Source organism: Micromys minutus (genome assembly GCF_963924665.1).
Source record: "Micromys minutus genome assembly, chromosome: 2".
Classification (NCBI taxonomy): domain Eukaryota; kingdom Metazoa; phylum Chordata; class Mammalia; order Rodentia; family Muridae; genus Micromys; species Micromys minutus.
Window position 1 is genome coordinate 37891997 of NC_137971.1, and position 144179 is coordinate 38036175.

The following is a 144179-nucleotide window of genomic DNA, read 5'->3' on the forward strand; positions in this document are numbered from 1 at the left end:
ACCATGTTTGGTTTGTGATTCGCGGGCTTTGCTATGATTGGTTTGTGATTCACAGGCTTTGCTGTGAACCCTATAAAAACTGTCCCAATCCTGCACTTGGGATCTGCAGTAATCTACCCCTGTGTGGCATACGACTGTGGGTCCCTGCGAACTTGGAATAAAAATCCTTTTGCAGTTTGCAATAAGACAGCTTTTCATAAGTGATTTGGGGTGTTGCCTCTCCCAGGACAGAGCGTGGGGGTCCTTACTTTGAGGGTCTTTCAATCTGTGAGAACTTGCTCTTAGGATTATCTGACTGTGCTAGTATATAGACTATCTGAGTGACTTCTAGCCATGGCACAATTATTCTCCAACCATTTCCTTTTAAACTCCACGTCGGCCATTCTTCATCCTCATTTCTCCTGAGCAGAATAGATGTTCACTCTAGTTGCAACAGAAGGAGAACCAGGAAATGATATAGCAGCAAGTCCAGGCTTCCCGTCAATATCACCGAGGATGCTAGAGATTTCATACCAATAAAACATGGCTGTAATGCTGCAAATGGGTCCAATGTAGCCAAACCATGGGATGTGGTGTTGCATTTATGCAAGTTCAGGGTGTATGCTAGGGCCTGCTGTGAGGACCAAGGTCAACATATGATTTTAATCTGAGATGATTTGTGACCTCACAGGAATGTGCTAATGTCACATTTCAGTGTTCAGTAGTCTGATTTAGGGTTACAAATTTAGCTGTCCCCTAGTGTATAAAACCCATCAGAGTCTCTAGTGTCAAAAAGGGTCAGTGGATAACAAGAGTAGGAAAAGCTTGAGTGAGGGGCAAGTGAAGGGATCAGAGAAAGGCACTCAGATAGTACCTGCAGACAGCTGTTTTTTGGTATTGTAGCACTGATCATGGAAATAGCCAAGATTGTTTTGAGAATGGCCTTAAACTACTGGTCAAAAGTCATGAGTTCTTATAGAATTAATGTTTTGACTTTGGAAATGACAATATTGACCCAGACTCCTTTTTCTATGACAGGCAAGGTACTATCTATGCCTGACCCCTTGGCAATTGTAAGACTTAAAGGTATAATTCTGAGGACTCTCTGGAAACACTGAGCTTTAAGCATTCCAATTACTATTCCAATGTCAGTGTAGGCATGCACACTTCTCTAGAACAGTGGTTCTCAACCTTCCTAATGCTGAGACCCCTTAATATAATTCCTGATATTTTGTTGACCACCAACCATAACATTATTTTTGTTGCTATTCATAACTGTAATTTTGCCACTGTTATGAATTGCAAGGTAAATATTTTTGGAGACAGAGATTTGTTGAAGAGGTTGCAGACCATGGGTCAAGAAATGTTGCTCTAAAATATTGTGAAGGAGAAACTGTATGAAGCAGAACTACTCACCTCATGGAAACTGAGAGGATGGGGAGGGGAAAGGAGAGGGAGAGAGAGGGAGAGAGAAAGAGAGGAAGGAGGGAGAGAGAGGGAGAGAGAGGGAGAGAGAGAGATACTGATTTTCCTCAAACACATGCCTCCAGGGACTCTCAATCATCTATGAACCCATCAGTGGATTAGCTTCCCTCACCGAACACCCTCATGATCCAATCATATCTCATTACCTTCACCAGCTAAGGACCAAGCTTTCAACAAACCAGTATTTAGGTTGAATACTTCATATCTAAACCATGACATCCAGAACCACTCAAACTCACCTTATATTCCATAAGTCGCTCACACTCAAACTGGTACAAATTGAAATGCAGTTTTGCAATGCAACTTTCACCTCAATACAGGACCCAAAGCAAAATTAAAACTAACCAGATACATGGCTATCACTTGAAGAACAGAGTTCTCATCCCTGGAAAACCTGATAGCAGGCCATTTTCCAAGACTATGGCAGAAAAAAAAAATCACAATGGTGGATTGATTTTAAATTCCTTTATATGAACATTTTTAACTTCATCATTCTCTAAGAAGGCATGGTCCTTATCATAGCTCAAAGATTATTAAACCATTAATAGTCCATAGCTGAGGATCCATGGTTACCTAGCTCCTTGACAAAGCATCCTCAGTACCAACATATGGACAACTGCTTGTGACAGAGCTTTCCTTCACTTCAGAGCATGCTTAGTAGCATCTCTAGCCTCAGTCCACCAGAAGATAATCATAGCTCCCACTTGTGACAATCAAAAATATTTCTAAACATTGTCAAGATTCCTCTGGGGAGCAGAACCACTCTCAATCGGTCACCACTTCAGATCTATATCTGTCTATGCAACCACTTTCCTAAGATAAACAATCAATAAGGAATTTATTAAATATTTATATTTTAAGCATTACAAACTCATCACTGTCCTTGGTGAGTCTTTTAAAAAAAATCTATTGAGTATCTACAGCATGCCAAGCACTGCATTAAGTTCTGTTGTCAAAAGAGGCCATACAAGTACAGAGGATACCAGGATGAGGATGAGGGATGGGTGGGCATTGGGGGAGGGGCAAATCCTGCACACAGTTCCTTGAAGCTCCACATGTGCCTGTCCATTTTCAGCATTGTCTTGGAAGCCTTTTTAAGTGTGAAAGCCATATCTTTTTGACTCCTGAAGTCTAGTAGACTCCAGAATACAGAAAAGTGTTTGCTGATGAAATCCATGAGAAGGTAAAGGATAGGGAAATGACAGGAGGTGAGACAGTCAACGACAACACAAACTGAACACACTCGGCTGACGGGGTGAAGGAGACTGTACATAGTAAATTTTCACTGAATCATGTTTTATCTTCTACAAATTTGACTAAATACAGCTCCAATATACATGCTTTTTCATGCTAACGCATACAAGCATATCTAGTCCTAGGGACCACACGTGGCCTACTGTTCTTCGTAAAACGTTTTGCCTTATGGCTAACAGGGAAAAATTCAATGGTGGGAAATGATGAAAGTAGTGGTTTTTGATGTGGCTCATTCAAATCAGGCATCTGGTGTAACTTCTCAGTTAAATGCAAACTTGCTGGTTTTTGTATGCAGTTTGAATATAGCAAGAGAAAGAGATTAGGATTGTAAAGATTAACGATAGATGTAAATTGACAAGTTGACATTTTTATACTATATGATTTAGGGCATTAAGTATTTATAAAATGCTGAGCCCAGAACACACGGACTACAGAGTGCTTGCCACAAATGGGACATCTACATCACCGGTTCCCTCAAAGCTCAAGAACATCATGGAAAAGGGAGTAGCAGGAATGTATAACCAGAGGACAGGAGGATGGCTCTGAAATGCTGGCCTCTGAACATGATGCAACTGCTGCACACATGAACCTCAGTGGCCGTGGTTATCTGCACAGTATCATATTAGCTAAAAACTCAAAACAAGGAAGACGTAAAGTTGCGGGTGAGGTGTGTGAAAAAGGATCAGAGTGGGACTTGAAGGAAGGGTGTGGAGAGAGGCATAATCAAGATTTATTACACACACATATAAACATTTCAGAGGCTGAATGAAAATATAACAACAACAAAACAAATCAGAGAAAAAGACTAAAGTTTCTGTTTATAGAAAGTAGTTATGACACAAAAATGTCAGGGTCTACATCTAAGGCACTGTGAATAAGTCTTTCAACCAAGGGGCTGGAGAGATGGCTCAGCGGTTAAGAGCACTGTCTGCTCTTCCACAGGTCCTGAGTTCAATTCCCAGCAACTACATGGTGGCTCACAACCATCTGTAATGGTATTAGATGCCCTCTTCTGGTGTGTCTGAAGACAGCGACGGTGTACTCATAAAATAAAATAAATCTTTAAAAAAGAGCTTTTCAACCAAATCCACGTGTTTATGTCTGAGACAAACACTGGGGGACATCTCTAAATGACCTTTAGGAATCGTTTTATTCAGTACGTTTGACTCTTCTGCAGGGACTTGCTCATGGTCACTTTCATTTGTTATACAGAACATAGCACTTTGCATTATGCTCTGTAGACTAAAAATTTGATTTACTGAGAGATAAGAAAGTCCTATAATTACTTTGTGTACTACTTTATCAACATTCATGTTCACTTTATTTCTTGGTGTGTGAAGGTTATTAAGCCAACAACCACGAGCAAAGAATCCTTCACCCATCCCATCCTAATAACAATTTGCTGGTTTTGGTACCCAGCATTCACTGACCTTCAGAACACAGTATCCTTGTTTATCTGGGGTAACACTCCCTTCTTGCTTTCAGCTCCTTTACCCCAACTTCAACTGAGAACTGAAACATATAATCAGGTCACACTAACACCATTCACAGTGGCCTGCTGATCAGAGATTTATCTTATTGTTTTGGACTGAATTGTATGTAGTCCAGTTGAGTCAAGTAGTGTGATGGCTAAAATAAACATTCATATGCAGAAACACACACACACACATATATACACACAAACACATATCTAAGCACTCCCTCACATACGTATGCAAATATATATGCACACATAAACACACACAGTCTGTCATAGTTAGGGTTTTACTGCTGTGAACAGACACCATGACCAACACAAGTCTTTTAAAGGACAACATATATTTGGGACAGGCTTACAGGTTCAGAGGTGCAGTCCATTATCATCAAGGTAGGAGCATGGTGGCTTCTAGGCAGGCATGGTGGAGGAGGAGCTAAGAGTTCTACATCTTCATCTGAAGGTAACTAGTGGAAGACTCACTTCCAGGCAGCTAGGGTGAGGGTCTTATGGCCCACATCCTAGTGACAGACCTACTCCAACAAGGCCACACCTTTTAATAGTGCCACTCCCTGGGCTGAGCATATAGAAACCATAGTGCTGTCTCATACTCAAAATATTGGGACTGTCAGAAGTCAACTGTTTTTGTTTTTTGTTTTTTTTTTTTCCCTTTACTTGATGTGGACAGAATATACAGTCTGGTGCTGAGGTTTCCATTTTGAATCTGTGAGGGAAAAAGAGGTCAGAAAAAGAAGTCATGGTGGGGGGAGAAAAGGGAAGAGACGAAGGGAGAGAAGCAGAGGGAGTGGCGAATAGACAGGAAGAAAGGGCAGGGATGGAGACAAAGACACACAGAGACAGGGAAAGGAGAGAGGCACAGCGTCAATGACAGATGACAAAAGCTGCACCGGAAGTGGGCATCCAGCATGCGGTGACTGGGTACACTGGCTGTGGAGCCCGTGTATCCCCTTCCCGCATGGCCTGCAGAGTTAGGGCTCATTTTCTAAGACTTTCAGTTTTATGGGTCTCCCCAGGCATAGTGACACATTTCTACTTCACCAGCATATTGTAGTATGTGCACCGTGGCCATGTAAATGTTCCAGAGGCTAATGAGCCCCTTGGTTTGGAGTTTCGGTGTAACTAAAAGCACATTAATTCACCTACAATTCACTGAGCCCTTCCACTATTATGTGTCATTTTACGATGCTTCTGAAAGCTTTCACCAAACCAAAAAGCAACAACTAAAATTTCCTTTCAGAAGCATTTTCTGCTTTCCACTAAAGGTTAGATTAATGACTTTGAAGCTTCATCTGGAAGATCATTTATAAATGATACTAAAAAGCAAACCTATAGAAATGGCCTAAAACAGAAGTCTTCACATTCATTTTCAGCCATCCAGGTAATTTTAATTTTATTTTTGTTAAGAAATATTGCTAGAATTCCTCAGATCTTTTCTTCCTTTTTATTTTTAATGAAAGCATCATGTTGTTGGTCCGTCTTCATGTTTCTTATTTATTTTCCACCTTCCTGTGCAGAGGGGGCAATGAATAAACAGTTTCTATTGTCACAGCAGTGTCTGGCCTTCTGCTAGGTTGGGGGTCCAGTTCAGTGTGGTTTCTAAGAATGTGAAGTTCAAGGGGGAGGCCCCAAGGGGTGACACTATTGCTGATGCTATGGTGTGCTTGCAAACAGGAGCCATGGCTGCCGAACAAGCACCTGAAAGTTTCGGATGCAGATACTAGCATCCGAACAATGGACAGAAGCCAGGGACCCCGTGGTTGAATCAGGAAAAGACTAAACGAAGTTGAGGAGAAGGGAAACCCCATAGGAAGACCAGCTGTCTCAACTAACCTGGACCCCCGAGTTCTCTTGGACACTGAGCTACCAACCAGGCAGCACACAGCAGCTGATATGAGGCCCTGACACATGTACAGCAGAGGACTGCCTGGTCTGGCCTCGGTGAGAAAAAAAAAAAAAAAAAAAAAAAAAACAAAACACCTAACCATCGAAAGACTTGAGGCCCCAGGGAGTGGGGAGGTGTGGTGAGGTGGGGGTGAGTGAGGACATCTTCTTGGAGATGAGGGAGGAGGAATGGAGTAGAAACTGTTGGAGGGTAGACTGGAGGGTGATAAAGACTGGACTGTAAAAAAAGATTATGGAATTAAGATGATGATGATGATGATGATGATGATGATGATAGAGAGTGTGAAATTCAGATGCATATATGAAACAACTTGGTATGTCAACCATTCCAGCTTAGCTGGCTGAGGATCTTCCTCCTGTGAGAATGACTGTTGTCTTGAACAGGATGACCTATGTGGCTGACCTGGTCAATGCTTGAATCTAACTGACCTCTCTCTGCTGTCTCAAAACTTAGCACCTGACAGCGTTTGTGTTATCCCGAGAAGCTTAGCAGTCTGAGTGGCACAGTGGAAGTGTATGTGTTCTTCTATTTTAAGGCAGGAAGATCCACAACCAACCTTCTCCCCTCCCCCAAATGTAAGAAACCATGCTAGTGGCTTCCCCAACCTACTTCCAAGTATGTTGAACCAGTGTCTGGAATGTTGCAGAGCATTATCCAATAAATTTAGATGTTCCCCAGGGCGTTTCTAACATTTCACATGGCTTTGATAAAATCTTCCAACCAGTGATAGATTGCGAAAGTCAAATAAGATATTGGCTGTTCTCATTGTTTGAATTGATTGCATAAACTCAACAGGAACCTGGACAGTTTATGCTGGCCAGAAGCGCTGACTGGGAAAAATCGCTTACATAAGCGATGTTTTAAATGTCTGTTTTCTCTATTTTATGTTACCTTCTTTGATAGACAACATGCTCTTGAAATGTAATGTCTGTGCCAGAAGAAAGGGAATGGTGGGGTCAGGGGAGGGTCCCCGGAAGCGAAGAGGCATGCCGAGGCAGTGGCATTGTGTGACCTCCAGTCTTGCAGGTACAGAGTCTGTCTACCTACCACACAAATGACTTTTGCAAGTGGCTGAGCTGGAATGGGGATGGGATGGTACTATCTGTCACTTTCCCTCGGTTTTAGAGTCATCTTTGTTGGAGTGCAAACATACATAAAGCCATCCAGATCCATGACATCTACCTCAAACTTGTCACGCCGGGAAGGCGTTGCCAGACCGCCCTGAGCTGTGTGTCACTGAGTCCCTCCGGAGACCTCTGCTTATTGAGTCCTTAGAACCCTCCAGCCTGGAAAAAGCATGAAGCTTGGCTCACAGCTCAACCTCTCACTGAGAAATCCCCCTTCCTTTATTAAAACTCAGGCAAAATGTAGCCACGCCTATACATTTAATTGTTCTCCAGACTAACTCCTTAAAACAACAGCATACTCTGATTTGACAAAAGTAACAATGCAGGTCCTTAAAACACCAGACTCCTTTAAAATGTTAAAAAACATACAGTTCATGTCTGCATTCCTGTTAGTATGTCCCTTCAGCACTAGCCTTAAGTGGCTGCTCTGCTTATGACTTTCACGTCATTTAGGATTTGGTATGTGACATTTCCGAGATTACCCCACTCACCAGGTTACACTGTGCTGTGATAACGCTAAGAAAACCATTCATGTTCCTGGTGGAGCTGGCGCCTTCAAACAGGAACAGGGAACTATCTGGGGCACAAAGGTTGCAACCATAGCATGGAGCTCTGGGTAGGGAGGCGCAGTAAATGCTTCCTGGACAACATGTTTAGGCGTTTGCTTTGTTGTTTCACAAAAATCAACAAGGTGGAGACTGGGCTACAGCCCCACTAGCCGTCTGTAAACAGGCAAGTTTATCTACAGCCGTGTAAAGTGGTGGGGGAAGGGCTCAGGGGCTTTTTAAAAAACGGATAGGCAAACCTGTGCTCCCACTTCAAAACTGGAAAATCGTGAGCATTTATGATTTGTCCCTCATCAAAGCTTCCCACTCAGAAGAATACGGTTTTAAAAGGAATCCATTTATCCCATCTCAAATTTTCTGGTGTATCTTTTCTTTCCCCCCTTAACGCATAACGAGCTTGTCAGAGTTTCCATGGTGAACACAGGGCGCCATGGAAACTGATAGATTTAGCTACACTGAAAGAATAAATAAAATAGGCAGGCATTCACTTGACTGTGCGGTGACAACTCTCCGAGATGGGAGAGGAGAGGCAGCTGGCATTTAACCTGCTTGCCCTGTTCAATCTGTGCTTCGTGAAAACGCGGATTATTCCTATCGGACCCTGCTCCTGACCGGTGCTGATTGGACGGCTGCTCTCCTCGAGACTCACGGGTCACCCATTGCTTCCCCTTCCAGCTGGTTAGCTGTGTGTCACCAGTAACTGTTAGAAACGTGGAACAGTGTGAAACCTGGAGATGATAAAACACACGGGCAGTGACCAAGGGAACTTCTGCTCAACCTAACTTGCACCCCCCCCCCCCCCCCCCCCCCCGTCGACCCGCAGCAGGTGTGTGTGGGAGGAAAATCAGAGTCCTAGGTTCCTTCTGTGCTAACAAGCTAGGGAAACTCCAGTTTAACACATTTTTGTTACTTCACAGTGCGGCTGTGAGACCGAAGGGGGACAGTAGAAGGCAAACCTTTGTAATCCTCAGGCTCTCTCTAGCTGGCACGGAGGGAGCTGCGGGGATAATGGGACAGCCAGCTGTCACACGTGATCCTGATTCAGTTTAGTACTTTGCCTTGACAGTTCGAAGGCTTAAAACACAAACCAACCGGCATCTGAGATCTTTTTTGGGGGGTACTGCTGGCTTCTAATAAGTTAAGAAAACTTTTGATCTTGAGACATAAAGCATTCGAGTTTCTTATGTGTATGGTTTTTTTTTTTTTTTTTTTTTTTTTTTTTAATTTGGAAAAAAAAGGAATAAGTGAGACCCAGATGTGTCTTAAGTGGTCGTCCCGAAGAGTTGGTCACCATTAGCCTGAACTCACTACTTTGCCTGTCACCATTTAGTCTGTCACCATTTAGTCACCACGAAAGGCAATAGAGTTATCTTTATAAATCCAATATTCACATACCTAACCTTCTGAGCACTTCATATTGTCCAAGTTCTATTTAAAGGAGATCAATGGAGAGGAAGGAAGGGAAGAGCTATGGTCCTTGAGAAAACACAGTCTTCTCAAGATAGCAAGTAAAGAAACACAGCATCCCAGAGTAAGACTTACCACCGGAGAGAGCAGAGATATACAGATGCCCTGGGTGAGGGAACTATGGGGCGCATAGGTCACTGGCAGCTTTTAGGAATGTGGAGTCATGAGAAACACAGCCATGATGCCTGATGGTAAAAGAGTGCCCAAAGCAGTGGAAATAGGAGCAGAAATATGACATGTCCTAGAAGGAAGCATCTGAAGAAGGGACTGTAGCTACCCCAGGAATGTGCCCTGCCAATGCAGAGGTCATGTTTCTGAAAGAAAGTAACATACGGTGCTATCTTTGTTAGGTTTCTATTGCTGTAATAAAACACCATGACAAAAAATAATTTGAGGAGTAAAAGGTTTTGAAATAAACCTTTATGGGTTGACATCACAGTCCCTTATCAAAGAAACAAAGAAAGTCAGGGCTAGAACCTGACAGCAGGAATGGAAGCAGAGCCCTTGGGGATGATGGCTTCCTGACTTGCTCTCCGTGGCTTGCTCACTTTGCTTTTCCTTACACATCCCAAGTGCCCTGGGTACCACCCATAGTGGGATGGGCCCTCCCACATCAATTACTGATTTAAAAAAAAATGTCAAATAGACCTTTCTACAGGTCAATTTGGTAATGTCATTTGCCTCAGTTGAGGTTCCAGATTCCCAAATGACTCTAACCTGTGTCAAATAACACAGAAACAGCAACCACAGAGGCTCAGGCCATGGAGATAATATGTTCTGAAGGCAAGTGGAATATTTTTTCGTACTCCTTCCAACCCTCAGTATCCTGAATTGCAGGAAGCTCTCAAGTGTGAGGGTGGAGAGTTAGAAGTGAGTGGGAAGATCACGACTTCTGGGCTGGCTCTTGGGTTTATAATCCTGAGCCTGTGTGCTAACAAGTTGCCTGTGAATAGAACGGGACCATGTCTTGCTCAAAGCAACTAACACTTAACGCTTTTTGTAGGATGCTAACTCATGTAACTCAGGGACCCTTGTCATTCCCCTGATTAAGACTTACTGTACATAAAGGTACCTAATATTTATCCAGTCTATAAGCACATCATAATAGTATAAATGAGCATCAACAAAATTCTATACTGATTCCATTATCCCAACAAAGCAATTTCCTTTATTCTGATAGTAATTCTACATGCCCATAGCCTTTTATGACTTGAATTATAGCACAGATAGCATTGTATAAACTTAACAGAGAATTACTTTTCAAGTGTGGTTACATAGTATTTTGGTTGGCCTTGAGCTGAGAGTTCCCGAGGTCCTCCTACCTTGGCTTCCTAGTAGCTGGGATTGCAGGCTTGCATCCTTGTGCCCAGCTACAGTGTATATGATGTGATAATTCACAAACCTAGTCTCAGTTGTTGGAACTGAGGAAGTTTTCATTGAAAAACTGATTAGCTGTATCTGTTTTAGGGCACAAGTGCCTTTGTTGGAAACATTTAACTCCCTTTCAAACTAAATCCAGACACCCTCTGCATCTGTCCTGCTGAGGTCTGTGCTTACATAAGCATGAGGTAAGGAAATGTTTCCAGTGTAGTAGCTAATGGGACCCAAGTAGTGCAACCAGCTTGTGGAGTCAAGAGAAAGTAATGGCGATATGGCTGAAGTCTCCCAGAAGTAGGCATAAAGAGCGCAGCTCAGAGGGTTCTGAATCTGGAGCCCCTGGCCGGGTGCAGCCATCTTCATGTGCCTGGGACTGAGAATGTCCTCAGATCTAGAGATGTTAGAGGGTGAAATCAGGTAAGCGCAGTGTCAATTGGGATGAACTGGTAAGCATAGATCTCAGTGAAGAGGAAGTGAAAGGCCTGAGTAGGGAAAGAATGAATCATTTATCTGTTAAGCCAGGACTGTGTCATAAAAACTTCAGTTCCAAGGAAACCAGCTGATTATGCAATAAGGCCTCACCCTTTATATTGGAGTCAGCTTACCAGAAAAGAAAAGTACATGTGATTGTTTAATAAATATGCAGGGAACAGCAGTCTTTGTTCAAGCACTGGACAATCCCTTTATTCTTCTGTCATTTCTGTCCCATATAGCAGAACACATACATATGGATAGTAGAAATAGAAATCAACTATGACGCGTAAAAATCTCTTTTCAAGTTGTTCAGGAGAGTCCAAGAGACCCCCATAAAAATAGAAACAATACAGGCTATTGCATTGCTCCTGGTTGCCTCCAGGAGCTGAAGTCCCGGTCGCTGAAGCCACCACAGAGTTCAGTCACAGGGGTACAAAGAATCAGGCTGGAATTGACCTGTAAACCTCTTTAAGTACCAGAAGATGCTGTGCATGTTGCCAAGGAAGAAATCTCAATCAACAGTCCTATCCAACTGCATTGCCTACTGTGATGGTTTGCATATGCTTGACCCAGGGAGTGGCGCTATTAGGAAGTGTGGCCTTGTTGGAGAAGGAGTAGTCTTGTTGAAGGAAGTGTGTTGTTCCGCTAAATATTGAAACCACTCTGTATGCTCCTGGTGGATGTGTGTGTGGCTCTGCACCTGCCCAAGAGCTCTGGATTCACAAATGAAAGACATGCACATGCAACCTTTATTGTTAATATGTCTTCATTAACTCAATAACTGGGCCACTCTTGAACCTCTGCATGGCTAACACACCCCTCTGATATTTCTAAGTTAATACTTGATAAATCTATGATGTTTCATCTCTGCTACCTCAGACCCAATTGCGGAAGTAGCCTCCGGGGCCATTTTCTCTGATTCTTATAAGTCCATGGGCTCTCCTTCTCTTACCTTTTCCTGCATGGTCTGTCTCTTTGCCCTCCTAATGGAGGGATCCATCTTCTTGTCTCTGCATTTCTTGCTGGAGAATCCTAAAAGTCCTACCTCTATTAACACCCTGCTCAGCAATTGACCTCTGGCTTTTTATGGACCAGTCAAAAAACCAACTCTTGGTAGGGTGTTGCAGCAAATGTTCGAATTCACATGTAAGCACAAATCAAATCCCCAACGGTGTGTTACTGTGAGGGTGGGTGTTGAGATCCTTCTCCTAGCTACCTGGATGCCAGTCTTCTCCAGGCGCAGTCAGATCAAGATGTAGGATCTAAGGAGCTGAGATTTCTACATCTTCATCTGACCTGGCCAAGTACTCATTACTGGGAAGGCCACATACCTTCAGGGAGAACCTACTATTGCCACTTTACTAAGCCAGTAAAATTTTAAACTACATTCTAAATACTTACCTTCATATCTGCCAATGTCTGGTTGTGCCATGTATGTGGTGGGTAAACTGAGACAGGCAGTGGTTGGGAGTTGGTGCTTAGAGCTGCTGACAGGACAGATCCAGATACCTACAGGGTTTGCTGCCAAAGGTGATCAGAGAAGCTGGTCTGCAGACGTCTTTTACTGAGGGAACAAAGCTTAATTTACATGGGCTGGCACTCTCTGTGGCCAATGGAAAAACTATGAACTCTTTTAATTCCTTGAGGCCAGTGAGAAGAAGAAAATTCACATGAGTGCACACACACACACACACACACACACACACACATACACACACACACACACACACACACATACACATACACACACATACACACACACACACACACACACACACACACATACACACACACACAGACACACTGAATGGATGAAGCAAAAGTCAGAGTCCAAAATCTTTATATATACATGCATATATATTTACAAACATGTGTACAGACCTGTAAGCAGACATGTATATATTCACACATGAATGGTAAGAGCAAAGTTTCAGCAAGCAGGCTGCAAGTATTCCACACATACATGCATAGATACACACAACTGGTGGATGGAAGGAACCATGTTCCAACCCCTGTTCACACAAACTTTATCATGTACACATAGTTGATGGATGGGAGAAACAATGTTCCAGCCACACCATACCTTATTCTTTCTTCCAGAGCTTATACGTCTCAGCAAAATCTTTCAAGCAGTATACAATTCTGTGATTATGTTTTTGTTTCCTTCTAACAATTAATTATGAAAAACAATGTGCTTTCCAATACCTAGATAAGAAAATAACATTACCCAGTAAGGTGAAAAAACCCAAATTATTCTTAAAAATCTATGTACATTCATAATCAAGCAACTTTTAATAGTAAAAAGTATAAGCAAGCAAAGTTGTTTTTCTCAGCCAGTTTCTCTTACTGGCAATTTGCAGTTACAAAAAAAGAAGTAATTATTTTATTATTTATCTTTGGAAGGAATCTTGTCAGAGTCTTAAAAGAATCACAAATCTTAACTTTTATATAAAAATAAGTTATATCTAAATTAAATCCTCAAAATCCTCATCAGCAATTCCTAATATATCATATCCGGAAGCTGAGGGCAAAAGCGAGTATAAGAAATCAGTCCTCACCAGTCCAGCCTCAGTGAGAGTCGAGTCAGCCATCTCCGCCATTGTTCTTGTTCCCTGACCACGAAAGGTCCCTAGCTTATCCATTAACAGTGGGCCCTTCTGAACTTCAGAGTGTTCCCTAAGATTTCCTACGTCAGAGACAGTAGTAAATGCATCTCAACCTAGTGTCACTAACAACTTCATTTTTCCAAATATTTTCTAAGGGTGGTAGTCACTGCTGACAGTCTGCACCTCTAAACTCTTCTCTACAGTGGTGATAGAATCATAATTTGCTACATGTGCACACACATAAAAATGTAAATGTAACTTAAGTCCACCTCGTGTTGTTTATATGAATATGTTTATAGAGGTGACCATTTGGTACCAGATGACTAATTACAGGGCTCATCCCTTAGGAAGACTGACTCGCCCTCTCAGCACTCATTAATTGCCTATAGCACCTCATCTAGAGAGGCCTTGTGGGATTTCCCCCTCCCAAGCCTGATTGTGAGCTAATGTTAGTGTTCCGGTCCGGGAAAGGCTACTACACTGTTGAGATTACATAGTGCGATTTTCCTGCATCTAGAACACACAATCTTGAAGCAAAAATCTTGCTACTCTGGGGGGAGTTAGGAGAAAGGGTGGGATAATTGGGTATATATGATCAAAATGCATTGTAAGAAACTATCAAAGAAATAAAATATTAACATAAAAAAGAAATGGTAGTAAACAAATGAAAAGAAATGACGTCCTTAAGGATGGATGTGACCAATAAAGTAGCCGGAGAAAGATGGATTTGTGGAACGGGAACTTCGGCATAGAGGGCAGTTAACTCTTGGGCAGGACTAGTCACTGCATGGATTTACTACTTGAGGCAAATGGAGAGAGGCTGCGGGGTGCAGATTCAGAGCAAGTCCAGAGCTGTGGGGAACGGCAGAGAAAACCTGGAAGCCATTCTTTGAAGGTAACCGGGACCTAAGGACAGGAGACTGAGGCTGTCGTCTGGGGAGGGAACGGGACAGGTTTTGCAGTGACTTGGCCCAGGTTCTGATTTCGTGAAAGAGAAATTGAGGACCTTAGACTGGTAGCTTACAGACGCTCTCTAGATTCCTGCCCTTGTACTTCAGCTCACCGAGAACACCACTTTCTCCTCTTGGACAACTGAATAAACCATTTTTTAAAAACCCAGACGCAAGGAAAGTTAGCCTTGGTATTGAATGTGGGTGGTTGAAAGGACTACGATATTGCCCTCAGTAGAAGAGAAGGACTTTGAGATCTAGATTAACCCTTGGTGGAGATCCCTGTAAACTTCCATATAGTCAAGCTTCCAGAACCCCAGCAAAGAATGAACACACAGTCTGCATCCCTCAGACTCATGAAAGGAAACTGGCTACAAGAAGTACTGCTCCAACCGACCTTTCACCTGTCCCCATGTTTGTGCAAGTTCAGAATCTGGTGCTGACGTTGAGGTGATGAATGGCCTAGGAGTATAGAAGGCTCACAGAAAACAGTCTAGGTGTACAAGGAAAGCAAGGTGGAGTGGTTTGATTTTGATAACTCAAGGAGTTAACACTTCTGAAACCAACGCAGGGGTGGGGAGGAAAACCACACCCCACAGGAGCTGGAGCCAACTCGCTGGAGAAAAATCCTATTGGCATCCAGGAGGCAGGGAGCCAGCCCCTGGGCGCGGCCTGCAGGGGGCAGGCGATCGCCTGGGGAAGCGGGGGCAGGACGAGCCCCGAGTGCCAGCAGCTCCTGCTTTGCAGCCGCGGGGACAGACCGCTCTGCGCTCGCCCGGTGCGCCCTCCTTGGCCAGTGAACTCGCGCTGCCCGGCTGCTGCCATGTGCGCGGCACGGACGCCGCAGCTGGCGCTCATCTTCCGAGGGACTTTCGTCCACTCCACCTGGACCTGCCCCATGGAGGTGCTTCGCGATCACCTCCTCGGCGTGAGCGACAGCGGCAAAGTGAGTGGGCACCGGCTCCTGCGCACCGCGAACAGGTGGAGGGACCCTGGCTAGGTACCGCGCGTTCGGGGTTCGCTCCTGTAGAGCGAGCACGGTGGCTTCAGAGTTGAACTTTAGCGTTTGCGTTTTAGGGAAGGAAGACTGCGGGATCACTAGCTTGGCTAGGGCGGAATGACACCCCAGAAGCCTGGAACATTAGAGTACTCGCAACTGCACCGTAGGCATCCCTAGAAAACGTGGTTAAATTTCTTGCGACAGAGCTGACAAGGGTGAAGAGGGGGATCATTTCATTTGTGTTGTTTGCTGAATTCATAAGGTAGCATAAGCAAAAACACCTGGTTTCATTCACAGGCTTACTCATCAAACAATGCATTAATACATGCCACCCAAGCTTAATGCTGGAAGGGACAGAACTGGAGAATCTCTATCTCTGTTGCGCTCTCTCTGTGTCTCTGTCTCTCTCTCTCTCTGTCTCTCTGTGTATCTCTCTCTGTCTGTCTCTGTCTCTGTCTCTCTCTCTCTCTCTCTCTCTCACACACACACACACACACACACACACACACAGAGCCATTTGAATAAAAACAAGCTGTTTCCTTTTAAGCTTCAAAATACCTTCTACGTTTACAGATTTTATACCCCCTCCCCCCAATTAGATTTCCACAAGTGTCCTATGATGTCTGATACTTCTTTGTCCACACAGAAGGTAACGATATACATTAGCAACATCCTGGCCAGTTTGATCCGTGGAGTCGTTTCATTCGGGAGATTTTTAATTGTTTCTCAAAGTATACCCGTTTGTGGTCTGCCAATTTGAAGACACTGTCATTGATAGTATTAAATTGTGACTTAGATTTGGGATAAACGTGATATTCTTAAAGATTTCTTTGAACCTGTGTGTTTGTGGTGTGTGCATGTGTGGTGTGCATACATATTTGAAGTAGCATGTGTGGTCAGAAAACAATGTGTTCTCTCTGTTGGTTCTCTCTTTAATCCATATGGATTCCAGGGACTGAACCCAGGTCCTCAGGCGAGGTGGCAAAGCACCTTTACATGCTGAGCCACCACCCAGGCTCCCAATCTTGTTTTCTGTGGTACTTGATTTTTGTTGTTGTTGTTGTTGGTACATTGGGAAGCATGATGTTGCGTTTCCAAGGTGATAAAATTCTCAGAGCTTACCTAATGGAGAGACTTCAGTAGACCCTAAGACCTGCATGCATATCCACTCCACGCTTGGGGTATGATCCTCCGCTTCGGTGAACTCCTACCTGGGTAAGTCCCGAGAAACCAAATACAGACACGAGAGGCTGGTGACAGGAGATGCTAGTTTGGCCATCGAAGCTTTTCAGCTCATAGCTTTCTTTTTGGAATTAATCTCTCATCCCCTCAATTCTGACCGAGTAACTGATGCAACAGCATGTTTGGGGGTATGATAGAAATAAGTAAGAAAAGGTAGTAAGTGCTCAGAAAATTAATCGTTCCTTGAGTTTATACTGAAGAATAAGTGTCCTGAACATGCAATTAGTGGTTGAGTCAGAGAGCCGGTTCCCCTGGGGGCATGCTAAGACTCTAAGTTTGCAGAGTGTACCATTACCACATGAGACGAAATTAACCAAAAATTGGCCACTGAGGCGAGCTAGTCAAGATCTACAGCTGAAGCTCCTCCTTGTCACTGGTTAGCTACGGTTCTCCTTCTGAGTGTAAGACAGTAAGGGAGAGAGAGGATGGTGTATGCATTTCCACATTTGATTTCCCTCGTGTTAAAATAGGGAATGCTTTACATTTAGGGTTGCTAAGATAGACTGCTTATTTACATATTTATTATTTAAACACTTTAAGGCACATGAAAATTAGAAAATCCTTGAAGTGAGTAAGTTAATACTTGGGATCATGAGTTGCCTCTGAATTTTACTGGGCTTCTTGAAGCTAGGGTTAGATATTGCCTGGGATGGTTTGGGAATATCTAGAAGCAATTGTGAAAATCCTGGTTCCTGGACAGCATCCTCAGAGAACTCAGACGCATAGACCTTGGGTAGGAGTTGTACAGACATCTCTGGAGACTCAGGGAAGGCAGGGTGCAGGTCACATTCTGAGAGGTCCTGGTGAATCCTGTGTATGAAGTGTCTAAATCTCATTACACTTCAGACCTAGGACTGGGCCAAATCTCAGGGAAGGGACAGTCTTTCTTGTGTGTGTGTGTGTGTGTGTGTGTGTGTGTTTTCTAGATCTAACCCCTCATTTTAGGATTTAAGATTAAAGAATGGTAACGACTATGTTTAATTCATTCAAGTACAGCAATTAAAAATTGGTTAATACATTAAAAAAGCAAAACAATATAAAAATCCTCTGTAGCCAGCATTTTGGTATTACTTAGAATTCAGAGTTAATTTTAACACTCAAGAAGCATGCAGATTTTTTTCTAAAAAATAAGAACACCAAAATGAATAATTCATTTTCAAATGTTTCATTAATCTAGAAACATAGTGTGCTCAAATATTATTGTTACCTAGTTCTTCCCACACACATCAGGGTCAAGATTAGAACTTTCAGTGTACACTTACAGGGACCCCAGAGTGAGGAAAGAGGATTGCTTGGTGGTACTGTCTTGGGTGGTAGAAGCAAATTCCGTGCAGAAATGAAGCCCTAAATAGTAGTGTTCACAGTGAAACTATGAATGAGAAATGAACCTTTCCCAAGCTGTAGAGGAATTTATTTGAGCAACAGGGTTGGCAATGGATCACATCCAAAGACCTAAGTCTATGTGGTTTGGCTGGAACGCAGAAATGCCACTACCTTTAATCCCTCTATCTAGAATAAAGACATACCATTAGTACATACCTAGAAGGTAAAATTAGTTTGTACAAGGAAGATGACATGTAATTGAAAGGAAGAGTAAGTGATGAATCAGAGTAAGATTTGACAGGAAGAGCCAGAAATAGGATGTGCCCAACTCATAGGATACCAGCACAGGAATGAAAAGCCATTTGAGAGCAGTTTAGAAAGAGGTCAGTGCAGTGCAGTGAAACTGAGTTTCTTCATAAGTTCATGCAGTTCTGTGCAGGTCAGTAGTGGTAGTTGAAGCCAGAGGATAAGAAAAAGCCAGAATATTAGAACAAGTTGCCAAAGTTTTGAGTCCAAGCAGAGCAACTCAGTGAGAAGCTGAGAGGAGCCAGATTGAATCAGTCAGCTTGGAGTGGAGTTTCAGCCAGAACAGCTGAGTTTAACCAGCTAGCCAGAGTTCAGAAAGAACTAGAAAGGATGAGCTTATTTAGCCCTAAACCTCCAAGATGATAATTGCATCTAGAAATATATGTTACTTTTTATACTAAGCTTCAGCCTCTTCATTTATAGAATCAGATTGAAATCAGGCACAGAATGAGCTGAGGTGTGAACCTGTCTGCACTTAGTTGATACTTTGCTCACACTGTGATCATTTTGCCTCACTCTTTTTCTCTGTCCCTGGTAAACCCTAAGCCTCTTGCCCATACTGGTATTTTTTCATCTTTCTAGATGTGCAGCTAAGTGATTGATAGAGAAGGAAGCTGAGGCCTGGGACAAACCTGGGCAAGAGGCACTGTTGCTGGGCGTCAGAACTGTATTTTTTTGTGGTCATGCCAGCTATTTTGTGAATCAGGACACAAAGCTGTACCTGGGAAGATCTCAGGGTTTTTAGTTGTTAGGACACTAGAACATTGTTGTCAGAATTTCTGAGTCTTCATAGTATGGCTTCCACTACAGTGAAGAAGCTGTTTAGAGAAGTCATACATCCATAGATATGGTGGCACAGTCAGCCTTTGAAATGGGAACCAACAACCATGTTCTATTTCCCATAATAGTGTACTTCCCTAGGGAACAGCCCTTGAATTAAAACAAACACTTTAGGGGTGAAGAGCTGGTCATAACCATCTGTATCTCTAATTCTAGAGGACCCTATCTCCTCTTCTGGCTTTCAAAGACAATTTACACCCATTTCATGCATGCACATCACAAACACACACACACACACACACACACACACACACACACACACACTCACACACACTCTATATATAATTTTTAAAAATTACATTTTAGCAAAGAAACCAAACTTGTGGTAATAAAAGAATGAATCTTGAATCAAAAACTGGGTTCTTCTCTGAAGATAAGCAAACGAATGAAGTATGGAAGCGGCCTTAGGGAGGTCTCTAGTCCAGTGAGTCACTGACCAGAGCCATGTTGACCTGTTAGAATTACACTGGTCTGAGTATGGAGGGAAGGTTCTCTCCAGTTGATCACATTGTGATATTTAAACAATTCTGCAGGGCAAATAGAGATCCATTGGTAGGTTAGATTCAGAACCAATAAGAATCTTTAGATGGAGGTAATAGCCTGTGAAAATATCGCAGGGTTGGAAAGGACGAAAGGCAAAGGCAATTAGAACCCAAAAATTGAGGAGAAGGATACCACAGTATAATATGCTGCAGGGTGGTGGGAGCTATGTAGAACTGGACAATGATTCCAGATAAAGAATGCATGGGGATGTGGATAGGCTAGGAGGGGAGATTGAAGATCACTACAGAGGGTCACTTGAAGCAGAGTGTTCATGAACTCCTAAGACTGTCACCACTCCTATATGAGTCTGGTCAATTCAGTGTTTCCATTCTAGGCTTTTTTATTCTGGTCATTCTTATTATTACCTCATAAGGTAGTAGCGAGTATTAAATTATTTTATAAGTGTAAACTATGTAGAATAATTCCCTATATGTTATCTAGGGCTAATATACACCAGCAGCTATTGTTATCCATGGACAAGAATAGATGTGGACAGAATGGGCAGCTATTTAGATCAAGTTGACTGGATTGGATGATGGCTTGAACACATAGTGTTATTTCTAACTCTGGGTGCTTGAAGCCATGTCTATAAACACATGTAGACAGCACACACTAGTGGTATCTAAGCACATGCAGATGTATGTATGTAAAATAGGAGGCAGCCCAGTGACAGGAAAGTCTTGGTAAAGGAAGCAATTGTTGACCTGGACCCCAAAGAAAAGATAGAATTTAACATGCAGAGAAAGACTCAGAAGATCTGGCAAAGGGTTCTTTAGTTCCCAAACTGACAGGATGAGGAAGTCCTACTTCGTCTGACATTGCTTTGTAATCTTGCTTTGCTGAAGCTCTCAGTCTGAATGATAAATCTCTGGCTCTGAGTCATTCTTTCTTCCTGCTTGGGAGGGTGAAGATCTACTTTCCTGCCAAGCTCACAAACTCAGACTATTGTCCTAGTCCTGTAGAGAGAAATTGGATATAACCATCCCCTATGACGCTGCTGGGATAGGAACGGGGATTTCATAAAATAATATGTCTGTGCTCAAGTATCACAAGCGTATCCTGTGACTTTCTGAGGCCTTGAGAACTGATTTCTCCATCTAAAATGTTCATGGTAGTTATTGGAGAGATGGTTCAGTGAGTAAGAGTCTTTGCCTGAGTTCAAATCTCCAGCATAAAACAGATAAAAATGTGGCATCGCTGCACATACTTGTAACCCCAGCATTAAGGTCAAATTAAGGCAAGTCCTGGAAGTGTGCTGACCAACTAGATTAACCCTAAGAGTAGATTTCCAGTTCAGTGAGAAACCCTGTCTCAAGCAGTGCAATGGGAGGTGATTAAGGAAGGCACAACCTCTTTCAGCCTGTTTTATGTACCCACATACTTGCATCTGACACTTACATCACACATACACAGGTATACACACACAAACACACATATGGATACACTCTCACACACTTAAACACACATGTGTGCACATGCAGCACACTTATACACACACAGTGTGGCAAAAATTTGTTTTTTTTTTTATTCAAGAGTCATGGCTACCTGTTTATTAACACATACTGATTTTGATTAGCCTGGGTTTGTGGGTATAGTAGCCAGTCATAGAAAGTTTGTAGCCCTGGAATCACGGTTTCATTTTGTGACTTCTTAATCTCAATGATAAAGGAAATTAAAACATTAGATTTTGAAGGGAACTCAAAGATCACTTTTTGAAAGTTTGAGAGAAACATAGTCGTCAACCTATAAATTTGAGCAGCTGCTGGGAGCTGGGGAAGAAGAGAACATTATGCCTTTTGAATTAGGGTCCAAGTAAGCCGGCAGACTCAGCAGTGAAGATCAGCAAGCGGCACTATTGGAGCACGGTGGGATGAATGTCTTCAAACAGTGAGAACGTTTTGTGTGCAGGGCAAGTGTGCTTAGGATCTTGGCTTGTATCAACAGTGATAGAAGGATGAAGGGAAAAGTTGTGCCTTTGAGTTAGAACCCAGAAGTTAGGCAGGCTTAGCAGTGATCTATAAGCAATAGCGTGGGGGAGGGGCTCTTGAAATGAATATTACCTTACCAATTATTCCTCCCATTTCTTCTGTAGGCCTTCAAGGTGCCTCAGCTTTCCTAAAGGGTGGTTTCCTATCGAGGCAATTGCCAGATTCAGTTGGGTTAAACTCTTAAAGAAGGAGACAGTCAAGTGTACTGTTCTAATATGTCCAAGCCATCATCCAATCTAGTTGATCCAAGTAGTTTATAATATTTGGTACCAGTTTAGAATGTCAGGTCTCTGATCTGCCTGAGAGGCATGTCAGAGCTCATTGGCTGTTCTTAGGGTTAGAGAGGGGTCATTCAACAATTAATATCTTAAGTATCCTGGTATAGCCTCTCTGAAGGTTTAGGATGACAGGCAAAAGAGATGTCAAAGGTTAAGATGGTTGAACATGGAGACTAAGGTAATCCTCCTTCTAGAACATTCACATCCCTAGTATTTAGCCCTGGGTGCTGTTACCGGTTAGTAAAGGAAGGCAAGATTAATTCTGCTAAGGATGCGATTTCATTATTTCCCCACTATCATCTGACTGGCTCTAACTTGCCCCAACTATCAGTGTCTTTTCAGGCGTTTCAGGGTCTTTTCACACCCTGCCACACCCAGCCATGTTGCCCTGGAATGTTCATTCATTTCCACGGCCGTTCTCTCAAATCTGCCTGGTCTCCTGACTTAAATATTACTGAAGCTTCTTGTTTCTTTCCCTGGTCTAGTGTTTCCTCCACAGGACTGACTGCTATTTTCTTGGATCACGGGTGGTTGTTCTGCAAGCATCTGTGGCTCACCATTGACTGTAAGGTCCAAATGTTTTTTAGGAAAAATTCTAGACTCACAATTCTTTCTAATATTTTTTTTCCAATGCCATTTCTCTGTCAAATGGAATAGAACGACTATGACTTGCTCACACCATGATACAGACATAAGCTGAGGAACAATCAGGCATATTTCCCATGGTTCCCTAGTACACCAGGCCCGTTTATGCCTCCATGATTTGTAAGCTTGTCTCTGATTAGAGTAGCCCTCTTTTTTTGCATCCCAGTTTCCATCCCTCCCATATCAAATTGAAATCATACTATTTTAACACATGGTTTTGGTTTCTCCAAAGCTTCTCTGGCCACCATTTTCCCAACTGGATAAAAGTTTCTTTGTCAGCCCGCACAGTTTGGCATATGTTTCAAGTACACGTTTTCTTAGTAATTACGATATGACTTCTGAAGCCAGATTGTCAAATTTAGCCCTCGGCTCCTTCATTTATCTGAAACAAATTTCCTTATGTATCTGAGCCTCCACAACTAAGGATTATGTTTTGAAGTTTAATGCCCATTGGGAGGTACTAAGAGTGCAGACACTTGGTTTGAGGATGAGGTTTAGAAGGTGTGGACCTTGGTATGTGAATCAGATTAGGTAAGATCTTTAGTGGTTACTTCCCATAGTAAAATTGGTGTCTTTGTAAGTGAGAGATCAGAACATACACATACTGGTACATGCGCATGGGTGAGAGTGCTCGAGTGTGTACACACACACACACACACACACACACACACACACACACACACACAAAGTCTCACTCTGCAGTGCTCTGTACTACCTCAGGACTCTGCCAACCCCCTTTGAATAACTACCAAGGTTATTCATAGTACTGTAAAACAAGCAGCAGAAATGGACTATGATTGAAGGTGTGTCAGATCTGAGCTGTTTATCTCTCTTCCACATTTGCTCAAGCCATTGTGTAAGGTTCAACTCAAACACCACCACAGATCTTTGTATTGTTTTATTTCTTCCTCCATTGGATGCCCTTTATTGCCTGTCTTTATTGTAGAAAACGCACATGCATTTGCTTTATCTGATTTGTGTACATTCTCATTTAAATCGTAAGTTTATGTTCATGTTGCATCCGTAAAAAGCAGAAAATATGCAATACTTCCTAACAAACGTGGGCTCCTTCAAATAGTATGGGTATTCAGTAGATATTTATTCAGTGTTCTGAAAGGTTGTAGCAACCGTTATACAATTTGTCTTCCTTATGTGCCTTAGCAAGAACAACAATGGATATAATTTAGTATGGTCTCAAGAGTGATTTTTATTGAACAAAATATAAATGTTTGGAAGTTGTGATGACGATTAAATCCATTCTGCTTTGGAAATGATGTTACTTTAAAGAAGATTTTGTTTTATGACAAAATGCAAGAATTGAAGATTGCTTTTCTGATTTCTAATATATCATACGTGTAACGGTTTATTCCACAGATATTGAGTGTCTGCTGTTTAAATGTGCCTGGTAAACCCAAGAACTAGGTTCTTAGCCAATTAATTTTTCAGGAACAACATGTTCCAGTTTCAGTGCAATATAGATTTCCTATTAAAACAGACAAATTTTTAAATATATTGTTAATGAATTAATTTTCTTTAATGAAAGTTAGACTTCAAAGTTAATATCATCAGTGGCTACAGTGGCAAGTAGCAGCAAGCCCAGAGAAGTAGTGTGGCTTTTCCAGTGAGATACAGAACAGTCTTGGGGTTTGAATCCAAATCTGCTTTCTCTTCAGCGTTCATAACTTTATGAGTTTGATTAAATGACACCTGCCTCCTGGAGAACTGGGGTAGAGATCGGTAGTTAAAACATGTGCCTCACAACCAGTAAAACCATGAAGAGGCAGTACAAGTGTCTGCAATCCCAGCAAGCCCCTACCAGGAGGATGGACACTGGGGTTGCTAATATACCCCAAGCAGCAGAAAAAACAAGAGACCCTATCTCAAATAAGGCTGAAGGCAGGAATACCTCAGTTCATCTTCTGACCGCTACAACCCTGCCTCTCTCTCTCTCTCTCTCTCTCTCTCTCTCTCTCTCTCTCAAACATACACACACACCTACACACCATAACCCTAGATATATTTAACAACTGAAACATTAACTTTTTCTTTCAGTTCTTCCTCCTTGATCCCACACCTATGAACCCATGAATCCCAGACAGAGACCCGTCATTTATTCTGCAATGGTGTCTAAGATCTCCGACCACCATCCCCTCTTAGTTCCTTCTCCTTGGATCTGTGATACCTCTTTCTCAGATGCTTTCATCAGTTGTGTTTCTAATTCTTGCCCGTAAAGATGTCCCTATCTATCAGTTCCCAGAGCCCATCAAATCTAAGTAACACCTGGATGTATCAAAATGTCCTCACCCTTCTCACAACTGCTGTGTTTTAATTATTCATTTACTCACTTTCTATCCCAATTGCACCCTCCTCCTATCTTGCCTTTCCTCCCAGCCCCACCTTCACGTATTCCTTCCCCCATTACCTCACCCCTCTTGGGTGCCACTCTGCCCTGGAACATCTCTTGCAGCAGGATTAAGTGCATCTTCTCCCACTGAGGCCCAACCAGGCAGTCCAATTTCGGGGAAAGGATCCAATGGCAGGCAACAGAGTCAGAGACAACCCTGGATCCAGTTGTTAGGAGACCCACATAAAGACAAAGCTTCACAATTGGTACAAATGTGTAGGGAGCCTAGGTCCAGGCCTTGCGTGCTCTTTGGTTGGTGGTTCAGTCTAAGTGCCAGGTTTTCTTTGTTTTGTCTCATTTTGGGGAGGGGGGTTGACTGTTGGTTAATCTGGGAGGACCCAGCCCTCCTCTATGTGTGGTACCGTTCCTGGGCAAGTAGGCTTGGTAGGCTGTGTAAAAAAGGCAGTCAAGACAAGGAGAGCAAGCCAGTACGGACAGGTTTCCATGGTCTTTGCATCAGATGCTGCCTTCAGGCTCCTGCCTTGAGTTCCTGAGCTGGCTTCTCTTGATGATGTAGTATCACTTGCAGTCCAAAGCCCTTCTCTCTCCTACTTGCTTTTCATCATGTTTATCACAGCAACAGAAAGCAAACTAGAGCAGCATACTAGAAGTACACTAATCCTTCCACTTCTTAAACGTTTCCCAATGTTTCAGAAAATAAATTTGAGTTCCTACCCAATTTCAGGTATAGGAAAAATTAATGTTACTTGTTTTGGAGGCTTGTTTTGTTTTCTTTCATGTGACAAAGATTTCTGGGGAATTTTTATAAACCAGGTATTCAATATTTCATTCCCAGGAGATGACTAAATCTCCATGTGCAGGTGCTGCTCTTATTGTAGGGCTACAGGTATGGACAGGAAGGAGCTGCTACCGTCAGGGAGCCTTTCTTTTTGAATAAGTATCTACATATACATATACTGGACTTCTGGAACTAAATATTAAAACAAAACTGTAATAAACACTTTATATTGTAGTGCAAGACTATCAAGTTGGTTATTTCAGGAGTACTTTTAACCCATTGGGTTGTTAGATTGGTTTTTTATTCACTCTTGTGGTTTTACTTTAAACTTTGCATTTTCTTTTATTAATTGTGCAAAGTACATTGCACAGCTTAAAGAATATGATTCAATTTGCTTCTTGTATTCAGATCATTGGGCATTTATTGCCAACATCACCAGAGTTTAGCTCTGAAGTTGTTCACCCCCAAAGGACACTTATGACCCACTGAGAAGCTGCAGCAAACTTCCCTCATTCCCCTAGATTCACTAACCTGCCTCTTTTATATACAGACTTGTATATGCTGGATTATCTTAAAGAAAGGAACAGAGATAACGAACCACCTTTTACGTAGGGCCTTACTTACTTAGCGTGGTTTCAGAGCTTATTGTGTCATGGTGTGTGCCCAAACCCGTTCCTTTTTAAAGCTCAATTCCATTTCATTGTTTGATTATGCCGAGTTTTTTAAAAATCTGTTCTTCAGCTGAGGCACATTTGGGATATTTACACCGGTTGGCTACTGTCAACAGTGTTTCTGTGAGCATTTTATCCACAAATTCTGAAAACAATTTATTTTAGACAATGCTGTTTCATTTTTGCCTCACCGTGGGTTACATCTGGCCTTATTGACTCCCCGGGCTTCCATATTGTAAGCTTTGTGTATTTGTCTGACTCCTTCACCTCCCTCCTGCCACAAGAATGTTCCTTTGAGGACTCAACTTGAACCAAACCTAGGTCTATATACTTATAATCCCAGCAAGCAGGAGATGGAGGCAGGAGGACCAGGAGAAGTTCAAAGCCAGCCTCAGTCTCAACTACCTCATGGGTTAGAGGCTAGCTTGGTCTACAGGAGACTCTTTATCTCAATCCAAAACAAAATCTGATAATTTAACCCTCACTTCCTTAATGAGGTCCTTGCTGATAGCACTTCTAACCTTCAGCTCACAGGCAAGGCAGCCCCCTGACTTTTTGTATGCCTTGCTCTTTGCTTAGAATCTTTCCTGGCCTTTTTTTTGAGTTCAGGGAATCTTCCCCATAGTCTAATCTTGAAAACAGGTCCTTGGCTTTAACCCTTTTGTGTAGACCATATTTGAATCTGGTGTGCATTCAGATGAATATATGTTGGTGAACAATGGTTAAGCTTTTTTTTTTTTTTCCCCACCATGGATTAATGTGATTGGAAAAGTTGACTTTACACACCAATCAAATGGATTTTGGCAAAATGGGAAACACTGTCTTCCAAAGGATTTGAATGTGAATTCTGGGATTTTGCAGTCTAGATACTCAGTAACACTGCATTTGTCAAGGGGAACTCTTGCTGGCCTCATGTCCTGGTATACAGTTAAGACTTTGGAAAAGTAAATTTTTAATTAGACCCTGAAAGCTCACACACAGTTCTCAATGCTTTACTTGACCTACGTAAAAGGCACAATGTAGATCACAAAGGCGGCTTGCTCTCTCATTCCACAGTGTGCTGGAGGCTTTGATTTTTCTTGAAAGGGCATTTTACTTAGAGTGCTGGTTGCAAATCACCACTTAACAATTTATGGTCCTGGAACATGGTACACCCTCTACAAATCAGAGCGCTTATTAGCCATCTCCTGTTCCTTACAGTATTTGACAGCACTTTTGCAAAACAAAACAAAACCGAACAGAACAGAACAAAACAAAAAACCCCAAAAATCAAAAAACTAAAACCTGGCATCCAATGAATGCTTCAAAATGAAAGGATGAACAGAGCAGACTGCAAGTCAGAGCACAGAGCAGACAAGGCACAGTTACTCATCTCTGCTGGTTACGGACAGTGTGCTGTACCTTGAAAGTAGCATTGTTAGTGCCCTTACACAGCAAGGCAAATAGCTTTGTCCTGTGCTACTTAACCCAGAAACTGTTGTTGGGTTTTTTTTCTCTGTGTGGAGAACAGGTACACAGTGGAGTGGGTGCTTGAAAGCCTGAGCCCACCCTTTTAAGAAATGGTGGAAGTTATTCTGTGCCCAGCTTAGTAGATCCATTGATACTTTATGTTCCAGCAAAGCCTGTGGAGCCATTATGCTCTGAGTTCTTGAAGGCTGATAATAATAGCTGATGAACAGTCCAGAACGTTTGAATATAAATGGTCTCCATAGACTCAGATATTTCTGAATGCTTAGTCAACAGTGATTGGCACTCTTTGAGAAGGATTAGAAGGATTAGGAGGTATGGTCTTATTGGAGGAGGTGTGTCACTGGGGGTGAGTTTGAAGTTTCAAAAGCCCTCAGCAGGTCCAGACTCATTGTTGCTACCCACAGATCAGAATGTAGCTCTTAGCTACTGCTTAGTGGCTGCCTGCATGTCTCCGTGTTCCCTGCCATGATGATAATGGACTAATCCCCTGAAGTGGTAAGCAAGCCCCCAATCAAATGCTTTCTTTTATAGGAGTTGTAGTGGTCTTGGTGCCTCTGTATAGCATTAGAACAGTGACTCACAACAATGATGTGAGTTGGTTTATAACATCTACCAAGGGGAAAGGGCTGAATGCTGCGTAGATTGGACTTGGCCTATTTTGAAGAGGTACTTCAAAGAAGCATGTCTGATGGAGGCACATTTAAGCTTGGCTTGAAGGTTATGAAGCTATTAATTAGAAAGAGAGAGGTTGGAAAAGGCACACGGGAAGAAGGACCCAGGGAGGAGAGGAACTAGGAACTTTTAGTAAATGATAAAGAAGCAGAAAGGCTAGAATGGAGCTGAAGAGATAAGGCAAGCCACACTGACTGATTGTTTCAGTGGTTATCAGAGGGCTTTAAACAAAAATGTTTGTGCTGATGCCATTTGGTGATCAGTACCTAACTCCCTGCCCTGGAGACTTTGAACACCCTGCTAATGTTTTATGGATCTTTTACTTTCAAGCGACACACATGTATGCATACCATTGATTATGAGTTTTCTTGATACTGTCCTGTTTCACACAGTCTTTACCAGCCTTCCCATGCTGTATAGGGAACTTTCTCTCCAAAGGTATTTCAGAAATTAAGATGCTGCTTTTGGTATTAAGTTGACTCCAGGTAAAAAACAATAAGTCATGAAGTTGGGAAGGGGGTCTTGGAGGAGTTGGAAGGCATAGTTGGCATGGATATGATCAAAACCTTTTGTGTGTGTGTGTGTGTATGTGTGTGTGTGTGTGTAATTTCAAAGAATAGTGAAAATGTTTTAAAATGCTTTACCTCTTTTATAAATATTCAATTTGAGTAGATGCCACAGCACTGACACACTTGAGTGTCAGAGTTCAGAATTGTAGCCCTGTACAAATGAAACAAGAGGCCTGGGAAGATGGCTGTGTGGTTAAGAGCACTACAGCACTACCACTCTTGCAAAAGACCCAGGTTTGGTTCCCAGCACCAATGGCGAAGCTGACAACTACCACCTGTAATGTCAGTTTCTGTGGATCTTCCACCATCTTCTGGCCTCTACTGGTACTACATGCACATGTACACACATGCTGGCAAAACATTTATAAACACAAAATTTTAAAAAATGTGTTATCTCCTTCCTCAGGAGTAGAATTTAGTATCTTTGTGTGTCCCGGATGCTAGATACAATTATTTTCGTTGTTTCAAAGAGTAGGATACCAGTAGTGAAGGTTTCCTTCTAAAGGTCAAACAGGCATGCTTTTTATATAAAATTGATATTGTTTTACAATGAAATAAACAAAGAAAACCAAGTGAGATGGTAGAATCATGTTTCCACTATACAGAATTGCAGAGCTGCGGATGTGGCTAAGTAACAGAGGACTTGCCTAGAGTTTGGTGAACCCTGTGTACAGTCCTTAGCACTGGGCACAAACACATCATCAAAACAAAAAGCTCTCAGTTCCAGTGAAGCATTTGGAAATGTATTTTTTCTCTTGAAAAGCTGAGAACACCCTCCCCAGCCTCTCTGCACCTCCCTCCCCAGTGATGACTGTGCACAGAAAATGACTTAATCCAATGGAGCAAAACAACATCTCAGTGATTCACATTAAGAAATCTAACCTTTGGCTGCATGAATGGAAACCTCTACAATCCTTCCCATCTGTCCAAACAGCCAAGTGGGGAGAAGGAACACAGATTTTTGCTACATTTATGGCAATTGAAATGAGAATAAGAAAAACTATCTTGTAATTCAGACAGGATTTAGGAGCTTCAGAAGCAGCATGTAGTTTGTAGTTAGGCAGAGTGAGGGACAGAACAAGAGGTGGAGAGAAATAAGAGATCATGCCAGGCAAGGCAAACTTTTTTGTGCCAACTTTGTGATCATTGGGACTTCCCGTATTTTGGTCCACACCTTCTGTTGATCTCCCTGTTCAGATCTGTCTTTGAGCCCCGAGATTTGAAGACCTTAAAGAATGGGGCATGCTACAATCCAATTCTGCAGACAGTCTTTCCGTTCAGCCTTCTTTTATACACAGCTGTAGGCAGTGATCCAAGGAAGGTTGTTTGAGTTTAGAAAAACCTGATCAGGAAAAAAAAATTAGAAAAGCATGTAAATAAACACATATCAACAGAGCAGCCCTTTCCAGAACCTTCTCAAGACAGACAACTTAAACACAATTGCCTGGCAAGTACTATAGATTATATCTAGAAAAGCATGAAACAAGGCAGAAGGCCATGTCCAGACACAGCACACTGAGGACAGCGCTCAGCTTGTCCAGAACTAGAACCAGATTGGATTCTATTGCTACGCTCCGACACCCAACAAGAAAAAACAGGTCCTGAAAATTGAATGCAAATAATTGTTGCAGGAGGCACGAAGTCATACCCAAGAACCATCCAGGAAACAAAATGCAAATGAGGTAAAAGGCCCTCCGCCTTTTCCCCCCCAGGAGCCTCAGTCACACTTCCCCCAAAGGCATTGTTCACCTGTTCTGACAACCCTCAGCATTCCTTCTCTACTGTGATCCCAGACACACCCGACTGTGCTCTCTCAGAGCATTCATGACACAGCCCGGGATATCAGTCTGACGCTTACAAATGCGCCACCATGCATGAGTCGGGGTTTCAAATATACACAAGAATTTCATTTCCTCAGCCAGAAAGTCAACCCTCAGGATGACTTCTTGTACAATTGCCTCAACTTTTAGCAGCTTCAGGGGCATATGAGATAACTTAAATAATACAAGATTCTTTGAGATGCTGCCTGTTAGGACAGAGCAAAAACGTATTCGAAAGCATGTTAATCACACTTCTGTCCAGTCTTGGTGTTTCTGCTCCCATGCTCTAGGTGTGAGGATATGATTGTCAAATGGCCTGTCACACACAGCCATGACGCTTTGCTGATCAACCAGGAAGGCAATCCATAGTTTGACCACGTCTGCTGTTTATTGCCCCTTTGTTGTCTGTTTAGTTGAAGGGCCTCTGCAACCTTATCAGGGCATGTACGTGTATCAAGAAGATGCTGGAAGGACTGGAGAGATGACGGCTCACTGACTAAGAATATTTCTGCTTTTCCAGAGGAATTGAGGTCACCTCACAATGCCTACACTAGGCACTCACTACCACCTGTAAATCCAGTTTCGGAGGGCACCTACACACACACACACACACACACACACACACACACACACACTAAAATTTAGAAAAAGCAATTGAAAAACAACTAACATAACAGTTTTGAGACAATTTGTAAATAAAAAAGATGCAAATATGTGTCCTTATAAAAGTTGCTTTTTTTTTTTTTTAAAAAAATGGGTGTTGCTACTGAATGCTGTAGTCGGTTGATTCTATGAGTAGGCACTGATTATTCTACAGGTGAACTATGTAATTAGGAACATAGAATGTGCTCTTCAAAAATTTATGGGATAGGTTAGAAAGTGATTATTGCTAGTGATGGTAAATCATTGTATGACCCTGTGTCTCTGAAAGACTCAGTCTATATGGGTGCCAGTACCAGAAGGTAGTGGAAACTTTGGAAAGTGGTATCTAGTGTGTGTTGGGGAGATCAGATCCTGCCTTTGATGGAGATATTGAGACCACAGTTTTTTCTTTCTTCTCTGTCTCTTTGCATGTTGGCCACTGTGAAGTCAGCAGGGCCGCTCTCCACCACACTAATATCTACAATGTACTGCACCTCTATAGGCCCAGGTTTCCATGAGCCACTGAGAAAGAAACCTTTCCTCTTTATAAACTGATCATTTCGGGTGTTTTGTCACAAGATGGAAAGCTACAGTAACCATATGCTAGGCATGGATTCAAGATTCAATTTAGTATTTCATGTAACTTATTGAAGGGATTCTGTAAGCTACATACTGTTTATATGCATTTTTTTTTCAGATGAAGAAACAGTCACCAATAGTTTGAGCTCTTTATTGAAGGCACTTTCTGTCTAATAGCCTTATTCTGCGGGCTACTTATAGCTGTTCTGCTATGGAAACAACTGAAGAGTATGCTGGCATTTAAATATTTGGAGGTGTGTGTTCATCTTACAATATAGCCATCAGCCCTTGTGTGTTTTCACTGTCTTCTGGCTTGCGAGGGAAATCTTCTGAGGCATTCTGGCAATATGTCAGATAACTTTCTGAAGCAATTATGTGACCCTTCCCAGGCCATTAATTAAAAAAAATAATAAAATTTCTAATTATTTCCAGTGACACTGTCCATGTTGTTGTTACAGGTTAGAGCCTTCTACTGTCATTTATCTACCTATCTACCTATCTAAAATCATTTGTATACCTACTTTGTCTTTACAGAGCTGACAGTCAAATGCAGGATTTGATACATGCTAGGTAATGATTCTAGCCACACACTGAGCCCCCTGTTAAGACATTAAAATCAGTTGAGGTGAGTGCAGGAAAGTCAGCTAGAAGCTGTGTGGCCAGGACTTTTACATAGGAGAAGAATTTGTAAAGCCAGAAGCTGGGCTCCTTCTGAGTTTCTTTTCTTAGCTGTAGTTGTTTGTTGAGCTAAGCAGGTAATTCAATAAAGCCAGCAATGTGTTGATCCTGTGAAACCCAACCCCACATCTATTTTAGGGCCACCATAAAGAATATAATCAAGGGGACAGTAACAAATCACAGGAAATATTTCTTACTTAAAAAGAATTGGTCAGAAAAAAGTTTTTTATTATTTATTTATTATTTTTTAAAGTTTGTCTTCCACCCCTGAGGACAGATAAGAGATCCCTGTATCTGAGTTTCCAGGAGGAAATAGTCTCTATTATTTTGTTTTAAAAATATTCAGAATAAAACAAAATCTATTCTTGGGCCTGAAGATATGGCTCAGTGGATAAGAGTGCTGGTTGTTATTCCAAGAGTCCTCTGTTCAATTCTAGAACCCCTATAGCTGCTCAAACCGTCTGTAAAACCAGTCCCAGAGGATCTGGTGCCCTTTTATGACCTCATGAAAATACTGCATGTTTATGGTACATTGATATATATGCATGCAAAGCACACCCCATACATTTTTTAAATTTATTCTTTTAGAGATAGAGTCATGACCTTACGTAGTTTGGCTCTTCTGAAGGCATGCTCCCTAGATAACCAGCATCATTGTTTTGTATTCTCTTGTTGACTTTATAAGCAGAATTCATAAACAAAATTGGCACAAGTTTGCTCATATGACTTAGTTGAAGACTGTCTCTGAAGGCACAAAGCCTTTGGTGTTCTGCTAAGTACAAGCAAACAGGACCGCACTTAGCTTTTCTGCTACCTCTCAACTTTTCAAACATAGTTGCTGAGTAAAAATAGACTAGTATAAATGTTTGGTTTTCTAGAGGAACTGGGAATGGCTTTGAGATTAGTGTGACAGGTGTGGGTTACTATTGCTCTGGAGAAGCACCGTGACCAAAGCAAACTTGGGGAGGAAAGGGTTTATTGAGTTTATGCTTCCATATCACTGTTTATCATCAAAAGAAGTCACGGCAAGAAGTTATGATGGGCAGGAACTCGGAGGCAGGAGCTGATGCAAAGGCCATGGAGGGGTGCTGCTTATTAACTTGCTCATCATGGCTTGCTCAGTCTGCTTTCTTACAGAACTTAGGAGCACCAGCCCTGGGGAGGCACCACCCACAATGGAATGGGCTGGTTACCTCAATCAATCAGTAATCCAGAAAATGCTCTAAATGCTTGCCTATAGCTGAATCTTATGGTGGCATTTTTTACAATGGAGGCTCCCTCTTCAATGATGTTTTAGCATGTGTCTGGGTAACATAAAACCAGCAAGTACACTGATAAGGATGGAAACCCTTGCCTTGGCCATAAAAGTGATGGGGCTCGTGACCAGAGCAACTCCTTAGATAGGAAGAACCCTTTTGCTAGGGATCTGGGAGGGAGTGTCCTCTATTCGGCTATACAGCTGTGTCCCAGTGACCAAACAAGGTGAAAATTAAAAAAAAAAAAAAATGACAAGCATATGGGAACAATAGGATGTACTGTCATTTTAAAATTGAAGAGTAGACATTACAGATTATTTTCTGGTATCTGGAAAAAAAAGTATTTTGTTTGACTAGCAGTGCTGTTGTGCAGGAACATCAATGTGTTGAGCCCCTAATTAGTTTGGCGATCTTGGTTACAGGACATTTGTGCATAGTGATTTTAGTGGTTGTATTCTGGCTTGTGGATGTGAGTCTCAAGAGCATGCAGGTGATACCTAGAGAAGTTGAGAAATTTGTGTAAAATGCCAGGTGGAAAATTAAGCTTAGTTGCTGCCTTTGAACCAAAGCAGGTTTTCTCAGTGCCCAATAATGAGGTTGTTGTCAAGTTGTATATAAAAGAAATTTTATAGGTAAAATAATATAAATCTCAGCTTACAATTTGGGACAGCTAAGCTCTAGAAGGATTCTGTTTCTCCGAGGATTATGTGAGCGTGGTTGGCAGCATCTTACACATTGATGAAACAGGCTGGAGCAGCCATTCCAGTTGGGTCACTGCTAATCTCTTTGAGTTTTATAAATCATTTTCTATCACGAGAAGATTATCAAGAGCTTCAAATGAGTCAGTATGTATTAAGTTCTTACCGGGTGCTAGACTATTACAGGTGACAAGGGTTATAAGATGAAGACACACTGTCTGACCTCCTGTAAGTTCCTGTGAATTGCACATGGCTATGAGGTAGGTCACCTGTGATAGGCACTTCAATGATAAAGTAAGGCAGCATATATAAAAACCTTGTGCTCACCTCAGACATTTTAGTTAAAAATTATTTAAGAATTCTGTTGATTAGGGAACTGGGGACCACATTTGTGACAAATTTAAAACGATTATGGAATAGGGCTATAATTACGACCTTCACGATGTCGTTCTTAAAAGATTAGATGTAATTGGGATATATAATTGTGTATAAACAAGTATATAATTTGTATTTGTCATACTTTACATATAATTTTAAGACCCATGCTGATAAATTTTAACAATGAATATAATCATATTGGGTCTTCTTCTTTATAAAATTTGATCCTAAAAGCAATTAAAATATTTGTGGTTACGAGAAGTATAAAGGACCCCTGATTAGCTTCTGCTTACCTGCTTACTGTCTTTAACAGAGGTGACCCACAAGAAGAAAGGAGTTGCCAGGGAATAGATAGTAGAGGGAACCAGCCCCATCAGTGTTACTTTGGTAGGACCGCACAGGTGAGGTGGCATCTGAGTTAGGGCTTGTAGCACGAGCAAAGTTCAGTAGGCAGGGAATGGCATTCTAGGGCACAAAGGGCACCAGTGCAAAGCTGCAGTAATGCATGATCCACATTTGGGAGGAAAAGTGATCAGACAGCAAAATGGAGAAAGACAGCCGGGGCTTGAGAAAGCCTACTAATGGTGACCAAGCCTTGTTTATCCTGTGTGCTCTTTGTTCAAGACACTTTCAGCCCAGTGTTTTCTAATTCATTATCATTTTAGGGGGTAACGTTTCTAATGCTCACACCTCACACTTCTAACATTCGGGTTTGGATTCTCTAAATATTCTTTGCTGTGTCGTCTAATGCTCCTTCATTGATACCTAATTTCATGGACATATAGTCTGAAATCCATCCTCTAGAATTCCTATAATATGTAGGCTTGCTGATCTCAAAATTCCTTTAGAATTTATTTACTTAGTTTTGCTCAGGCAAGGTCTTGATGTATAGTTCAGGCCAGGAACTCACTCTGTATCCCCAAACGGCCTTGACTTTGTGATCGTCCTGTCTGTGTCTCTTGAGCACTGAAGTGGCACTTACCCTTCTTCCCAGCCCCCCTCCTTCATCTGTCTCCCTTAGCTTTTAAAGTTTTAAAACGTCTTTATTATGTTCTTGTCCTTGAAACATAGTTCTGTTGGAGACAGACATCTAAGAGGACAATTATTCGACTTTGAGCATTGTGAAAACCATTGTCAGCTGTTCTCAGGCTCCATTGTTGATTCTGAGACTCCATGTCTGTTCCGAGCCTTTGTTTCTGATGTGCATTCTACTCAGAGGATGCTCTACTCTCTGTGCCTTTCTGCAGGTTTTTACATTCGTTATGACAAACTCAGTCCCCTTCTCTCTCCATATTACCTTCCTCTCACATTCTCCTTTTCCCTGAGGGGCTTGGGTTAGATATAGTTTGAGTTGGTGACTCTTTGTTCTAACTAAACCTTTTTGTTCCCTTCTACCTTCCCTCCTTCCTCTAAAGTATTCCCAAGTCTAAAGTGTTACTTTAGCCTCTCTCCACAAGTGTGGCATCTTGTTCATAACTCCCATTCACCTGCGCAGAGATGGTGCCGGTCTCCAGACCTGGCTGTCTTGAGCGCTGCAGGCTGTGTCACGTGCTGCTGCCTAGCTCTGCTGCATCACGGATAACCCACAGCCACACTTCCTTTGCCCCCTTAGTTCTGACCTTCTGTGTTTGTTCTCACTCAAGGATTTTGACCCCTCTTGCTTCTCTCTTTGCTCTTTGCTACAGATGGCGACTCAAACGACTGACAAAGGGCTGGCTTACCTTACAACCCTTCTTTTTCATATGCGATTCTTGTTTGAAACATTTATTGGCTGAATAACAAATTATGCTCCAAATTGGTGTCTTAAAAACACTAAAAGCCATCATCCTTACAACTTTTATGGGCCAGAGGGTTCAAGAGAATGTCAGATAAAGAGCTCAGGAAGGCTGTGGGCCTTGTAGGTATTTAGAGGTTTGACTAGGGCAGAAGGGCCTTCCTCCCAGTTAAGTTCATTCCCACATTGTATGTTGACTAGCGGTCTCAGGAATCTTGGGAAGTTCCGCCATGTGATGAATGCCTCATTTGGAGCATGCCAACACATTTGGCATTCCTCAGGGTCAAAAAGGGCAGTAGGTTCCAGCCCTTGACAGGTGTCAGACAATCTGTTGGTATGGTTTGGAACTTTCCCTCTTCCCTCAAAGAGGCTGAAATTTGCTTCTAGCATTCCAGCAGACGGCCATTCAGCCCCTGCATGGTGCTTCAGCTACAAGTGAGGTGTGGGAGTCAGTGGGTTTCCCTTCCATCCCATTTTAATTCTCAGAAGTTTCTATTCATGAATGGGAACATTGTTACTGGCTCTTTTATTATTGAAGCTGGCTCAGCTTTATGGGATTCCTCCTTCTAGAAAGTGTGACTATGATAACCATGCTTTTTCTCTTCTTCAGAGAAAATATTTTCTGGTCCATGTAGGAAGTTCATATTATATTTTTATGGTTTTCATGTTCTGGTCAGTTTCTCCTAAAAACTATTCCCATGCATTTGGTTCCTCCAAACCAGAAAACATAGTATGAGCATTGTCTCAGTGAGGCGTTCTTCATTGCTCAGAGATTGCAGGCCCCAAACCAGGCTGTGAACATGGAAAGCATGCAGAATCTTAATCATCGGTGTCAAAGACAATGGCGACTCTGCGACCTTTACTATTTTTCTGTTACAAGATTGAAACCGGGCTGGGAATGGTGATATATACTTTTAGTCCCAGCACTCAGGAGACAAAGACAATGGATAGCTGGAAGTTTGAGGCCAGCTTGGTCTTAAATACTAAGTTCCAGGTGGCTATACAGTGAAACTCTAAAGAGACAGGGCAGAGAGACATATACACATGCATCACACACACACACACACACACACTTTCAAACTGAAGTGCAAACATATTAAATTAGTATTCATGCTTCACTGTAACTTAAAATATTTGAAGCATAGAAAATTAAATTCTCTTTGTAGAAAGAAACCCAAAGTTCTAGGAATAGTTTGAACAGTGCTCACTGCCACCTTCTTGCTGTGTAACTTACAGCGCGAGCATCTTTGCATCTCCTTAGCAACTTGTCGTCTTCCAGCATCATATCCTGTGAGTATCACTATTGCTTGAGCTATTTCTAAGATAGCTATAAAACATCTCTAAAATAGTTCTCTAGGAGTTCCTTTAATGTGGTAGGTGGTATGTACGTGTGTGTGTGTGTGTGTGTGTGTGTGTGTGTGTGTGTGTGTGTGTATGGTGTGTTGTGTCTGTGTGTGTGTATGTATGGTATGTTGTGTCTGTGTGTGTATGTGTGTATGTATGTATGTATGTATATATGGTGTGGTGGTGGTGTGTGTGTGTATGGTATGTTGTGTCAGTGAGTTGTGTATGTATGTATATATGGTGTGTTGTGTGTGTATGGTATGTTGTATATCTGTGTGTGTATGTATGGTATGTGTGTCTCTCTGTGTGTGTGTGGTATTTTGTGTCAGTGAGTTGTGTCTGTGTGTGTGTATGTATGGTATGTTGTGTTTCTGTGTGTGAATGTGTATGTATATATATATGGTATATTGTGTCTGTGTGTGTGTGTATGGTATGTTGTGTCTGTGTGTCTATGTATGGTATGTTGTGTCTCTCTCTGTGTGTGTGGGTGTATATATGTATGCATGTATGGTGAGTTTGTGTGTGTGTGTGTGTGAGTGTGTGTGTGTGTGTGTGTGTGTGTGTGTGTGTGTGTGTGTGTCTATGCACATACTTTTGGAGGCCAGAAAAGAATCATCTTAGGTATTGTTCTTAGGTATTGTCTACCTTCTCATTTTTAGGCAGGGTACCTCTGGCCTGTAACTCACAAAGAAGCCTAGGTTGTTTGGCTAGGGAGCCCCACAGTTCTGCCTGGCTCTGTCTTCCCAGTGTTGGAGTTACAGGATTACAAAACCTTGCTTTGAGGGATTAAATTCAAGTCTTGCGTACACTTTACCAACAAAGCTGTCTCTCTAGTCCCAAGTACATATCATGTTCTAACAAGTTTCCTTATATTAATTATAAAATGTCAAAGTGGGATTATATTCACATCCTGATAAATGCCCTCTTATTAGACTTAGCTTCTAGATGTCTTAAAATTTAGATTGTGCTATTTATGAACGAACTGCCTGTTCCCAACTGTTGCCCCTTTTACATGTAATTCCTTATCAAGAAGATGCTGTGGTAATATGCTCCCGAACTTATGCCCACACTTCCCTGGCCTTATCTGACAGTTTTTTGAGTAGGAAGTAGTGGTGTTTGTAGTTGGAGATGACAGATTACTATCACATTTAAATGAGCTGTAAATCAGAAAGTTTGGGAGATTGTGTGTGTTAACAGAACCAGTACACAACAGAACCTTGAAGCAGATGTAGATTCAGTATGATTTTGCCTCCTGGAACGCTCAAATGAGGTCACTACAGGCAACTGAGAAGGAATTTCTGCAGTATGTATCTTTTTGCTGAATTGTTAGACTAGCCCAGTGTTGAGATTTACCTTCCTATAGGGTCTGTATTAGTTTCAAGGCAGCTGTGACAAAGTACCTCAGGCAGAGTGGCTTAAATAACAGAAAGCCATGGTCTTTTAAGGCACGAAGTCCAAGATGCAGGAGTCATATAGAAGAGGATGTGCTTCAGTCTTTCTTCTTGCTTGGGGAAGGCTGACTTTTCTCCATGTCTTTCACACGATCTTGCTTCTATGTGTCTGGATCTGAAAGGACACCAACCTTATGTTAGATTAAGGGTCACTTCAATGACCCCTTTGTGAGTTGATTATTAATGTAAAGGCCTTAACTGTTAAACAAGGTCACATCTCTTACTGGGAGAGTTAGGGCTTCCACATAAGATCTGGAAAGGGGATATCCAATTCAAATAATGGAGTTTTAAGGTAAATTTTATGCCTGAACAAATGACTGTAGGAGAAGTAAACCAGAAGGGAGCTCTTTCATCCAAGCTCCTTTGTGTCTTCTGTGGTCCATTGCTATGGTCAGTTCATGTCACCATTTTGTTTTCTGAAAGGCAGAATCAGTGATTTTCCTGAATCGTCCCCAGTTGTGCCTTGCTGAATATAGTCTCTGAAGACTTTTTTTTTTTTTTTTGGAGGCAGCTGCTGGATTTATTCACTTGTTTAATGATTTCAGGATTCAAATGCATCATTTAACTTTGTGTCTGACATTTGTGGTGAATTTCGCTCAATGCTTAGTGCTAATTTGATACCATCTGAGCAGTTTCCTTCTTCCATAGTCGACTAAGGCATCAAGGGATTCCAAATGCAGGAAGCAAAAATCAGGGTGTAACATTTTGTATGTCAAAGTAATTTGCAGTACGTAAGTTGCATCCAAGTGTTTGGCACAGTCCCACCTGCCTGGAAAGCCAAGGGACAGAGCATTACCTGACTTCAGATGGCCGGTGCCAGGATGCTGTAAATGTTAGTGCTTGGCTGCCATTCTGCACCCCCACTGTGTGTACCCCTTCTGGGGTTTTTCTTTCTGGTGCTATGGCTGGGCCATAGATGATCAAGGAGTGTGTATCCTAAGAAACACATTCTGAGTTTTTAAAAGAGAACATAGCGTTTTGTTTAATACTAGAAAACGTGCTTGCACTCATATAGTATTGGTGAATTGTTTAATTTTAAGCAAGTTTTTTTTTTCTTTCATTAACTCATTTAATAGAAGACAGGACACTTTTTGTCTGTGTTAGGTGCCATGGTTAATAAAACTATCCATTCATCATCTGAGATAATCTCAACATAATCCCCCCCATCTCCTTTTATCCTCGCCACTCGGATCCTACATTTTTTTCTGTAATGTTCTTAATTATCTTTATACACCCACTTTATAGACCTATGTCTCTACATTCTCTTTAGTTGTGAATGAAAAAAGTCCTTAAACTATTTGAATTGGTTTTAAAAAAAAGTTGTGAGAACAGTACAATAACTGAGATGTTTCTCTAGGGTTACCATCAGCCTTCCTAATGTTGTGACTCTAACACAGTTCCTCATGTTGGGTGACCTAAAACCAGAAAATTATTCCATTGCTACTTTATAACTATAATTCTGCTATGGCTGTGGATTATAATATAGTATCTGATATGCAGAATATCTGATATGTAGCCCCCGCGGGAGTTATGACCTATAGATTGAGAACCACTGCTCCACATAGATGCACACATATATACATTATGATTTTCTGAGCTAAGAGTAAGTTATAGATAGACATGCCATTTGTGATGACTTATTCAAATTGTCCACTTGACGAAAACTTAGACTCACCATAGAAAATGTCTCCATGAGGAGCTGTCTGGATCAGATTGTCCTGTGGGAATATCTGTGGATTGTTTTGGTTGTGCTCATTGAAGTGGGAAGATCTGCTCACTGTAAGTGGCTCCCTTCCCTGGGCAGGGGATTTTGAACTGTGTGAGAGCAGAGAGAGCAAGCTGGGTACTGGCATACTTAAATTAATTCCCTGGCCTCTGAGCTGCCTCGAGTTACTGTCTCCTCAGCTTCCCACAATGATAGACTGTACCCAGGGATTGCAAGCCACAAACACCCCATCTTTTTAATTTTGGGGGGTATTTTATCACAGCCCCAGGAAAAGGCATTGAAATAGAAGTTGGGACTAAGATGTGGGACTATTGCTGTATGTACATTGACTTGGCTTTTAGACTTTGGGGACTGTTCTGTGGTGAGAACGGGATAGAGTTTAGAACTCTGAACTGGAGAAACACTTGAATGCTGGAAACGAAGCTTAATGGGCCCTTCTACAAGATGTTGAGAAAATGTTGGGCAATAGAGAGGCCAAGAGCATGAAGTTTCAGAGGGATCAAGGACTGTGTCAGGAACTGGGAGAGGAGCTATTTGTATACTGTTTGGACTAAGAAACTGGCTTCAGTTTGTCTATGTCTCAAACACCCTCAGAGTGCTTAGTTTAAAGATAATGGGAGGGTATTGAGGCTGGTGCTGAAGTTGCAGTTGTAACTGACAGAGAGATGAATTGTAGAGAAACCACCCTCACTGCACTGGTTGAATGGAAAAGCATCCCGAGGGCAAACCTCTGTTTTTTGAAGGAGGTTCCATCTTGTGAAGATCCACTTTGATTTTAAAGAAGGAAGCTTGCACTGGAGAGGTAGCCAGCAGTTAAGAGCACAGAGTGCTCTTCCAGAGAACCTGGGTTTGATACTTAGCACCTTACACGGCTCACATTTTTATTTCTAACTCCAGTTCTGGGGGATCTGATGTCCTTTTCTAGCCTCTGAGAGTACCAGGCATGCTCATGGTGAACATACAGATACACACAAAGGCAAAACAACCACACATATGAAATAATAAAATAAAATGTAACAAACCTGTAAGTGAAAAGGGGCGTTTTGTGTCTTAGAAGCAGCTGTCTAACAGTGTTTCCCAGGAGTTACCATATAGAAATCGATGTAGCTCTGGTCTTTGAGGGACCTCAATATACCTTGAGCTGGTAGCAGAACTCGGCAGTAAATATCAGCTATACAGTTCTGCTTTTACAGATATAAAAGATACAGGATTGAGGGTTCGTGGAGAACAGCTGAGGCCAGGCTGTGTGTGATGGGATGTGAATTCCCATGGAGAGAGAGTCTGAAAGGCCATTGAGTAAAGCTGTGAAGATGAAGCCTCAGTTGCCATTGAGAGCCCAGATACTGAGGACTATGGGACATATACCCAGAAGAACCACAGGTTGAGTAGATGTAACCGGAGAAACCGCTTACTCTTCAGATGGCTGGGCTGAAGGAATAAAGCTGCCTGAGCTTGTGGAAGCCAGTTGACTTCACACAAGCCTCAGATGTTAGATAAAGAACTGTGGGGGTTGGTATTTGATCACCCTTTGCTGTGTTTCAATCTTTTTCTTTTTAGAATTGGGAAGGTTTATCCTGTGCCATTATATATTGGAAGTCTAAAACACGGTTTTGTTTCCATAGGAGCTCAGAGCTAAGAAACCTCAGGTTTTTAAAATGAGAGCTTTTAAGACCATGGGGACTTAATAAAAAAGTATACTGTGTTATACATTATGAAACAAACACAAGACTTTTGGAACAACGGGCAGAAGGTTATGGCTTAAAGTATGAAGTTGTGTGCAAAGTTGACAAGGATTGTGATGTTTAAAGTATGTACTTGATACCATCTAGAATCTCTTGGGACAAAAATCTCAATGAGGGATTGTCTACACTAAGTTGGCTTGTGAGCCTGTCTGTAGGGGACTATTTCGATTCCATTAATCGAGATGGGAAGAACCACTCAGTGTGGGTGGTCCCACTCCCTAGTCAGGGGATGCTGAAATGTGTTATCCTGGAGAAAGTGATCCAGTGCAAACAAGCCTGTTTGTATTCTTTGTTCTCTGTTCCTGACCATTGACAAAATGTAACCAGATGTAACCAGCTCCCTCAGGCTCCTACCACTAGGATCTCCCACTGTGGCAGACTGCCTATGTGCTAATCATTTTTTTTTTTTTTTTTATCAACTTGACACAAGAGTCATCTGTGAAAAGGGGAACCTCAACTGAGAAGGTGTTTCCCCGAAGATTAGCCCATAGGGTAGACTGTGGGGATATTTTCTTGATGAATGACTGATATGGGAGGGCCCAGCTCAATGTAGGAAGTACCATCCCTGAGCAGGTGGTCCTGAGTTTTACAAGAAAGCAGGCTGAGTAAAGCATGGTGAACAAGCCAACAAGAGCATTCTGCTGTAATATCAAACTTCAGTTGTTGCTGTTGTTAATTAACATCTCAAATGCTGATTTCCCTCTCTGGCCCTCCCTCACAGAGTTCCTTCTCCTCATCTCCCCTCCCTATCTGAGAGGGTAGGGAGGGTCCTCTTGGGTATCTCCCCATTCTGGCACATTGAGTCTCAGCCTGATTAAGCACATCCCCTCTCACTGAGGCCAGACGATGCAGCCATGAAGACTGACTGAGCTGCCTGTTATATATGTGCTGAGGGACATGTTCCATGTCTATTGGTTGGTGGCTTAGATTTTGAGAGCTCCCAGGAGTGGAGGTTTATTGACTCTTTTGATCTTCCTGTAAGGTTTCCATCTACTTCAGGGTCTTCAATTCTTCCCCCATCTTTCCCATAAGTATTTCTGACCTCCATTTATTGTCTGGCTGTGGGTATCTGCATCTGTTTCAGTCCAATGCTGGGTAGAGCTTGTCAGAGGTCAGTTGTGCTAGGCTCTCATCTCTGTGCAAATCACAGTGTCATGACTATGAAAGATCCCACAGAGGGGAGACCCTCATTCAAGTCTTGGGATAACACGACCCCCCAAGAACTCACAAGAGACCATCCTTGCTGCAATCACATGAGGTTTATTAACAAAGCCAGTGCACTGGGATCAAGACTTGTATCCCACGCAGAGGTAGAAGAGTTTGACCCCAAGTAGCTGGGGAAAGGGGTATTTAAAGGAAAAAACCACAACCCAAAGGGAGTAGGGAGGGCATCATTGGAAAATGCCAAAAATACCAGCAAAGAATTACCAGGGAAACACCTGGTTTCTCAAGATTGTTCACAAGATTTTAATCTAACTGTTTATGGTCAGCCAGTTCCTAGAACAGAGTTGCTGAATCGGCTATAACTTTTATGGTCAGTTAGTTCCTGGAATAAAATTACTGAACTGGCTATCTTACATTCTTGGCTCTACTCTACCTGCTAGGGGTCTTCTACTTTACCTGTTAGGGTGTCTGGATTTATCCTGGTCTTTCATTCCCCACTTCTTCTAGTGCCTAGTTCTAATCATAGAACTAGATCTCAGTATCTTTATAATACTGATTTTAACGTCTCCCTAAAGCATGATATTGTTGGTGTAACATCAAAATCTGCACAGCGCTCACTCTTTCTCTAACAAAAGCTACTAACTTATTAAGCATGCATGATTCAAATGTAAGAAGCAAAAGCAAAATTAAAAGAGGCCTCACTAATGAGGAGATTAAAGTGGTCAGCCATGGGGTTCTGTTAAACCATCCCTCAAACCATCTTTGTTGTTCTTCTCTGTCTCTCTGTCTCTGTCTCTGTCTCTCTCTGTCTAGTCTTTCCCTTAGCTTACTAATATAGTCTTTAACCACCCCTGAATGACCTATATAAAAGCAACATTTTTTTCTTAAGGCATTACATAGCCCTCCATCTTTAAGGAACAGTAAGTCTAGTCCCCTTCTGTTTTGCAAAACTACCTTTGAGAGGGAGGTCAGTGATTCTTCAAGCTTAGATATGGATTGTTCTAGGGCTCATAAATCCTCATCTATTGCAATTCTCAGTGAGTGGAAATATTGAGGAGTCTGTATTAGTGCTGCTGTGCCCATTCCCACACCCGCAGCTACTCCAAGTCCCAATATGACTGCTAAGGTCAATGAAATGGGTTCCCTACAAAATGCCTCAGGTGCTTATTAAATTCATTTTCAAGAGTTCCGGCAGGGTGATAATAAACCTGAGGGACCAGCTGTATGAGTATACAATAGTCTTTGTATCATCAAAGACAAAAGTGGATATACAAGGGGTTAATCTCGAACCACAAGCCTACCATTTATCTAGCATGGGTAACAAGAATCTGTTAGTAGATGTCTGTGGACTCTTAAGGGTCTCATTACAAAGGTGTTTACAAGCAGCTGGAGGGTTCCTTATGCAGATCCCTTTTCCTGAGCCCTATGTAACGGTTAACTTGTTCTTATTGTTCCAGACACAGGCATCATGGTTGGTGGTGTTATTAAATGTCCCAGACACTGCAATGCCTTCATAATAAAGGGGTCCTGAGAAAAGGCAAAGCCAACAGGATTCAGCAAACTTTGTAAGCCTTCACAACATCGAGCGGTGGCCCAGTCTCATTCATCTCAGGGGCAAACGTAAAAACCTAGTCTCCCCAAGTGGTACCTTGCCTCTGGACTCCCACACCCAAACTTGCCTCCTGGTGAAAATCATTTGGTGACTTCTATGGGCATATTCTGAGGATCTGTGTCAGGAATGTCCAAGGAGTCCAGCCCAGCTACCAACTGACAGATGTCAGGAGTGAGCATAGGCCACCATGTGTATGGTGGGGCCACTTTGGAGGTGGACCATATCACCTCCCCAGTCTGTGAGGAAACTTGCCAAGTCAGTTTTTGAGGGGCATGAGGGTTTTTACCCACTACTAATGAGACACCTGCAGTGCAGATACAACTTCAGAGGATCACCAGTCTTTTCCAATTTCCATTCATCTTGGGATGGCTCTGGGGTGCTCTTTTGACGTGGGATGTGTGGATCCAAGCTAAAACGCCTTCAACTTTAACTGCTATAGGAGTTGTCAAAAGCACTAGACACAACCCTTTCCAGTGAGCTTCTAGGTTTCCCACTCGATGGCGTCAGACCAGGACAGCATCTCCGACCTGGAACTGGTGGGGTACGTCTGGACTCCCAGTCTCATAGGCCTCTTTCAGTTGTTCCCAGGCTTGATGTCTTACTACCTCAAGGGTCTTTAGGCAGGCAAACAAAGGTTTAGAAAGAACAGCATCAGGATTATATACTCCACTGGACTCAGTGAGCAGTAGCGGTCCCCCCCACAGGATCTCATAAGGGGTGAAATTAAATCACCCAGGGGTGTTCTGTACTTAGAACATGGCAAAGGGAAGGAGGGCTGTCTAGTCATTTTTGCCGGTCTTTAATGCCAATTTTGATTCTATTTATTCTTTCTACCTGACCTGAGCTCTGGGGTTGTAAGCACAATGTAATTTCCAATTGGTCCCCAAGAAATGAGCTAATGTCTGACTTACCTGGAAAACACAAGCTGGCCCATTGTCGGATCCAATGATCTTAGGGGTGCCAAACCTAGGGAAGATTTCTTCTAGAATCTTCTTAGCCACCATATTGGCTGTCTCAGTACTGGTAGGAAAGGCTTCTACCCATCCTGAAAAGGCATCTATAAAGACTAATAGATCTTTATATCTATATCTTCCTGGCTTAGTCTCTGTAAAATATACTTCTCAGTAAACCTTAGGTCTATCTTCTCTCCTCTCCAGCCTTCTACATACATTTGATTTCTGACATGGCACACAGTTATCTACTCAAATCTGACACAAAAGAATTTGACCTCAAGACAGTCTTTACAAGTTTTTCTACCTCTAGATGATTCCATTGATGCATTTTCTTCAAGTCCAGTACTGTATACTAGGTTCTGGATGGGGGCAATGAGCTCAACAGGTTATAAGGGTTAAGTACCGTAAGGTGGAGATTGGCCACCCATTTGTTTACCTCTTGGAGATCTTGAACTGTCCGGCAGTTTTAGGTTCCAGGTTTCCACACCAGTAGGAGAGGCATGTTTCAGGCTAATTGACACTTACGCAGAACCCCAAGTTGGAGTAACCAAATGATGTGTGTCTTGATCCCGTCTCATGCCTCCTTTGACATGGGATACTGATGCACCACTAGCCTGGACTTTCAGCTCCATATGGGTGGGGGCTGGTTCTCAGCCTCCCCCATTTCTGCAGTCTCCACCCAGGCCTGTGGATTTGCCTGCAGCCACCAGCCCATCTGATCTGAGGCAGGCTGTTTGTGCTCAAAGAGTTGATACTCATCCTTCAACCAGATGGTTGGAACATGCACAGGCTCCCCTTCTGGCCCTCTAACCTGTGGTCCATCAGAGTGGAAGTGAATCTGTGCCCCATCTTAGTCAGGAGGTCTCTCCCCAACAAGGGGCAGGAACAGTCTGGCATTACTATGAATAAGTGGAATACACGGCCCAGCTGAGATCCACAGATCTTCGGGTAGTACATAAATATTGTTTGATGTTGGTAGCCCCTTGAACTCGATAATTTTATGGTCAAAACTTTGGGGCCACAGGTCTGGGGGTCCTGTTGCTAGGGTTCCTTTTTCTTCTTGTTGGGGCAATCTCTGACCCAGCAGCCTTTTTCTTTACAGTAAGCACATTGATTCTTGTCGAGAGGCTCCCTCCTAGTGCTAGACTTGATTCCTAACTCCCTGTCCCTCACCACTGTGGCCAAAATCCTAGTCAAATTCATTTCTTGTCTATGATCCCTCTGGTCCTCCCTTTCCTCTGCCTCCTACTTTTCTCTTTCTCGCTTCTCTTCCTCAGTCTCCCGCTTATGAAACACTTTCTCTGCTTTCTTCACCAAATCTTCCAAGGTATAGTTTTGTAACCCCTCTAGCCGTTGTAACTTTTTCTTAATATCTGATGTTGACTGCCCTAAAAAGGCCATAGCCACCACTGCCTGCTGACCCTCAGAGGTTGGGTGAAAGGGAGTATAACGCCCATAAGCTTCCATTAAATGTTCAAGAAACACAAACGGCAGTTCACAGGTCCCTGAAGAACCTCTCTTACCTTAGCCAAATTAGTGGGGTGCCTAGCGGTCCCTCTGAGACCTGCCACGAGAGCCCAGCAATAGAATCTCAGGTCAGGTAAGGGGGAACCCAGCATCTCTTTCATTCGAAAGGTTGATTGGTGCCCCATTTGCACAGGGGACATTTTTTCGGGCCTCCTATAGGACCCTCTCTTTTTTTTTTTTGGTAGTGAAGAGGACCTGCAAAAGTTACTGACAATCATCTCAGGTGGGCTGGTGGGAAAACATCAAAGACTCCACCAACGCCATCAGGCTGGTGGGGTTTTCTGAAAAAGAAGGGTGGTTAGTTTTCCAATTATAAAGGTCTGCAGAGAAAAATGGCCAATACTGAAGGGGCTGAAGGGGCTAAAGGAGCTGAAGGGGCTGAAGGTTGGGGGAGGTCTCTGGGGGGCCCAATGGCATGTAGAGGCAGTGCCACAGTTGAGTCCATTCTCCCCCGGACTCTGCACTCTGTGTCTTCTGGTTCCAGTGGCTGGTCAGCCCCCGGCGTCATCCGGATTCTCAGGTGCTGGGAGCAAAGGGTAAGGGGGTGGTGGAGGGCTTGGCCATTCGGGAGGCTCCTCAATCTTGGGATAGATTTTAGGAGAAGCTGAAGGCTGGTTCTCAGGTGAACTCTCAGGCTTCAGAGCTTCAGGTTTCTGTTTGTGCTCCAACTTGGAGAGCTAGGGCACAGGAGCCTGGCTTTCATTTTTGCACCCAGGGCTTGACCCAAGCTGGGGGATTCTGAACCAAATCTTGCCAGACAGTAATGTATAGCTGTTGATCTGGATAGGATCCCGGTCCTTCCTGAAAAACAACAACTTTAATTTCAAAAATGATTGTCAAGTCAAAGGTGATGTCTAGAAGCCAACTGACATCAAACATCAGCCACTCTGAGGAGCAAAAAGTCTGCCATAGTCCTTTCTCAAACTCAACTGACAAATTGTGTGCTCTATCCCTAACTTCAGTCCAATGATCCAAAGTCAAACTCAGAGGAATCGTCGCAGTCTGTCTCATTGTCAAAGTCACAAATAACACAAAACAGAAACCTAAGACACACAGACAAAGACTAACAGATGCCTGTCTCCACCTAGACAGACGAAACCACTCCATAAATACACCACTCCCATCTAAACCCTTCACTGCACCCTTTCTAAACATTGGTGACAAAGCCTTACACAATCATAACCATACAGATTAGGAAATTAATGTGGGCGTAATTCTATTAGACAACAAGAACACTTTCCAACCTTCATGGTCTCAATAATGCCTTTAAACGTCCTTTCCTCTGGTGCAGAATGGGCTTTAAAATCTCAAGTTCCATTTGTGGGATGTGCCTTTCACTTGGGGGATAAGTCTTTCTTCATATTTGATGTGCCAATACTTTTCAAGAATACAGAACTCCTATACTGACCCTCAGTTTAGTTTGCCTGTTTCCTCATGGTGAGCTTCAGCCGATACAGGTGAGAAGGATATGTGACGTTCACAGTGAGTCATGTCAGAACATGGTGGCGTGTCTTGTTATTGGCAATGATGATGTTAGCAATGTGGGTGGTCTTTGCTGTGTTTCTTCACTGTGAAACTTTCTTTGTGAAATACATGTTATGGGAAGGTACTTGGATAATTATTTAAATATCCTGTTATGCAACCAAGTTTCAGATCCAGGTTTTAGCATTTAGTTTTATAATGGATTTCAAATGCTTATTTTTCAATGAATTTCCTTCATGTCTTGGTATTGCAGTTTATTTATTGGTCTACTGAAGAATATATGGCTATGTCCCCCTAAACTTAAAATATTTAGTATTCAAGCTTTTGGAGACAGTTTTGTTTTGTTTTTATAATTTAATTACCTCTAGTTAATATTACCAGACAAGAAGCAATCAACTACCTGGAACAATCTCTAAGCAAATGACTTAGCACAGCACACACTTCTATTTGCTCACACAGCCTGGTCTTCTCTCTTATTTACGAAGAGATTATTAGATCAGAAAACATAAGCCCTTCATGGAATTAGTTGGTGCCTTTGTCATAATTTTCACATCACTTTGCCTTGATAGGCTGACTTTTGATTTTCAAACCAATCTCAATTTTCCATTAGTTGAGATTAATTTGATATGAATTGCACAAATATACCAACATTTGTCTTTGCCAAGGGCTTCAGCAGTCTCTGAAATAAAGTATCTTTCATCTGGTCTTATCTCCTACAAGTCACTCGAGTAGGTTTTTGTGATGAGAACAGACACAAGCTACCTTCTTTTTTGCATAGCTGAGCTATTTCATAATTGTCTAGAAGTTTACTCTATGTCATGAAAACAAGCCTTTTGTCCCCAAATTTCCATCTGGTGTTTGAAGCCTGTATCTTGCAGGAACTTATATCATAAACAGATAGTATTCATCTGCCTTTGGCTTCAGTCTTTCTGGCAGTATCATTATTTCTCATTCTAAATAGCCCTCATTTTAAATGAGAGGCACTTGGACTTGCTTGCTTAACAGAAGGGACTCAAATTCCTCATCTGGACAATTAAGTGTTTGGCCAAGAAAGTTCCTGCTTGCTGGAACTTGCTATGGTTTCAGGAAACCTTGCTTTTAATGATCCCCTTATGTGATTGACAGCTTGCCTATACTGGGACCATGGCCTGTAGGGAGGAAAGCCTATAGGCCATGCCAGGTACTTGAATGAACAAGGAAGTGAAGAACATTCTGATCCCTGATAGTCTGAAGGTAAGGAAGCCACAGAACCAGGGAGAATGCATTAATCATATTTTCCTGCAGATTTTTAGAGATTACCTAAAAATAGCCCTGAAGGCTGACCATGACTTATAATATGTACTTATCTTTGTTCTGGATTCTTTCCACTTGTTTCCCCAGTGCTGAGTTGGGTCTTCACTAGTATGTTTGGTGTATCTGAACATACCAAACACACTTCATATTGATCTGTTGATGCCCTCAGAGGATTCAGGTTACTCACACACGTGTTATGAAAATCCATGCTTGAACAGCATCTCTCTGGGAGACCATTGCATTCATCCTTCAGCCTACCCATTGTTCACTGTCCAGTACGGCATGTCATGCTAATGTCATATGTGCTTTACCTACCATGAATTGATTGCTTACAACTCCTGTGATAGTGCTGTTTAAGAAGAGGTCCACAGACATTTTGGATGGACAAAAGTACACATAAGAGCAAAAAAGAAGTGGAGTGGATTGGGAATTGTAGTTTTCCCAATCCACCACTCCGATAACATTGGCAGTATGCCTTTAGCTGCTGTGCCTCTTGTTTCCTTGCTTTTGTTCCTGTGGATGCCCCTTCCATCCCTTTCTCTCCACTTGATATTTATCAAGTACCAATTCCTTACTCTTACTGCCCAACTCTGACTTTTCCTTGGGACTTTTTCTGCCCATACTACTGTTCCTCCCTCTGATGCAGTAGAGGACAGCTCCACCATGCTCCTTCCTCATCCATGTACATCTTACTCTTTACCTATCTAGGTGTTTTAACTCCCCAGCCATAGGCTCTGTGTGTAGAAATCAGACTTTAACCTACATGTTCACTGTGTGCCCATAGCCACACCCATACCATACTATTATCAAAAGTGTCATTATAAATACATGGTATTTAGTAATCTAGAGTTTAAAAAGTTACTTTAACATTATATTGTGATTGAAAATATTTAATTTAAATTCTGTGTTTCTACCCTGGCCTTGACCATTTAGTTCCCTGGTAAAACACACAAAACCTTTATATTTATAATAAGCCTTAATCAACACTAGACCTGGGCAAATATCTGTCCTCTATGCTGTTATATCTATTTCCCAGCTAATAATGTCATTATATAATTTGCCATGTTCTATCTGGACTGCACTTACCCCAATCTACCAACCCACATGGCCATTATTTTAAGATTCTTACTCCATGGTGGCTTCTCCTCTCTTTCTTCTACTTCTCCTCCCTACCTTATAATATCCAATTCCAAAGCCAGGAACACCAAGCCATTCCTATCTTAATTCTGCCCAGATACAGGCTGTTGGAACCTTTATCCACCAATCAGTAATAACTTGGGGACCAGGTCACATATCATTTGGGTCTACATGTGGACTGTCCCATCTCTGAGGCAGCTAGGCCTTGGGGTCTGAACTTAGCATTACAATAAATAGCAACAGACCAAACCTCAACATTATATAACAGATAATTTTTCATTCATCAGATATGTCTTCATTATGTTAATCATTTTTCTGTTTTGTTGTATCTAGCTAGTCCTTTCTGAACTTGAGATCATAGTCTTTCACTCTGTGTGGTTTGTACTTTGAGGATAGATGGAGTGAGAGTTTTGTAGAGAGGGTAACTACAAAACCAGCAAGGTGAATACCCACATTACAAATTCCCAGGAGAAGTACTCTTCACTCTTAAAAGACCTTATATCTTCTTAAAAGAATTTTAAAAATCTGTATATGATTTTAAACCTTTAAACACTGGTGGTATGAATGACTTGTTGGATGTAGATATGTAGAGTCCATTATTTTTAGCATTTTAAAAAATAATCACTTCAAATTAAACCATGATATTAATCTTTAACATTTCCTGGATGTGGGCAGAGGCAATATGATAATATGTGCCTTTAATCTTAGCACTAGGGAGGTGGAGGCAGGCATATCTAAGTGTTCAAGGCCAGCCTGGCCAATGTGCCAATTCTGGACCTGCCAAGGTCATATAAGTGAGACAGACCAGAATATAGACTATCTCTCTTTTTCCCTCTAATTTTCTTATTTATTTATATTCCAAATGCTGCTCCTTTCTCCCAGTGCCCCTCCCCCAGAGTTCTTCCCTCTTTCCTCCTTCTGCTCTGAGGGGGTGGGCCCTCCCCTAGTTATTTCCCCACTCCTGGTGCATCATCAAGTCTCTGAAGGGTTAGCATCTTCTCCCACTGAGGCCAGACAAAACAACCCTGTTGGGGAATAGATTCCACAGTTGGGCAACAGCTTTAGGGAAAGTCTTGGCTCCAGTTGCTGGGTAACTCACTTGGAGATTGAGCTGCATGTCTGCTATGTATGTTCTAGGGGTCTTGGTCCAGCTCGTGTCTGTTCTTTGATTGGTGGCTCAGTCTTTGAGAGCTCCCAGAAATCCATGTTAGTTGACTATTGGTCTTTCCGTGGAGTTTTTTGTTTTTTTTAAATCGCCTTCAGAGTTTTCAGTCCTCCAACTTTTCCATAAGAGTTCTTGACTTCCATACAGTATTTGGCTGTATCTGTTTCAGTCGGCTGCTGGGTAGAGCCTCTCAGAGGACAGTTGTGCTAGGCATCTTTCTGCAAGCATAACAGATGACCGGTCAGAGATTGGTGCTTGTCCATGGAATGGGTCTCAAGTTGGGCCAGTTACTGGTTGGCCATTTCTTTAGTCTCTGCTGCATCTTTGTTCTTGCATTTATTTTACACAGGTCAAATTTTGGGTCAAAAGTTTTGTGGGTAGGTTGGTGTCCTTATCTCTCCATTGGGGGTCCTGCCTGGCTACAGGAAGTGAGCTCTTTAGGTTGCTGTCCCCATTGTTATGCATCTCAGCTAAGGGCACCCACATTGACTCTGGAGAGCCTCTACATCCCAAGTCTCAGGGACTTCCTAGAGATTCTGCCCACCCCCAGCTCCCAGCAGCTGCAGATTTCCATTCATTCTCCTAATCCTCTGCCCCTTTTCCTATTTCTCCCCACATCTGATTTTCCTCTCTTTATGGTTTGAAGTGCTATACAGTGTCCCCCTTTCTACTGAGTTTTAAATTCTGGTCTAATCCTGTGTACAGATTCAATCTAATTCATGATATTTTCTTCTTGGAAGTCTTATTGAACAGCTGTCACTATAACACTCATGGACATACATTGAAAATTTCCAGGAACATGAGGAAGTTTTAAAAGGTCTGCTGTATGTACTGAAGTGTAGTTTGTTACATGGAAGTAAAACGAGACTCCCTGCAATTACATAATGGGTCATTGATTATTTCTGGTTGGGAGCATGAAATAGAGGCAGCATAATTTTTATTGTTTTCCATTTTTATAGATATCAATGATGAAAACCATTTTTATATAAGTCAAAAGAATGGGGATAGAAGAAAGGTATTGCAGCATCGTTGACTCATTCCTTGAACTTTTAAATTATTTGGTTAAAAAATATAGTAATTGTTAAAGTTATTTTTAATCTTCTATTGGGTGATAAACAATTAGTTCATCTGCCAGTCAGCTGGTTCTGTTGAAAGTAAAGGCCACAGACCTAGAGAAGTGTCACAAAATGCCAGGCAGAGGAGGTTCTATATTACAGAATATATTACCATGTAAGAGTTTGATTCTGTGAGATTCTATTTATTGTAGAAAGCCACTGTTTACTGTGAATCTCCCACAGGGGTAGCAAAACTTCTTCAGCTTCCAAATTTTTAAATTTTTATTTTGCTCAAGGATATTTATTCGTAATGTATTTCAAATATGTATATGTAGGTTTTATCATACTACTTATTTATTAACTTTATAATAGATCACTTTTGAAAAGGTATTGATAAATTTTAATTATATGGCTTTTAAAATAACTTTGTGATAGGCTTCGATGAGTGTTGATTTTTTCTTTTTAAAGTTTTTTGTTTCAAGTATATTTTTATAATCATGTAATTCATTAAGGAATTACTTCTAATCACTATCACAATTTTTTAAAAGGCATGTCTCAATAAACAAAGAAGTACATGTTTTCTTTTCAGTTACACAAATTATTTTGTCCTGAGATATATTGCCTTAACTGTCACTCTATTAGGTAGACAATTTTTATTTTCTAGAGGTTTTTCAAAATTAATTTTTCAATTAAACACCTTTTTTTTCATATATTCATCTAAAACTGAAACAAGAAGGGCTTTAGGATCTGGCTCAGTGGTAGAATGCTTGCCTACCATGCCATGTCCAAAACAAAGCAAGCAAAGACACCAAACAAACAGGATATTTCCTACATTTTAAACTCATGACTTCCTATCTTTTCTTGATGAGCAATCTACTTGATAGAGAAATAGAATTATCATATTTAGTCTCCACAGTAGCCTTACAAAACATGAGGTGTTGTTTCCCCTAACAGCCTAACAACAGTCTCTTATTAGGTTCAAGTTAGATGTTTTTCCACAGCAGTAGTTCCCATAATCACTTTAATGAGGGATAGATGATGCCCCTTGTCCTTGTCAGTATGACCCTTCGGAAGAACATGTTTGAAATCTCATGGCCTACATTTTTGTGGAAGAGAAGTTGAATGCATTTTAGTTTTAAGGAAAACCAAACACAAATTATTGTCATATTTTTTCCTCCAAAATCAATCTCGTTTGGTACCAAATCTCTTTTAAGATTAACTCAGCATCATTCTGCTTCAAAAAACATTTGTGTGTTTTGTGTCAACAAATGACTATGACTTATTAACATCTGACATTTTTCTTTGTTTCTTCCTCTTAAAGATAGTGTTTCTGGAAGAATCATCTCAGCAAGAAAAACTGGCCAAAGAATGGTGCTTCAAACCGTGTGAGATCAGAGAACTAAGCCACCAGTAAGTCTCTGCCAACATCTTCCCTCTTCCTGAAAACCAGTATCAGGTTCAAGCAATGAGAAATGTTCATTGAGAGAGGGGAGGCTTTCTAATTTACCAGTTGGCCAAACAGTTGGCCATTAATGAGGAAGATTGGCGAGATGAAGGCCATCTGAAGGGTAGAAACTTTGAGGACCAGACTCTGCCATGATTCCTTTATTTCTTTGTTGAGTATTTTGTATGCAGTGTTAAAAATATAACAAGTCGTTAGCCTTATATAAGATGAGGGAGGGGAGAGACAATAACAGGGAAAGTATTAAGAAAAAGAGTTTTAGAAGCTACTCTAATGGCATGATTAGGGAGGACCTGTGTTCAGAGTGCACTTTGTTGCAGTAAATATTAAAAAATAAAAATCAGTTTAGCTCTTTTCCGGCCCTGAGGTCTCACTCCTCAGGCCCAACCCTGATACAGAGCTGCGCACGCCTCTGGCACCTGGTCCGAGCCACCACAGCCCAACTTGTCCGCACAACTCCCTTCCCTTGGCAGTTTATTACTGCATCTTCTCTGCCTCTGTTCTGGGGTATTTTTGTAACCTGAAATCTTACACAAACACAACTCTACATCCCAATAACTTTTCATACAAGTTTATATGGTTAACTCTCAATCCACAATACAACAAAATTACATCAAAAAGTCAAAGATACAAACTGCCAAAATACTAACATCTTCAGGACAATCTACACACTTGAGTTGAAATTTTTATGGCCTTTACTATCTACATAAAATCCTCCAGTGGAGGACGCACTGTCTCAATAGCCTGGCTGATTTGTCACATATAGATGAGAACACTTGTCTCAAGCTGACATATTTGATCTAATTTCAGAAGGCTGTATTTTAAATCCAATGAAAGTGTCACCATCATTTTTATTCTGAAAGTCCAACTAAAACTTGGAAAGTGACTTTAGGGCAATGGAGTTGGAAGTTCATTGAACTAATGATGCTGTTCAAACGAACTGTGTGATACTGGCCTAGGCCCTCAGTCAACTGCTCTTATTGTACAGCTTGTATCAGTGTTTGTCATTTTTATAGAACATAAGCAGATGGATGGGGAATGCCACCACATGGCTGTGATCCCAGCATGAGGAGGCTGGGGCTAGTCTGGGGGCAAGCTCAAGGCTAGTCTGGGTTATATATTGAGACTTCACCTCAAAAAGGAAATGAGCAGTGGTGTGGGTGGGACATGGTACTATGGGTCTAGATTAACACTAAAATACATGCTTGTTATTTATGAAGTCTTCAGGTTTACAAAAATAAAGTTAAGTAAAAATAAAGAAATATAAAAGATGGTATTCGAATTACTGTATATAGGGTTCTGTATATTGTTCTTTTCTTTTTTTTTTTTTCAAATTTTTAAAAGGCTAGGCTACCACTTCATGTTTAAAGTTTGAAGTTTATGTGTTAAGGCAGGTATGCTGACTAAATATCTAAATATCATGGGGAGGGAAAAACTGAAGGGGGAAAAAGTTATTTCACCTTCTTCAGGGAAAGCCAGTAAACTGACTCTCTGTTCTGACTCAAGTTGACTCTTGATAGCTATCATCCAGCTCCAAGTCATATGGTGTATTGACTTCTAACCTGGGCCGAGGTACTCATAGGTTACAGGTCTGTAACCATCTCCGAACTGCGTCTTCTCTCTGTAAAATGAGCTGGTGCTCCTAAGAACTTTGTTCCACACACATCTCCCACATCCCACACACTTGCACCTTTATTTCAGCAAACCGCATACACACCCTTGAATGTGTGGATTTTGGTGGGGCCACATCCTAGCACTTCTGTGTGTCAGGTAAAAGCCACACTCAGGCCACAGTAAGCCCTTCCTAGCCCATCTTCTGCTCTCGAATACTGCACCCTCAAACACCTCCTTTGCTCTTGGGTTTTGATAAGAACACACAGGTTTTCTTTGCATAAAATATGAAATAAGTACAGTCATGGAGTCTCATGTACTCTTCCTCTCGTGACTTCTGCTATGAAATGTGCCCAGTTCTTTCTCTATCACCCACGTGGGGGAGCCCCTTACTCTTCAGCACCTCGGACAGAGCTAAAGTAACCTGAGCCTCTGGGAGTAAATCCCATTGAAGTTCAGTGTCTTTGTGTCACAGCATGAGGGGATCTATAGTCTCTCTAAAGCTCCATATCACTTGTTTTCCGATTTTTGTCACTGGCCACCCCCTTTACCTCCTCTGTCTGTTATATCATGGGTCCCCTCTTTTCTCTTGGCGACATTCTGCCAATGTCGGTCAGTGCCCTTTTCTCTTCCTGTGTCCTTAAATGGACACTGCTGCTCAAGAGTTAGCTTTGTTTATTTCTACAGAAATTTCTGCGACTTGGAGTTCGAAGGGAAGCTTCTCAACCCTGAACCCTGTCTTTAACTCTTGTGTGACAGCTTATTCCACACCATCAGTAACTTCCTGGACACGTAGAAGTAAGAAACTAGAGCCTAGATGTGATTTGAGTGTCTCCTTCCAAGGTTCCTAGGCTGGAAGTTGGATCCAGTGTACAGTATTGAGAAGTGCTGGGACCTTTGAGAGGTGGGGCCCGGTTGGAGATGATGATTCATGATGATCGCACAAAGTGAGGGTGTTCTTGTGAGAGTGGGTTGGATTAAAATGACTCTATCCCATACAGTTGGCTTATTCTGTATGCAGCTGGTTATTTCTGTAGTTCTCCATGTGCACTAGTGCAAGGTGTGCCCTTGCCTAAGTTGTGCATACACATTTTTAGAAGTGTGAGCTAAATAAACCTCTTTTAAAAGTAAAGGATCTACCCTGAGGTTGTTTGTTGCAGAAATATGAAATAGTGAACTGCATCATACTTTGACATGTGGCTTAGGCTGACATCATGTGACCCTGCACACCTGACTCTTTGATCAGGTTCTCTGTACTTGGTGTGTTTGCCCTTGTGTGCTCAAAACGTTATCTCTCTGACTCATCTCCTTTGCTTCTAGGGACTGATAAATTGTTATAGTCTTCCTCTCATATTTATCATTTGCTTTTCTGTTCCCATTACTGTGACCTTTATTCAGAAACTTTGTATGTAGAAGGTTTCACGAGTCTCTTAGCTCAGGTATTTTTACCATGTGTGAGTTTGTATAGGGATATGTGTGTGTGCAAATGGGTGCACACATGGAGAAGACTGAGTTTGATACCAAATATTTTCTTCAACTATTTTCCACCTTATTTGCTGAAATCCAGAGATCATCAATTCAGCTAATCCACTCAGCTAGCTTGCCTCCCCTATACTGGGATTAAGGGTGAGCCACCATGCCCTTCTGGTATTTACATGGGTATTAGAAATTTGAACTCTGGTTCTTATGCTTGTCCAGGAAACACTTTATCCACTGAACCAGCTTTCTGGCCCTTCAACATTATGTTTTGGAAGTAATTCATATTGTAAGAGTGCTTGCTTTTAATTTTCCTGAATAGTATTCTACTGGGCCACAATTTGTTTATCCATATTTTCCCATGAGAGTTATTTATATTGTTTCCAACTTGAGGCTACAATATGAGCAGAACTGCTGCAAATGTTCTTGAACAATCTGTTTTATAAACATATTCTTTATTTTTCGTGAGTAGACAGGAATGAAATTCTTCACTAAGATCCTCTGTGTGTGTAACAAGATCTCTCTCTCTCTCTCTCTCTCTCTCTCTCTCTCTCTCTCTCTCTCTCCCCTCTCTCTTACACACACACACAGACACACACACACAGATACACACACACAGACACACACACACACAGACACACAGACACACACACACACACACACACACACACACTCCCCTAATACCTTGAACTATTATAAAGCCTCTGAAGACAAGATGTCTTATTTCTCTGTAGACTCCCCACAAGTCTTAACTGAGCTTCTGAAACATAACTGCAGAGCACCCAACTGCACGTGAACTCAAAGCTGTTCACTCACTTTGTGGTGGTAAAGAGAGTAAGAGCCCCAAGACAGATATGCTCAGAGAGTACAGTGGCTGACACATCTCACACTGTAGGCTCCCTTCTTATTCATGAGTTGTCACTGTTCTCTGTCTGTCTCACAGAGTGTAGTGCACAGGAATGCTGAGCAAACAGGGGAGTTGTCAAGGTCAAAGCTGTGCTCCAAAGCTCATAAGCTAACGATTAGCCTTTTCAAGCTAAGGGTATTTTCTGAGCTTATGTTTCTTGTTTTCACTGGCAGCAGCATTGACTGATACTTTGTGCCTTTGCTAGGCACCCCCCTTGCATCCAGTAACTTAGTCCTCCCCATGATTTTGTGATCATAAGGTAAAAAATGAGATTCAGAGAGACTGGGTGACATGACACGTATCCCACAGCTGGTTAACGGTGAGTCCTCACTCAGATAGTCTGAGCTAGACTGTATATGTGTAACCGCTATAGTGAGCTGCTGGCCACACGTGACATGATGCTCAGAGGATGCTGTGCCTAGCTCCAGTACATGCACACATTCAGTGTTAGCTGTAACCACTCCAGCACATTACCCCTTCTAGTTCTGTTCTAAAAATAGAGCATTTTAAAACTGTTCAAGTGTTGAGTTCAGGTTCGTTGGGTGACTTTTTCAGTTGTTATAGTGACAGTAACGAAGTGTATGTCATCTGTTAACAGACCTGTGTTTTGATGAGTTGATACAATGACTACCCAAGGAAACTGAACTAGCTTGTCCATGTCTACTAGCATTGGCCTGCCTCCCTTCTGGGGATAGTGTTTCTGACAACTTAAAAAATATATCTAAAGTATGGAATAAACCAAAATGTGGCTGGGTAGGGGGTAGGGCTCAGCTTATCAGAAGTATGAAGCTGTGCATAGTAGTGTATGCCAATCATCTGAGTACTCAGAAGGTGGAAGCACGAGAAATGTGACTTCAATGCCAGCCAGGGCTATATATCAAAATATGTCTCAAAAGGGAAAGAAGAAACACAGAAGTTTGGATGGTGGTCACAGCAACATACCCTCCTCAGTACCTGGCCTTCAGATCAACAGCTCCTTTCTACACTATCCTGGCAAAGGTCAAGGGTCAGCCTAGGCACATTCCTGATGCTTCAGTTGAGAGCTCAGCCTTTAAACACATGGAAGACATGATTTCTTGCAGTCTTCTAAGATGAATCGAGCCACCGAGCCTTAAATTATTGTTTCTTATCTTTGGTCCCTCTCTGTGACTTCGTGTGCTTATTCCTCAGCCCAGATATTGAGGCTTGAAGACCACACCCCACCTCTGTTCTCTGTCCAGTTGTGGAAACAAAGTCATAGAATGTGCCCATGTCCCCTCTTGCTTCTGCTACAGTGGCTTGGCTTATGTGCACTTTTATGTTTTCCTTTCCTCCACTGTCTCTGATTAGAACTGTACACATTGCAACTTAGGCACTCTCTCTCTTTTAGTAGGACATTTTCCTTAAAAGTAAGAAAACTTTGAGTTATAAATTTGTAGGATAAATGAACCCCTTGTCTAATGATGCTATTCAATATTTGTCTTTCCTCCTTACTTCCTCAGTGAGTTCTTCATACCAGGCCTTGTTGATACACACATCCACGCCCCTCAGTACGCCTTTGCCGGAAGCAACGTCGACCTGCCACTTCTGGAGTGGCTGAACAAGTACACATTTCCTACAGAACAAAGGTTCCAGAGCACTGATGTGGCTGAAGAGGTCTACACTAGAGTTGTCGTGAGTAGTCTGTGTGCCAGTCCTGTGTGATGCCTGTCCATCTATGCAAACATTCATTTCCAAGACCAGACTTCAGGTACTAAACCGAGAATGTTAAGGTTGGCAAGGACTGCAGCCATTTTAGCTCTTTTCATAATCCACTGACCATGCCACCCTCACAGTGACAAGGAGAGAACTTGAGTCTTAGGACTCTAGTGTCAGCCTGGTGGGTTCCTATAGCATTCTCTTCATCTTGTCTTCTGGGTGCTTTTTCTCACTGCAGCCATAATCCTGTTCCGAGGACCATATGGGACATTTGTGTGACTTTTAAAAGGCTCTGTGACTCACTGTGCCCATCTGTAAAACTCAGATAATGACAACACCTATTTCATGGAATCGATATGATAACACACCAGCATATTGTTTCAGTAGGTTTTCAGGGAGGGAACACAGAAGGAGCACCACCAGCATTAGTGGAAACAGTGGAGCCAATCCAGTCCCTGGGCAGTGGCTACAGTGTGTGCCCACTGCATGTTGATGGCTTGGAAAATGCCCTACCTTCTCCTCTTTCATTAAAACTAGCCCCAGAATGACAGCACACTCAGACACTGGCAAACCACGTGCAGTGAAGAAGGCAGAATGCAAATGCTTTCATCTGGCCTCTGCCTTTTACAGGGAGCTCTGGGAATAATGTTTATGGATTCTCATTGGACTCCCTGGTACTTCTATAGTACTGACCTCACACCTTCTGCAGGGACTGGCCTAGCCACACTGCCAGCATCCTTCCAGCCTTCAAGAATAGAAGCGAGCACTGACATCCATTCCTTTGTCTTGCTTCATTATAATTGTGGGGCTTATATTTTAGCCTGCATCCATGTGACACTAGAGGAACTTTTCAGGCTAAAAGCTGGTTATGAATTGGCTAGCGTACAGTGCTAATGAATTGTGTTAACCACACTAAATCTTTATCCTCAGAATGTATTTATACCTCTCACTGTTCTCAAAAGGGGTTGAAATTGCTTAAAATTGCATAGTATGAAACAAAAGAAAATGAGTCATCAAATCACAGCAAAGGAAAAGGAAAAAGAGGGGAATGGAGAAATAAAACCCCAAAGTCAATGCACAGTTTTGGTAGTGTCTGTTACAGATTTAGCTCCATGTTTCTAGCACACGATGTAGACAGGGAAGTCAGAAATAAAATTCCCTGTGTGTGTGATTTTGAGAACTGCATTTTTTTTTGATGGGGGGGGGGGTGGATAAAAGCACATAGACTGAAGTTAAAAATAATTCTAACATAACTTAATGCGGGGGGGGGATATTATGGTGTTAGAATACATTTGTAAAGCTGATTGTGGGCAGGAGGAGGTGGAGGAGAAATAAAGGGAAAATTGCATTAAATCAGATTTTTACACTTGAGATGGAGCATCAAGGACTATATGTCCTTCAGGCAATATACATCCATATTTCTTTATGTAGGCATTTAAATTCGGTGAGTTCTAAACTTGTCTATTCCTGACAAGTATTTATCTGCCAGACATGGCCTATGGTTCTGGTTATGGCAAGCCTACACATGGTGACAGTGATTAGGTAGAGGTGACCTCTGCTTAAGAGAGTTCGTACTCTTCCTTCCCTTCCTCTCCCCCCACTCCTTCCCTCCTTGGGTTCTCCCTGTCTTGTCATGTGACTGTACTTTGCATAGATTTCTGAGTTTTCTAATGTTTTTAGCTCATTCTAGCCTAATTTAAAACTGCAGCTTCACATCCAGTTGAAGTTTTTATTCGTGAGAGCCAAGGCTGGAGGGCTTTTCTCGAACCCATGTCAGCACTGAGTGACTGCTAAACCTCACACAGAATGAACTTTGGAGGGAGAAAACATTGGCCTCGGTGTCACTAGGATTCACTTTCTCCAGGAAGGAATTCTTCAGCCTCCTCAGGAGCCATGGGAATAACATACCCTGTGTTCTGGGGTCCTGAGCATCAGCCTGATCTCCACTTAAACCCTTTCTTCACCTTGTTATTGGGGATTTGTGCCCTTTTCACACTTAGCATTTCTACAGAGCAGGTTAGGAATGGTTGGGGGAGCTTCTCCAAGGAGGAAGTGACTGCAGACTCCAGCCAGTGTCCTGCTAAGCTCCCCAAGTACTCACCCTCTTCCCAGCGACTTCTTTGTGTTTTCCTATGCTGTTGTCTTATCTTGTGTTTCTCTTGGGAGTTAATCTATGGTGCCCTCACTTATTCTAGTGCAAGTGAAAATTCACTAAGAAAAAGAAAAGACATAATGATAATTGTTCTGCCAGGTTGAAGCAGAAGTCTAAAAGCTGAATAATTGTACCTTGCTATACCCAGAAGGAAAAAAAAAATCCCATTTATACACTCACAGATTAATAAAATCCCAATAGCCTCAAACAGTCCCAAGGAACAAGGAGTTAATTGGTATCTCGTTTTATGACCCCTGAAACACCCAGCCATGAGAATCTAGGAAATCAGAAGCCCCAACTTCTCCGTAAGCTCACACTTTTAGAGTATAAATACTTTTGCCATTTACTTAGTCTCTTCCACATCAAGATGGCATACCTTTAAATAAACACATCTTAAAATTGAAAACCAGACTTCTATTTTCGTCCCTATGTGCCATGTGACTTTTCTGAGCACATGCGATTCAGGGTTTTTTGTGGTTTATTTTTAGAGGAGAACACTAAAGAACGGCACCACCACGGCTTGCTACTTTGGAACAATTCACACTGACTCATCCCTGATCCTTGCGGAAATTACAGGTGAGCAGCTAAAAGCAGGACTTAGGGGCATGTCAAGCAAAGACAACCAGAGCATGCCTGGCAATCGTGCATACTGGCTGGGAAGCTGAGCCTTTGGATCTAGAATTGGAGCGTTTGCACTTTGTAAGTGACTGTGAATATCCTAGAGCCATAAATGGATTTTTATTGTTTAAATGATTTAATTGTTTCTCTATGCGTTCTGATTCCAAGATAACATTTATAGATCGGAATTTTGCATACTGACTCGGGATTCTTTAGAATTAGAACACTGTTATCAGGGGAGCATAATGAAGAGGGTGAGGAGGTTCAGACTGCAGAGGGCCTTGAATATGCACCAGAGACTCAAAAGAAGATTTCAGGCCAGCAGTGATATAATGAGAACGATGTTAAGGGATTAATCTGATGATGATTAGATATTCAAATAACCCCCAGGGAGAGAATGGCAGAAAGCCTTTTGAAAGACCTGTGACAGCAAGGATGATGTGTTTATAGAAAGATAAAGAGAAGGAGCTGAATGGATTTGCAACCCCATGGGAAGAACAAAATTATCAACTAACCAAACCCACCACAGCTCCCAGGGACTAAATCACCAACCAATGAGTTTGCAGAGAGAGACCCATGGCTCCAGGTGCATATGTAGCAGAGGATAGCATTGTCTGGAGTCAATGGGAGGAGAGGCCTTTGGTTTAGTGAAGCTTCATTTTCCCAGTGTAAGGAAATGCTAAGGTGCTGAGGTGGAAGAGGGTGGTTGGGAGAGGGAGCAACTTCATGGAGCCAATGGGAGGGGGAGGGAGGATAGGACTGGAGGGAAAGAAGATAACCTCTAAAATACAGAAAATATCCAATAAAAATTTTTAAAAAAAAGAGAGGGAGAGGGGATATGTTTTATGGTTGTGTGGTGAGGTGTGGGGTAAGAGGGTACCTTTGAATCATTTATTTAGGGGATGGGGATGAAGAGTTGAGAGGATAATAGAGAAAGAGAGAGAGAGAGAGAGAGAGAGAGAGAGAGAGAGAGAGAGAGAGAGAGAGAGAGAGAGAGAGATTGAGAAGTAGGGAAGTAGAGGCCAACCACGTTGGGGGGGGGCAAGGGAATGGGGAGAGAGTGGAGCAGAAAGGCAAGAGCAAGAAAAAGAGGAGGGTGCTAGCAGCCCCTTTTAAGTGAGTCAGAGATACCTCGCTGTTGCCAGGCAACTGTGGGGCAGAGCTTAGACAAAATGTTAACAAATGAGCCATTATAAAAAAAAGGCCCCACCTATGTAGCTCAACTGAAATAAAAGTTCCTCCAGCACATGTGATGAATGTCCTTTCTTGCCTGCACCTTTGGGCATTCACCAATGATAACAATACCCATGCTGCTATGGTTAGGGAGAACTATGACAGCATCTGACAACCGTGTGCCCCGTGCTTCTTTCTTTGTGCATTTCTTACCAACCTGCACAGCACAGAGGACTCTGGGACACCAGAGTCTAGATCTCAGATAAGATGTCATGGATATGTGTGGAGTCATTGACCTAAATCTAGGCTCAGTTCTGCTTCCCAGCTATGTGAACACCTTTGTGCCTTAGTTAATCTGCCTGTGCTATAAGGCCATCAGGAGTTGTCCAACAGCCATTTAGGGCTGAGTATTTTGTACAGTGTTTAGTACTATATAGTGTTGCTACCATCTTGGGGTAAACACAGGGGTAAGGAATCAAATCCAAGTCAGTTACCCGGGATCCGTGTTTTTAACATTTCATATGCTGAGCTCAACTAGCACAGGGACATCGTGTGCATGGGGAGGGTCTGGATCCAGAGATGGCAGGAGAGTAGCAGGCAGAAAACCAACTGGGGGAAAGGAGAAAAGCTGCTATGTTAAGGAATATTAATGCATTTTCTAGGATCTGATCTCATTCCCTTCTGTACCATAAGGGAAGATAAGTGTCAAAATAGTTGTAACATTGGTAGAAACACGGACAAACTGTTTAATGGAAAGGAATAGGCAAGGAAGGAGTGTAAAATACCTGATTATTTCCGGGCAGGCTGGGAAAAGGATGGGGGCTGGGTGGAAGACTATTCACTATTCATTGAGTTTAGTGGCTTTGTTATTGTCACAGTTTGAAGATAGATAATTCTTAACATTCTTACATTTTAGAGTTATTTTAAGTGTTTTTTTTTTTTTTTTTTTTTTTTTTTTTTAAGAAACACATTTTTAGATTCTCTCTTTGCTTCACAGATAAATTTGGACAGCGAGCATTTGTGGGCAAAGTATGCATGGATTTGAATAACACTGTTCCAGAGTACAAGGAGACCACTGAGGAGTCAGTCAAGGAGACAGAGAGGTAGTGGGCCTGGGTTGTGGGGTGGGGTGGGCTTGGTCTATGTTTTGGATGAGTTATCCACTATTCTGATGGAGTCTGAAATGGAGATAGGAAAGTAGATACCATTATGACCCAGTTGAGATCTGAGCACAGTGACAGTTTTCAGATTCTTGCAGTATCTAGTAAGTTCACAATGTTTAAAGACATGATAGTGGTCAGTGCGTCACTCACATACCATTCTTGACTCTCATAGAAAGCTCCATGAGGTGTCTTGCTTTTGTTTTGTTTTAATGAAACGAAAAAGAAGCCTGACATAGCCTGGGTAACTTGTCCATAGCCATGGATATAGTCCATTTTACATTACTTTGATGTAATGTCAGATAATTGTCTTATAAAGGAAAAAGGTTTTTTGAGGTCATTGTTCTAGCGGTTTCAGTGTGTGGCCTAGTGCCCACATGTCTTTAATGAGATAGGAGTCGATGGTAGATTCACTGCTCATCTCATGAGTGAGAAAGCCATTCAGAGAAAACTGGCCAGAACCTCAAAATGCCTCTCAGGGGTACATGCCCAATGACCTAATGATGTCCCAGTAGCCCCCACTTCCTAAAATACCTGATTTCCCAATAGCACCAACTTGAAGACCAAACTTTGGCACAGGGACCTTTGTTGAACACTCATCTAAACCAGGTTAATAGTGTAGATTAAAGTGCAGAGCCAGAACGCCAGAACTTAGTAAACTGAACCTCTGTGACTTTAAGTGTAGACTTCCTTTTAGGATGACATGGGTCTCATGTCATGCTTACTGTGGAAAGGAGAGGCAGAGGCATATCCAAGCGTTTGCTGTCCATGGACAGGCTCAAGAGCAATGGTGTAAGGATCACTTACAGAAAACGCGGGAGGTTATGGAAAGTGTTACAATTGTAGATAAGTGGCAGACATTTCAGGCACAGTGGTACATGCCTGCAGTCCCAGTATGTGGGAGACTGAGGGGAAGGGTCACGAGTTCTAAGGCAACCTTAGCCATGCAGTGTGACCTTCCACGAAAACCAAAACAAAGGTGTTCTTTTTTAAACAACCAAAGAAGGCCTGCTTCCCTCCTACAGAGAAACACGAAGGGGTACAAAGCACAGGCATTTTTCTTTGTTACGTCACCCGAAGACACCAGTGTGAGCTTTTTACCCTGTGTTCTTTCCATGGCTTGTCAATGTGTTATGGCCACCTAGCGCCATCACTATATCCTATTCTAGAAAGAGAAAAATATCTGCATGGATGCTGGAATGACCACAGCATACACAAGTACTGAATGAGAATCTCTCTGCTCCACAACCGCTCCACAATCACTAAGCGAGGAGGTGGAACAGACACAGCAGGGATGCTGTGTTCCTTCTGCACCTTATTCCATACTGTGGACACATGGAAAGAAGAGCCCTGACAATAAAAGGTCTAGGCATACCCAACTGTGACATACAGGCAGGAGAGACCCTGAGGAGGAGAGAGCATAGAGCGTCATATGCAAGTAGAAATGTCAAACCATGGTGTGGACAGAGACAACACAGCAAGTGCACACGAAGACGCTAATGTGGCTGCTTGTTAAGTCACCTCTCGTATATGCAATGTACAGAAAGTGCCCTAGATTTTACAGCATCAGTTCCAGGACAGGGCTCCAAGCAATGTACTCCCAAGAGGGTAGGGATGACCCATGAGATACTACAAGTTCAGCATAGCGTGGCTGTCTATGACTCACAGATAGATGGCAGGGGAGAGAGGAAGCCTAGTACCGCAAGCAGGCTAGTTTGCAAAGCTCAGCAGAGCTGCCCAGAATGAGTGAAGACTCATCTATACATATCCCACACTGCACAACACTGAGAAACCCTGAGACACACTCTAGCTGAGGTTTCAGTTCAGGTGGACACGGCTCATTGAGTTTAAAAAACTGCAGGGTAGATGAATGGATACAAAAATTGTGGTACATATACACAATGGAATACTACTCAGCCACCAGAAACAGTGACTTGACCAAATTCTTAAGAAAATGGCTGCATCTAGAGAATATCATCCTGAGTGAGATAACCCAGTCACAAAAGAACAGACATAATGTGCAGTCACTGATAGTGGGATGCTAACCCCAGAGGCTCGCACTGCCCCAGAAACAACTCACAGACTGTGTGAAGTTCAAGAAATAAAGAAAACAAAACAAACAAAAAAAAGTCATGCTCAATCCTTACACACCAAGAACACATTGACAAATTCCGGGTTACACCCTGTATTACATGTACTTTTTGCTCATTGTAAAAAAGAAAAAGAAAAAGAAAAGCCAAGCACTGACACAATTGTATTTGTATACATTTATGCAAAAATGTTTAAAATTTTTTTATCTTTGTTTTTTAAAATAAAATCTAAAAAAAAAAGCAAAAATAGAATGTGCCCACTCCCCAAAATAGCAAAAAAAAAAAAAAAAAAAAAAAAAAACCTAGAGAGATGTCTCAGCTGTACCCGACTTGGCCTTGGTTCCCAGAACACATGGCTACTCACACATCTGCAACTCCGGTTCCAAGGGATCTGCTGTCCTCCTCTGCTATCCACAGGCACTATACTCAGATGCATACTCACATATGTAGAAAAACACACACATGAAATAAAACTAACAAAGCAAAAGGAAATAAACACAAGGTATCCTGTTCTGGGAGGAACCCAGGCTGATGGGTCTGGTTCCTCCAAGTTCCAGATGTCAGATTTGCAGCCATTTTTCAGTTAATCCTGGGGGTTGCAAGAAAGAGGCAGAGGGCCATGTGGCCAAGGCTATCAGAGGACTTGTCACACATCTGGCATGTCTACCAAATGGTATACGGAAGCAAGAAATACAGTATACAACAAAATTGATCAGCTATGAGAAAAGCGAAGTGGTTACAAAACAGTGAACTTTAAAATTATTATTCTAAGAAAAGTGTAACCTAAAAGGACACACTTTATAAACATTCATCTCCATTGAGTATAGAGAAAATGCAGGTCCATGCATGAGACATAAAGTGGGAGGGGTTCGCTGTTGCTAGGAAACAGCTGTCTATAGCCTGACTATTCACTCAGGGATCCACTCCGAAAATGAATTCAAAGACTGTATTATTACGATAATTCCGCAACCCAGTAAATTTGCTGAGATTATTGAATAGAGCACATAAAATGGGTGAACTTTATGATATGTAAATTATTCTTCACCAGAAATGATTTTTAAAAAATGGAAATATGTTCCAGAGCACAGCCTCTTTAAGAGTCAGGTGAGAAAGGTTAGAGTTTGAAGCGCATAGTTTGGAAGGGTTGCTTTGAAAATCACAAGCAAGTGGCTCTGGATAGGGACACTGTGAGGATAGAGTGGAGCATTTTCCAGACTCCCACGCTGTGACTCTTTCGTGTACCACAGCGTTGGTCTCATCTCTCCCACCCAGCCTCCTGCTTTTGCCCCACACACAACTGAAGCAATTTCTTATAAAGTCCAAGAATCTCAAGATGTAGTGGCATTAGAAATACAGTGTTCGAGACTTCTAAGTGCCTGGGTACACCTAAGAGTCCACGCCCTGTTGTGGAACACGGCTCACTGCCAACTCTATTACAAAGAATTGGAGCCAGTGGCACAGCCTGGGACCTGTGAGGATGCTCAGAATGCCCCACAAGATGTCACAGGGCAATATTCCCTGTGATTTTCCTCTCCCTTCTGCTATCAAAGCAAAAGCTGAATAATTATTCCTTGTTAATCTCTAGTTAGTGATGGTGAGCCCCCATGCTGTTAGAAACATTTGTTTGAAAATAATTAACTTTTCTAACTTTTCATTTGTTGCTTCATTTCAGATTTGTGTCAGAAATGCTCCAAAGGAATGTAAGTAAACTTGTTCAGTTTTCACGGAGTGCAGCTTTGTGAGCTGTAGGATTTGTTAAGTTAGTCTGTGTACCTATGGCTTTGCCCATACATAAGAGGTGTTATCCTAGAACCATTGATTGATAACACCGTGTATCTGATGGCTCAGCTCAGATAGGTCATATTTTTAAAACTGAAAACACTTGGCAAAGACCTTGAGTTTTGGGGTTACAAAGCGATGGCCTATCACACACATGCCATGTTGGAAGCTGGTCACAGTGAGTTGGAAGGTGTAAGGACAGGACCTCGCAAAAGTCTGGTGAATGTGTTAATTTTATGGCTTGAGAACTCATGCCCTTTGGACAACATCTCATATGATCTTTATAGATTCTTGGGTATCTATAAAGAGAACAAAATCAGTATCTTGGAGAGATTTGTGCACTTATGTTTACTGTACCTTTATTTTCTGCAGCCCAAATATGGAAGCAATCTAGAGCCTATGAATAAATAATAAAGAAAACTAATTTTATATACATATATGTTTGTATGTACCCACACAAATATACATATATATGTATATATATACACATACACATGTGGGATAGTGTAAAATTTAAATATGTCACATATATAATATATGTATATGTATATATACATGTGCATAATAATAGGATATTATTCATTTGTATTGCTAGTTGAGACAGCATTAATGAATCTGGACTATATTATTTTAAATGAAATAAACCCAATTCAGAAGAGAAATACCTCATGGTCTCATTTACACGTGAAATCTAAAAATGTCAAATTCATAGAAGCTTCTGGTTTTTGCTTTATAGTGAGGGCTCATAGGATACTATATTTAGAGAGATCGTTGAAGTACAGTTTTGTAGTCAGAAATAATTACTTGAGTTTAGTGGATTTGATTTTTCACTTTTAAAACATGCTACAAACTTTATGTTTGCTGAACTTGTTTACAGCTTCAGGGATATTCTGTGTACCGACGTTTGGTTCTCATACCCTTTGTCTGTTTGTGGCAGAGAACCCAAGTTTAGTCAGGTATGTGAGCCCCATCCCGAGTTCACTAAGCTCTTAGTCTAAGTGCACTGGTCAGCTGTCTATCACAATGACAGAATCCCCGAGGTAAGCAAGTTCTCAGAAAGGAAGGTTTGGTTTGACTCCTGGTCTCAGACAGCTTTAGTCTATGACCACTTGGTCTGGTGGCTTGTATGCCTGTGGTGAGGCGGAGCATGATGGGAAAGTTGTAGGCAGAAGGAAGCTGCTCACCTCATGGCTGCCTCCTAGATGGCTCTACCTCAAAAAGATTCTGTCATCTCCCAATAGCACTCTCAGCCAAGATCCTTCCCCCTGACATGAGTTTGGAAGACCTTTAAGATGCTAACCATCATTTGAGGTATGGCAATCAAGTTAGTGTCCTCAAGAGTCACCCTCTCAACTCAACCTTCCCATAGCCATTAGTTTCCTCTTCCTGGTCTAGAGCCCTTTAATTTTGTACCATTGGTCTCTGTAGAGGGAGGACTTCCTGATCCAAGGAGATAGGTGGTATGTGGGCATTGGTGACCTGTTTTTTAGCCCCTTCTCCATTGGTTCTATCTGCTGCTAGTCTTCAGTGTGGATTGAAAAACAGACTATGCTTAGCCATGGTCCTGTGGCATATCAGAGGACCATGCATAGTCAGCCAGGCATCTGATTTGCTCTGGCATTCTAGGGCCCATAAAGACAGTTGCTATTTCTTGCCTCCAAGCCTAGTGTGAAAACTGGTTTATGGCTCCAGAGATAGATTCACAGGTTACTAAGCCTAGCCCTTCTTTCCCTTATGCCTTTCAACTGTCACATCGGAAACCATGGAAATGTTCAGAATTTCTTCCAGTTTAATCCTGGGCAAGTTAGGGGTGATGCTTTTAGACCCTATCTGTTACTATATTTCTAGTAGCATCCTGCCAGCATCCACTGAGGTATTACTGAGGAGTTCAGAGTGAGGATGCGGCCAGCACAACTCCTCAAGATGTAGGCAGGGAAATAAACTGTCACCTCACATGAGATATCCCCACCCCAGATCTCATTTGAGGTAATGGTGAGGGAATACCTATAATTAGACATAGAAATTTCTCCTGTGAACTTGATGGTGAAGACTGTTCTTCTCAATGACAAGCTGTGTTTTGGAACCCAGAACCACTATAGACTAGAAATTGGGGATTTTCACCCATATCAAAACTTGTAAAATCACATTGTTTTCAAATGTGCTGTGTATTCATAATCTTCATATTTTTCTCACCCATTTCTTTTACTATTTCTAGTATCCAAGGGTAAAACCCATAGTGACCCCACGCTTTTCTCTTTCTTGCACGGAGACGCTGATGAGTGAACTTGGCAATATCGCCAAGACTCGTGATCTATACATTCAGGTAGGCATTTGTCTTTGGTTTGTGCCCCAGGCTATCTATATCTGCAAGATCCGTTGGTACCCTCAGGCCATCTCTAGTAACCTGTAGTTCTTCTACTGAGATCTCTTAGAGTCAAAGACATTAAGGGCAGGAGGTGACCTGACTGGCTGATGTCACCAGGAGGTACCTTGACAAATGTCAACTGACCCATTTGGTTAGTTTTACAGGTCAGAAGCCTGAAGTTGTTTTCTTCCTCAATATTCTCTGATCAGTCTTAGGCCAAGACAGCTTTGTAAAGAATAGCAAGATCAATGTCAGACTACCCATTCTTGGTAAAATGCATTTAGTACATTTCCTTTCTGCTTTTGTTTGATGCTCTCCTGGTGTTCTAGAACCTTCATGTGTGGCAGAACCAATTATTATTTGAAAAGTAAAAAGAACTTAATTTCTACCTTACAGAAGTGAGTTAAAATCCTTTTGTTCTGAATTTCTTAATTTAAAACCCAGAACAAAAAGTGTATCTTCCTTTATCATTAAGTTGTTGGAATTTTGCAATAAAATGCTTTTAAAAATCTCACAGCTGGGTTAAATTTAGGAGTTCCCTTCCCCCACTCAAACTTAATTACACACTATAGTAAAATCTCCCCTCTTTCTAAGCTGACAGTATTAGAGGGAAGGAAGGCAAAGATGGGGTGAAGGCAACATATTGATTTCTTACCTTTCATTTATTTATTTATTTACTTATTTATATTTTAAAATGCATGGTTACAGGACCCATTAGTGTTTCTTCCCCATGATTATTGTTTGTTGCTTGTGATATTTGAATTTTGGGTTCAGTCTCCAACAATTATTCTCTGGTGATAAAATTCCAAATTTGTATAGTAGTTCCACATTGGGAGCAAAATGTTTTTATTCTTGGGGGGGGGGGAGGGGCAGAGGGAGGGAGAATGCAAACAATACTTAAAGCTATAGGGAAATAAAATGAAAAGGACTTGTAAACTGTCTGCTCTTCGGCTGGAGATGCTATGCAGCTGATAGGGCGCTCACCTAGCGTGCACAAACCCCCAAGGTTGGTCCCCACCATTGCATAAACTGGGCATAGTAGCACAGCACACAGGAGGCAGAGGAAAAGAAATACAAGGTTATCTTTGGCTAAAAAATTGGAAGAAGAGATGATGTGTGTTGACTTGTGTTATCCAATCAAGTCACCTGCTTGCTCTTCCTCTCATGCTACATCCCTCCATTTCATCGATGGACTGGGATTTACTCTTGACTGCAGAAAGAGTGCGATGTATGTAAACTACCAGTTAGAACCCTTGCTTGTTTTTTCTCTTATTCACCTTACTATGTCTCTTCCTGGTTCAGAAAAGGAGGCATGGCAGAGTTGTCTTGGAAATGACCATTGGCTCATGAATTGTTTCATTGATATTATTAATGAAACCGTTATCTATTAGTCTGAAATATTCTTTGTAAAGACTAGGTGGCTACTCCTCCAGTGAAAGACACTTTGTGTCCCTTCAGATTTCAGGTGCCCTCATGAAAGGTTAGTGTGGTTTCCTCAGACTCACTTGGTTTGTGTGTGGATTCCCCTTTCTTGATGAAGGCAAGATTGTCCAGACCTGCCATGTCAATATTTTTTACCCTATAAGAGCATCATTCAGAAGATGAAGATAAGAGGCAGACTGAGGACAGGCCCTGAGCCAAGTCTCCCTTCTGCCTCCAATGCACTGGGTTCTGTAAAAGTTCACACATGAAATATAACTAACACATCTTCAACTAAGAGGTGGAAAGTCACTTAACTGGCCCAATACTTATTGATCGGTGAGAAGTAGAAGCTTAGAAAAAAGAAAAAAAGGATTTGGCTTGCCCAAAGATATATAACTAGGCTCAGAATTCAGCTCCCTTTTTCCACATTTTACTTTCCTTTTGAACAAACTATAAATTTACCTTCTGATGACCAACAAACTCTTCTAGGCAGGCTCCTAGAAGTAAGGCACTAGGTGCTCTTAAAGAGAACCAGTACCTGTGTTCACTTTTGCTATAGACTAGTTTCCAGACGTCAGAAAAGAGTATTTGTTTTAATCTCTCTCTCTTTCTCTCTCTCTCTCTCTCTCTCTCTCTCTCTCTCTCTCCCTCCCTCCCTCCCTCTCTCTCTCTCTCACACACACACATACACACACACACACACACACACACACACACACACACACACGCACATGCACAAACACCCACAGAACCATGTTCAGGACATTCAGTTCCTTTGTCATATATAAGGGCATAGAAGATGCATATAGTCATTTAAAATGAAACCCTTGTACAGACTTTAATGCTTTCATCTCTCACATCAATAAGAGCAGCAAGCAGAAACTAGCAACATCGTGTTGAGATGGGCGATATAACATGAAATATTTTATAGAAAAATTTGACAATATTATTTCTTTGTTCGCAGAGCCATATAAGTGAAAATCGTGAGGAAATTGAAGCTGTGAAAAGCTTATACCCTGGCTACAAAAACTACACAGATGTCTATGATAAAAACAATCTTCTGACAAACAAGGTAAGTTCTGGACTGTGATATAGTCTGTGAAAAGTAGGCTGTGCCCTTTAAGTTTTAAAATCTCCAGAGTGATCAGTGTTCTGCAGCCTGCATGCGTTTTTCCAAACTAGAGTAAGTCCTCTGTGTGTGTGTGTGTGTGTGTGTGTGTGTGTGTGTCTGTGTGTCTGTCTGTCTGTTTATATTTGAATGGTGTGCATGGTGTATAGCATTGTTCTTATCCCTACCCCTTTCCCTACCCCCATCCTTCTCTCTATCTCTTTATAAACCTACCTACCAATCAAACTATGTGTGTGTATATGCATATCTGTATATGTGTGTGCATGATGTGTTGTTCTTTATATACATGTGTGTATAGTTTGTGTCTGTAAGCAGTTAATCTGGGCCTGAAGTTTCATCCCTACCAACAGGTATAAGTTTTTCATTGGATGGTAAAAATGACCTTTGCCCTATGACACTTTCACAGATAGCTCATCGGTGAACTTTCCTTCAAGTTAGCAGATCCATTTTAATTGTTAATTCTTTACAGAGCATGAAAGAAATGGGTATATTGATAACACAGGAAAGTTTGAAAATGAATATCCTCAAGGAATTGGTTAAATCATAAAATGTATGTGATTAGAATTCCATCCAGCATTCACAGCTAGCAAAGCTTGTGTGCTTCTGAGGAACAATGTTCACTATAGTCGGATATGTGTTGGTGTGTTTTCACACATGAAACTGTCCAGACATACATAGTGAATGTCAGAAGTAATTTTTTAAACTCTGAGGTTTAGAAAAAATACGAATGTTTTACTTCTAAAATTAATTAACATTAATATGAGTAGCAAGAGACCTCATTAAAGCAATATGCCCTTTGGCTCTGTCTTTCCATGAACACATTGCTTAAAGAGTTTATTGCAGCAAGTAATTTCTTAATGACTACATAAAAGGAGAGAGATATGAATGCAAGTGATTTGAAAGGTTAATAATTTGCATAATGTAAATTTTACACTGGAAGTTTTATCCTTCTTTACATATATTACCATATGATTAATAAATTAACCTTATATCATCATGTTACTTTCATTTGCACAGAGGCTGAGAAAGTTTTATTTTAATAATTTTGCCCATAGAACTATACGTCCTAAAGGAGAAAGCAACTGAGTATAAGTTTTATATTAATGTAAAACAAAACCTTTTAGAAAATTAACTGTTACTTGAAACTTGCAATCTTGACAAAATAAAAAGTTAAGAAAGTTTTCAAATGTGTGGCACCTGCTTTCTTAAATAAGTTTTACCTCCTTAACTAAAAACTGTTATGACATGACATAGCTCAATTTTATGCACTAATGGTCCATGTCAAGAATCATTGGTACTTATATTAAAACTTGTAACAGAAATAAAGAACAATCCTCTCACATTTGGTGATTCATGCCAGAAATGCCAGCACCCATAGGTTGAGGCAGGAAGATTATGAGGCCAACTTGGGTTCTATAGTTAGTTCAAGGCCAGCCTTAGCTATATATCGAGAGACCCTGTCTCCTAAACAAACTATGTACAACGGTTAACCCACAGTTCTTTACAAAATCATATTTACAGCTTCCATGCACTTTTATAAAGTTCTGATTCAAATATAAGCAAGTTTCAGCCTACTAGAAGCATATCATATTAATCTAGAAAAGAAAATAGCCAGAAATTTTTCTATAATAGAGATTATAAAAATCATAATGTGTTCAGTCTGCCTGAATTTTCTATGCCATGAATAAGCTTGCTGACCCTTTCCTGTGTTGTAAATGAGCAAAAAGAATGAAAAGCAAGAGCCAGGACTAGGATGGAGCTCAATTATATTACAATCAGTCAATCAGTCAATCAATCAATTAATTGATAGATCAATCAATAGTTAAAACTTACAAATTTGTTGAGGACTTTGTAATGAATATTTGGATGCAGGGATTTTGTCCTTTTAAATAATAGCAACTGTCTTTGTAAAGGTGATTGCTTCTGTGTCTTCTTGCAATATCTAGTCATGAGATGCAAGCATTTTTAGCGGTAAACTCCATACAGAGTATTTTTCTCTCTAGACAGTGATGGCCCATGGCTGCTACCTTTCTGAAGAAGAGCTTAACATCTTCAGTGAACGAGGAGCATCTATTGCACATTGTCCCAACTCTAATCTGTCGTAAGTAGGAAATAATTGCTTAGTAGATTATTAATATGCAGTATAGGTTGGCATTTTCTGTTTTCTCAGTCATTCTTTCTGTGGATCTGGTTCTATTCTTGGTTTGAGTGAGAAAGGAACCAAGTATATGGCTGTTCACCTATTCCAAGTTGAAGAAAGAAGGCATGTGGAAGAGGGCATTGTTGCAGAGTATACATTTAAAGAGTACCACATCTCTGGAAACCTCCACATTTAAGCACACACACATACAATACAAATGTGTATGTGCATTTGTGCATCTAGAGGGAGTAGAATCTACAGAGTTTAAAACAAATTGCATTTAGGTTTTATGGCTTAGAACACAATGAATGAATACATGTCCCCAGGAGATGGTATATTCCAGAGTTTAGAAAGGAGTTTCAGCTTTGTCATGTTACTGAATGTCGTGAGATAAAGCTCATATAGGAGAACCCAGGAAGAACTTTACCTTATTTTATCCTCCAGAATATGAAAGCTTTATTTGTAACATGTTTTTAAACCTTCATAAAGGTTATAAATTCATGAGTGAGTCAATTGAATGTTATAGCTTGTATCTCCTGCAAAACAAATAGCCCATAGATAAAAATATTGTGCCTATGTTTAGGGAACTTGATATACATATGATATGTATATGAAATACATTTTATATGATATACATAACATGATTCCAGCCATAGGTGCTGAGTTAGAAACATATAGTTTGGAGCTATGGCTGTTCCACTGCCATCAGGACCCACAACCTGCCTACAGAGAGCTGATCACCCAGGAGTGCTCTCTCCCAACCCCACAGACCCACAGGCCCAGAGGAGAGGCAAGTGCTAGTTAGAGACAATAAGCCCAACTAGCATCACAAATAACAAGATGATAAGAGGCAACAAGACCAACAAACATCACAGAAAACAAGGTGGCAAGAAGCAAGCACAAGAAACAAGCAATAGAAACCAAGAAGAACTGGCAAAAAGAGAACTCAGATCTCTCACCACAGCGAGGAGTGAATATCCTAATACAACAGAAAAACAAGATTTGGGCTTAAAATCATACCTCACTATGATGATAAAGGGCTTTAAAAAGGATATGAATAACACCCTTAAATATAGGAGAACACAGGTAAACAAGGAGAAGCCCTTAAAGAAGAAACACAAAAATCACTTAAAGAGCTACAGGAAAGCAAAATCAAACAGGTGAAGGAATGGAATAAAACCATCCAGAATCTAAAAATAGAAAAAATAAAGAAATCACAAAAGGACACAACCCTGGAGGTAGAATTCCTAGGGAAGAGATCAGGAGTTGTAGATGAAAGCATTGCCAACAGAATACAAGAGATCCAAGAGAGACTCTCACGTGCAGAAGATACCATAGAAAACAATGATATAATAGTCAAAGAAAATGAAAAATCCAAAAAGCTCCTTACTCAAAACATCCAGTAAATCCAGGACACAGTGAGAACCAAACCTGAGAATGATAGGTGTAGAAGAGAACGAAGATTCCCAATGTAAAGGCCCTTGAACAAAATTATAGAAGAAAACTTCTCTAAACTAAGGAAGGAAATGTCCATGAATATACAAGAAGCCTACAGAACTCCAAATAGATTGGACCTAAAAAGAAACTCCTCCTGTCACATAATAGTAAAAACACCAAATGTACAAAACAAAGAAAAATATTAAAAGCAGTAAGGTACAAAGGTCAAATGACATATAAAGGCAGACCGATCAGACTTCTCAACAGAGACTCTGAAAGCTAGAAGATACTGGACAGATGTCATGCAGACTCTAAGAGAAAAAAATGCCAGCCCAGGCTACTATATCCAGCAAAACTCTCAATTACCATAGATGGAGAAACCAAGATATTCCATGACAAAAACAAATTTACACAATATTCGTTTACAGATTTAGCCTTATAAAAGATAATATATGAAAAACTTCAACACAAGGAGGGAAACTGCACCCTAGGTAAAGCAAGAAACTCATCTTCTTGCAGCAAACCCCAAAGAAGACAGCCACACAAACATAGTTCTACCTCTAGCAACAAAAATAACAGGAAACAACAATCACTATTCCTTAAAATCTCTTAACATCAATGGACTCAATTCCCCAGTAAAAAGACACAGACTAACAGACTGGATATGTAAACAGGTCCCAGCATTTTGCTGAATACAGGAAACTCATCTCAGTGACAAAAAAGACACTACTTCAAAGTAAAAGGCTGGGGAAAAAAATCTTTCCAAGCAAACAGTCCCAAGAAACAAGCTGGAGTAGCCATTCTAGTATCAAATAAAATAGATTTCCAACCAAAAGTTATCAAAAAAAGATAAGGAAGGACACTTCATACTCATCAAAGGAAAAATCTACCAAGATGAAATCTCAATTCTTAGTATCTATGCTTCAAATTCAAGGGCATCTACACTCATAAAAGAAACCTTACTAAAGCTTAAAGCACACATTGTACCACACACAATAATAGTGGGAGACTTCAACACTCCACTCTCATCAATGAACAGATCATGGAAGCAGAAACTGAACAGAGATACAGTGAAACTAACAAAAGTTATGAACCAAATGAATTAACAGACATCCTATCATGTTCTATTATGTTAATAGCAGCCTTATTTATAATATCCAAGCTGGAAAGAACCCAAATGTCCTTCTACAGAGGAATGGATACAGAAATTGTGGTAGATTTACACAGTGGAATACTACTCAGCTATTAGAAGCAATGGCTTTATGAAATTCCTAGGCAAATGGGTGGAACTAGAGACTATCATCCTGAGTGAGGTAACCCAGTCACAAAAGAACACACATGATATGTACTCACTGATAAGTGAATTCTAGCCCCAAAAGCTTGGAATACCCAAGAAACAATTCACAGACCTCATGAAGCTCAAAAGAAGAAAGACCAGAATGTGGATGCTTCAGTCCTTCTTAAAAAGGAGAACAAAATACTCACAGAAGGAAATACAGGGACAAATAGAGGAGCAGGAACTGAAGATCATCCAGAGCCTGCCTCACCTGGGGATCCATCCCATATGCAGCCACCAAATACAGTCACTATTGCTGATGCCAAGAAGCGCTTACTGGCAGGAGCCTAATATGGATGCTTCCCCAGAGGCTCTGCCAGAGCCGTACTGATACAGATGAGGATACTTACAGCTAAGCATTGAACTAAACACAGGGACCCCAATGAAGGAGTTAGAGAAAGGACTGAAGGAGCTGAAGGGTTTTGCAACCCCATGAGAAGGACTACAATGTCAACTAACCAAACTCCTCAGCTCTCCCAGGGACTAAAACACTAACCAATGAGCACACATGGAGAGACCCATGGCTCCAGTTGTATATGTAGCAGAGGATGGCATTGTCTGGAATCAATGGGAGGAGAGGCCTTTGGTCCAGTGAAGGCATGTTTTGCAGTATAGGGGAATACCAAGGCACTGAGGTGGGAGTTGGTGGTTGGGAGTGGGAGCATCTTCATGGAAGCAAGGGGAAGGGGAAGGGGTAGTGGGAGAGGGGTAGTGAGAGGGGGAATAGGGGATAGCATTTGAAATGTAAATACAGTGAATATCTAATAAAAAATTTAAAATTACAGTTGTACAAATAGTGTATAGGGAGTTTTCATATTAAAGTATACTGCTAAGAAGTCTAACACTCAGGGAAGAAGTCAATAGCATCAAACCAGTAACCATAGTGGGATCCTGGAGCCTAATTTTTCCAGGGAAGCCAAACAACTGTTAGTTGTCCATCTCAAGAAGTGAAGACTCTGGAGCCTCAACAATCAGCAATGGCAGAGGTCTAGGGGCAACTTTGGAGAAGCACCCTTTTCCTGGACCTTCTAAACTCTCAACAAGAACAGAACAGCCCCAGCAGTGGGTAGAGCACCTCAGCATAGAGCTGAAGGAGCAAGCAAGCTTAGGGACTTTGTGCATGAGTGACTGACACAGATGCAGTGTAGGAAGGACTTCTAGGAACATGGGGCACTTTTCTATATTTGATGGTCTCAGAAAATTCTGAGTTTTCTCTCTTTTTTTTTCTTACCACTTTATTTTTTAATAAAAGATGGATACATATACAGGTTTTTAAAGGCATTTTGGCATAACATTACATGAATATTTTTGTCAGTACTTAATTCTTTTAGAGGCTTGATAGCATGCATTGAAATCCCACTAGTTACCATAAGCATGAAGTACATGTAGGACAGAACATAACATGGAAACAGATTTCTTGTTGAGTATAGATTAAGCATAATGATCTGTGAATACCAAAAATTGCCACAAGGCTCTTGGATTATTAGTAATTTAAGTTCCAGGTGTACCACACTCTGAGAGGGTGCTATACATTTATTTTTTCCTAAAAAGGACTGAGGCTTTCATTTTCATTTTTATTTTTTGGCCTTTCTTTTTTCTTGAGCTTCATATAGCCTGTGAGTTATTTCTTGGGTATTCAGAGCTTTCTGGGGTTAGTATCCAATTATCAGTGACTGTATATTATGTCTGTTCTTTTGTGACTGGGTTATGTCATTCAGGATGATATTCTCTAGATGCATTCATTTTCTTAGGAATTTCATAAAGTCATTGTTTCTGATAGCTGAGTAGTACCATACCACAATTTTTGTAAACATTCATTTACTGAAGGACATCTGGCTTCTTTCCAGCTTCTGGATATTATAAATAGGGCTGCTATGAACATTGTGGTGCATGTGTCTTTATTGTATTTTGGAGCATCTCTGGGGTAAATGCCCAGAAGTGGAATAACTGGATCTTCAGGTAGTACTATGTCCAATTTTCTGAGAAACCGCCAGACTGATTTTTATAGTGGTTGTACCAGTTTACAACCCCACCAACAGTGGAGAAGTGTTCCTCTTTCTCCGCATCCTTGCCAGCATCTGCTGTCATCTGAGTTTTCAAATAAAATAAATGCACATGCCTTAGTGACCTTAATTACAACTTAACATCCCTTAGATGAACTATAAAATACTCTCCAAATTAAACATGAGCTAGCTTTTCAAATAAATGATGATCTTCAAGAGTATTGGGTTTTCCTTTTGCATACTGGGGCTTTGGAAATCAAAATTATGTACATCCTTGGGCAGAGCCATTTGACCCACCATATCTTCTTGGACTTCCAATGACACGGCTTAGCTTCCACTGTCTTTTCTTTGATCTAATGGGATGGAGGTGATGCGCTTTAAAATTCTCTCTCTCTCTCTCTTTTTTTTATTTTACAACTTTATTTTACAAAACAAAGATAAATGTACAGATTTTAAGCATTTTTGCATAAAATTATACAATACATTTTTGTCAGTACTTTTTTTCAGATTTTAAGATAATTTTTACATGAAACTATATGAATATATATTTTAGTAAGTACTTGATTTTTTAAAGGTTTGATAGTATGCATTGAAAACTTAATAGTTACAAATGAGCATAAAGTACATGTAAAACATTAAAATTCTCTCTTTTCTACTAGTGTTTGAACTGTCAGATCCCAACTTACTGGCTTTTATCCCCTTTGATTGCATTGTATTTGACTGACCCTATAAGCACAGGGGAAGAAAAACATAGGGGAAAACTACCTTTCCTTATTTATCATAAATCATCACCCATCTTCTAAAATAAGACTAATCAATGTGATGAAGCCTAGCAAACATGCCTACTCGATGTTTTATGTACAGAGGACCATTAAGTGAGGACCAGTGGAGATAAAGAACTCTTCCCCGTTTTTAGGCTTTGATATGATGGAGCAATAGCAACCACAGTGACATGTAGCTGGACAAACAAGTCTTAATCTGATGCCAAGTTATCAAGTTGGGATACTGGGGAAAACCTTTTCAGTTCTTCTTGGTCCCTGTGTTATACTTTTTACCTTGTGTGAATGGGGCAGGACCTCTTCCAAAGTGGAGGCATATGACTTTAAGACAAAGTATGTCAGAGAACCACTTCCTGACCAGCATAATACACAGGATGGAAGGTTAGAATAATTTAGTTGTTAGAAATTTTAGCTGTTTCGTTGTTACTGCTGGGGATGAACCTAGATCCCTATGCATGCTAGGGAAACACTTTATCTCTGAGTTATACCACAGCCTGAGAAATTCTGACTTCTAGGGGGGAAAGGAGGTCAGATGGATACTCTGCCTCTTTCAGCTGTTTCTGAGGCCAAATGTTTCATATACCAGGGTATTACTTCTTGTGCACTAACACAAATTGCTTTTAATATGTGTAATACATTGTTCTGGACACAGAGGCAAGATGCTGCTTTATAATTTGTATTTTCCATCACAGAAGAAGTTAGCTAGAAAGCCTATAGCTCTATTAGACTTAACCAAACTACTGCAAGACTAACTACAAGGCTTACTTGTTCACCATTCCCCATGTAAATTTTTTCTCCCTGGAGTGACCTCAGGCCAGAATGTAGCTTTTTATGGTATTTTCTACTCCATCATTTTTCTGTCCTGGTCTGACTGACCTTTGACCTAATGGATGATAAGGATGAGAATCAGTTTTTGTAGACATCATCATCTTGATTGGCAGTGTCCTTATGCTGTCAAATTGCCTACATCTTCTTGTTCTCATATCTTCTTTCTCTCCAGGCTGAGCAGTGGCTTACTGAACGTGCTTGATGCCCTGAAGCATAAAGTGAAGATAGGGCTTGGGACAGGTAAGCGGCCTCCATGTGGAGCTGAACCAATGAATACCGTTCTAATATAACTGATGTGCAGGTATCAGGTCACGGGCCTTGCTAGCTTTATTAGGGATGGGTGTCTCAATAATAAACATCAACCAAATATGGAGAAGTTTTGAATTCATTACTCCCAACCCCTGCAAAAGCTGTTATTCCTGTTCCTTGTTTAGAAACTGAGTACCCATGTCTGACAGTTCCCAACTGTCTGTTCCAGATGCAGGGACATTAACATCTTCTTCTGGCCAACACAAGCACCCACACTCCCATTCATAAACTCATACACAGGCACATCATTTGAAACATCAAATAAATTTGTTATAAAAGGAATGAAATTACCTTACTGAAAAGGTAGTCAGTGGTATAGAGACTAGAGCAGAGCAAACACACATTAGCATTACAGGATAATGTGGCGTGTGGAAACCGAGCATGGGCAAGGGGCTGGAGGCAGAGTAGTGAAACAGATGTTCCTAACTGATAAGGAACTGGGGTAGAAGCAGTGGGTCATAATCAGAGCTGAAAATTAATTTAAAAAATGTTGAGAGAACTTACACACCCATGGGTTGAATTGTAACTGATCGTGTTGTGGGGAAATATTTTAATTTCTAGAAAACCAAAAATGATCCCAAAGCTTCCAGCCAGGGAATAAAAAGTTACCACCACCACCACCAACAACAATAAGAAGCAGGCTTTATGTGTATCCCACCGCTCCTTTGAATCCCAATCCTGGATTTTCAGTTTCGGGTACTCTCCCTCCTCTTGGGGACCTCAAACTCAACCCCCCCACCACACACAATCACATTTAGCCCTAACTCTGGTAGGAAGCCTCCTAGTGAGGGAATCCAGGATATTGTCTCCTGACGTCTTTGTCCTCTCTCTCAGGTCCAAGCCAGAACAATGCCCAGCCTTGTGTCACCCCTCCTACCACCTGAAACTACTTCATTGTCCATGCTGGTCTCTACCACATGCCACACGCTGCTACTTTTTTCCGGCTGAAATGCTGGCCCTAATTGGTCTTCCCTCTACCCTGGGTCCAATAATTTTTCTCTTGAAAGAATCACAAAAGTCTGATCATTTTATCTTCCATGCCTGCCACTTTTCTGGTGGATTTAGAATGTTCAGGGTTTTCACCATGCCTGTGACACTGTGTGGGTCCCAGCATTATCTTACAATCCGTCTCTTGTCCATCCAGACTATATAACTAACCTTCATACCAAAGTCCTTGGTGTATTTGGTTTCTAACCTAAATACTCATTTTGTAAATGACTTCTCATGTCTGAGTGCCAGATAAAGGTCTTTCTTGACTATTCAAAGTGGGTTCTCTACCTCTGGTCTTCTATCACTAAACTAAACAGTTTGCCATTAATATTTTTGTTTATATGCCTCGTTTCTTTCTTCTACCTGGAGTTATGACATCTGGTGACAATAAAAGAGTATTTTCCAGTTTTATGAGATGGAGGAGGAAAGATAAATTTACACTTTTCTGTACTTTGTAGGCCCCAAGGTAATGACATAATGTCTGGACAGGTCTTCTCTGCCCTTATAGGCAAATCCTAAAAACAATGGTTCACCTATCCTCTAGGTATTTCTTAATCCAGTCAAGTTGATACCTAGAATTAACCTTTTTTTTACATAGTAATCTTTTTTTAGATTCATTTATTTTATGTATATGAATACACTGTAGCTTTCTTCACACACTCCAGAAGAGGGATCCCATTACAGATGGTTGTGAGCCACCACATAGTTGCTGGGAATTGAACTCAGGAACTCTGGATGAATAATCAGTGTTCTTAATCACTGAGCCTTCTCTCCAGCCTAAATTAACCATTCCTTACCCTGGCAAAACACCACAATCTGCATGGCTAGTGTTGCACAATATTGCCTTTTCTATTATTGAATAACCCAAAGAACATAGAACCATTTAATTAACACACTAACAAGCCATGTCTCTAAAAATTTTCAGCAAATTACATGCCACTGTTTCTTAATCTCATGCTTTCTGTGGAGCTTATTCATAGAAGATTCTGGAAAAATACTATTTTATATTAAACATATACAACATGCACACACACACACACACACACACACACATACACACACACACGCAAACACACACATACTTCTAGGACAAGGTCTTTCTCTATATAGCCCTGGTTGTTCCTGAACTCACCATGTAGATCATACTGACCTCAAAAAATATAAAAAATATTTTGTAAAATTTTTTAATAACTGCTGTTACTTAGATCTATGTTCACACTACTCTGTGTTTTCTTACCCTATGTTCACTTGAAACCTCTATCTCCATGTAATGGAGCATATTTAGACTTTGCATATGGCCAGACCATAGGGTAAATATTTTATTCTCCCCTTATATTTAGCACCTCTACTTTAGCAGTACTAAGGAAGTATGAGACAAAAGAATTGAACACTTGATGCGCGTCATTCCCAGAGTATTATAGTCTTAGTTCAATGCTTCAGTAAAAGGCGGCTGATCTTTTTTTACTGTACAGCTATCATTTTACTTAATTCCCAAATTATAAGTGTTTCCTTAGTTTTACTGATGAGTCACTGAAGACCCAGAAGGGGGTGCTGGCTCCCCCATTAGCTAAGAGGGTAGCACAGCCAGTGTCCAAAGTCAAGTCTGTGTTATCTGGAGCACTGATTATGCCAAGTAAACTGGTCCTTCATGCAGGGAGTAGAACAGGAAGAATTGAAACTAAACGAGTAGGTAAATAAATAAATAGAATTCATCAGCATCCTCAGATAGTCTAGTGCATGTGGTGGATAGGCAGCCCAGCCATCTTCAAGAGGAGCTATTTGAGTAAATGGTGCTTTCCAAGTGGCCTTTAAAAAAAGTACTTTACAGAATAAACCATGTTAGGATTATCTTGTGTTCTTTTAATACAGTGTGATTGATTGGTCAAAAACTTCAAAGTTTCAGTTAGACAACAGAATCAAGTGAGAGTTCTGTTGTAAATTTTGGAAACTATAGATAATAATTTGTTATGCATCCAAAACACGCTAAGAGAATATTTTCAGTGGTCTCGTTGGGGGGAAACGACCAATGTGTATGTTAATAGCCTGACCGAGTCACACCATGATACATCCAGACATCAAGATGGCCTAGGAAGGGCTAAGATGGCAGAATACTGGCCCAGAATGCCTGAGGCCCTGATTCCAACCATATCACTGCAGAACAAAACACCCATGTCATACTGTGCACCATAAATGCATACTTAAAAACGTGTGTGGGTGTTTTACCTGCATGTATGTCTTTACCCATGTGTGAGCCTGGTGCCCATGTAGGCTAGAAGATGATATTGGATCTCTTGGAACTCAAATTACAGATTCGAACCAACCCATGGGTGCTGGGATTTGAACACAGGTCCTCCAATTGCAGCCAGTACTATCAATCACTGAGTTGTCTCTCTAGCCCCGTGTGTACAATTTTTAACCATCAACTAAAAAATATTTGTAAAAGACAGATCCTGGAACTGACTCCTCACTGGTTCTGACATAGCAGCTTCACAAAGGAAACACAAAACATCCATCTAATAAAATGTCTCCAAGATAAATTTGACCAAAAACTCATATTTGAGAGCCTCTGTTGTTAGAAGTTATATAAATTGCCACATTACCACTGGTTAGTGTGACATGATACCTTGGTTGAACGTCGTGTTACCTGGTTTATGGACCTTCATATATTTGTCTCCAAAATGGAGTTGATAGCAGATACCTTATATGTTCATGTTGAGGATTGTTTAAGTGTTTAAGCCATTGTTGTGTTGTTGCAATGTTTTTTTTTTTTTTTTTTTTTTTGGTACAACACAATACTGGTTTGTGACTATTAGATATTCAGAGTTGCTTTTTTCAATAATTAATGCACTTTTAAATTAACATAAAATAATTATACACAAAAAGGCTTACTGGGATTTTGTTATTTATTTATATGTATCCTAATGTTTGTACTTATGAGATGTGATGTGTATGTGTCCATGCATGTGAGTTAGTGTACATGCATGTCTGTGTAGAGACCAGAGGTCAACCTCAAGTATCAGTACTTAGGTGCTGTTACAGGATCTTTAAATGGGACCTGGTACTTACCAATTAAGCTACATGAGTGTCCAGAAAGCCCTGGGGATCTGTGTGTCTCTGCCTTCCCAGTGTGCCAAAACATGGGATCTGTGTGTCTGCCTTCCCAGTGTGCCAACACACCTAGCCCTTTTTAACACACCTAGCCCTTTTCAACACACCTAGCCCTTTTCAACACACCTAGCCCTTTTCATAGGACTTGGGGATCAAACTCAGGCTCTCATGCTTGTATTGGGAAGCACTTTTATGGCTGAGCTGAGATGTCTTCACAGCCTTGATTATTTTGTATTAATAGACACTGATAAGTTAAGTAGCTGTAATAAACCTTTCCAGGGTACCAGGTGATCCCCTAGCAAGACTGATCTGGATAAAGTACAGTACTTACAAAAAGCAAAAACAAAAATGTCTTCACATAAGTTTACTTGAGGCATATTAGACAGTTGAACATAAAATTGAGCTGTAATCCAGAGTTGCCAATTTTGTTTGATCTTTGCAGTATTTATAAACACTACTAATCATAACCCATCAACCAGAAATGACAAGAACATTTAAATTACGATGGTTATTTGATTAACTATAAAATGAATTCTCTAATAAAACATGCTATTTTACTTGAGATTGTATCAACTCACTTAATGATGTACATTTGTTCCTGCCAAAGGCAGTGTTTCAGTTAATTATCCAAAGGGACTTAATCAAAGTCACCAAAACCCTCATTTCTCATTCAGTGATGCCAACCAGAATGGAAAGATTTCTGTATCAGCTTTGATTAAATTTTCTAAAGTTTTCATCTGGATTGGAATAACACTAAGATGTTTTCTTAATGTATTCAACTGTAAGCTTATGTTAAATCACATTATAAATGTTTTCCAGCTATTCCCATTTATTTGAACATTTCTGTGAGTATTCAAGAAATATATTTCTCTTTATTAGCCATGTTGTAGTGGGTAGAGTTTCAACTCTTAAAAGATATATACTAAATTTATAACTATGACAATATTAGGACTAAGGGTTTTTGTAGGTAGAATTTAGGTAAGGCTGGCAAGATAAATTCATTCTGAACTGGGACAGCTCCTAAGCTCAATGATTAATGCTTATAAGGAACAGAAAATGAAAGCCACAAAGACTCAAAGCTGAACATGGACACAGACTACAGTTATTGACATATGCCAAGATTTCCACAAGGCATGAGAAGCTGGAAGGAGCAAAGCGGGATAGTTCCTGGACCTTCGGATGGGCTGAGATCCTTGCGGACACTTTTAGTAGTGCTGGGGTCTAAGGCCCTGCCCTTGTACAGTCTCAGCACACACTCTGCCAAAAAATCTCCCCAGCCATCTCTGCCAACACTTGGATTTTAGGCTTCTGGCCTGCAAAACTAACTGTGAGAGAAAGAATTTATGTTGTGTTACATCACAAGGCTTGTGATGATTTGAACAATCCTAGAAGCTAATTTTGGAATACATTTGATTTTAATGACAGGTAGTTTTCTCAAAAGCATCATGCAAAGTAATAAGCTTTGATATGCACAGTAATAAGCATTTTGATAGGTGTATCATTTTGATATGTATACTGCCATTACTTTGCTATCATTTGTCCCCCTGTCTCATGCCCCCTTCTTGTTTATCCCCATCATTTCCCTAAATGGTACTTATTTCTGCTTTCATGCAAAATAATAAACATTGAATTCATTTAAATGTTGGTTTACAGGTAACATGTTTACAGATGATAACTTTTTAGAAACTGAAAGATAAAACATTTGTCATTACAAATAGTGTGCCAGGGGCACATGTATACCTGTTATTCCATCTACTTTAATAAAGTTACCTTGGGCTTTGTCTTCTCTACCATAGATGTGGCTGGTGGTTACTCCTATTCCATGCTTGATGCCATCAGAAGAGCAGTGATGGTTTCCAATATCCTCTTAATTAATAAGGTGAATGAGAAAAGCCTCACTCTCAAGGAAGTCTTCAGACTAGCCACTCTTGGAGGAAGCCAAGGTAATGACTAGTTTCTGCTCTCTCACACCATGTACAGCCATGGAAATCTATGCCTTTGGCTACAGTGTGGAGGTGCACCATGGTGAAATAAGGCAAGTCCTACCTTCAAGACTGATGTATGTCACATAACATACCCAGATCATACTCATGTGCTTGACCCGCCATTTTTCAATGAATTCAGTCTTTGGTGGATAACTACGTAAATCACTGTTGTCATATTGATTCTCTCAGTGGGTATTTACATAAACCATATGTGTAGGAGTCAAGGTAGTTTATTCTCCCATTGAGTCAAGGACTGTCTTTGCTTGAATGGTAATACTATTAATAAAAGTGATTGCCAAGATAATTGGATTTTTTCCATCAGCAAGTATGGTGAAGGCCCTGGACATGTGCTGCCACTAAGTCCTCACAGCCACTGTTGTTAATTTCATTTACAGAAAAGAAACCTGAGTAACACGCAGCTGCCAAGGTGTGGTGTGCATTCAGAAAGCACCAACCCGGAGTGCAGAGTCAGACATTATGTTGCCTTCACATATAAATTCCTACCTAATCTGTGCACTGATTACTCAAGCCTTTTTAAATGGAGAAAGAAATAACAGTGTAATTGATTGACAGTTGATTCATCATCTTCTCTTAGCTCTCATGTATGTCTGCAATTGGACTAATCACTTTGGTTTGTTCTGGAAATATGATATAATGAAAGTAGCTTCAAACCACTGGCATCTCTAGAGGAATTAAATATACATATACAGATCTATGTACATTTGTGATACATATCCTAAATCACAAATGGAAGACCAGGAATATTGTCTTTGCATGTTCTAGAATATCATGAACACCAAAAGACCATTTTAAGGGAGAGAAATCATAGTTACGTCCTTTGATTTTTCCTTGGCCATCTATTTCATTTCTGAAATTCTTAAGTGTGGCTCGGCCCCTGCAGCACCATTATATATGTTATATACGTTACCTCAGTAGTGTGTTACCCACCCACTGATAAAAATAGGTGGAGCTGAACTGAAGTGTTTTTCATGCTAGGCTCTGTGCTTCACTCTGATAGGTTGCTGTTTCTGATGAAGCCACCGTGGGAACGTGCCAAATCATTCACTTGGGAGTGCAGCTTTTAAATTAGTGTTGTTTAGTGACTGGTTACTGTTTGGGACTTCCTTCTCCTTGGTTATGTCTACAGGACAGCCTGAGAGAAGTGGGTTAAGTCATTGCTGTTCGAAGTGTGACACTTTCCAGATCTGCCACAATACTCATTTTCTGCTAGCCAACTCCACCCAGCATTCCTTGAGTAGCAAGTGCTTCCTTATAGCAGGCATTTCCTGAAGCCATCTGAGTTGCTGACCAGCCTGGTTGGGTCTATGGAAAGATCTAGATTTACATCCATTTGCAAGTTCACTAATAGCTGCCATTTGTTTCTTACATAGCTCATCTCTGAGCTCTCTGTTTTCTTAAGAATAGCCCATTTAGTATCCTCAGACCCTCCGCCCTCACAACTGTCAGCTCCTCTGGCCTACTAAGCACACACAATTTCATGTTGAATACAGCCACTGAAAGCTCATAGTGTAAGCTGGGTGACAGTGGCTCACACCTTTAATCTCAGCACTCTGGGAGGCAGAGGCTCTGAGTTCAAGGCCAGCTTGGTCTACAGATCCAGTTCTAGAACAGCCAGGACTATACAGAGAAACCCTGTCTCAAAAAACAAAAGAACAGACCAAAAAAAAAAAAAGAAAAAAAGAAAAAAAACAAGCAAATGAATAAAACCTGTCAAAGTGTGCTGCTGTTTCTTTGTCAAGGGCAAAAGCTGCATGTAGCCATCGGAAGTTGAATGTTCATGTTTTGCTTCACAATAGGCTCTCCAAAAGTCACCTTGCTGCTTCGAATAGATATTAGTTTGACACCCTTTTCTGGATATGAAACGTCTTTAAGTTCAAAAGTTCTTCCTTTATACATAATGAAAAAGAGTCTCTATTTAGGTAATGTCTTAAGACCAAGTATGATGTCTAATTTGCTGCTCTGATAGCAGCCTTATTACCGGGATGCCTGTGCACAGAAATATCCCATGTTGGATACCGGGCTATATCTGCAAAGCAAAGCAAAATCTACCCAGTACTTCCCCATAGTAAAATACACTACAAGTGACAGGATGCACAGACATAAATCTTGGAACAGGCCGTATACTCTGACTCTGATCTCAGTGTACCTCTTGCTCAGAATGCAGGCTTTAAGGAGCTGCCAATCAAAGAGCATCCTTGACAACAAGACTAGATACCTGCAGTTTAATAAATTATAAAAATTATAAAAATCTTTAATAAATTGTAAAAATGAGACATGTTCTTTCTTCGCATCCAGAAACCATGGACATGAATTACAGCTGTAAGCTGGGAGAAGCCAGTAGACATTTATTGGCCTGTTCCCTATTTTAGGAATGCATTCTTCTTACGCAACCAGAATACCTTTGAAGTTACAAAGTCACATGACTCTTCAGTTAGAGAGTCTCTACACTTTGAAACAGATTTTTTCTTTTTCATATTTAAAAGATTTAAACTGAAGAATTCCTAATGGGCATACCTGTATTAAAAAACTTGCAGTGCTTTTTTAAATTAAGGTTTAGATTATTGCAATGAAAATACATATAACAAACTAACTCAAGGAACAAACAGATAAAGCTAGGAGTGTTGGGGAGAAGTGGGAGGAATGACGTAGGTAGGTTTTGTGTCAAGCTTGCTGCTTTGAAGGGTCAGTGCAGCTCACAGACAGGGCTGAAGTGATACCTCATGAGACTGACATAGCAATGAACAGTTACTTGCTTTCCTGGTCTCCATTGTCTATGCATAGGCTTGTGACCTGTTGGTATGGGAGTACTTTCCTGTTTCACAAGTAAGGTGCTAATTTTGGAGGGTCTGGTTATATGTTGGCAGAGTCTGTCCATGTAAACAAGGACATGAAAATGATTCTGTGGTAATTCTGACTGCTTGTTGACTTGTTTCCCTTTGTAGCTCTGGGGCTTGATACTGAGATTGGGAACTTTGAAGTCGGCAAGGAATTTGATGCCCTCTTAATCAACCCCCGAGCATCGGACTCTCCCATTGACCTGTTTTATGGGGATTTTGTTGGTGATATTTCTGAGGTAAGTAAAAGAAAGTTAAATAAAATGCCTTTGGGGGTGACAAGGGGGTTATTTTTAAACCAATCGTCCTTAGCAAGATGTACTCATTTTTTTTTTTTTTTTTTTTTTTTTTTGTGAGAAATTAAGCCTTGGGTTTTGTTGTTTGCTTTGTTGTTTTGAAATTTAATTTTAAGATTTATTTATTTAATGTGAGTACATTGTTGTTGCTGTTAGAAGAGGGCATCAGATCCCATTACAGATGGTTGTGGGCCACCATGTGGTTGCTGAGGATTGAACTCAGGACCTCTGGAAGGGCAGTCAAAGCTCTTATCTGCTGAGCCATCTCTCTAGTCCTAGTTTTAAATCTTTTTGGTTTAGAATTATTTTATCTTTTTGAGACAAGGTCTGACTATGTGACCAGATTATTGGAAGTTTGTACTATTTGTTGTTTCATGAAAAACAAACTGTCTGTCCCTCTGTTGGTTCAGATTCTAAATAGTAATCCCTTTAAATCAGAGCAAAGCATGCAGCTATACATTTTCTATAATATAAGAAATCACAAACAAAGTAAGATTCCAACAGACCTGAGTGTTCCTCTGCCCAGTGTGATGGAGAATGGAGAACTGTGGAGAAATGGATCTGGTGTAAGGATTTTAAATTTGGAGCCTTAGTAAGACCTGTTTGCTCAAGTGTCCTGGGGTAGGGACAGAACATTTCATCTGTGTGCTGTCACAAGCCCGCAGGAGCATCATAGGATCTGATCCAGGAAAAGGCCAGAAATTCCCTTTAGGTATTAGGATGAGAGAAGAAAAGTGTCAAGTGTCCTTCCTGCTTCTGACTGGGGTAGAGTGTACTCAAGCATCATTCTTTTCTTTCTTTTGTTTTTCATTCTTACTATTAGAGTAGATTTCTGAGAAATATGCTTGGTCTCAGTAATTTCATCATTTTTCTTCTGTAACACCCTTTTGGATACATTTAGATCATATGTTTGTAATGATTTCTTTGCTTTGTGTAATACTTTGCCTCTGAACAATTGTAAGGTTGTCAAGAATAAACCAGGAATAAGCAGAGTATGGTAGCACACTCCTTTAATCCCAGCACTAAGGAGGCAAAGGCAGGCAGATCTAAGTTTAAGGCCAGCCTGAGGTACTTAGAAAGTTTCAGGATTATGTAGAGAACCCCTGTTTCAAACACCAACAAACAAACAAACAAACGCCATTAGTGGATAAGTACTTCTTAATAGCTAGTAGATTGTGATTTATGTTTACCTGTTCTAGGCTTAGGTTTTTGTTTATTCATTTGTTTTTGATAAGACCATTATTTGCTAAAATGTAAATTTTGTCACTGAGAAATAAATTTCAATTTCTGGACTTTGCCAGCAGTGTTATTTTATTTCTAAATGTACAAAGAATTTATTCTTACCACCTCTATTTTTCATTTTTAGGCTGTTATCCAGAAGTTCCTCTATCTAGGTAGGTAGATTTATGTTTCTGGGATAAATACAATCTTTTCTTGTTCAAGACTCTGTGGTGTACATTAAACTCCACACATGTTAATTTGTATTAACTCATGTTTTAAAAACAGTTCTCAGCACTGAGCTTGCATGCAATGGCACAATGCCTAACAATTCCAAGAACATTTAAGTCTTGAGCTTGCTGTCAAGTTCTCTTGTGCCCCACAACCTCCTCGTTCTGGGACAGAACTGAAGTCAGAATAAGAGTTTCATTCCCTGAGACATAATTGGATCAAGAGAGTCAGTCTACTCTGCCTCCCTCCCTATAGAGTGAGCTCAGCGCTGGGCAATGGGAACCTTTGTAAGAGCACACCTGCATGTTGTTCGTCTCAATGTGCTGAGCATGATTCTGGAGGGAAAGATAGTATACAGTGTGTCCTTTCACCTGGGGCTGGAAACACCAGCCAGCCCCTTTGGTAGAAAGGTCAGAGATGGGAGATTATTGAGTTTCCTATGATTTTTCCAGATACAGTATAGAGACACCGTCCTCAACAGGGTAGGATGTCTTGTCTTGATCAAGTCATATCAAGGGGACTATGAATAATCTGGGAAAAATAGTTTCTACCTTTGGGGGCTTGTGTGTGTGTGTGTGTGTGTGTGTGTGTGTGTGTGTTTTGAATAGTGTTCTACTTAAAACCAAAACGAAGATAAGGCAATCATCTACCCTCAAAACACAGTACAAGTGAGTCTTTGATTTTAATTTCAGGAGATGACCGAAATATTGAGGAGGTTTATGTGGCTGGAAAGCAGGTCGTCCCATTTTCCAGCTCAGTGTAAGGCCCTTGGACATCCGTGAAGCTCTCCTGGGAGGACATGAGTCTGCAATCTTCTTTGTGCCCAGGGACCGATCAGAAAGTATATTTAAAAAAAAAGTACTGTGTTCTTTGGATGACTTCTGTTCCTGTGTCTCCTTCCAGTGCTCACTTGGTAAATTGTTTGAAGGGAGTGAGATACTTCCCCACTCTGATCTGGGAGCACTTATAATTTCATGGCAGTGTCTCCCATTGGGCTGTTTAGATTTGTGTTCAGCTCACACAGAAGGCAGTGTTAACAACTGACAATGTGTTCCTGATAGTGAAGTAAAACCTTTCCATAGGAAATACAGGCAAGGAGATATTCTTATGTGGTTAGACACTCTATGGTAATAACTGGGAAATTAGGAAACTCCAGTATGGACCAATGAGCAAATTTTTATGAGGGGGCACAAGATAGACATTGAAAAGACATTGGAAAAATCATTGGTTGTGCTTGCAAATTAAATATTGAGAACACTCATGTAAAAAGAGAAGTCACTGGATTTAAACCATGCTTCTAGAATGACCTTGTCTATGGAAATTTGTGCTTTGTGAAATTTGCATTCCAGGATGTGTTATTGTTATGTTTCTTGGGATGAATGTCAGAACCTGAATGCCACACGCTTTTCAAATATAGTTGTATGCTTCAAAGTGTTTGACAGAAGTTGAGTATTAAAGATTTAAAGTCTCTTAGGGATAATATTCACATAGCCACATGGCATAAATAGTTGTGTTTTTGTGTACTTCAAAGTCATCTTGATTCCTGGCTGTGAGTTCTTACAGTTGCTTCTATTTTATTAGATGAGAAACAAGCCCTGTGTACGTTGCTGCTTTGTAGACTGGGGTCTTCATAAATCAGGGAAGCACTGTATTCCCTGGGCCTGTTAGCACTAATGGGACATGGTTCTTTGCAATGCTGAATCTACCCAATGTAATGTGTCATTGTTGCTGTGAAGTTTACTCTCCTGTCAATGAGCTAGAACTTAAAAGCCAAGGGCAAGTTTCTTAAAGAATTATGAATAAGGCTCTGTAAGGCCTGTATATTGAAAGTGCTATGCTTTTATAATTTATCAAACTGTCATTGTAATTCTTTAAGATTTTTCTGGCATTAAAATCTTAGAATGATGAGAAGGATATAAAATTCCATTTATGTTTATATTTCTAGGATTTCACTGTACTAGCCATCAAGGACTATTAAGCAAACGAGGGCATTTTTTGCTTTTTTAACTAAAGTAATGTTCCTTCTCATAGCAGAACTAAAAACAAGTCACAACAATGAGACAGAGACTTAGGAAACAGTGATGTGAATTCTCCTTAAATATTACATTTTTATTAATTTATTCTACCTTCTACAAACAAGTAAAAACCAGAAACAGGTTTTATTAAAATATCATTTTATTCCTAGGATTTAGGTGAATTTCCTTTTTATCTTAGAAAATTGTTAGGCAATGGAGTTAGTTTTCACGTTTAAGAACTCATAAGTCCTCGCCTGCCCATGCTGACTCAGCAGTAACTTGTCCAGATCTATTTTCCTAGTGGAAACACTTTTAAATTTGCTTGTATACACATCACATCTAAAGATGGCATACATTTTAGGTCTTACTTTATTTTATTTTTAAAAAATTGTTTTGTAGGATATAAGTGAGTAAATCCAACTTCTGCTTTTAGTCTCAATGTCCAGTGTTTCGAGCACATCAGAAATATCAAAAATGATCCACCTTGTCCTCCTCCCCCATTTCTCTCTGGGGCTGGCAAGTGTTTTCAGCTGTGTCTTTTGATTCTTGCCAAAGGGACTTAGTTACAGTGTATCAGGTTGTGCACCCTGTGCTCACATGTGTGTGTGTGTGTGTGTGTGTGTGTGTGTATGTTGGGTAGATGTGTCTGCCAGCTACCACCTGCTTCCAGCCTTTGCAGATCCCACACTTGTCCTCCTTAAGAGTGTGCATTTTGATGTTGAACATCAGCTTTATTTAAATTTAAGACTCACACAGTGATATAAGTAAGTGTAATCCTGGAGGCAGGAATAACAGTGGTCATATAACACTATCCTGTCAAGCATTCAATTAGCCCTGATACCGTGCTGTCAGCTGAGTAACTTCTAATAAAAATGAGGTGTTGAAGTATTTCCATGTACTTTGAGTGCTTTGATCTCCCTGCATCACTTAGAACATTTGTGTTTAGTTCCCCAAGTGAAGTGTTCATGAGTGTTACTGATGTTTGTTTGAGTGTTCCACACATGGAGCCAGATGTCCTGCACTTTGAAATCTGTGTTCACCTAATGTAGGTTGACTTTCCTGATTATGGACAGGCACTGTTCCGGCCTATCCCAGTTATCACTTTATGTTTAAACTGTTTGCTTTCTTTAAAAGAAGGGGGTGGGTTGAGGAGGGAGGGAGAGAGTGAGGGAAGAAGGAAGGAAGGTTAAAACATTATCCTTCCTACACCATTTCACCGTTTGAATAATTTCTGTAGAGTTTTTGATGGACTTCATTGTAAAAGGATAGAAGGCATTAAAAGTTACCAAATGTGTTATATTTATAAAATATTCTTATAGCCAAAACACAAAAGTAGACTAATCAAGTTGATTTTGTTTTTCAAAAAAAGGGCGGGAGTGGGGAGGGTCAGGGGCATTAAAAATAAGAGGTCAGGACCCAAGAAGTTGTCCTGATCTACAGGGCCCAAGAGGCTGGATTCCTCTATTGTATTATCTTAGTTGGTTCTTCCCTTGCACTGCCAAAGACTTCAGAATCCCAGAGGGTATGCCAGGAGAGGGCCTCTCCAAGTTAGGTCTGTGAAAACATTTCAAGATAAAGGAAAGGAAATGATAGAAAACCACCTCTTCATTGCTTAGCTAATTTTGAGGTGTGCCCTCGAATATCGCTGAAATCATACAGGGGCAACATGACTGCCAGATCTGGCAATGTGTTCTAAATATTCACTCCCTACCAGATTGCTTCTATTTTTAAGCTGTTTCACTTCGGAAGCAGACATATGGAAAGCCTTCAAGGCACGCTGGAAAGTATCACTTCCATCAGTATGTATATGTGAAAGATATTCAGAACTGGATGCTTCTGCAGCCTGGTGGACATCTTTTAAAGTTTCTGTTGCTGGACTCTTCAAACCTTTGAAAAGACTTATCTTAGTTATTAGCAGGTATTACAGAATGACATGTATCGTGGGCAATGACTTGAAATAAATCTGAAATTACAGAGACTCTACGATATAAGAAATATGTAAAGACTGAAAAGAGATGTTTGTAATTTCTAATCTACTAGCTGCTGCAGGTATAAATTTGCACAATACACTTTATCATGTTTTCAGAGGAAGTATGAAAACATTTCTAAAGGCATGGGAAGAAGTGGACAGGGGAGAGGTCACTGAGAGAAAACTCTTGATATTTTTTGCCATGCATGCTTTCAAGTCTACCCCACCTTCTTGCCCATCTTCAGCACTGACCATGACAGATGGTGTTAGTTTGTGGACCGAGTCCAAACTTAGTGAAATGCAAAGCCAAGAATGTCAATGAGGAAATTAAATGTAAATTCTGAGCAGGCATTTAACAGGTTACTTGAGAAACTAATCATGACCTTTTGTTTTTTTGGCAGTGACTTATCTATCTTACCCCAAAAGCCCATCAGAAGGCATTCCTTACATTATTGTTAACCTCCTGATAATGTTCTTAAACATAAATACATATATGTGTATGTAGTCAAGGGGACATTCTTCCCCTCAGTATCTGTATGATTTGCTTATTGTTAATGTACTGAGTGAACTCTTTTGTGCATCAGGAAAAAAAAAAAATAAATGAGATTTTGTGTTTCCACTTGTGTGTGCTGTGTTTGTTCTTTGTTTTGGCTGGAAGTTATATCAGTTTAATGGAAGAAGGATGAATCCGATAATACATTTTTCTTTTTTATATATAATGGATTAAAAACTGACTGTAATATTTGGCTGTGGGCCAACATAATCTTCTATCATATGATATACATGGCTTTTTGAATGAAGCTACTGCAATGGCTCTTCTAGACTGTCAGCTTGTTTGGGGTGATTAGGGGATTAGTAAAAACATGTTCTAGTTGTGTCCATGAGAAAGTGCAAATAATGACTAGATCGCTTGATCATCAAGGTGCGACTTGATGAACAATTTAATCCACTAATGAATTCGAATTTAGACAATGGTATTGGAAGATAATGGAAGAAGAGTGGGTGAGACCTCATGGGAGAATGTAGATCACTAGAGACATGTTATTAGGGGTCATTTCTTGCCTTGGATTCTTTCTGTTACTTTTCCATTCAGCTTTCTGTCTGCCATGAAATAATTCTATCATGCCCTCCTTGCCATGATGAACTGATATTGTGAGCAAAATAAGCCATCCCTCTATTAAACTGTTACATCTGCTAACATACAACCATTTCCATCTGTGGAGTCAGATCACTATTCTGTGGCATCGCTGACTTTTCTTATTGTTTAAAGCACATTTGTTTTATAATTTATGTGCAAGTACCTGCTATGTGTGCAGATGTATGCAATGGCAAGAGGAAATGTCCTATCTCCTGGAACTAGAGAATATAGGTGCTTGTGAGTTTCCTGATATGGGTTTTAGGAACTGAACTCAGGTCATGTGCAAGAGCAGCAAGTGTTCTTAGCTCCTGAGCCCTATCTCCAGCCCACTTTATATTTTAATAGCTATAACCCAGAATATGAACTATAAGTCATACCAAGAATAGGTTCATTGGGATGTAGGAAAGGGAATGTTGATAGCTACAAGAACCTGCATTTTAAAAACCAGGAAGCTCTCAAATAACCTAATGACACACCTCAAAGTCTTAGAAAATCAAGAATAAAAGACATTTAAAACCATAAAATGAAAAGATAATACAAATTAGAGTTGAAGTTAATGAGTTAGTAACCAAAAAAATTAACAAAGTGGAAAGATTAAAGAGTTGATTTTTTAATGGTGAGAAGGAAAGAGAACAAACCCTTAGCTAAGCCAACTAAAAGAAAAAGACCTAAATGAATAACATTAGAGTTGAAATTGAGATATTACAGCAGATACCATTGAAAAAAAGAGGATCATTGGATATTATCTTGAGAATTTACATTCTTACAAACTGGAAAGGAATAGGCAAATTTCTAAACACATATGCTTACCACTTGAATAAAGAATATATACTCAATCTCAACAGTTAATAAAAGGAGATTGAACAAGAAGTCTCTCATCAAAGAAAAGGCCAGGACCAGACACATTCATGGATGAATTTTACCAGACACTTAAAGATTTATCAATAATGCTCTTCATACTATTTTATAAAATAGAAATGAAAGAATAAAATCTCATTTTATGAAGGAAGACACACTAATACAAAAACCAGTGAACAACAAAAAAGGAAATATTAATTTACATTATGTACAAAGATACAAAAATAATAAGTAATGCAAATTTAATTCAACACATTAAGATCATGATAAGATTGGTCTCATTCTAGGGAAGCAAGAATGGTTTAGCAGCCACTGATCAATACCCACGTTAGAGTGCAGAGATATAATCAAAAACAAAAGTCATGTGATCATCTCAATAGTACAGAAAAGCCTTAGATGAGTTTCAATACTGCTTCATGTTAATAACTCTGAAGAAATTAGGAATAGAAAGAATCATACACCAACACAACAAAGACCACAGACATTAAGTCTATAACCAATACTTTACTGAGGGTGAAACTGGAATACATTGCCTTTGAAATCAGGAGCAAGATAGAATATCTAGTTTTACTCCTCTTATTAAGCATATAACTGGATGTCTTTGTTGCAGTAAATATTTAAAAAAATGGCTTAATCTTTTATCAGCCCTTGCGGTCTCATTCTGCGGATGCTGCTCCAGTGTGGAGCCGAGTACACAGACTCTGTCACATGGTCCACAAGCTACCCTCTTCTTGTGGTTCCCTTCTGCCTCGGGTGGATACGACCCCCTGCGTGTTCCTATCCTCTGCTGTCTGGCATGAACATGACTCCAAAGCCCAGTAGCTTATCAAAAAGAATATGTCAACTTCTCAATACACACCCTCTACACAATAAGCTTACAACCAATGAACAAAGATACAAACTGCCCTTCTATATGAGATAAAAAAAGACCCATAGAAACCCTTCAAAATAATGACAAACTCTTCAAGCGAGAGATGCACAGAGAGACATAAACATCTACCCCCATCTTCATTCCTCCTGGAATCTCCTCTCTTTCTTTCTCTTCCATTATCCTAGCATTTTCCCCACCTACCGCTCCACTGTCCAATCATTTATTACCTTAACAGCAACCCACATCTCTTAACTAGAGTAATAAGGCAAGAGAAGTAAAAGAGATACAGATGGGAAAAAGAGAAATCAATTTTCCCATTTGTAAATGTTATGATCTTACACTTAAAATACATTGAAGACTCTACCAGTAAACTCTTAGGTCTGATAAGCGCTTCCAGAAAATTAGCAGGATACAAAATTAATATACCAACTCATTAATTTAAAAAATTAGGAACAACACACACACACACGCACACACACACACATACACACAACACACACCAAAAAAGACAACAAAACCTACTATTGATAAACCTAAGTTAATCAAAGAGATTAGAAAACCTTTATCATGAAAACTTGAATACACCAAAGAAAGTAAATAAAATCTTCAAGAGGCAAAGACTTACTTTCTATGTTCAAACACTACCAACACTCTTAAAATTCTAAACTTGGGGGACTGGAGAGATGAAAGCACTTGCCTTTATCACCTGGTGTCTTATAACCATCCATAACTCCAGGTCCAGGTACTCTAGTGTCTTCCTGGCCTCTGCAGCCTGGACACATATACACAGTACATTCACACATGTGGGTAAAACAGACATGCACATAAGTAAAATTAAATCTTTCCATAAAAGATTCTAAAAATGACTACATCACCAAAAATACACCCACAGATTCAATACACTTTCCATCAAAATTTCAATAATATGCTTTACTGAACTTAAACTCAAACAGAACATAAAATACCCTTATTTTGAGTAAAGAAGGCAACATGACAGATGTTACAATACCTGCTTTAAAAATATGCTGCAGACGGAAAGGGCACCCCCTGCCCTGACCTGCCCTGTCCTCCCCGATCCAGTGACCGGGAACAGATCTTAGGAACGTCTGTTCCCACCCGGAGGCGACTTCAGGACACAGAGCGGAGCCTGGCCCAGCTGCTACCCGGAACCTGGGCTGCCGGGGAGTAGAGAGATCTCTGCAGAGTGCACACGGAAAGTGTACCAGGGACACAGACCAGATACAAGGGAAAGGCAAGAACATATCACTGACAACAAAATGGCAAGAGGGAAGAGAAAGAGTATATCCCAAGGAAACCAAGACAATCTAGCAACACCAGAAACCAGCTCTCCGATAGTAGCAAACATCGGAATTCCAAACAATCCAGAGAAAGAAGACACAGACCTGAAATCATGCCTCAAGACGCTGATAGAGTTACTTAAACAAGAAAGGGAGGAAAAGCAAAAAGATTCAGAAGCTTTTAAAGAAGAAACAAGAAAAACACTCAAAGAACTCAAAGAACGAGAGGAAAACAGAACCAAGGAAATAAAGGAATGGAAGAGGGAAATTAAAACAGAAATTGACACAATAAAGAAAGCACTAAAAGAGATAACCCTAGAGTCAGAACACCAAAAAAAGAAATCAGGAGTCACAGAAGCAAGCATTTCCAACAGATTACAAAAGATCGAGGAGAGAATCTCGGGGGCAGAAGACAACATTGCAAACATAGACAAAACAGCCAGAGAAGATGCAAAAAACAAAAAGCTCCTAACCCAAAATGTCCAGGAAATCCAAGACACAATGAGAAGACCGAACCTAAGGATAATAGGAATAGAAGAGGGAGAAGAGTATCAACTAAGAGGCACAGTAGATATCTTCAACAAAATCATAGAAGAAAACTTCCCAACCCTCAAGAATGAGATGACCATGAGCATAAAAGAAGCATTCAGAACTCCAAATAGGTTGGACCAGAAAAGAAATACCTCCCGAAACATAATAGTAAAAACATCAAGTGCCCAAAGTAAAGAAAGAATACTAAAAGCAGTAAGGGAAAAAGGTCAGGTAACATATAAAGGCAGACCAATCAGACTCACACCCGATTTCTCAACAGAGACTATGAAAGCTAGAAGAGCCTGGACAGACATCATGCACTCCTTAAGAGAGCACAGGTGCCAGCCCAAGCTGCTATACCCAGCAAAACTATCAATCACCATCGATGGAGAGACAAAGATATTTCAAGACAAATCTAAATTCACACAATATCTGACCACAGACCCAGCACTGCAACGAATTATAGGTGGAAAACCCAATATAAGGAGGGAAAATACAGCCTAGTAAAAACAAGAAAACTCCTAAACAAGAAAACTAAAAGAAGAAAAAAACACAGACACAACTCAACCCAAAAAAAGCAAAAATGGCAGGAAACAGAAACAATTATTCCTTGATATCTATTAACATAAATGGTCTCAACTCCCCAATAAAGAGACATAGACTATCAGACTGGATACATAAACAAAATCCAGCCGTTTGCTGCATACAGGAAACTCATCTCAGAGACAGAGACAGACACTATCTCAGAGTAAAAGGGTGGGAAAAAAACTTCCAAGCAAACAGCTCCAAGAAGCAAGCTGGAGTGGCTATTCTAATATCGAATAAAGTAAATTTCCAACCAAACGTTATCAAAAAAGATAAAGAAGGACACTTTTTGCTCATTGCCGGGGAAATCTGTCGGGAGGAACTCTCAATCTTTAACATATATGCTCCAAATAAAAAATCACCCACATTCATAAAAGAGACTCTACTAAAGCTCAAAAAATACATTTCACCCCACACAGTAATAGTGGGAGACTTTAATGCCCCACTCTCACCAATGGACAGATCAGGGAAACAGAAACTGAACAAGGACACTGCAAAACTAGCAGAGACTTTGAACCAACTAGAATTAATAGATATATACAGAACATACTATCCTAAAGTAAAAGAATACACCTTCTTCTCACCACCCCATGGCACCTTCTCGAAAATTGACCACATAATTGGACACAGAACGAGCCTTAATCGATATAGGAAGATTGAAATACTCCCATGCATCCTCTCAGATCACCATGGTCTACGGCTGGTCTTTAACAACAACAAAGACAACAAAATGCCCACATACACATGGAAACTAAACAACGCTCTGTTAAAGGATGGCAGGGTCAAAGAAGAAATAAAGAAAGAAATTAAGGACTTTCTAGAATTCAACGAAAATGATAACACAACATACCCAAGGCTATGGGATGCAATGAAAGCAGTATTGAGAGGAAAACTCATAGCCCTAAGTGCTTCCAAAAAGAAACTGGAGAGAGCTCACATCAGCAACCTGACAGCACAGCTGAAGGCCCTAGAACAAAAGGAAGCAGATATACCCAAAAAGAGTAAACGGAAAGAAATAATCAAAATTAGGGCAGAAATAGACCAAATAGAAACAAAAAAACCATTGAAAAAATCAACAAAACAAAGAGTTGGTTCTTTGAGAAAATCATCAAGATTGATAAACCCCTAGCCAGACTAACTAAAAGGCAAAGAGAGAGTATCCAAATTAACAAAATCAGAAAGGAAAGTGGTGACATAACAACTGAAACTAAGGAAATTCAAGAAATCATCAGATCCTACTACAAAAACTTATACTCCACAAAATTGGAAAATCTGGAGGAAATGAACGAATTCCTAGACAGATACAAGGTCCCAAAGTTTAACCAGAACCAAGTAAACCATCTAAATAGCCCTATAACACCTAAAGAAATAGAAGAAGTCATCAAAAGCCTCCCAACCAAAAAAAGCCCAGGTCCAGACGGGTCCAGTGCAGAATTTTATCAGACATTTATTGGGGATATAACACCAATATTCGCCAAACTATTCCAAAAGATAGAATCAGATGGAATATTACCCAACTCATTTTTTGAGGCTACAATAACCCTCGTACCTAAGCCACACAAAGACCCTACAAGGAAAGAGAACTTCAGACCAATCTCACTTATGAACATTGATGCAAAAATACTCAACAAAATCCTTGCAAACCGAATCCAAGAACACATCAAAACCATCATTCATCATGACCAAGCAGGCTTCATCCCTGGGATGCAGGGATGGTTTAACATAAGGAAAGCCATCAATGTAATCCACCATATAAACAAACTTAAAGACCAAAATCACATGGTCATCTCACTAGATGCTGAGAAAGCATTCGACAAAATCCAACACCCCTTCACGTTAAAAGTCCTGGAAAGAACAGGAATCCAAGGCCCATATTTAAACATAATAAAAGCAATATACAGCAAACCAACAGCCAACATCAAACTTAATGGCGAGAAACTTGAAGCAATCCCACTAAAATCAGGGACTCGACAAGGCTGCCCACTCTCTCCCTACCTATTCAACATAGTACTGGAAGTCCTGGCTGGAGCAATTAGACAGCAAAAGGAGATCAAGGGGATACAAATCGGAAAGGAAGAGATAAAAACATCACTCTTTGCCGATTACATGATAGTGTACTTGAGTGACCCCAAAAATTCCACCAGAGAACTCCTACAGCTGATAAACAAGTTCAGCAAAGTGGCCGGATACAAAATTAACTCAAACAAATCAGTAGCCTTCCTATACTCAAAGGACAAACATGTGGAGAAAGAAATTAGGGAAAAGGTACCCTTCACAATCGTCAAAAAAACTATGAAATACCTTGGTGTGACTCTAACTAAGCAAGTGAAGGACCTGTATGACAAGAACTTCAAACCTCTAAAAAAAGAAATTGAGGAGGATCTCAGAAAATGGAAAGATCTCCCATGCTCATGGATTGGAAAGATCAACATCTTAAAAATGGCCATCCTACCAAAAGCAATCTACAGATTCAATGCAATCCCCATCAAAATTCCAACCCAGTTCTTCATGGAATTGGAAAGATCAATGTGCAATTTCATATGGAATAACAAAAGACCTAGATTAGCGAAATCCATCCTCAACAACAAGAAAACATCAGCGGGAATCACTATCCCTGACCTCAAGCTATATTACAAGGCAATTGTGCTGAAAACTGCATGGTACTGGTACAGAAATAGGCAGGTGGATCAATGGAATAAAATAGAAGATCCAGAAATGAGCCCTCATGTATATGGTCACCTGATTTTTGACAAAGGAGCCGTAAACATTCAATGGAAAAAAGACAGCCTATTCAACAAATGGTGCTGGTCCAACTGGCACTCAACATGCAAAAGAATGAAAATAGACTCGTTCTTATCTCCTTGTACAAAGCTCAAGTGTAAGTGGATTAAAGATCTCCACATTAAACCAGATACACTGAAACTATTAGATGAGAAAGTAGGGAAAACCTTAGAACACATAGGCACAGGAGAAAATTTCCTGAACAAAGCACCAATGGCTCAAGCTCTAAGGTCAAAGATTAACAAATGGGACTTAATGAGATTGCAAAGTTTCTGTAAGGCTAAGGACATCGTCAAGAAAACAAAACGGCAACCAACAGAATGGGAAAAGATTTTTACCAACATCACATCAGATAGAGGCCTAATATCCAAGGTGTACAAGGAACTCAAAAAGCTAGACACCAGAGAATCAAATAACCCTATTAAAAAATGGGGTACAGAGCTAAACAAATCATTTTCAGTTGAGGAACACCGAATGGCCGAGAAACATCTGAGGAAGTGCTCGACATCCTTAGCCATCAGGGAAATGCAAATCAAAACAACCCTAAGATTCCACCTCACACCAGTCAGATTGGCCAAGATCCAAAACTCAGATGACAGCAGATGCTGGCGAGGCTGCGGAGAAAGAGGAACACTTCTCCACTGTTGGTGGGGTTGCAAGCTAATACAACCACTCTGGAAATCTGTCTGGTGATACCTCAGAAAATTGGATATAGTACTACCTGAAGACCCAGCTATTCCACTTCTGTGCATATACCCCAGAGACACTTTAATACACAACAAAGATATATGCACCACAATGTTTATAGCGGCTCTATTTATAATAGCCAGAAGCTGGAAGGAACCCAGATGTCCTTCAGAAGACGAATGGATACAAAAATTGTGGTACATATACACAATGGAATACTACTCAGCCACCAGAAACAATGACTTAACCAAATTCTTAAGAAAATGGCTGCATCTAGAGAAGATCATCCTGAGTGAGATAACCCAGTCACAAAAGAACAGACATAATATGCAGTCTCTGATAGTGGGATGCTAACCCCAGAGGCTTGCACTCCCCCAGAAACAACTCACAGACTGTATGAAGTCCAAGAAATAAAGAAAACAAAAAATATACATATATTCACAAAACAAGAAGACTTTGACTATTTCCATGTTGTGTTTTGTTTTGCATGTACTTTACGCTTATTGCAACTAGTAGGTTTTCAATGCATACTGTCAAGCCCTTGAAAAAAATCAAGTACTGACTAAAAAACATATTCACATGGTTTTATGTAAAATTTATTTTAATGTCTGAAAAAACAGTACTGACAAAAATGTATAATTTTAAGCAAAAAATGTTTGAAATTTGTACATTTATCTTTGTTTTGCAAAATAAAGTCGTTTAAAAAAAAAGAAAAAGATGGTACAAAAAGGAAAAAAAAATATGCTGCAGATTCACACTTAGAAGAACAGCAAGGTATTGGTATAAAAGATATGGTCTTAGTGTTCAATTTCCATGAAGAGATACTGTGACCATGGCAACTCTATGAAAGAAAACATTTAATTGGGGCTGGCTTACAGTTTCAGAAGTTTGGTTCATTATCACCATAGCTAGTAGCATGGTGGCGTGCATGCAGACATGGTGCTGAAAAAGTAGCTGAGAGTTCTATATCAACATCTGCAGCCAGCAGAGTGAGTCACTGGATCTGGCTTGAACTTTTGTGACCGCACAACCTGCCCCCAATGACAAACTTCCACCAACAAGGTCACATACCTCCTAATCCTTCCCAAGTAGTACAGCTTCCTGAAAACTAAGCATCTAAGTATATGAACCTATAGAGGCCATGCTTAATCAAATCACCACAGATAGGTAGACCAGTGAGATAGAAGAGAGGACTCAGAAGTAAACCCATGCATCTATGCAGACATGGATGTCCAAAGTAAAAAAACTAGATCCCTACATTTTACCCTCCATGAAAACCCGTTCAGTGGCTCAAAGACTGTAATGTAAGAAACCAACGTCTGAGACTACTAGAGAAAAAAGTGAGGCAAATATGTCAATATATAGGCATAAGCTTTCTGAATAGGACTTTTGTAGCTCAGAAAACAACAGCAAGGATGGTCAAATGGGATGACAGAATTAGAAGTCTTATGCACATTAAAGGAACCAACAACCTGTAGATAGGAGAATGCCTTACCCATCTATTCATGTGATAGAGGGGTAGTGTTCAAGATACACAGATACCCAGAGAAATGAATGACGAAAGAAAGAAGCAATCCAAGCAAGAAGTGGACAAACGAACTGAGCATAAACTTTCTCAAAGGAAGAAATACAAACCGTCAGTAAATATAAGATTCAAAAGTTGCCACTTCAATTCTTCAGTCACTAGGGAAATGCAAATCGAAATTTCATGAATGGTACATCTCACCCTGGTCAGAATGCTGTCACCAAGAAAGCAAGAACAAATGCTAGAGAAGAAAAAGGAACAGTAACAGGTGTTTGGATGGGTGTTAAACTAATACAGCCAGTTATGGGAATCAGGGTGGAGTTATTGAAAAAACTAAAAATGTAACTATCATGTGGTCTGGCTATTCCACTCCAGGATGTGTACTCAAAGCACTCCAAGTCAATATATAACAGAGCCACCCACATACTCAATTTATTACAGCACTATTAAAAATAGCTGAGGTAAAGATAGGCAGTTCCTATGTGTATATGTATATTACTCACAAAAAAGGAAGTCATGCTAGTGTGGCTCTGTTTCCCTTTAATCCTAGCACTTGGGAGGCAGAGAAAGGTGGATCACAGCAAATTCTAGATCAGCTGGAGACATACAGTGAGATCCTGTCTTAACACCAGGAAAAAACTAAAAAAGAAAATCAGAAGAGATAAAATTCATGCTGCTTGAATAAAAAAGAATAGAGCTCAGAATCATCATGGCAGGGCAAACTAGCCAGATTCAGACAGATGACAGCTTCATACCTCTCCTTACCTGTAGAATTAAGACAAAAGACAAAATGGCAGCAAGGAAGAAGAGAGACTTCAAGAAGGGATAGAGAAAGGGAGAGAAAAAAAGGCAGGGCATTTCCCTGATGACTAGGGATGTTGAGCATTTCTTTAGATGCTTCTCAGCCATTCAATATTCCTCAGTTAAGAATTATTTGTTTAGCTCTGTACCCCATTTTAATAGAATTATTTGATTCTTTAGAGTTTAACTTCTTGAGTTCTTTGTATATATTGGATATTAGCCCTCTATCAGATGTAGGTTTGGTAAAGATCTTTTTCCAATCTGTTGGTTGTCATTTTGTCCTATTGACAGTGTCCTCAGCCTTACAGAAACTTCGCAGTTTAATGAGGTCCCATTTGTCCATTCTTGATCTTAGAACATAAGCCATTGGTGTTCTGTTCAGGAAACTTTCCCCTGTGCTTATGTGTTCTGAGCTCTTCCCCACTTTCTGTTCTTTTAGTTTCAGAGTACCTGGTTTTATGTGGAGGTCTTTGATTCAGTTGCACTTGAGCTGTGTACAAGGAAATAAGAAAGAATCAATTTGCATTCTTCTAATTGGTGACTGCCAGTTGAGCCAGCACCATTTGTTGAAGAGGCTGTCCTTTTCCCATTGAATGTTTTTAGCTCCATTGTCAAATACCAAGTGACCATAGGTGTGTGGGTTCATTTCTGGGTCTTCAATTCTATTCCATTAATCTACCTGCCTGTCTCTGTACCAATACCATGCAGTTTTTATCACAATTGATCGGTAATACAACTTGAGTTCAGAGATGGTGATTCCCTTGGATGTTTCTTATTTTTGAGAATAGTTTTTGCTATCCTGTTTTTTTAATTATTCCAAACAAATTTGCAAATTGCCCTTTCTAACTCTATGAAGAATTGACTTGAAATTTTGGTGGGGATTGCATTGAACCTGTAGATTGCTTTAGGCAAGATGGCCATTTTTACTATGCTGATCCTTCCAATCCATGAGCATGGGAGATCTTTCCACCTTCTGAGCTCTTCTTAAATTTTCTTCTTCAGAGATTTGACGTTTTTGTCATACATATCATTCACTTGCATTTTTAGTATCACGAACCAAATGCAAATCAAAACAACCCTGAGATTCCACATCACACCAGGTAGAATAGTTAAGATCAAACACTTAGGTGACAGCAGATGCTGGTGAGGATTTGGAGAAAGAGGAACACTCCTCCACTGTTGATGGGGTTGTAAGCTGGTACAACCACTCTGGAAATCAGTCTGGCGTTTCCTCAGAATATTGCACATAGTACTACCTGAGGACCCAGCTATTCCATTACTGGGCATATACCCAAAAGAAGCTCCAACATATAACAAAGACACATGTTCTATCCGGTTCATAGCAGTCTTATTTATAATAGACAGAAGCTGGAAAGAACCCAGATGTTCTTAAGCAGAAGAATGGATACAGAAATTGTGGTACACATATACAATGGAATGCTATTAAGCTATTAAATACAACTTCATGAAATTCCTAGGCAAATGTATGAAACTTAAAGCCACCATCCTGAATGAGGTAACCCAGTCACAAAAGAACACTCATGGTATGTACTCACTGATAAATGGATACTAGCCCAAAAAGCTCAGAATACCCAAGGAAAAAAATGACAGAATTTATGAAGCTCAGATAGAAAGAGGGTCAGAATTTGGATACCTCAGTCCTTCTTCAAAAGGAGAACAAAACACTTATGGGAGAAAATGATGGGACAAATAGAAGAACAGGGATTGGAGAAAAGATCATCTAAAGACTGCGTCATCTGGGGATCCATCCCATATGCAGCCACTAAACCTATACACTATTTATGATGCTGAGTAGTGCTTCCTGGTAGGAATCTGATATGGATGCCTCCTCAGAGGCTCTGCCAGAGCCATACTGATACAGTGGAGGATGCCTGTAGCTAACCACTGGACTGAACAAAGAGACCTCAATGAAGAACCTAGAGAAAGGACTGAAGGAACTGAAAGGGTCTGCAAACCCATGGGAAGAACAAAATGATCAACTAACCAAACCCACTACAGCTCCCAGGGACTAAAACACCAACCAATGAGTTCACATGGAGTGACCCACGGCTCCAGGTACATATGCAGCAGAGGATAGCATTCTCTGGCATCAATGAGAGGAGAGACCTTTGGTCCAGTGAAGGCTGGTTTTCCCCGTGTAGGGGAAATGTCAAGGTGCTAAGATAGAAGAGGAAGGTTAGATGAGGGAGCAACTTCATGAAGGCAATGGGAAGGAGTTGGGGGATGGGATTGGTGGAGAGGGGATAACACCTGAACTGTAAATACAGAGAATATCCTAAAAAAAAAAAAAAGGCAGAGCAATTTGAAGGAGTGAGGATGGCCAAAGCATAGTGTATGCATGTAAGAAATGTCAAATAAAACTATTACTTGTAAAAAGTAAGTTAATATTATAAATAGGCACAAAAATTTAAAGCACAATTTTATAAAAGAGTACTTTATCTGTGATGCCCTGGGATATTTTTACTAGCATTACATCCCATTTTGTTCTCTAAATTTTATTCTAGATTTGTGGTTTCTAGAAACTTGGTGGTTTCTAGGGCACCTGATGAGGTGTCAGATCCAAGGTCTCTGTGACTCCATCAGATGTGCTGGGGTCTAAGTCTGGGCTTGGCCTCACACAGCAGGGGAGGAGGCAGAGGTAGACAAATTATCCTAGGTCTCTATGTCTCCAACATGTTGACTTCTGCTTTTGTTTTAAGAAAAATTCCCTACTATGTTTAGGGATAGTCACAGTTTTCATCCTTAGGACACAAGGATTATGTGATGTTCCGTATGGACAGCATCTAAGACAGTATCCAGTTACCTGGGTGCTTATAGTTAGGTAGATAGAACCAGAAAAATGGAATGCACACTGGAGATTAATTAAACCACTTAAATATTTATCAGCTTATGATTAAATATTAATCAAAATTAACCATTCAAAATTAATCAAAATAGTAAGGGTCTTTTATACCTAAAACATTCCACATGTGATTTTTTTAATACTATTCATGTTTCTAACTTACAACATGAGGCTTACAGCCAGTTGTAGATTTGGTCTATCAATTTATCCCTATCCCAGTGGCTAAGCAAGTTCATATGTCTTCACCCTCTTTCTCAGAACAGATGTGGTTTTGTGTTGGGAGGGCAACATCTGAATACTGACAAACCATCTGGGTTTCTGAGATGCGGTGGCCCAGGGATCAGGTCCCTTGAGTAGAAAGCCTAAGAACCTGCAGCTGAAGCACATGTCAAATGCTTTAAGACTCTGACTACTATAGGCTGCTTTCCTGGACTTTGGGTGACCTGCTTTCTGCAAAACTTCTGGTCATACTGTTTCTTAGCATCTGCCATAATAAAGTTCCTTTATTTGACTTACTGTATGGCTGTTTTTCCTTGCCTGACTAATGCACGTACTAAAAACCACAGCCCACAGTGGACTGGGTTTTGGGCTGGCTAGTTTTATGTCAACTTGACACAAAGTAGAGTCATTTGGGAAAGGGAAGTTCAATGGGAAAAAAAAAAATGCCCTACCAGCCTGGCCAGTGAGTAATCCTGTGCCACGTTTTTTGTTTGGTTGGTTGATTGGCTTGGTTTGGTTTATTGTTATTGATGATAAATATGGGAGGATACAGCTCCCTATGGGTGCTGCTACCCCTGGACAGGTGATTATGAGTTACATAAGAAAGCAGGTTGAGCAAGCCATGAGGACCAAAGCTAGTAAGCAGCACCCCTTCATGGCCTCCCTCTGCTTCAGTTCCTGCATGCAGGTAAGTTTCTCCTCTGACTTCCCCAAGATGCTCATCAAGCTGTAAGATGAAGGAAACCTTTTCTCTCCAGACTGCTCTCTCATGGTGTTTTATCATAGCGATAGAGACCCTAATAGGCATGGAGGGATGCCTTATGCACTTTGTTCTTCTTTTGGGAGGTGTTGGAGGGTTGAGAGATTTGTAGAGCCTAGGTTGACCTTAAACTCACTGTGCACCTGAGAATGACCTGATCCTGCTCTGACCTCTGCTCCCAGATACTGAGATCACATGTATAAACAACCACACCCAACTCTGACTTTTTTCCTTTGGAGAGTAATTGAGCTAAAGATATCCAGAAGAGAAATTTCATGAACATGAATCATCATCAATAATATAGTAAGCAACAATAATACTGTCCAATTTGAGGGCACTGTGTTTTGTTATAACAATTAACAGACACATTTTTTACAGTACTGAATTAATGATTCAATAAAGGGAGATTGAGACTGAAATCCAGGAGAGTGACTGTCGAGTGCCCCACGTCCCGCTGGCAGGAATGGCGGGCAACAACAGGATTCTTCTGCGAACAACCTTTATTGTACAATACTCTGAGCAGGTGACCACGTGGAAGGAAAATGCACTACTGATATAGACCCAGGAGACTCGTGTTGCTACCTGATTGGTGCGCCCTCCAGTAACTCATTAGCATGCCCCGAGAGCGGGCTGTGACGTCTGTGGCATATTCGCACTATGTCTCTTGGGCTGGGCAACAGCTCTGTTTGCTGAGTCATCGGCAGTAAGCCGGCACTGTGTTTGGGTGCGGCACAAACGGCTCTCAACAAGTGACAGGCACTTCAGGAGTCCATGAAGTCATTGCTCAGTGGAGCAGAACAGTAAGTTTTCATTACCAACAAAGGCAGTTTTGTTTAAATCTTTCACAGAATGAGATTGTAAATGGGAAGAAGGATGGGAGGGAATAGGAAGAGATATGTGGACAACTAAGACCAAAGAACTTTTGAAAAGCCATATAAAAACTTACTACCATTGATGTTTTCATACATATTATATATATATATATATATATATATATTCTAAATATATAAATTTAATCCTAAAATATATACACATACACTGCCTAAAGTATATATTTATATATAATATATATTTAAATTCCCTTTATATGTATGTCATCATATATACATACATATATACATATGAAGGATTCGCCATATAATGGGAGAAAGAGAATGTACCAACTGTACAATTAATATTATACCATCAAGTAAAACACTAGTACCAAGAATGGGTTCCATTTTGTTAAATCCATGATCAACGTGTTCTCATAGGCACTCCCACAGTAAGAATCACAGGCTGTTGCCAAAGCTATTGGATACTCTCTATACCTTGATACCATACCATACCTATACTGCACGACAATTTGCTTATGTCATGAAACATGAAGAAATCAAGTTGGTTCCCAACTAAAACCTTCACACCTACTGATTAGTATGCATAGAGCTGGAAGGTACTATGCAGGCTACCAGAGGAGGAAAACAGTTATCAGTTTAGTCTTCAAGTGGCTACAAACCCTGGGCCTACAAGAGAAAGTTGCCTGGAAGATATAGTGATTTAATTGTGGCACAAAGAATGGAAGTAACCAACCACTTTTTGATTGGATTTAAGACCCATTTCACGAGATGCGATCCAGACCAGGCACTGTGAAAGTGTTTAAGCACCTGAGATCAGATAGGTCAATATCCCTGGAGGAAATCTTACCACCACTATTCAGATATAAGAACATAGAAATAATATTCTTCTTCTTCTTCTTCTTCTTCTTCTTCTTCTTCTTCTTCTTCTTCTTCTTCTTCTTCTTCTTCTTCTTCTTCTTCTTCTTCTTCTTCTTCTTCTTTTTTATGGATCCCTAGGTGGGGCAGTCTCTAGATGGCATATTCTTCAGTCTCTGTTTTTTTTTTTTTTTTTTTTTGTCCCTGTCTTCCTTTTGGACAGGAACATTTCTGGGTTAAAAATCTTGAGGTGCATAGTTGCCCCATTCCTCAACTGGTGGCCTTGCCTATCTACTGGAGATAGTTTCTACAGGTAGTATTTCCCCTTTGTTGGGTATTTTGGCTAAAGTCATTGCCATTGGCTCCTGGGAGCCTCTCACTTCCCTGAAGTCTGGGACTTTCTAGTGGTTATCCCAATTCCCCGTCCCCCCTCTGGTACATGTTTATATTCAATTTCATGGTCCTCTATACTGTTTTCCTGCTCCTTCCAATACATGTTCCTGCCCCCTTTTTTCCTTCCCCTCCTCTCTCCCTTTCTGCCTGGATGGATGCTGCCATGCTCCCACCTTGATGATGACAGAATGAACCTCTTAACCTGTGTCTTAGTTAGGATTTTACTGCTGTGAACAGACACTATGGCCAAGGCAGGTCTTACTAAAGACATTTAATTAGGGTGGCTTACAGGTTAAGAGGTTCAGTATGTCATCATCCAGGCTGGCATGATGCAGGCAAAGCTGAGAGTTCTACATCTTCCTCTGAAGGCTGCTAGAGAAAGACAGACTGACTTCCAGGTAACTACGGTCTTAAAGCCCATGCCCACATTGACACACCAGCTCCAACAAGACCACACCTTTCAACAGTGCCACTCCCTGGGCCAACCATATACAAGCCATCACAACCTGTAAGCCAGCCCAACTAAATGTTGTCTTTTCTAAGACCTGCCTTGGTCATAGTGCCTGTTCACAGCAGTAAAATCCTAACTAAGACATCTACATAATTACAGCTGATTTTTTTTTTCTGGGGCAGTCTCACAGCTAGTGTCTAAATTAACCAGCCTTCTCCACCATTCCATCTCAGCATGGTTCTCACTGTTCACTTCCTAGCTTCTTCCTGTTTTCCTTCTGTCTCTCTCACCATCTGCTTGTGTCTCTCTCCATCTCTCTGCCTACCTGGACTTTATGCTGGAACTTCCTGCCCATCCTCAGCTGCTAGCTCTTTATGATGGAAAAAGCTACATTGCTATTCAACTGGTTGGCTGGGGGAAGGTTACCTTCCCCAGGGCAGCTTGGCATTCTTTTAAAGGCCAGTGAGGAAGTGATTTTACAAATCTGGAGAGGCCGGTCCCAAATAACAACTGAAAACACAAGGGCACACTTTTCCATAGCCAGAAAATACAATATTTGTGGCTCACCCCAACAGAGGGAGTAGAAAGATAATAAAAGCCCGTGGGAGTGGATGACAAGGAAGTAGCATCCATCAGACATAACAGGACTGATACACATGAACTCACAGAGATGGTGACAGCTCGCACAAGACCTGCACATGTTTCAACCAGACTAAATCTTAGCACAGTGAAGGGGAAGCAGACACAAGGTCCCACCCCAGGCAAGAAGCTATGTGCAACTGATATCTTCAGGCAAAGGGAAAATCAATTTTCTTCAGTGGAGCATCACTGGTTATTGTAAGGGTCAGAGAAGTGCTGAAGAAAGACCCCAGACTCAGATAGTATGCAGAGACAAAGAGCGTTTATTCTGCAGAAACAACCAACTTTTGGGGGTCGACCACTTTTTGAAATGGGGATCTCAGACAAAGGCATACAGACCTTCTTAGAGGGAACTTGAGGGAACCCTCTAGAAGGATTAGGTAATTTAAAATATCATTGATGGGTGCTAGGGAGTCACAGGTGATCGGTCAGTGGTCTGCATTTCTATGTCATAAACAATTAACCATAGGATGATATAGGGCTCCCCTGTGCAGATGGGCCATTCTGAGATATTTCCCCATTTTTGTGATTATCCCCGGGCTGTTCTTTGGGAGGGCATGTTAAGACCTTGCTTCTAAATTTTATGGTATGTTCCTGGAGCTGGTGCCTTAGGGCCTTCTTTTCCAAATCAGGCCTGGTCCTCAAATGGAGACAAATGGGGTTTCTGTCAGCATTTATTCTTTCAATTATATCAAACATACTCCAGGGCAGGCCCCAAGGCCAGGAGTAGTTGGCCAACAGCAAACTAACTCCTCTGGGTTGTTGTTGTCTTTTTGTTTTGTTTTGGCTTTTTTTATTTTTTTATTTTTATTTTTTGAGAGAGAGAGAGAGAGAGAGAGAGAGAGAGAGAGAGAGAGAGAGAGAGAGAGAGAGAGAGAGAACAAGAAGATGGGGAAGATGATGGTTATTGGGAAAGAGGAAAGAATATGATCAAAATCTATTATATACATTTTTTGGTGAAAATGGATAAAGGGGAAGGCTTCTATGTTTTTTACATCAATAAAGTGACATTTTAAGGAAAATGTATTTTCCCCACTAGTAAGGTGTCACTTCTTTCTCCAGCCACGTCCCTAGTGTGCACTGTCATTGTAAACATATATTGACTTAGTACACCTTTTGATAGCTTTATGCTTCCATAATAGTTGAATCTGGTTAGAGTGGGACTTAGGACAGGCAGTTAAAAGCATTCTTTGTGATGAGAGCTCTGCTGGGGAACACACCCACTGTCACCCAGAAAGGAAATGCTTTACCCTCAGAGTAAAAATGAACTTTTACAGAATGGAACTAGCAGAATACACAGAACAACTCCTTCTGCCTCGATCCTGTCAGGCTGCCCTGAGACAGAGACACACGGCTTGTCTATAGGAAGAGAATCAAAGTGGTGAGTCCTGAAACCAGACACAGGAGAAAGCCAGGCTTCGGAATGACTGCTGTTCACAGCCAAAGAAAGCTCTGGGCTCTCTGTTCCTCCCTCTTCCAGAGACAGCCGCATCTTCTCGTGCAGCGCCAGCCTCATCCCTTAGACAAGATGGTGAAGGTTGGTGTGAATGGATTTGGCCATATTGGGTGACTGGATATCAGGGCTGCCTTCTGCTCTGCATTTGGCAAAGTGGAAATTGTCGCCATAAACAACCCCTTCATTGACCTCAACTGCATGGTCTACATGTTCCAGTATGACTCAACCCATGACAAATTCAATGGTACACTCAAGGCTGAGAATGGGAAGTTTGTCATCAATGGGAAGCCTATCCCTGTCATCCAGGAGCGAGATCCCGCTAACGTCAAATGGCATGATGCTGGTACTGAGTATGTTGTAGAGTCTACTGCTGTCTTCACCACCATGGAGAAGGCCAGAGCCCACTTGAAAGGTGGGGCCAAAAGGGTCATCATCTTCGCCCCTTCAGCCGATGCCCCCATGTTTGTGATGGGTGTGAACCATGAGAAATATGACAACTTGCTCGATACTCAAGAATGTATCCTGTACCACCAACTGCTTAGCCCCCCTGACCAAAATTATTCATGACCACTTTTGCATCGTGGAAGGGCTCATGACTACAGTTCATGCCATCACTGCCACTCAGAAGACTGTGGATGACCCCTCTAGAAAGCTGGGGCATGATGGACGTAGGGCATCCCAGAACATCATCCCTGCATCCACTGATGCTGACAAGGCTGTGGGTAAGGTCATCCCAGAGCTGAATGGGAAGCTCACTGGCACAGCCTTCCATGTTCCTACCCTCAATGTATCTGTTGTGGATTTGACATGCCACCTGGAGAAGCCTGCCAAGAATGATGACATCAAGAAGGTGGTGAAGCAGGCAGCTGAGTGCCCACTAAAGGGTATCCTGGGCTACACTGAGGACCACCAGGTTGTCTCCTGCAACTTCAACAGCAACTCCCACGCACCCGCCTTTGGTACTAGAGCTGGCATTGCTCTCAGTGACAACTCTGTGAAGCTCATTTTCTGATATGACAATGAATTCGGCTACAGCAACAGGGTGGTGGACCTCATGGCCTACATGGCCTCTAAGGAGTAAGAAACCCTGGACCACTCACCCTCCAGGAAGGACACTGAGAACAAGAGAGAGGCCCTCAGTTGCTGAGAGTCCCATCCCGACTTGGCCACCAACACTGAGCATCTCCCTTACAATTTCCATTCCAGACCCCAATAACAATAGGAGGGGCCTAGGGAGTCCCCTCTACTCTCTTGAATTCCATCAATAAAGTTCGGCTTCACCCCTCCCCCAAAAGAAGGCTCTGTACACCTTAATGAGCATGAGCATTTGCTGCTCTCTACGAAATGAAGTCTATCCTGAGTGTCTTGGACAGACACCAAATTGACCTATGTCAAATTAAGTCATAGCCTTTAAAGACCAATGCAAGGGAAAGTTTTATTCTTTCTTTTTTGATTTCTGAGTTTCACCTCTTAGAATACCTTTGGTGTTTTCTGTTTTTGCTTTTTGTTTTTGTTGTTGCTATTTTGTTTTGTTTACATTCAGCAGAAGTTGTGTCTAGTCACATTAGAGCTAGGGAGGAAGTGCAGGCTTTGGGCTTGGGAAGCTCTGAAAACCTTGGCTGAAGCACATAGTCTGTTTAAAGGGATCAGAAACTTTTGCCATTCTGAAGTATAAATGAGAAGGTTCAGAAAAATCAGCTCAGGCCCTTATCCTTATCCCAACTCATGCCACTTGAGTATTTTGAACTGATTTATATAAACACACCCCATCCACCAGCATCATGAGCAGAATGCAGGGTAAATATAGGCACCCAAAAAGTCCCATGGCCAAAAGCCAGAGTGTTGAATAAAATTTCTAGGCTTGGTTGGATGCTTTATAGTGACAGACATTTTATGCTCTTCAGGACAAATACTACAATCACTTAAAGATGGATTCTTTCCCGGTAGCAGTGGTTTCAGCCTGTGAGTCTCGACCCTTTTGGGGGTGGGCGTCAAATAACCCTTCCACAGAGGGTCAGCTAAGACCATTGGAATGCACAAATATTATTATATTACATTATGATTCGTAGCAGTAGCAAAATTAAAGTTATGGAGTAGCGATGAAATGGTACTCCATAATGGTATAGTTTTATGGTTGAAAGGTCACCATAGCATGAGGAACTGTATTAAAGTGTCAGAGCACTAGGAAGGTTGAGAATCACTGGCCTACAGGGTAAAAATTGTTCCTAGAAAGGCAAATATTCATATTCCCTACAAAATAGTTGTTCTTATTAACAGAATAAATACCCAAAGGTTTTTCATTTAATGTCATTTGTGAAACTACAGGCCATTTTATATGACATGACTGAATTAAAAAGAAACTATAGCTTATCCTGAGGCATATATGAACTCTTCTGCTTCTCATGTCTTGATAAAATGTCATATTTAAAAATATTTTTAAGATACAAATTTATAAAGCTGGAGAGATGGCTCAGTACTTAAGAGCACTGGCTACTTTTCCAGAGGGCCCAGGTTCAATTCCCAACACCCACATGACAGCTCACAACCACTTGTAACTCCACTTTTTTTTAAATTGAACAACTTAAAAAATGAAGATAAATGTACAGATTTTAAAAGCATTTTTGCATAAAAGTATATGAATACATTTTATCAGTACTTGAATATTTTAAAGGTTCAATAGTATGCCTTAAAATCTTACTAGTTATAATGAACATAAAGTACATGTAAAACAAGATGTAACCTGAAATAGTCAAAGTTCTCTTGGTGTTTAAAGATTAAGTATAATGATTTTTCTTTCTTTCTTTCTTTCTTTCTTTCTTTCTTTCTTTCTTTCTTTCTTTTTTTTTGGCCTTTGTTTTTCTTGAACTTCACATAGTCTTTAAGTAGTTTCTGGGGTGTTCAGAGCTTTCTGGGGTTAGTATCCAATTATCAGTGACTGCATATTATGTTTGTTCTTTTCTGACTGGGTTATCTTACTCAAAATTATATTCTCTAGATGCATCCATTTTCTTAAGAATTTCATTAAGACATTGTTTCTGATAGCTGAATAGTACTCCATTGTAAAAATATACCACAATTTTTGTATCCATTCATCTACTGAAGGACATCTGGGTTCTTTCCATCTTTTGGCTATTATAAATAGAGCTGCTATGAACACTGTGGTGCATATATCTTTGTTGTATGTTGGGCCTTCTCTGGTTTAAATGCCCAGAAGCAGAATAACTGGGTCTTCAGATAGTATTATGTCCAATATTCTGAGAAATCACCAGACTGATTTCCAGAGTGGTTGTACCAGTTTAATACCCCACCAACACTGGAGAAGTGTTCCTCTTTCTGGACATCATTACCAGCATCTGCTGTCATCTGAATTTTTGATCTTGGCCAATCTGAATGGTGTGAGGTGGAATCTCGGGGTTATTTTGATTTGCATTTCCCTGATGGCTAATGATGTCGAGCACTTCCTTAGATGCTTCTCAGCCATTCGATATTCCTCAATTGAGAACTTTTTGTTTAGCTCTGTACTCCATTTTTAATAGGGTTGTTTGGTTCTCTGGTGTTTAGCTCCTTGAGTTCTTTGTATACCTTAGATATTAGGCCTCTATATGAGGTAGGGTTGGTAAAGATCTTGTCCCACTCTGTTGGTTGCCGTTTTCTTTTCTTGACAGTGTCTTTAGCCTTACAGAAACTTTGCAATCTCATTAAGTCCCATTTGTCAATCTTTGACCTTAGAACACAAGCCATTGGTGTTCTGTTCAGGAAATTTTCTCCTGTGCCTATGAGTTCTAAGATTTTCCCTATTTCTCATCTAATAGTTTCAGTGTATCTGGTTTAATGTGGAGATCTTTGATCCACTTACACTTGAGCTTTGAACAAGAAGATAAGAAAGGGTCTATTTTCATTCTTTTGCATGCTGAGTGCCAGTTGGACCAACACCATTGTTGAATAGGCTGTCCTTTTTCCATTGAATGTTTACGGCTCCTTTGTCAAAAATCAGTTGATCATATATGTGATGACTCATTTCTGGATCTTCTATTCTATTCCATTGATCCACGTGCCTATCTCTGTACCAGTACCATGTAGTTTTTAGCACCATTGCCATGTAATATAGCTTGAGGTCAGTGATAGTGATTCCAGCAGATATTTTCTTGTTGTTGAGAAAGGATTTTGCTATTCTAGGTCTTTTATTATTTCAGATGAAATTGCACATTGCTCTTTCCATCCCTATGAAGAATTGGGTTGGAATTTTGATTGGGATTGCATCGAATCTGTAGAATGCTTTTGATAAGATGGCCAATTTTACAATGTTGATCCTTCCAATCCATGAGCATGGGAGATCTTTCCATTTTCTGAGATCTTCCTCAATTTTCTTCTTTAGAGATTTGAAGTTCTTGTCAAACAGTTCCTTTATTTGCTTAGTTAGAGTCACACCAAAGTATTTCATGTCATTTGTGACTATTGTGAACGGTATCTTTTCCCTAATTTCTTTCTCCACATGTTTGTCCTTTGAGTATAAGAAGGCTACTGATTTGCTTGCGTTAATTTTATATCCAGCCACATTGCTGAACTTGTTTATCAGCTGTAGAAGTTCTCTGGTGAAATTTTTGAGGTCACTCATGTACACTATCATGTCATCTGCAAACAGTGATGTTTTTACTTCTTCCTTTCCAATTTGTATCCCCTTGATCTCCTTTTGCTGTCTAATTGCTCCAGCCAGGACTTCCAGTACTATGTTGAATAGGTAGGGGGAGAGTGGGCAGCCTTGTCGAGTTCCTGATTTTAGTGGGATTGCTTCAAGCTTCCCACCGTTGGGTTTGATGTTGGCTGTTGGTTTGCTCTATATTGCTTTCATTATGTTTAGGTATGAGCCTTGGATTCTTGTTCTTTCCAAGACTTTTAACATGAAGGGGTGTTGCATTTTGTCAAAAGCTTTCTCAGCATCTAGTGAGATGACCATGTGTTTATTTTCCGTTGAGTTTGTTTATATGGTGGATTACTTTGATGAATTTTTGTATATTAAACCATCCCTGCATCCCAGGGATGAAGCCTACTTGATCATGGTGAATAATCTTTTTGATGTGTTCTTGGATTCGGTTTGCAAGGTTTTGTTAGGTATTTTTGCATCAATGTTTATAAGTAAGATTTGTCTGAAGTTCTCTTTCCTTGTAGGGTCTTTGTGTGGTTTAGGAAGGAGGGTTATTGTGGCCTCGAAAAATGAGTTAGGTAGTGTTCCATCTGACTCTATTTTGTGGAATAGTTTGGAGAGTATTGGTATAGGTCGTCAATAAATGTTTGATAGAATTCTGCACTGAACCCATCTGGACATGGGCCTTTTTTTTGGTTGGGAGGCTTTTGATGACTGCTTCTATTTCCTTAGGTGCTATGGGATTATTTAGGTGGTTTACCTGGTCGTGGTTTAACTTTAGTGTCTGGTATCTGTCTAGGCATTTATCCATTTCTTCCAGATTTTCCAGCTTTGTTGAGTATAGGCGTTTGTAGTAGGATCTGATGATTTCTTGAATTTCCTCAGTTTCAGTTGTTATGTCTCCACTTCTATTTCTGATTTTGTTAATTTGCATACTCTCTCTTTACCCTCTAGTTAGTCTGGCTAAGGGTTTATCAATCTTGTTAATTTTCTCAAGGAACCCGCCTTTGGTTTTGTTGATTCATTTAATGGTTCTTTTTGTTTCTATTTGGTCAATTTCTGCTCTGAGTTTCATTATTTCTTGCCGTCTACTCCTCTTGGGTGTATCTGCTTCCTTTTGTTCTAGAGCTTTCAACTATGCTGTCAAGTTGCTGGTGCTCTCCAGTTTCTTTTTGGAAGCACTCAGAGCTATGAGTTTTCTTCTCAGTACTGCTTTCATTGCATCCCATAGGTTTGGATATGTTGTGTTTTCGTTTTCATTAAATTCTAGGAAATTCTTAATTTCTTTCTTTATTTCTTCTTTGACAATGCTATCGTTTAATAGAGCATTGTTTAGTTTCCATGTGTATATGGGCTTTTTGTTGTCTCTGTTGTTATAAAAGACCAGCCTTAGACCATGGGGATCTGATAGGATGCATGGGAGTATTTCAATCTTCTTATATTTATTGAGGCTTGTTGTGTGACTGATTATATGGTCAATTTGGAGAAGGTGCCATGAGATGCTGAGAACAAGGTATATTATTTTGTTATATATAGGATGATATGTTCTGTAGATGCCTATTAATTCCAATTCGTTCATAACCTCTGCTAGTTTTCCTGTGTCCTTGATCGGTTTCTGTTTTCATGATCTGTCCATTGATAAGAGTGGGGTATTGAGGTCTCCCACTATTATTGTGTGGGGTGCAATGTATTTTTTGAGCTTTAGTAGGGTTTCTTTTATGAATATGGGTGCTCTTTAATTTGGAGCATATATGTTAAGGATTGAGAGTTCCTTCTGACAAATTTTTCCTGTAATGAGTAAAAAGTGTCTTTCCTTGACTTTTTTGATAATTTTTGGTTGAAAGTCTACTTTATTCAATATTAGACTGGCCACTCCAGCTTGCTTCTTGGGGCTGTTTGCTTGGCAGGTTTTTTCCCAACCTTTTACTCTGAGATAGTATCTGTCTTTTTCTCTGAGATGAGTTTTCTGTATGCAGCAAAATGCTGGATTCTGTTTATGTACCCAGTCTGATAACCTGTGTTTCTTTACTGGGGAACTGAGTCCATTTATGTTAACAGATATCAAGAAATAGTGGTTGCTGTTTCCTGCTATTTTTGCTTTTAGAGGTAGAATTGTGACTTTCTCCTTTTGGATTTCTTGCTTAGGTATTTTCTTGTTTTTATTAGGATGTAGTTTCCCTCCTTGTATTTGGGTTTCCACCTATAATGCGTTGTAGTGCTGGGTTTGTGGTTAGATATTGTATAAGTTTAGTTTTGTCCTGGAATATCTTGGTCTCGCCATGTATGGTGATTGAGAGTTTTGCTGGGTATAGCAGCTTGGTCTGACACTTGTGTTCTCTTAGTGTCTGCATAATATCTGTCCAGGATCTTCTAGCTTTCATAGTCTCTGTTGAGAAGTCGGGTGTGATTCTGATTGTTGTACCTTTACATGTTAGTTACATGACCTTTTCCCCTTACTGCTTTTAGTATTCTTTCTTTGCTTTGGGCACTTGGCATTTTGAATACTATGTGTCAGGAGGAATTTCTTTTCTGGTCCACTCTATTTGGAGTTCTGTAGGCTTCTTTTAAGCTCATGGTCATCTCATTCTTAAGGGTTGGAAAGTTTTCTTCTACGATTTTGTTGAAGATATTTACTGTGACTCTTAGTTGATATTCTTCACCCTCTTCAATTCCTATTATCCTTAAATTTGATTTTATCATTGTGTCCTGGATCTCCTGGATAATTTGGGTTAGGAGCTCTTTTTTGCTTTTGTATCTTCTCTGACTGTTTTCTCTATGTTCTCCATGTTGTCCTCGGCTCCCTCAGATTCTCTCTTCTATCTCTTGTAGTCTGTTGAAGATGGTTGCATCTGTGACTACTGATTTCTCTTTTAGGCTTTCTACCTCCAGGGTTGTCTCTTTTAGTGTTTTCTTTATTGTTTCCACTTCCATTTTAAATTCCTTCTTCAATTCTTTCATCTCTTTGGTCCTATTTTCCTCTAGTTCTTTGATTTCTTTGAGTGTTTTTCATGTTTTCTTTTTAAAAGCTTCTATTTCCTTATGCTTTTCCTCCTGTTCTTGTTTAAGGATTTCTATCATCATCTTCAGGTTTGATTTTGGATCTGAGTCTTCTTTTTCTGGAGTGTCTGGCATTCCGCTGTTTGCTGTGATGGCAGAGCTGGCTTCTTGTGTTGCCAGGTTGTGTGGGTTTCCATTGGGTAAGTTCTTTTGCTTTCCTCTTGCCATCTTCCTGTCTGTGATTATACGTGGTCTTGTTGTCAGTGATTGGTTCTTGTCTCTCCTGTGTACCTTGCCTGTGTCCCTGGATCTCTGCTGTTCCCGGTGCCAGATGGCCTGAGCATTTGTCCCCCATGCACAGGCCCTCTCGGTGGAAACTGATTCCCTATGGCAGAGTTCCTGCTCCCCTGAACCAATGGGGGGTCACACTTTCAACACGCTCAGTCCAGACCTCTCTGCGCCCCGGCTACTTGCAGCACAGTCTCACCAGGCCTACTTCCCTAATTTTCTGCTTTGTAACTCTACTTTTAAGGGATCTAACACTCTTTTCTGGCCTCTGTGGGCTCCAGGATCCCAGGTGATGTACACATATACATATAGACAAAATACCACTATACATATTAACATTAAAAAATTAAATGTACCAATTTATACTTGCAAAGAGTACAAAATTGGGTTGTATTTAAGTCATATTTAGTTTACTAATCATAAGATCGGTGAATGTTAAACAGTATTTATCTACGAACCACCTGCATCAAGTACCCATTAGATACCAGGCACAGGTTAGCCTAAAGCCTAAAAAGAAACTTACATTTGGTGGAGCCCACATATTGGAATGATAGGACTAAGGGGCAGGTGTGGGAAAGTCAATATGTGAGCTTCATGGCAGACAGACAGCTCAAGATACTTAAAGTGAGAAGGAGTGTGTGGCTGAGTACGTGGGTGGAGCGATTACAGAAAGCAAAGGATGGTGGTAAATATTTCACAGAGGAAGTATCCTCTGAAACTGATAAACAAATAAAAATGTATTTATTCACTTATTTTCAAATGTGTGGGTGCATGTTTGTGTGGACCCACATATGTGTGTATGCATGTGGAGGCCAGAGGACAATCTCTAATGCTGCCCGCTATGTTTTTCAAACAGACCTTCTCCCTGAGCTGGTATTTGCCATCTAGACTAGACAATCCCTAAGGATAAACTTGCCTCTGCTCCTCCAGCCCGGGATTATGAGCATGCACCACTGCAGTCCCTGGGACTACTGACATGCATCACTAGTGCTCCATGTATGTACCACTGGGATTATAGGCACACACTACTGGGGTTAAAGGCACACGCCACTGCAGCTAGCTTCTCTATGTAGGCTCTGGGGACTGGCATTAGGTCTTTTGGGTTGCCATGGCAACACTTTACTGATTAAGCCATGTTCCCAGCCCTGGAATTTATTTGTTTTATGTGTGGACTCTTAGAGGGGAAAATCCAAACAAAATGTTCAGCTGGAGCCCCAGCAAATCCTTTTAAACCTGGTTGTAAGGGAAGTAGCATTAGGATGGGATAAATGTCAATCTTCCTAGGAGTCAACAGATGTATTTGTTCAAAGATGATGAGTCCCAGGCCCTTGTCATGAAAGAATTTGATTCTATAGGTCAGGACAGGGACCAGAGTATCTACATTATCAAAAAATAGCCCAGTCAAGTCACAGAATAGGTGTGTTGGGAACAGACATTTTGAAGATGGAAAGAATCACATGTGAGCTACTCAGGAAGAGTGCAGGGCTTTCTGAGCCCAGAAATGGTGTGTTTTGTGTGCAGCAAAGATCATCTGCTAGTCACAAGGCTGAAAGCTTATTAGCAAACTTTGCAGACATTCCCATCAACAGGTGACAACACACTGGTCATAAAGGAAACAGCCCCGACCCATAAGCAGGGCTCACTCATGACCCTGAGACCTGAGACTGTAGAATCCAGGGGTGATGACTGGACTCCCATCATGCTGGAAGGGCCACAGAAACTCGTGTTGCTTCAATACTTAATGAGCTACTTTAATATCTGACATTGGCATGAGCTAGTTCTCTGTTTCTGACAATCACAAAAGAGCCCAGACTAAACGCATCTAGTTTTCCCCAGCTCTTCCCGATATGTCTGAAACTTTAGAGAGCACACATTGTCTTTTGAAGGACCATTTCTTTTTCAAATAATGAATAGAGACTACACAACGAATGTGATGGTTTGTGCATGCTGGGTCCAGGAAGTGGCACTATTAGAAGTGTGGCCCTGTTGGAGTAGGTGTCATACTGTGGGTGTGGGTATAAGACCCTCACCCTAGCTGCCTGGGAGTCAATCTTCCACTGGCAGCCTTCAGATAAAGATGTAGAACTCCCAGCTCTGCCAGCATCATGTCTACATGGATGATGTCATACTCCTACCTTGATGTTGATGGACTGACTGAACCTCTGAACCTGTAAGCCAGCCCCAATTAAGTGTTGTCCTTATAAGACTTGCCTTGGTTATGGTGTCTGTTCACAGCAATAAAACCCTAACTAAGACAGAAGTTGGAATCAGGGACTGGGGTATTGCTGTGATAGGCCTAACCATGCTTTTGCTGAGAAGAATGAGGATTTGGGACTTTGGATCTGGAAAGTGGTGGAATGCTTTAAATGGAGCTTAATGGGCCATCCTAGAAGGAATATAGAAGATTTTGTTGCTGAGAGTGGCTTGAATTGTGCAGACCTGGCCCAAGAAGATTCAGAGGAGAATGTCAGTTTGTGGCATAGAGACTGTTTCTGTGGTATTTTGGTGAAGAAAGTAGCTGTTTTTTGTCCTAGTATGAAGGGTCTACTTGTGGCTAAGGTAAAGAGATTTATATTAATTGCATTGACAAAGGAAATCTCAAAAAGCCCAGCGGAGACTTTGTTCTCTAGTTAAGTCTCATGAAGAGCATTTTGAACAAGTGTGGCAAGCTTAGAAAGGAAAGATATAAAATATATGGTTGGAGTATTAAAGAGGGCACCAGGAAGTGAAATGGAGCTGAATTCTGTGTTCAAGGACTTTAAATTGAATTAGCCCCCCACTCAGGAACTTTGCTGTTTCCCACACCCTTTATACCTACAGATAACTGCCACCCAAAGATATTTCTTCAGGATCTCATAACAGTTTTGATTGGTGGGTCCCTGCTTCCTTCCATATGGCAACCTGTGTTAGGAGCTAGTCACTCACAATAGAAGTCTGGGGAGTGAAGAGATACAAAGGCCATTAGATGCCACTTACAGACTAAGTGAACAGTAAGGGCAAATTCAGCTGATGAAATGACCAGTCCCTCTATAGAAGCAATAATGCCTTTGAAGATGACCCCGTGAATCTAAGACTACTTCCAAGTCTGGAGAAAATTTCCCAGCCAGCAAGACATGAATGATAAGAGGACATTTGGCCCTGTACTGGCTGGATTTGTGTGTCAACTTGACACAAGCTGGAGTTGTCACAGAGAATGGAGATGTCTTTCTCTTAATGAGATGTCTCCATGAGATCTAGCTGCAAGGCATTTTCTCAATTAGTGACCAAGGGTGGGAGGACCTATTGTGGGTGGTGCCATCCCTGGACTGGTAGACCTGGGTTCTATAAGAAAGCAAGCTGAGCAAGCCAGGGGAAACAAGCTAGTAAGTAACATCCCTCCATGGCCTCTGCATCAGCTCCTGCTTCCTGACCTGCTTGAGTTCCCATCCCAATTTTCCTTGGTGATGAACAGCAGTGTGAAAGTGTAAGCAGAATAAACCCTTTCCTCCCCAACTTGCTTCTTGGTCATGATGTTTGTGCAGGAATAGAAACCCTGACTAAGACAGGCCCCATTTGGCACCATAGGAAAAGGCAAAGTTATACCATGGAATGGATCTTCTGTTTGCACACCAAGGCATGATCATGAGGCACATTTCTGTTAAGGAACCTAGTGAAAAACCCAGTAAGTTACCAGACATGAAGTATTTAGACACTTAGACACTGTTACTGTAGTATTAGAATTAAAGGCTGTGTGTGCCTCTGGTAGCCCTTCAGTGTTATATGCTACCCAGAATATCTAAATACCAACAAGTGGAGGAGCTTCAAATGCAGGAAGATCCCCGGACCTCTATAGGATAAAGCATCTCTGTTTCTGAAGACACTAGGGCTCAGAAAGTGAGCCTTACCCATGGGTATGACTACTATTCTGGGTTTTATGCCCAGACCTCAGGATCCGCACAGCCTTCCCAAAATTATCAGGAGTCCAACTCATGCCAAAGTAAAGAGTCTTTATTCAAGCTTGAGCTTGGACCTCTCCAACCTTTCCAGTGCAGAAGATGGATCTGGGATCAGCCTTGCTTTATATACAGTTTAAGCTAGGTAGTGAGCTTTTCAACTTGGCAGTGACATGATTGGTTGACATTTCAGGAAGCATCACCTGCATAAAAGTTTAGCTGGCATCATAAACTTTGCCAAAACGTGAGTCATTTGCTCTGGACATGACACCAGGCATTTCCCCTTATTAAGGGTGGAGTGACTGTTACTTGGGGGTGTCTTGGTTTCTGGAACAAGCTATGGTTTTTTCAGTTTCTGGGTTCAAACTGTGGACAAGCTGGACATAAGATAGAGTCTGAACACAAGATAAAATTAACTGGCTGGGTCTGTCCCTGGCCTCCTGCACAGCAATGTGCCTCACAATCATGCCCTGGTGTGCTCACAGGAGATCCATTCCACTGCATGACTTTGTCCTTTCCTACGGTGCCAATCTGGGACAAAAGTAGGACAGAACTCATATCTAGCTGGTCTCCTGCTGTAGTTAGTAGGGTTTCCAGGTACCAAATACACTACACCCATCAAAGGACATTCTACTTGTACAACAATGAAAGAAGAGTCAGATGACTGTGTTATAGAACCTGATTCCCAACCTGCTGTTGGCTTGGTTCGAAGGCTCCTTTAGGACTCGAAGTGAATATTGCAAGGCCACAGGCTCCATATAGTTCACTGTCATCCATGGGATGCTGAGAACTGGGAGCTGGGCAGCAGTGCCCTTGGAGGCCAGGGGGGCCAGGGAGGCCAGGGAGGCCAGGGGGGCCAGGGAGGCCAGGGAGGCCAGGGAGGCCAGGGGGCCAGGGAGGCCAGGGAGGCCAGGGGGGTCAGGGAGGTCAGGGGGGCCAGGGAGGCCAGGGAGGCCAGGGAGGCCAGGGGGCCAGGGAGGCCAGGGGGGCCAGGGAGGTCAGGGGGGCCAGGGGGGGCAGGGGGGTCAGGGGGGTTAGGGGGGCCAGGGGGGGCAGGGGGGCCAGGGAGGACAGGGGGGGCAGGGGGGCCAGGGAGGCCAGGGAGGCCAGGGGAGCCAGGGAGGCCAGGGAGGCCAGGGAGGCCAGGGGGGTCAGGGGGGCCAGGGGGGTCAGGGGGGGCAGGGGGGCCAGGGAGGCCAGGGAGGCCAGGGAGGCCAGGGAGGCCAGGGGGGCCAGGGAGGCCAGGGAGGCCAGGGGGGTCAGGGGGGCCAGGGGTGCCAGGGGGGTCAGGGAGGCCAGGGGGGCCAGGGAGGCCAAGGAGGCCAGGGAGGCCAGGGAGGTCTTCGAATTACCAGAAAAATATCTTCCCAGTCAGCTGGCCTGAAGCCACTGTGCAGTGGTCCTGTGCCCTTAAATGTCTGCTTCAAGTCTCTTAAGTCTCTCTCAGAGAGTCTGGCATAGGACATCCTGATTGTTATTACAGCAAAATGTCAATGTGTAAGGAGGGAAATATTAGTCAAAATGTTTTCTATGCTGGGCTTAAGAGCATACTTCTGTAGCCCTAGCCTTTTGGAAGGCAAGGGCAGGAAAGGCACAAGATTCCAAACAAAATATTTTATAACAGGGTGTAACACAATCGTAAAATAGTTACCTACGATGTACAAGGTTCTAGGTCCAATTTCAGAAACAACAGACACATTCAGACACACACACGCACACGCACACACACTGGTTTTTACGACCTAGGGTATAAGTGTAGTGTAATTGGTTAGGCAAAATATACACCAAGTTGTAATACCCCACACACACACCAAAAGAGAAAAACAAAGTCAAGAGAATAATCATATAAGAGTTTTGTGCTAATTTGAAAATGTCCATAAAATGTAAAATTCAAGTAATGTCTTAAAAGTTTTAAGTGGCTGGGCATGATAGTTCATAAATGCATCCTATCCCTCAGTAAACTGAGGCAGGAGAGTCACCAAAAGTTTGAGGCCATCTTGGGCTACATAGAGTTCCAGGTCATCCTAAACTACAGAATGTAATCCTGTCTCAATAAACAAAAACACTAAAATTATGAACAACTTCTAGTCACTTGGGAAAAAACTGTCCCAGAGTAACTTTCTCAATTCATCAGATCTATAAATATCAGACAATGTTCAATTCTTTAAGATCAGTCAAAAGATAGGAACAGTGCATTCACAGAAAAAATGAGGCAGATTCTTTCTAAGAAATGCTGCCCATCTGCACTGATAATAGGTACCCCTGAAGTTAAACTCTAGTTCTTCAATCATAAAATAATTATCTTACATGTTCCGATATGATAAATTACTTCTCTCTTGGTGACACGAACCAATTCAAGACAGATTAGAGAATACAAAAAGGCAGGTTTATTGGGAAACCACACTATACTCACTGGTCCCAAGGAACAAGGCCAGGGAAATCTCCATGAGGAGAGAGACAGAGGGGAGAAGGAAGGAGGGATGGAAGAAGGGGGAGAGGGAAGAAGGGAGAGAGGGAAGAAGGGAGACAGTGAAGAAGAGAGAGAGGGATGAAGAAAGAGAGAGGAAGGAGAAGGAGAAGAAGAAGGAGAAAGAATCTGGGAACCAAAATGTCCAGATTATATATGAAAGAGCCTCTTGTGGAGGGGCAGCCCTGCCCCTGGGCTGGGAAGTTCAGGGTAGAGGGTGCAGGTAGGTAGGTCAGGACTGCAAGACGCTGGGAGAACCTGGAGGCCAGGTCCACTTTGTTAAATATGCACCTCTGCTCTTTGGGTCTCAATCCCAACACAAAACACCACAGTAATCAGGCACTTGTTTAGTACATATGAAGCTAAGGGTTCAGTCCCCAGCACCACACACACACACATACACACACACACACACACACACACACACACACTTGCATAAAATAGCTGCTCTTGTTTGTTACTACTGAGACAGCAATGGGAATAAACTAAGAAGGAGAAAGTCAACAGTTTTCAAAAACTAAAGGTACTCATGTCCTCTGACCCTACAGTTCAGCTCTGGAGAATTTATTCGGAATTCGATGTACTTTTCACAGCCTTCTCTTTAGCTTTTGTAGCCTCTAAACGTTCTAATGATTTTATGTACTGCTTCTTGAAATATACGCATATATTTAGATGAAGAGTAAAACCGGGACTGGAGCAAAGGTGCGCTCTGCTTCTATAAGCTACAAGGTTGCTGAACTGACTCTCTTAATCGTCCCAGAGTTCTAAGGGAAGAGCAACTCCTCAGACAACAGAAGAGAAGCAACTGGGCTGGATCCTAGACCAAACCAAATTAAGGGCAATTAGCAAGAGCTGGTTCTAAGTTTGCACGTTAGCCCAGAGACCTGAAAATTGTCTCTGTAAAGAGCCGGAGAGTTCATGCTTTGATGGATAAAGTGGGAGAACTTCAGCGGTTCCTGGCTAGCTACTCAGCTCTGTGATGTCAGCACAAAAGCAGATGAAGATAATGCATGTACAGTCGGAAAAAAGGTAATTTCCCTGTTTACAGAAAATATGCATGGAAATAGAGTTAAAATATTTCTGTTAGCAATGTTTCTGTGCCAAATGATTGACCGGCTTCTACTTGCACGCCTCCACTGATGGAAAATTCATTTTATCTAACTCATTTCCTACAGCGCAACATAAATTATCGGGAGATAATTTGCTAGACTGGAAAAGTATCCTATGTGAATCAGAGGCTATGGAAAAATATTATTTGAAAGTGAATTGAACCGATGTTTGCTTTGGAGGTGTAAACGGCATTTTTTCAATCAGCTATCAGTGGAGGTGAAGATAATGTTTAACCAGCGTGCCACCTAGTGGCGAAGGCGTGAATAGACGCACATGAAACAAGTTTTCAGTAACTCCCAAGAGCCCAAGCAGGGGAGGGGGGATTGGACGGAGGTGTTCCTCCTGTCTTTTAAATCTTTATAAAACTGTTACTACTTATTATTTGAAAATGGCGATGATTGTGAGTCAGGCAATATCGATTCCATTTTATGGAAAACAGGTGGCTAAGCTTGACATTCAGAGATGGCATCCTACCTAGCCGGACTCCCTGGGCGCGAGCCTCTCTGCATTGTCTAACACACTAAATCCGGGCTACACCTGACGCTCACTTCAGCCCTTAGCGTTCAGCAGGAGGGAGGTGCTGATTCTCGGCGTAGGCCTTTGAGAAAGCCTGCAAACATCTGCTCTTGGGCTTTTGGAAGGCGTAAGCCGTGATTTAAGAAGTCTAAATGGGAAGGTTTGATGCTGAAGAGGCTGTGTAGACGGCGCGGATGAGAAGGTACAGAAAGATGAATGACTACGAGTATTGCATGGAGGGTAAGCAAAAGTGCTGAAGGAAGGGAGACAGGGTACAGAAGGAGGGAGGGTGGAGAGGTGGCGATGGGAAGAGGGGGCACGTCACTGTACAACCCAGCTTTCCTGGCATCTGCAAGACACCACACATGCAAACAATCGCTGAACTAGCTCATTGAGTGTCTATGCTCGGTCCTCGGAGTGACATCAACAGAGGACTCCAGACGGATGCTCCGAGATAGAAGGTTCCTTGAGGTGCTTTCCCTAGCTCCCGAATTCCATCTAGAGCAGTGGTTCTCAACCTTCCTAATGCTGCGACCCTTTAATACAGTTCCTTGGGCTGTGCTGACCCCCAAATTATTTCATAGCTGCTACTTCATAACCCTAATTTTGCTACTGCTATGAATCATAACGTACATATCTGCTATGCAGGATGTCTTCCAACCCGTGTGGAAGGTTGAGAACCGCTGCTCTAGACTTTTGTCTCTCACCAGGTGCACATGGGAACGATTTCTCCACAGTTGTGTGTTGTGTGCTTTCTCTGCCTCTTCCTTAAAGTGGTGGTCACGTGGCCAAGGGTCTCAGACGGTGCAAAGCCACTCTTTCCTGGATTTTTGTTTCCCATACCCTTTTCATCAGATCAACAGGTCTAGGGGGCTGCCTATCTAGTGAGCCTGCTTCCCAATCCTTGTTCTACCCAGCAGCCTAGGGTGCCCCGGCCCGGGCTGTGTTCACCGGAAGACTCTCCAGCTCCTGATTCCACTAGCATCGTCAGCAGTACTGTATTCCTTCTGGGTGGGCAGCCTTCAGTCTTGTCTTACTCACGACTCCATGCCTGGAACTCTGTCTAGTTCTCATTAACCCCTTCCCTCTGTATCGGCTCCCATTCTTAATGGATCCACGGTTTGGAGAATTATATTCTGTTTGTCTAGGGACTAGGGACCAGATCTGACCCAGGGCAACCACACCAATTTCTCTTGTGCAGTGAGCCCAAAGCACCTTCCTCAGCCGGACCTTAGTATCTCTGTTCATATCATCTGGAGGGCTTTGAGTTTTACTTTCTATTTTTCCTTGCTCTTTGGACGCACTGAGTGGCTATGACATGAGCTCAAACGGATTCAAAATGACAGCATTCTTTGCGTTTTGACACGGACACGTCTTGTTTGTTTAAGATTTTTAATGACATCTCTGTCCTTAGAACATGCTTGTGAGTGCAGGTGCCCATGGAAGCCAGAAGAGGGCGCTGGATCCCTGGGAATAGGAGTTAGAGGCAGTTGTGAGCTACCTGGCTTGGCTACAAAGGTGCTTTTAACCAGTGAACTGTCTCTCCAGTCCCACAGTTTTACTTTTTATGATCACATACAAATTGATTCTTATCAACAATAGATGAATAATTAATACCCAATTAGCATTAATAAGGCAGCTGTTTATATAATCATTCATACACACTCAGCAGTGAGGAGGGTGCAAAAGTCACGTCTGATAACGCCACTGAGACCCTGTTCCTAGGGAAAGCAATAACAGGTAAAGAGAGACGTCTTTTACCCGAGCTAAGCAGACTGCCTTTGAAAGTTTGATGTTCACTGTTCTAGGTCAAGTGTGATTTCTTATCATCTCCTGAGTCAAATCTTGTCATCTAATAGTGAATGCAATGGACGTCCTCCCACGTAAGCAGTGACTGACATATCCACAGTACCAAATAATGCTAGAGCGAGATAGAACTGGGAAGTACTTCATAGGCAGAAATGTGAGACTCCATTGAGCATCTCTAATTGGACCAGAAGCAGTGCTAATCTCAGACATTGAGCAAAGCGTGTTAAGCTGACTTGTTTCTGCGAATCCTCCTGTGCACGACCAGATCTGCCCACATCTGAAGGCTCTCGCCAGTGTCACTCAACCCAGTTATACAGATTTCAGAGGCATCTTGCTGTGACAATAATTGAAAACAATGTCAATTGCTTTGCTTTCCTTACATTACTCTATCAGTAGGTTAATAAAATGTTTTCACATTTCTAATCCATGGGTTGGATATTTTTTTTCTGCCCAGTGAGAAAAAAGTTTGACAAATACACTATTATCCTAATGGGAATTTCGATTACATTTTAGGTATTAATAGTCCTTGGAAAGAATTTGTCTTTAGGGAACAAAACCTGGATCTGGTTGTGTTTTAGGATTTTTGAAGAGAGATCTGGATTTGTTGAAAACGTGGACATTGACAATTTTTGGCAAGAAGTGGGGAGGGGTTTAACCTAATCAGGAGTATTCATGGTAAACAATTAAGGCTAATTTAAGGATAGCTTCTTTTTAAAATCAAGATGCTGAATGACTGGACAGATAGCGTCATGGTCCAATGTGGTTTGACTGTCAGCAACCACAGTCTGTAGTGGTAACTATTAGAAAAGGGCAATTGGTACCAGGCACCGTGCCATGCTATCCCTGGCTACTCTCTGTCCCCAGAAGTGGCAGCCCACTTGGTTAGTCTCTGCCTCTGGTGGTCTCTCCCCTGTGGACCTTGCTCACATTCCTAGTATCTGCCCCTTGTGGTTATAGTCACAATTCCCAGTAACCTGGTAAAATCAAAAATCATGAGGCTTGTAATTTATCAATCAGATTTACATCGGTAAATTCTCACCCCACAAAATGTCCATACAATAAAATCAGATCCAGTTGATAATCATATAAACTGCCCACCTAGATAAAACAAATTGTTCTATAATAATCCATAAGTTATAAATCCCAACAGATCCGCCACCTGAACCGGGTCTCTCCTCTACCTATAGGTTGTCTCTGTCTTCCTTCCCATCCAAAAGGGAAGCCTCTTTTTCCTGCTTTTTCTCTTTCTCTCTCTGACCTGAAATCTTTTTCACTGCCCAATCACAGGCCTTGCCTTATCTTGTGCCTGCCCTCACCCGCATCAACCACAACAGTCAGAACAAGGCTGAGAACACTCAGTGCTGGTCCTGCTGGCGACGGCTCTGGCAAGCACAGCCAGTGCTGAGCATTAGGGTCACTGAATGTCTGTTGTACTTCTATGGAGCTTGTTCTAGCTCCTCACCTGATTGGCCAGTGTGGGTCACAGGCCATGTTATAGTTCAGATACAGTTTTATGGATGGAGATTTAGCTCTTATCCATTGTGAGACATTAGGAGGGTAGGTTGCTGTAGTTGTTTCAAGGTGAGACATTTAGGAGGTGATTAGAATTGGAAATCAATTATGGTGCCTCTAGGATTGAATACTGGTGGATTTATAAGAAGAGAACCTAGTACATACATGCACACACGAAACGTGAACATACAACATAACATACAAGGTGACTGAAGGCCACTGTGGGATTCTGACAGCAACACTACTGGCAGACGTAGGTCTAATCCTATAGATCTGAATGGTAAATAAACAACTTTTCTTTAGAAAGATACCTAGCCCCAGAGGTTTTATTATGATGATGCTAAATGAAGTAACACATGGTTTCATTTCTGCAATGGAAGGGAAAGACAAGGATTTTATCCTGGATTTTCTTAGTAAAAGTTGAATAACACATTCCACTGATACCATGAAGATTGGAGAATTCCTAGAAACAAGACAGATGGACTAGATATGGGGCCTGAGTTAAAATAAAAACTTTGTAACATCCATCTTTCCCATAGAGAGGTTCTGTCTTCTGCTTCCTCCTAAAGCTCCTCCTGAGTCCCAGAACAATTTTGTTCCTAAAAATATGTCCTATCTCAGTTTATTTTCCTACTTCCAGCTTGTCCCAACATTTTATCTAAATATTCACACTTCATTATTAACTCTGCTCCCCACCCATTCTTACCATCTCCCTCTCTCGGATAAATTGTTCCCCTCAGGTCAAGTGAGGAACTCACACACTGGTGTTGGAAACAGAAGAACAAGGAGGGGAAGTGGTGAGAAAGCCCATCTGTGGAGGAGTGTTCTAATTTTCAAAGGTACAAAGGAACAATCTAAAGGCTCATACCCATGGCCAGCAGTTTGAATGTCTGAGCAAACAGGCCAGAGATGGGCCCTACGTATTAGCTTCTGTGCTGCTGACCTCACACAGGCTGAGATTGCTTTCCACCTGCTGCCTTAATGTGCCTCAGAAGGACGTGTGTGGCCACTCAGAGCCTGCCTGCACTGCATGTCCTACAGAACTGCACCTGACATCAGCTAGTCATATAGAAGATACTTTAAAAACCCAATAGAGGGCCTAAGAGTGAAGCTCTGTGACAGAGTGTTTGGCTGGCAGGCGTGAGGCACAGTAAGCGCGCTCGCGCACACACACGCGCGCGCGCGCGCGCACACACACACACACACACACACACACACACACACACACCAAGGGGGGGTGGATCCAAAACACAACAGCTCTTCAGTACTTCTTGAGGCAGAGACTCCTCTTTTTGAGTGATATTGGTTAGTCATGTGAGCTGCCTTTCCAAATCTCCTCTCTCCTCAGAGTGTCCTTCCCCCCATTTCTCGTGATGGTCCTGGGCTCTGCACTGTCCTTGGAAGACATACTGGTATGAAATATTTCTGATCTTAGTTGTCTTTGCCTCAGCAAGTTCTCTGTAAAATATTACTGTCTCATCTTTTCCTTGGCCAGCTTGGAAATTCTCAAACTCACTATAGTATCTAATGTTGTCTTATCTGTGTTTCAGGAACTACCAGAGATCAGACTACATTTTTAGCTTTGTCAAGGATTCTTATGGGCTAGCTTAGAAACAGAAACATCCAGGTTAGTGGTTCTCAACCTTTCTAATGCTGCATTTTTTTAAAACAGTTACTCATTTTGGGGTGACCCCCAACCATAAAATTATTTTGTTGCTACTTTATAGCTTTTCTTTACTGCTGTTATGAATCATAATAAAAATATTTTTGGAGATAGATGTTTATCAATAGGGTCATGACACACAGGTTGAGAGCTACTGATCTAGTCTAACAAACTCCTGCGGATATTTGGGAACATGGGATATTAGTGCTGGGAGTTCATCACCCTAAAAATAGCTGCTTCTGTGGGAAAAATGCATTTTCCACACCAGCCGTCTGATTTATTGTCACTAACAAACTTTTGGAAGATACCCGTTAGACAATACATGCATACCTTCATTCATCATAGCCTGGCTCAGAAAAAAACATGACGTTGTGACAACGCTTTGTTGATGGTTCCTACCAATGCTTTCTTGTTCTGTAGGCTTTCCAAATATCAGACCCAGGGTTTGCACAGCAAGAGAATATGCATGATCCAGCTACAGGAAGAGGTGACTGTGACCCCCGAAAGAAACTAAGACATCTTCAGAGTATGTCTATAGAACCTGTTTTTGCTGCTGTTGTTGTTGTTTTTAACAAATAAAACAGAACAGAACAAAACAAATGTTGATTCTTTCTGGCTCTCCTGAAAACCAACTGGCCAAGAGCCAGATTGTCAGAAAAGCCCTTGAAGGCCTAGGCAATGGTTATCTCAAAAAGGTTCTTAATGTCGTGAGAGTGGAAAAAAGTCATGTTTGAAAATTGCTGAGCCACACGCATGAGGGCAAACACAAAGCTTTTTTAGTAATGTCCATGACTTTGGTGAAGCCTTAAGAATCCCTAACTCTATTCCTAACTCTTCGAGCAACCATAAAACCCTATGGGATTAGATTAAACTTACTCATGATAAAATGCTACCTAATTTACTTTGCTTAATTGCTCTATTATTATTATTATTATTATTATTATTATTTATTATTAGGGGGTGTTTGCTTTTGTGTGTGTGTGTGTGTTATTTTGTTTTTGTTTCTTATGAGACAGGGTCTCATTATATAGCTCTGACTGTCCTGGAACTCACTGTGTAGACTAGGCTGGCTTCAAACACACAGAGATCCATCTTCATCTGCCTCTGCCTCTGCCTCTGCCTCTGCCTCTGCCTCTGCCTCTGCCTCTGCCTCTGCCTCTGCCTCTGCCTCTGCCTCTGCCTCTGCCTCTGCCTCTGCCTCTGCCTCTGCCTCAAGTACTGGGATTATAGGTGTGCTCCACAAACCCAGCAAGCTCAGATGAACTGTTTTTAATCAATACCACATGAATGTGTAAAAACAAGCCAAGTTTATCACAGTGTTTGTTTGTTATGATTCTCCCTAGAGTGGCAGCCTGAGAAAAGACCATCACTGTAGAGCATTTACTTGGGAGGTGATGCCAGGAAGAAGGAGGAGGTCAAAGGGGAGAAGAGATCCGTTAAGAGGGGTCTGTGTTGTTTCGATAAGTAATGTGGTCTCTGTTTTGTTAAGACCCTGATGGAATCAGAAACTCCGGTGGACCAAGGGCTTTGGTCAGCAGGCTGGGCATTTTAGTTTAGTCTTTCAAAGGGTTTGGGTGTGGGCTGTAATCTTCTAGGTGGGGCTATGACATTCTGCTTCCCAATGGCCACTACCACCCCCAAAATAGCTTTGGATGTAACTACATTGAAAGTTGTAAGTATAGTGAACGCTGGAAGTTTTGTGTGTGTGTGGTGGTGGGGGGTTATTTAATTTTAAATTATGTGTATATGTGTGCACGTAAATGTGGGTTTGTACATGTATGAGTCTAGTGCCTATTAAGAGGGCATCAAATCCTCTGGAACTGGAGTTACATGTATTTGGGGCTGCTGAAATACGGCTCTGGAAATGAACTTAGTTCCTCTGCAAGAGAGTATGCACCCTAAACCATGGAGTAATCCATCTCTCCTGGCCTTACAACTTTTATATGTGTGTGTGTGTGTGTGTGTGTGTATTATCCTATATTGTATTATATATACATATATGCATATACACTTATTTGCAAATATGCATATATACATATATGCATATGCACATATATATGTACATATATATATGAATGCATTTTCTATTTATGTATGTATCTGTCTGTCTCTCTATCTATCTATCTATCATCTATCTATCTATCTATCTATCTATCATCTATCTATCTATCATCTATCTATCTATCATCTATCTATCTATCTATTCAGTTCTTAAGCATGAATCTTGTAGGCAACAACGTGTTGCAATATCAAAAGGGTAGGTGTAAGCCAATATAAGCTTGGCTAGGACAATAGCTTTTTTTCTCACTTATGTGGCTGGAAGTGTGAGCCCCTCCACTGGGATACTTGAGTCTTTATAACATAGTAGCTGAACTGGCTTACCCCTAAGCCATGGAGTGCTGTATGCTGCTCAACCCTTCTGAACTGTGAACCTAAATGTCTTTTCTCCCATTCAGTTGTTTCTCAGACATTTTGTAGTGTCAATCACAAAAAAAAAAAAAAAAAAAAAAACTGACATACTTCCATTTCTTTGGCCTAACCTGGCTCCTTTGGAGCCAACATCACTATCCTGCTGATTTCCTTGGACCAATTCGTGTTCTTCAGAGCTAACTGTATAGATAGATTCTTTTGATTTGCGTCCTAAGAACTGCGCTCAAATCCTCCTCACCATGGTATTTTAATGCACACAGCGATATTTGAATAAGCCCAACAGTATAGGCAAAAGAAAATTCTTTGTATAATTGTTAGAGCTGTAAAATATCCCCCTCTCTTCCCGTTATACATTGTGGTATAAGTTGTTGGGTCCACTGTTTGTTCATTATCTTCTCTGTACACTTGCTGTTAAAGGACTATAATTTCATTCTCTGTTCTTAGTGTTCTTAGTTCAAATAAAAAGTGTCCCCTATAGGCTTCTGTATTTGAATACTAGGTCCTTAGTTGGGAGTACGAGTTGGGGAGGTTACAGAACAGTTGGGAGGAACAGACTTGCTGCAGGAAGTATGTCACTGAGCTCAATCGTTGAGAGCTTACAGCCTCAATCCACTTCCTGCTGGCTTTCTCAACCTGTGTCTGGTTGAGATGTGATCTCTCAGCTGCTCACGCTGTCCACCTGCTGCCGTGCCTCTTCTTCCCTGATGGAATCTCTCTCTGGGACTGTACGTTGAAATAAACTCCTCCTTCTATGAGGAGTTTTTGTTCATGACATTTGTTTACATCAACCAAAGACTGACTGATATAGTTGACCATGGCCACGTTTATTTAGATAGCATATTAAAGCCTTAGGTAAGCTGTGGTCCTGAGGCTTGGCTGTTCATTAGACTTACCTGAAATCTTTAAATATTAATCTCCATCTTCCCAGTTGCAGAGCAGGCCAATTATGTCAAGTCCATGGTCTGGAATACTGAAACAGTACCAAAGCTTTCTACGTTGGTTCCAGCATTCAGAAAGTATAAATGTGATGAGTCCTCAAACTTTTCAACATTGGACTTCTTATCACTCTTAAAAACTATTGAGGACTGAGGGTTGTAGTTGATAACTAAATAGTTACCATATTAGAGATGAAAACAAAATGTTCAATTGTTAAGTAATTTATTTGAAACTAGCAATAAATCTGTTGGACGTTGAAGAACACGTTTTCTCTAATGCGTGTGAATATTTTCCCTGCATGTATGTACATGCCTGCAACATCTCACAAGAAGGCATCAGATTTCTTGGAACTGTTGTTACAGGCAGTTGTGAGTTGCCACATGGGCACAGGTAACTTTATTCTAAAAGCGGCAGTTGTGCTTAATTCTTAACTCGTAACTATTTATCAGACACCTAAAATAAGATTTTTGTTTTAAAGTACCTAGCTGGGTGGTGGTATACACCTTTCATCCTAGCACTCCTTTAGAGAAAGTGACAGGAAGATCACTATGAGTTCAAGGACAGCCTGGCTTATAGAGATAGTTCCAGAACATCTAGGACTACACAGAGAAACCCTGTCTGAAAGAAAGAAAGAAAGAAAGAAAGAAAGAAAGAAAGAAAGAAAGAAAGAAAGAAAGAAAGAAAAAAGAAAGAAAGAAAGAAAGAAGGAAGGAAGGAAGAAAAGAAAGAAGGAAAGGAAAGGAAGAAAGGAAAGAAGGAAGGAAGAAAGAAAGGAAGAAAGGAAGAAAGAAAGACAAACATCTATATTTTTAGAAGAAAAGGAAAAGTACAAACATTTCTTTAACCTGCTTTGGCATGTGGCCAAATACAGTGCAGTGAAGGCTTTATGTCCCAATTTAGGGGAATAATGCTAGGGCAGTGCGGTGGGAGTGGATGGGTGGGTGAAGGAGCATCTCCATAG

The 144179-nt window shown here is 41.1% G+C and overlaps 1 protein-coding gene across 1 annotated transcript; it reads left to right on the top strand.

Annotated features, from left to right (window-relative positions):
* Positions 1-15506: 15506 nt before the first annotated feature.
* GDA (guanine deaminase) lies at positions 15507-96977 on the top strand (the record flags this gene model as incomplete). The annotated part of the gene is made up of 14 exons (XM_080912025.1): positions 15507-15633; positions 56175-56259; positions 61787-61958; positions 64623-64710; positions 66923-67028; positions 70848-70875; positions 73170-73277; positions 75706-75813; positions 77874-77971; positions 84566-84633; positions 90597-90743; positions 93749-93879; positions 95303-95330; positions 96078-96977. 14 exons carry the CDS (start codon positions 15507-15509, stop codon positions 96146-96148), a joined length of 1365 nt encoding a protein of 454 aa, XP_080768151.1. The 3' UTR covers positions 96149-96977.
* Between the last annotated feature and the right edge of the window lie 47202 nt (positions 96978-144179).